The sequence below is a fragment of the Anopheles merus genome, chromosome 3L (assembly GCF_017562075.2).
Source record: "Anopheles merus strain MAF chromosome 3L, AmerM5.1, whole genome shotgun sequence".
NCBI lineage: Eukaryota > Metazoa > Arthropoda > Insecta > Diptera > Culicidae > Anopheles > Anopheles merus.
In genome coordinates, this window is record NC_054085.1 from 26,787,949 (window position 1) to 26,929,167 (window position 141,219).

Genomic DNA, 141,219 nt, shown 5'->3' on the forward strand with positions numbered 1-141,219 from the left:
AAGCAGCTCAACAACAACAACAAAAAACACCCCAGTAAAGCTGCGAATCGTATTACCCAATTAAGTGATCAGTGGATTTCCGCGGCATTACCTTACGGCCATTAAAGTCGACTAAATTATTCATTGGCCTCGAGCGCGTATTTTGTCTCTTTGTCGGTTTGCCATTCTACACGCGGGTGTGTGAATTCAAGCGAGGTAAATAATGCACACGGCGGGGCTACGTTTGTATGTAATTCGTTTTTTGCAAAAGTTGTAATTTAAAAAAAAAAAACACATGGGAATTCACACTCTCCTCCCATTCCAGTTCGTACTCGCTGGTTGCATGTGCTTTGATGGGATGTCAAGCGACCATTAAGAATTAAAGCGAATGTGCAAAGCATATTATCGTCCGCAGGCCCAATCGACCTTAGCCGAGGTTGCGAGACTGTTTGCCTTTAAACTATTTACGAGGCACTTTTAAGCGCGTTGTTTTATTGATGGGAAATCAATCAATTTATCGCGCGTTTGCAGCTGGCTTACGGGCGATAAAAAAGGATGTTACAAAACGGAGCCGTATGCTTTGTCAGCGCGGAACGATGTCTGTACTTTATTCCTCGTAAGATATCATTTATTTATGCAGCCATTCGATTGATTGAATAGTTTAGCCAGGTTCGTCGAAAAACGGATCCTTTTATTATTGTGTCAACTGTTGTTAATATGACATGTATAGCTGAGCTGAAACATATAGGTCATTATAATTTGCTATCCTTTATAACGAAATGTTAACCCTTGCGATGTGGCCTATGCTGGCCTGAGCTATGCAAAGGGATGGTATAATTATACGAGGATCTTCACCATCTAATCATCTCCGGGTGCTTATTTATTAATCTCAGCCACGTCTCCAGATGGAGCATGACCTAAATACATTTCCTTTGACGTGTCCTCATTCACAGTACGCTATCGACATATGTAATTGTACTTAAACTAGAGCTCACCATGGTAGAAGTAATCAACATATGCACTCCGAACACACAACCAAAAAAGAAACCAAAGTCTTTTGAATCATAATTACAGGTTCAACCTCAACTTCCGTTGGTTCTAGGACATTGTGAGCTAAACTCTCTGTGGGAACCTATTATTCATAGGAATTTGAAAGGTACACAGAATCGTATACCACATCACTAAGAGATCGTAAGGATGACTCATGGGAGATCGTTGAGCCTGATGGATTTTTCAATCATCATTTCAATATTTTGTAGGATTTTTTCCAAAAAACATCCATTAGACTCTCAAATTTCGACAAATTTCAGACAAATTTCGCATGCTGTAGCAGCAATTTGCTAAGTTATACCATTTAAATGTCACTTTGTATGTTGATTATTGTATCGCAAGAAGGTTGAGGCTAGGATATTGGTATGTCCCACCATTGGAAATCTATTTCCTGAGGGTTTTGTTGGGTAATTCATTATGCTGTCTAGAATTTTTTTTTTTTTTTGGTAATGTATTTTAAGGGTAATGTACTCACTTAAACAACACTCTACAATAAAAAAATCCATAAATGTACTTACTTACTTTACTAATTGGTACACATTAAGATATGAATGTAAGGGATTAATTACGTTCGTGCTAATTTTCAAACTCTCTTCTGAATACTAATTTCGCCTTTTTTGCATTTAGTCCTCCTTCTGTTCCCATTCCCATCGACAATCAATTCCATCCAATCAGCTAATACGGCAAACATCACCAATAAATACCACGGGACCATAAATGCACACAGTTTTCCCATTGCGTCAGCAGCGAGAATCGAAATCGGATATCGAATGGAATGAAAAAAAAACACATCGGCAGACCTCCAGCCAATTTTTCCCCAGCACTCGGAAGACCCCTAGTAACCAAAGCGATGAATCCCTCCAAAATGGGTTTGTCATCGCAAGCGCATAAATATCGATACAGTCATATACGGTGATGGCAGATATCTTTATACTCCCCCAATCTGCCTAAATGAAAACCGTGTGGAAACCGGTTTGACGCACTTCGGAAACTCGTTTACGCCTTACTGCACTCTTCTTGTGTGCGTTGCTATTTTGTAGTTCAATTTTAGTACCTCCGTTTTTTTTTACTGTTCCAAATGCCTTTGCACAGGCATTCCGTCGCTCGATGGGCGAACTAGAAGAGCGGCACCTCCACCAAAGCGATGCAATTTTCCGCGCCAATATTATCATGAAATTTTACTGGCTTTGATTTGGAAGTATAAACTTCAACGTTTACACAGTATTTTCCGTTCTCGTGCCTTCGTTCACCTAAACCATCACCACCACTTGGTGGGCAAACAGTTCAACTGCCACGTGCGCATGCTGGATGTGTATTTGAATTTTAAAACCGCTGAAACTCAACAGACGCAATTTCGGCAATGCAAATGCGTTGATACCACTCTGATGGTGGCAGCAATCGATGGATGGGTAATGGGCAGGGAATTGGATTGTGATATTAGCACACAGCACAAAAAGTACCTCCTGCACACCGAGCACAGAGGAACAGCACAAAGTATACTTTTAGCAACTTCATTTACGCGCTCGTTGCGTGCAATAAAAGTCAATAACTTTACGATTACTACTACGCGAGCATCGCCGAAAGTCACTGTTAATAAATATTTATGACAAAAGGTGCGGTGCGTCAGCTTTTTCCTTCACGAACTGGCGGACGGAAGTGACATGATGAAACGGGGACACAGAATGATGATGGAAGAAGGTCGCGCACACATGACAGGTCACCGAATAAATGTGGCCACTGTGTGGCGTGTGTGATCGTGGTTGAGCCGAATGCTTTCAGAGGAAATTATTTGCATGCTGCATAAAAAGTCGAAGAGAAGAAAAGCCTTACTCTGGGCCTCATATGTGCTTATTGCAGGGGTTGGCAATTTAGAGATATTGATAGATTGAAGTAATATTTTTACATTTTCAAACAAAAGTCGAATACATCGCAAAAAATATCGTTAACATCGCAAAAAAGTTCAATTACACGTTCATACAATTGTTATTTGAAGGAATACTAGGTAATCCTTTTTTGTAACAATTATTCCTATGAAAATAGTCCAATTGCATCGATCTCTAAATGATAGCAGTTATAGTAGGGTATGTTGTTAAAGGAGTTCTGCTATCTGGGGACAATCGATACTTCGGACAACAACATCAGCAGCGTAATCTGGAGACGCATTGTGCAGGAGAATCGTGCATAGTACGGGCTTTACCGACTGCTGAGATCCAGAAGACCTCAAAATCGCACGAAATGTGAGATATATCGCTCATTGATTCGCCCAGTGATCCTCTATGGACATGAGTTATGGACCATTCGAGCGGAGGATGCAATCGCTCTGGGCGTGTTTGAGCGACGCATCCTCCGGAGCATGTGTTAGCGGTGTATTCGAGCATGAAGCGTGGAGGAAAAGGATGAACCACGCGCTTGCCAAGCTGCACGGTGAGCCGAGCGACAGCGATTCCCATTTCCAAGATATGGGAAGACTTGAGACATTGCTACTCTTTGATTTAAAGCCTTTTTAGTTATTAGTTTATTAGTTCCTTATCTTATTACTAGTAATAAGCTACCCTTCGTTGAACTTGACCGATACGCCAATCAGGCATGCTATATTTCTTTCTTACTAATAACGCTTGAATTAGCATGCCATGCTAGATTAAAGCTTGAACTATTTTCTCAGATTGTTCCTTTTTTTGATAAAAAATACAATTAATTTTCTCCTAAAACTCCTAGTCTGAAAAACAAATACATTTTAACTTAACTAGACAAAAAATAAATGAATAATAACGATTAAAAACCAGGTCAGGTAGAAATTTTTGAAACAAGAACACTTTGCCACATGCGGCTGGACACAGTTGAAAAACAATAAGACAAAACAAGACATAAAGGACAATCGAAAAATTTGTTACACAATGAAAGCAAACCAAAAACGAGGTGACCTAGACAGTCCATTAAATGCTATCGATGTGTATAAAGAAGACGTCGTAGATGTAAAATTTTGACTGCAACATGCAACCGCAGAAGAGGATCGGCGACCGTGAAGTGGTTACAGGACCTGTTTACATTACGATTCCAACAATCCGCAACGAATGATCCGTTCCAAAATAAGGTTGCCACTCCCTGACTGTCAGTAGGGCACGAAGAAACCCCATCATCATGGAAACAAAAAAGCTAAACCCAAACTGCAGCCACCGTTTTGATTTGAATGAGGTGATTTTCCTGCAATCCCAATTTCCTATTTTTCCATTCATACCGACACCAAAAAAAAACGATATAAGGCACCAGTGAAAATTGAAGACAGAACAGAAAAAAGAAGAATTAACATAAAACAAACCCGAACCGGAAAATGAGATACGCGGGGCATTTTTCTTTTTTGTTGTTTATTTTCTCTCTCTCTCTCTCTTCTACATCCGTTTTGTTTTGCGGAAAATCTCACCGAAAAAAAACACACACACAAACGATTTGCACGAGGTGAGAGGTGTTTTAAATTCATGAGATTTACAGTAAATATTTAAAATGAAAAACAACGGGGCAAAAAAACACACACACTCACACATATTTGCCCGGGATACGGTTCACTTCCCGCTTTTTTTTTTTTGTTGCGCTGTTCCAATGCCGCTTTTTGCACTTTGATTTTGAGGCACCACGAGGTCCTAAACCGATTTGCGATGCTTGAAAACTGGGGAAGCCTCTGTTGCGGCCTCGTTGTTGCGCTTTCATCGCTGCCTGTATTTGGCCCAATTTTGTTTGCATTTTTTCTGTTTTTTTTTTTGCAGTGGTTGTTTTGGCTCATAGCTTACGGATTTATATTCAGATTTGCTACACTACCCCGTTGGCTCTATTTTTGGTTATCGAATTTTGGGCCAAATCCCGTGCTCTGCTCCCTTACCTCTCTCCGCACATCTCAACGCACTGTGACGCGCTTTACTAAAATAGCAAAATGGAAATCAGATTAATTTTGCTGGCCAGTTTGAATGAATATTGAGTTGTTCCGCATACGTTCTGCAACCGAACACCGGAACGGGGGAAGGGACCTCACAACGCAACAGGCTCGCTACAGTGTGCGTGCGCTACACTGGCACATAAGGAGATTAGATTTCACATTTCTAGCTGTCTCTTTCACTGGCTGGCGGTGCATAACACTCCAGCGACACACCGAACGGGTGGAATATGAATATTGATGAAAGCATTTAGTTGAAGGGTACTTTCAATAATTGCCAACAATTTAACTGGCAGTATTGGAGGGAAGGACGGGATGGCAACGCGGAATGGTTTTCCGAAAGGGATTAACCCTTTTTTTGTTTTGGCTACCGATTGGCATGGTCATTCATCTTTTGTTTTCTTTCTTTGTTTGCGTTTGAGTCAACAATTTTATTTTAGAGTTAGATTTAATGTTCTTATAGTTTTGGGTATGATTTTTTGAATGTCTCGAAAGTAAGTTATTTTAAATAACATTATTCAGCGAATTATATGAATTTATTCTCAGCTTCTCAGCACTTTATTCTCAGCTTATTATTATCTATCACTGATCTACGTTTTAGTCTCATTTCCTACCTTTTAATATATTCCTTTTACTCTCGTTCACTCTTTGCCATGTTTATGAATCATGTTTGCATTTAATGTTTGGATTGCACCCATGGTCATTTTCATTTTTATTATCTTCTATCTTCTATTGGGCGTAACGTCCTACGCGGACTAGCCGGGCTATACAGGCTTTCGAGACTTAATTCCTTACCGCTGGGAACCGACCAATAGATCGTAGGGAACATAACATTTCGATTTCCAATAGATCGATACAGAGTGTTCCAAGTCACTTTCGTGATGTGCACATCATTGTTCACCATCTCCAAGATGTTTTTCAACAGCTGTTACATGTTGTAAGTGCATCACAATACAGGATTTTCCTAGTCAATTTTCAATGTCAACAAAAATTTCATTACTTGCGAGATGTTTTTCTAGAGATGTCAAATTATAAACATTTCTCAGTTCTTTCACATGATTTTCAACACATCAAAACCTGAACTGAATTTGAGAGTTCTTTGTGATGTGTTGAAAATCATGTGGAAGAATTGTAATATTATTGTGATGTAAATATAACGCGTGACAGCTGTAGAAAAACATATAAAAACCGATGAATATGCACATTGGAGATTGGCTTGGAAAATCCTGTAATCTTTCAATTCTTTCACACGATTTTCAACACGTCTCAAACTGAATTGAGTTTGGCAGTTCTTTGTGGTGCGTTGAAAATCATGAATTTCAGGGGCTGAAATTTTATTATGATACAAATTCAGCATTTGACAGCTGTTGAAAAACATCTTACAGGTAGTGAATAATGATGTGCACATTGGAAAGTGAATTGGAAAACTCTGTAAATTTATGTATCATTAAAGCATACCTTTAGGCGCTTGTTGTTCCAGATTTAATTGTTTGCTGTTATCTGCGTAGGCTGGTTTGCTGGTCGATTGTACTTTACTCCATCGGTACATCATCTTCTATTTACATTCATAATAATTATATAAGCAACCAAATTTTCATTGTTTTGTAATGTAGTGTATTTTTGTGATGGAAGAAATGAAATACTTTTATTCCCGCTGCTACTTCTATTACTTTCCTACTTCATATACTATTTAATTCATGTGTGAAGCACTGTTTTGTGTTTTCTTTTGCTATACACGTCGCTTTTTTTTGTCCAACAATTAATCCATCAGTCCACCTTTATTAGCAGTTTCAAATCAAATATATACACCCACCCATACACATTCAATATCCCATTCACGAGCCACTCGTGGACATAGAAAGAATGCGGGCGCAGGCAAAACAAATTCCACCACTAATTAGCGATATGCAATGCTCAGTTTTTGGTGGCTCTTTTTTTTTTGTTGTTGCTGACGAACCATTTCACAGCGCACCAAATATTTGTCCACGTCCATTAATTGCGAACGAAGCTGCCCATTTCGCTGGGATCATTTTAATTGATTAGATGAGCATCACAGCACACACACACACACACACACACACACACACACACACTCATCCATACACTCATACACAAACAAGGAATGCGCGATCGTTGATGCTCCCGGTGGTGCAAAAATCCCTTTCCACTCACCATCAATCAAAGCGGATACGGTTGGCAGGTGCTAGCGGGAAACTCGCACAATACGGTTTCCCATCCGCTCCTCCATCAGCAACAACTGCGATGCGCACTAACGGGAGATGTGCAGGTCAATAATACAGGGATGTGTGCCCGGGCCCCGGCACTGTCTAAAAACACTGGTCCAAAACGGAAGGTTTTTGTTTCCCTCCAACCAACACGAGTTCGAATATGAAATGGCAGCAAATGTTTTCTTAATTTCACGCATGCGGTACGTGCTCGAGGGGGTGCCGTTCATCAAACGCGCCATTGTTTCTAGGCGACGTGCCGGCACAAACGTGTTGGTGTGCTGTGGTGCACACTGGAGCTGGGTAGGGCCGGACCGATTTTTGCGAACTCATCAGGGATGATCGGTGGAAAATAAATCGACTGATATTATGCGCAGTTCCCTGCTGCCACCCGAAATAAGTGTACACATACTTATGAGTGGGGAGGGAGGACAACTCTGATTCACCCTTCCACTCCACCACTTTGGGGACTTTATAAATCCTTTCAATCAGCGCCAGGAGCCGGTTCAGCCAGAGAGTTGCTAAAAATCATGAGCTCTGTGCCACGGCACTGTGATTGAAATGGGCAAGCAAATCCATTCTCTCTCCCTCTGTCGCTTTTGGGGAACCACGGAAAATGGATCCGCTTTTCCAACCGGACGTCTGTTGCTAAGGGAACGGGTTGCTGCTACCCTTTCCCTGCTCCCATCGGCTTGAGCCACCACACACACACACGCCGTACAAAACCGTGGAGCAGGTGTTTCCGGTGATGACGATATGTTTTCCGGCCCTGTCCTCCCGCCGAAAGCTGTACCCCACACGTACACACGTGTGTGTGTGCACGGCGTGTGTGATAATAATTGGCCTTTAATTGATTTGATTTGCGCTGATGTTTGAACAATTGTGCAAATGAAAATTTCATTCCCGTGCTGCTGCTGCTACTGACGCCCCCGGACGCGCTTCCGTAACGTCGGAACGGTTGTAGCGTACCGCCGGCCCGGATACCGGATACGGACGCACCGACGGTTGCATACACGTGTCCTTTGGCACCGCCGGTGTACACATGTGCTTCGTTTGTTTTTTTTTTCGTCTTCAATTCGATGCGAACATTTGTGGCAGGATGGTTTCCTGAATCCGATTGTGTCGAACCGATTGAACCTCATTGTGTCCCAGACAGCAGCAGCAGCAGCATTTTGCCGCGAGGCAACAGCAGCAGTGGCACCTGGCGGCCCTCTCTCTCTCTATCTCTCTTTGGGTCTCCTGTCGGAAGTTGACAGGAACAACGAATTTATGTGTGTTTTTCAGTCCACACGGCACAGGAGGAGAGGAGCGTTGAAAATACGTGTTAATAAAAAAGACCCGTCGGTTCTGGCCGGATGTAGCCGGAGTAAGTGGGCTGAGATGGACTGCTGGATTTGGTGGAGTGGAGATTCGCTTTAAACCCCGATCGACTGATAGGTATTTCTGGGCTTAAGGAGTTTCCTGTTTAATGTGAATCTGTGAATAGGTTTATTAAAGCTTTAGGCAAACTCGAGTGTAATTGAGGTGTATTTTTAAGAAAGCTTCAATGACCATAAGCCTTAATTAAGGCCTTAATTAGCGTAATTAACACACTTTAATTAATTAATTAACAGAGTTATGGTTTAAGCAGCAGAGATGTTTCTGGACATATTGGCCATGAATGGTTTGTGTGAATAAGATAATTCTACGTTCGACAGTAGTGCAAATACACTGAGTCATTCTGACCTAATGCAGATAGTTAAATGCTCTTATCTATCCTTTTAATACTATTCTTGGCATAAAAGTGTTCAGTGCCGCGGTCTGAGGATATGGACGAGTAGTAATTATTCTCTCTCAGTCGTTTTTTTAAATGTTTTTGGAAAAATCCTCGCTCCGTTTTTAGGTAGCAATCATTGGACTGAATAGTTGCAAATTTGTGACATAATGAGTGCTCTTTACGCTAGAACAGGGGTATCCAAACTTTTCACTTCGCGGGCCGAATTGCTTCACGAATATCGTTATTTAATGCCATTTTGAAGTAACCTTTAGCTAATACACGATCGTTTAAAACTCCTTTTAATGAATAAATACTCACTGAATGTATCAAAATTGTACAGATTTCAATTATTCAAGCTCTTTTTGAAACTTAAACAGTAAACATTGAAATTTTGATATAAAAATTCAAATAAATTAACTTAATGCTATAGTCTTTACAAATTCATCGCGATAAATCCGCATTATAAATCCTCTTGGACCGCATGTGGCTCGCGGGGCCGTATTTTGGAGAACCCTGCGCTAGAACATACAATGTAGTTTTTGAAAAGAAATTTTCACAATTACCAACAAATCCGATTGTTGCAGTATTTTGATCGTTTCTTCGATTGGGCTTTGTCCAATAAACTATTGGAGTAATATTTAAGACGAAATGTTACAATATCCCTTACCCTACGTCAGTAGGCAAAGTATGCGGCCAAAGGAGTATTCTTTTAAAAATGCTAAAAACTTCACATTTATTGTTAATTCTATGAAACGTATTTAAGGAAAAAAGGCACCATCTAGGTACTCTTAAGCCACCAAGAAACTTTCACAAAGCTCATTTTCTCAAGCACTCATGAGTACTTTTGCGAAAACTATATTGTCAATGTTTGTAGAATCGGCACAAAATCAATTTGAGAAACATTTGAGAATCCTTAAGAAAATTCTATCTCAAATATGAGCAATAGTGTTATTCACTTAACTATTTGGTGCTAAGACAAGGCTGATCTTAATCTAATATGGCCTTCATATCCAAGTTCATGGACGACATAGACCATTAGATTATCCCTAGATAGCACAACAAATAGAGATGAATATCCATTGGCAGCGTTAGCATTTTTCTAGAAAATGGTGCGGCTAATTGCAGGAATGGTGTCGTAACAGGCAACTATAGAACGACTCATCGAGAAATTCTGCTCTCCAAAATTTTCATATCTTTAGGGCATTTGCTCATCTCATACACAACAACCGCGTCCAAATGGTTTTGGTGCAATAAAGCACCGCTTTTTGTGTGTGAAATGTATACGAGAACACATATTTACCCAAATCCGCAACTATCTGCAACCATACGATGCGGTTTCAGTATCTTTACTGTATCGATATCCATACCTCTTCTCACCACTGTTAAGAACCCTCCGGCACTTACGCCAATCAATCAAAGGATATAGAAGCGATTGTGTTTCTGTTTGTTGTTTGGTGGCTTAAACGATTGTCCTCGTTTGGCGTGGCCTGGGACTATCCCACCCATTACCATACCCACTAACTCTAACCTGCACTGTAACCGTTTGCAATAAACGAACATGGTCGCCACATTGTTTGACCAGACTCGGTGTGCGTTATTCGATCACGCGTTCCGGTGGTTTGTGTTTATTTATTTGTTACCTCCAGGTCCTCACACACACACACACCCGCCGTTGTGGTGCCACACATTCAAAACAGTTTCACCCCACACACCTCAGAATGAGGGGGGGGGGGGGCGCAGTGGGTATGTATCGGATTGGTTGAAACATAATTCATCTAAATTGCGTCCGAAGCCGAAATATTTCCGCCGGAATGTGTTCACATGTGTTTTTGCGCGCGACCAAGAGCGCGAACGAAAATGGACCCCGGTTCGACCAGCCGGTTTGGCGACCACACTCCTCTACCCCCGATACACACACGCGCGCAGACCCCTTTGATTGGTCAATTTCCGGAACCGTCTACCTCGCTGCTGTCAGCGTAATGCTTCCTGCAAAATTATCGCAAACAAAATCGGATTAAGGATCGCATTGCCTTGCCCCGGGCTTGCGCTTATTTTTTCAAGTGCGCGCTTTTTTCGAACGCAAACACAATACGCAAACCCCGTATCAGCTGAAGCAGAACGTTAGAGACAGATAGAAATATTTAAAAAAAAAACAAGTCCAATAAACTACGAAGAGGAGTATGGAAAATAAAAAAAAGAATGAAACATTTCGCACATTCACGGACACGAAAGGAAATAGCAAATAATAATAATACTAATAATGCCACCGTTTTTGCTGACCAAACAGACTTTTCCAGCAAAATGGCTTCCGGCATTTATTTTGCGCCCCCTGCCGATGGGATTGGCCTGGGAAACGGGTTTAGGGGTCAGCGAGCTCAGCTTCACCAACAACAACAGCAAAAAAGCACAATAAATGCCGGACACTATTTGGCACAAATTCATAAATCTTGCTTCTGGATGCGGTACGCCACTTCGCCCGAGCACACCGCTTCAGGTTGACAGATATGATAGAAATAAATTTCGATTATTTTAGAGACTGTGTGCTGTGTAGCACAGCTGCCCTGCTCCTGGGTCACACGCAAATAGAAAACGATTTTGTATAACTATATCCTTCCTCCCCCCTCATCATGTTCTGGCCTCTCTGTTGACCGAGACCGAGGCGGTTGGTCAGGAATGTTAAGTTAAAGGTAGCATGAAAAGGGTTAAACGGGCGTCTAAAAGGCGAAGCCCCATTTTGGGTCCTGCCAAAATGGGTCCTTTTAGTCATCTTCGGGCTGTCCTTCCCCGGAAGGCTCATCAGGAAGACGTTTCGGTGGGGGAGGGTTGTTTGTGATAACAAGTCCGAGAAATGTGGTGCGATTTATGGGCTTTGGAATGTCTAATAATTCACGCGATGCGGCCAACGACACCATTGGATGGTCTGCTTGCCCTCCCGCTTCCATTAGCTCCCCATTCTGCTTGAGCGCTTGGCAAGCAAATTTATGATTTTCATTTCAACCGCATCATGGAACTGGTATGAACGAAATGCTGTCCCTTGTCCACTGCCAAGTGTCACAGACATAGGTGTGTGTTTTTTTTCCTAAAAAGACGAAAGAAAGTCCTCTCTTCGAACCTACCTACTGTTAGCAGCTCATCTCATATGTTCACATACTTCCTTCAAACAAATGGGGGGAAAACTGTACCGAATCTTTCCGTTTTCTACCTTTACTGAAACATCTGGAATTGATACGTAATAGTTTTCTTTCCGTAAAACCTGTCATCCCGTGCCAATCGGAACGAAGGAGGATTTCAATCGGTGGAATATTAATACGGACTTTCCTCCCGTAAGGTGGATTTGCAGCGAGACTGGAAAACGTTGTCCCCCGTTAAACTCGAAGCAAATTGCAAAATGAACCAATAAAAACACGAAAGAAAGAATAAAAGAAAAAAATTGAAAAGATAAATCAATGACCCCACAAGGAGACAATCGACCACGTGTGTGTGTAAGCCTTTTGAGGGTAAATTGATGAGTAACATTTGTACAATAATCGGCCTCTGGCGTCTGGCGGTGACAAGTCTTCCCTGTCAATAAGTAGGCGAAAGCAAGTTACGAAAACGGAGGCTTTTGGAGAGAGAAAAAAAAAAGTTTTTTGCTTCCGGTCCCTGTAGTTTCCGGCATGTTGTCAGGTCCATCTGTTCCATTTCCCCTAGCGTTAGGCAAAATGTTTTCAATAGAGTTCGATAGTACATTATTACCTTTCATACCTATGGACGCTTATTCGGGAATGGTTTTGAACTTTTTAGCTCTGAGTATAATCATCATATTGCTTCTCCGGGCTTTGTTCTGGTGACTTGATTTCAGCCGCCAACTTTCAACTCGTTGGATTAATAACTTAAGATAAAAAATCTAGTTGGAATCGTAAAACCACCCAATCTTGGAAAGGGAAAAGATCGTCCACAGTTCTATTTACTTCATTTTTCCTTTGCTCTGTTCTTACTTACTGTTCTTACTTTCTCTGATTACTTTCTGGAATGTTTTCTCAATATTTCTAGCTATTAGTCTTTTACTACTTAATATCTTCTTCTTCTTCTTCTTCTTCTTTTTGGCTCAACAACCGTTGTCAGTCCTGCGTATGGCGGCACGGTCTAGTTGGGGCTTGAACCCATGACGGGCATGTTGTTAAGTCGTACGAGTTGACGACTGTACCATGAAACCGGCTTACTACTTAATATATCATAATTTATTGTGGTTGTTTAACAAAAAAATTGATAAATAATTGCTTACTTAGCATAACATTTCTATATAGCCAACATATCATTTCCGCCTGCTTATTTGGCATGGTTCTGTTTTCAAAATTTGTTAGTTCATGTTTCAATTCAGTACAAATTGATACAAGACTGGTATCTTGGCCAGGATACAGGGCTACGCAAATAAATTTGAAAGGCCTGTTAACCCAATTAAAATGAAATACTTATGACGACTTCCTAAAAGAGACCTAAAATCAAAACCTTACTCATACTGGTCCTGATATCAATACGCTACATATTCTGGTTCAAGAACCCTACTGGTTCAAGGACCTAATGCCGGTCCAAGATCTGATACTGAAGCTATTCCGGTCCTAGAACCAATACTGATCCCATACCGGTTCAAGAATCAATACTGGTCATACCGTTCCAAGAACTGATTATAAACCAACATCAAGAATTCATTCCGGTCTTGGAACCGAACATGTACCCATACTGATCCTGGCACTGATCATGAACCCATATCGGTCTTGGAACCACTCATGAATCCATACCAGTCCTGGAACTGAAAGTAAACCCATAAAGGACATGGCACTGATACTATACCCATACCGGTTCTGGATCCGACCATGAAGCCATTCTGATCCAGAAATAGCTCCCAAATACCAGAAATAGCAGAGTCGAAATAGTGTAGGAATTAGTGTAGGAAATAGTGTAGGAAATTTAGTACAATTTGTATAGTGGTAAACGCATGACCCAAATACCTCGTAAACAGATTGTACTACTACATAAAATGTATTAACACTGGTAGAGTATGGTTTCTTTACATGTTTTCGTTGCTTCTCGTACACAAGAAGGATACATTCGGGGTGATTATTAACTAAGTCAGCAACGGTTTCAAGATTTCGAATCATTTATCAAGTGTATGACAGCGGATAGTAATAAGTAGCGCTAGAGTGGCGTAGAAGGTCGACGCAATCGGTGAAACCACCATTCTTAAACTCCAATAATATACCTATGTCAAAGTGTCACATTTTTAATATACAGTTGACTTATATCTTCTATCTTTCATCGCCTTAATATGCGCTTAGTGCATGTTCAAAAGCCTTTAAAAAAAGTCCCTGACGACCGGAATGGGCACAGCCATCATTCCTTTTTAAGAGCCATCCAGTCACAGTGTGGTCACGACGCAATAAGTGACAAAACACACGATCGCTCCAAACAGAATGATTTTTCCATCCCCTTCCCCAGTTTCAATCGTTCCTTGAGTTTATTTTTCGACACACTTCCCACTCCCGTATGGTACAGGCGTCCAGGGAAAGCGGCCCGGCTAGTGGGAAAGCATAAAACTCGATGATTATTTTTTACAATTTGGACCACTCTTTATGTTGGTTTAATTGAAAATTTTACGACACTGACTGCTGTTAATTAACAGACACACACACACACACACTACGGGCGTCTTGGTGTGCGCAATTATTAGATGGTCAAGCTCGTTTCCTTCGTAATAGTACTATCGCTTGTTTTTTTCTTTTCCTTTCCCCCACGAACCATGAAATAATCCATCCAGCACAGCAACGGTTCCATGTCACACTTCCGCACACGATCCAGCGACCGACAGAGAGACCGCACGTGATTGGGAGCCATCGGTGCGGGGGGGGGGGCAGTCCCTATGCGTGTGCTGATACTTTCGGTAAATATATTTTTTTATCTTTTCTCCGTCCCCAAAAAGCTTGCCTAACTTCCTTACGAAAGCAGCCCCTGCGTACGTTTTGGACGATGGGAAAATAAATCATCACGTCCATCAGAACGGCACGTTTTCGTTCGCAGTCCGCTGTCCGTGCTCCCAAAAGGGGATATGGGAGTGGGTGGGATTTAATTTTGCTCCACTAATTGATTGACGGATCGAACTCGGGGAGCGGGTAAAAACACTGGACAGATCATTAACGCTGGTGCTTCACTACCATCATCTACCACAGTCTATGGCGGGGTGGCTGAGCTGTGTGCTACCGAAAGGCAAGATTGATCCGTCATCCTCGAACGGATCGAAATGGATGCTGTTGAAGTCTTGCTGTGGGTGGGTGTTTGTGCGTCCAAGCGGTATAAACGTGCGCTGGGGGTATGGGTTTTACAAATAGACCAATTAATCTCCAATATGTAGAAGGTTCCCTCCCCACTAGCGGGGACGGTAGACACTGGATGGCGGTGTGAAATGATTGGAGTTTTATTCGACACTCTATCGTGCCAAAGCTTAGCCTCATATACACGTCAGAGAAAACGGATCTCATCGCAACCTTATAATGGAGCCGGATTTGTGTCAGCTTTCTGGGCGATATCTTTTCCCACGAAATCGCAAATAGGCGCTAGATCAGATTTTGCAACACAACGATAGAGCAACAAACAGCCCGATTTAATGCTACCGAGTGGGATTATGGAGGAAATATTATCCTTTGCACTGCTTCATTAGACGCTAATCTGTAACAAAGTTGATTTTAGGTATTAAAGACTGTTAATATTCGGTTGAAGGTGATTCCTTGACTCAAATGATTTTTAGTTTAGTACGATTAGTATTCAAACACGGCACTATAAACCCACCACTTGTACACTAAGCAGAACTGTCAAAGTTGTACTCAAAATGACAGTTAAAAACAAAGAATGTTGTTTGCATCTTTTTCCATCAGAATCTCCATGCTTTTTATTGCTCAACGTCTGTTCAGCACTAAAACACCGATAAAACCGAGTGCACCCTACTACTTTCCGAACAGTTCACACTTGAACGGTTTCGATTTTTACTACCTTTCACCAGCAACAATGTTTTGCACAGTCACACAATGCTTTACAATGGTCTCAACCTCGCAAAGCGCCCCCGCATCCACTTTTTCCTAAGTGCACTGGGTAGATGGAGCAAAAGGGCACAGTTTATATTGACCGTAAAGAAAACCCGCGCCCAGACCACACAACACCACCACCACCAAGACAATCAGTTACGATACACACGCGACACACTTGAGCTTTCTCGGTGCATAAAATTGCACCCCCACCAGTACGGGCTGCTACGAATCGTATGTGGTCGTAAAACCACGATACAAGCGCACTGGGGCAGGGAGGCTTCGTTCCCGGAGACTCCCAACAAGTCCGCTGTGTTTGCAGATCAATATTTGAATTCTTTCTGCAATTTTTACTCCTCCCTCCGCTGGGTGTAGGTACAGTGGCGACAGCAAACGCTGTTTGTTTACTGCATCTCTTTGCGTTCGCTCTAATCGTTTGATGCATGGAAGGGAAGATGAAAACACGAACGCGATTTGCAATAAAATACGACAATTTATTGCCTTTCAAGTGCAGGAACGCGACCAGCCCTGAAGGCCCTGGGGGGATCGGGATCTGCTGGATCCTTGTAAAATGCATACTTTTTCCCATTCAAACCCCCGCCTGGTTAACCGGTTGGAGGGAAGCGCATCGAGTATGTGTGCTATATAGAAGGTATTTCCGTTCCGTATCCGACGGTGGTGAAGTGTGTCCTCGTTTCTCGGCGGTGGCAGTAAAACCGGGACACATCAAACGAATGCTGCTGCACTTGGTAGTCGAGATTCAATGCAAACTTTCCATCTTCAATTGCAACCCCAAGGCGAACCGTTGCAATCGTTACCTTTAGCAACGGGACGTATTGTTTTGAAAAGTATATTTTCATAAAAAACCACTAGTTTTCCCAAGCACAAGCTTATCTTTATTTGTGTACATCTTGAAAATGTGTCCTTTCTGTTCTTTCTGAATAACAAAAAAAGTGTCTATGTATAGTTGCAAAATGGCAAACATTTTTCATCAGAGGAGAATTAAACGGAAGCTTTCTATTTATTGATAAGAACTTCTTGTTCTAGCCACTGTTCTAGGAATGGTCGGCGGAACTGAACTTAACTAGAATTGCTACTAAAGTTTCAAAGAAAACAACCCCCACCCTCTACCTATCTGCCTACCGCTGACAGCGAACAGAAAACAAACAGTGGATATGAAACCTGGTGGGAGCTCTTGCACTGGAACTGAGGGAAAGAGTCGCGCCTTGCCTACATCTTCGACAGGTAGTGCTTTGTAGAATCTATTTCTTAGTTTTGTTATTCAACGTCTGCCCTGCCGGCATTTCCACTCGTAGCTGGATCTTGTTTGTGTTGCACACTGGGTATTACTACCTTCCTACTAAAGACTACTTGTTGAGGCAAAAAAGAATCCCACTTTTAACTGTTTACCATCTCGAGCAGTAGCTTGCCGTCACCCCGTGCATAGGTTCGATCGGATACGGAAACTTATCCTCTGCCAACAGAGGTTGGCCAACAGAGAGAAACACACACAAAAAAAAACCCCGGAAAACAAATTGCAAAAGGCAGTAGATTGCAAATTGCAACTCGCAACTCACCCGCTCGGCTTAATGGATCTTGGGGAGAGTGGAGCGAAAAAAAACACGGACCTCCCACCTAGGAACTCTGATGCAGGTCAAGCAGGGCAGAGGATGCATTTTACATAATGCTTAACGAGCACAAACAAGAGTTCCCAGTTTTGGGGGCGAACAGTGGAATCCATTCACCATTTCGATCTGTGTTGAGATAGCGGAAACGGTGACGCCTAAAGTGAGTTTGTTGAAATAGGTTGAACTAAGCCAATTTTACGAACAAAAAACCCTTGGACCTTCGCGAAAAAAGTGGTCCTATGTTCTACGGGTAGTAATAGCCCACAGGCCCACACGGATTGAGTCCATACTCGAAATAAATGTTTATTCTTGCAATCACAGATAATTGCCATCGCCTGGTGCGCACATGACGCATGGTGATGGTGCCTTGCTGCCATCTCGTTAGACCCCCCGCTAGGCGTACAACTATTGGCTCTGCGGGCCATGTCCTACGGCTGTCCTATCACCATCTACACCAGCAACCTTCAACGCCATCAAACAAGTGTAGTAACTTTCAATTTGCAACTTTACTTCTGCACTGGAGGCGAGCCAAACGGGAACCCGGGGCCGATTCTTGGCAAGTGGCGTAGAAAAACAATCCCCAAACCTCAGCTCCGATGCGTTGGCTGATTGTGTCCATTCCGTTGTTTCCCTTTTTGCTTCGTTCCAGGCGAACGTGGAGGAAGCGTTACCACTTTAAGCAGCTGGCATGACTTGTTTTCTGTAAACTTTTGCCAATGCTTTAACACGGAAATGTTGCTTTAATTTCAAGAGAAAATGAGAAACCTCACCCATTCATTGCGAGCAGGTTAGTAACAATGGCTCCTCCAATGGGCATACTACTGGGCGCAGTGTAACAGAACTGGCGCACGTAATGCTTCAGCCATTACCCATCCAATCACTTCACGCTGTGGCTGCACCTCAACGCTTTCCCGCAGCGCGGAACGGAAGCGGAAATTGAACACAAATGGAAGCAGGAAACAGAGACCGGGAAGCGTTGAAAGCTCAACTCGAAACGATTCGTAGGGTGGCATGCATCCTATCCCGCACGGAACCGGATTTCGGGTTCCGGAGGCAAGGTAAATGGCTCCCGATTCGGAAGTCCCGGCTGACCGGTTCCTAGCTGGCGCACGGGAGGCGGTTTGCTAGCCAGCGATAAACATCTTCATGTGCCTCTGGGCAGGGTTAGGCATTGGGTAGTCTTTTTTGCTATTTAGTTTGCTTTGTTACAGTGCAGAGATAGATGCCTTTTATAACGCTTTTGTGTTTTATATGTACTGAAGAAATCTTGTAGTGTTTTGTTTTCTTCATAATAATTAAAGAAAATACAGAATACTAGTTGTGTACGAAGCGCAAATAGCCACAGCGAGGCCTTTCCTATTTGCAGATAGTGCTCTGACCTCGTCCAATGAGTCAATGTTTACAATTTTCCACCAAATCTGACCATTTGAGCAAAAAAAGCTCAATGTTTGTCGTTGTCTCTGATCTAGCGAATCAAAGGTACTAGTATTATTCTTCCATTACAAGATTGACATCTTTTTAGGTAGGAATCTTCTGCAAACATCTTCCTAAAAAGATGTTATTTATGGCAATCCTCCAAACCCACCGAGGTTATCAAAATCGCCAGTGTAGTCCGTCCTGTGTGGGCTGGTCTTACAGGGTTTTCCAGGGGTTCTCATAGTTGTGGGACACTTCCTTTGCTCTTTCTTATGCGAAATGAATTTCATATGATGGAAATTGGACTCTACGGCACCTTTTTTGGATAGCTCTTATTGGAAATTCCTATTGGAATTGTCCAACAAGGGTGTTATAGAGTCCAATTCCCATTACATTAAGTTCATTTCACGTAAGAAGCAGTCAATAAAGTGTCCCACAGCTATGAGAACTCCTGGAAAACCCTGCATGGTACAGTCGTCAACTCGTACGACATAACAACATGCCCTTTATGGGTTCAAGTCCCGAATATATCGAGCCCCCATAAGTAGGAGTGACTATCCTGCTATGGTAACAATAAGTTACTGAAAGCCAAGCTCACTTCACCAGTTGGTACAGGCAGGCCTTGACCGACAGCGGTTGTTGTGCCAAAGAAGAAGAAGAAGATGAAGTCCATCCTGTGTAGTTTTACAAATTTACATTTGAGAGCTAGGAGTCCAATGTTACTTAGCAACTCGTACAAAGTCCTTACCAACCATAACTCCCTACAAGCTAATCCCCATAGAAATCGCCATTCATCATGGCTACCGAAATCAGAGCTAAAAACCCACCTGAAGCATATTCAATCACCTTGTAATTACTAAAAAAAACAAGGTCACTAGAATGAAGCACTTCGTCATATGCTCATTCTGTTGAATATCAGGGGTGTTTTTAAAAAGATATTATTTCCTGAATTATGTGTCATTTGTGTTTACTTCCTGTCCTATCCTTGTTCACATCACTATATTTTCGTACACGCTTGTCGTAGTATTTCATGACTATTTTAATGAAATAATATCATATTAGTAAACTAGTATAGGTTAAAGTATATCCTATTGTGTACAGTAATTAGTTCTGAAACTATGCACAAACATGTATGAAATTCAATGTGCTGCAAATCCTAAATAGAGCTAGATAGATACCCGAGCTCTGGACTTTTACATCGCTTGAATGTATGTAACAGACTGACCGGTGAACAAGCCAACCCACCATCCATGACCGTGTCGTAAACTTTTGTGCCTAGCCCCCCAAACAGGAAGACCCACCTAGATGCATGCACACCGTGCAGCTGCTGGTGCACCACCTGCATAAATTGCACCAAGGTTCCAATCTCGTGCACCGATCCCGAGGCGGGTCAAATGCGCCCAGTTACGCAGAATTTGTTAGCGTCGGCATAAACCGCCCATCGATTGCTTACCACCTACCTGCCTGGGTGGACCACCACTAGTACAAAGGTCGGAAAGCAGCGCAAGATGACCGCCGATGACCGGAAACGCCAGAAAAGCTGGCAAACACCCGCGCCCCTGCAGTGCATCAGGTTGTAGCAAATGAAATCTTTCGCTCGGCAAGCGATGTTGGAAGAAACGTAAATAGGACGCTTTATTACTGTCCCCTCTTTCTCTCCCGCTGATATCCCCTACCTTGTACGTATGCCATAAATAGCTCCAGCGAGCAATTTATATTTTTTCGATAATTTCTCGATTGCAGAATCGTGCTCGTACACATATTTGTGCCGCTCGTTGCACGTTCCGGGCCGAATAGATAGTTCAACTCCAGGACCATCTTCCTAGGGCCGGCACGGTCAGATGAGTCAGATGCGGCGGTGTACAATAAAGGCATTACTTCGCCCGTGACTTGGCACCGGAGTGCAATCACAACCGTCGGCAGCTTGTTTGCTGCCCCGCTTCTTCTTTCCCAATAGTCCCCACCGTTTACCCGTCCGTCCGGGTGCAGCGGAGTAAGTCCCGACGTAAACAACTTACCCGCAGATCATGCTTGGGATTGGATTTATGAAACTAAAAAGCTGGATTTGCTTTCGTCCCTTCCTGCTTCTCTGCTACCTCTTGCAACCTTCGGTTCTATTCCAGAGACATCCTGCAACCGTACAAAGCGGAAAACTTTCAGCACCAACGACCCTGACCGGGATGGGAAAAGACAATATAAAATCATCGCCATCGTCGTTGTCCACTATTCCGTAATGCTCTCCGCTCGTCTTCTGCTGGCTGCACACTGTGCTTGCCCCCGCGCGGTAAGTAATGGTTCTTCGTAAATCAGGTTTGTCAGTAATTGTGCAATAATGAAAGCAGAGAGGGAAGTGCTTTTTATTTCACTGTTCAATATTCGTGTCCACACACTCGAGGAAACAAAAAAATCGTGAACGAGGAAAACGTGCACAAGTGCAGACACAAAGCGTCGAAGCATAGTACATAGCGGAACAAGATTCGAACTGTCGGGTATAAACTAAGGATAAGCAAAGATAAATAGCAGTGTTTTAATTCGATTACTGAACAGCGTCAAACTTTGCTTTCGCGGCTGGAGTGGCGGGAAATTACACTTTAATGCAATTATTTTTCTAGTTGTAAAGTATCGCCTTAATTGCGTTCCCCTAAATTGCACACATAATTTATACCCAACTCTAATGGGTCCACTCTTTCTTTCACTCTGCAATCTGACAGCTGCTCGAATAGTGGCCACTAACAATGTAACACAATAGTGTACGGTGCGTGTAATGTAAACATAATGTGCTGTTATAATTGCCATCACCATTATCAATTGCTGCTCTACGCCCTTCCTTCCCACCAAAACCTGCCGCCATTGTTAGCAAATGGTCGCAACGGCGTTTGCACCGTTTTCTAGTGCGGATCGATTACAACTGCTCGATAACAAGCTCAAAAGGCTTTACGCTTCTGCCAGCGATATAGATAGTGAAGTGCGATTTGACATCATTATACTATTTAGCCACCCCTCCCCCCCCCCCCCCCCACGCACAATCAGCTCGATTTATCGCAGCTCGCTCTCCACATCAACCACACAAAATGCATTCCAGCTGCATGCATAACAATCGATGACAAACGGGATACACACAATAGAATAGAAACGTTGGCTCTAAATATCATCACCGGCACGGAATTTCTCCTCCAATGCACAGCTAACCTTCCTCCCGGTGAAGCTAGCTTATGAGTAGATTTATAAATTAATTACTCTAATTTGTGTTTATGAATTAATGTGGCCACAGACTTGTGTGGTGCTGGTTTTTGGGAGCGTACGTGGGGGTTAGAATTAGCTTGTTGCTGTTTTAATCATTGTGTGCAGGTGAGGATTGAAATACAATTGAGAAAATAATACAATTCTAATTTGATGTAATGGTTTTGAAAGTTTTGAGCTGCAAAATACTGTTTTAAATTGATGGACATTGCGGAAATAGCGACATCTTTTGGCAAATTTTATGTCAAAGTTGCAAAGTCTATGAAAGGAAAAAAAATGCAAAAATTGAGTTAAAAACAATATCTCTAAAACCAAGAGTCAACGTGTAACAGAGAATAAATATAGCACTATTTTTTAGTGCGCCCTTGGCGCCAGCCTAACCTTTTTTTTGCTTTTTTTTGTCTTTTTTTAATTATTTTGGCGACGATGGGCAGAGTGCCAGTTTCTAACAATAAGGCTTATTAGTAACATAGAAACTGTTGTAAAATGATTGTTCCATGTTCGGATCATCATCGACAACATCGGCAAGACGACAGCGAAGGTATGTGAGGCGTATACTCGACTCAAACGCTAAGTAGTCTACCAAGTAACTGCTTGCCGTAGGCATAGCTCGTGTTAGGGCCCAACTGAGGCGGACAGTGTATTAGTTGATGGCGACAATCTAGAGGTTTTAGAAAACTTCTGTGTCAATACTTCGGACAACAACATCAGCAGCGATATCCGGAGACGCATTGTGCAGGAGAACCGTGCATACGATGGGTGTCACCCTCTGCCGAGATCCAAAAGATTTCGTAATCACATGAAATGTGAGATATACCGCTCATTGATTCACCAGGTATTTAAGCGACTGTGAGCATTATCCAGACCATCTTTTGCGGTGTATTCGAGCATGGAGCGTGGAGGAGAAGGACGAACCACGAGTTTGTCGAGCTGTGAGGTGAACTGAACATACTGACAGTGGTATAGGCTGGCCGGATACGACGCATGCCCCCTCCAAGAAGGTGTTTGACAATGCCCCCCTAGTACGGCATAAGGCGCAGAGGAGCAGAGTGAGCTCGATAGCTGGAACAGGTCTTGGAACTTGTCGGAGATCGGGTCCCTACATGGATGGAAGGCTGCAACCATCCGATCATCAACGATGTGCTCTATTGTGAGCAGGCCAACAAGAGAAAAGGAGAGAGAAAGAGAGATAGAGAGATAGAGAATTAAGAAAGGCACTAGAACATCCAAATATGTTAAGCAGCTACTTGATAATATAGTTTTTCCCACGATTTGTTGGTTAGTTACTGTAGTTCTTTGGTCTTGTCTAACGATTTATTCGTCGTGTCCCACAGATTGTTGATTCGTTTCCATCATTTATTGGTATCGTTCGATTGGACATCCAAACCAATCAACTGAAAGATTCTGGGAAACACTTAAAAAATCCTGGGGGAAACACTCCAATAAAATATGGAATACAACCAAAAATTTGCTAGAAACAACCAAAAATCTTGAAACCCCAAGTAAGGAAATAACTTTGATAAAGGTGTAATTACAAACAAGCTTTGGACATGAACCTGGTATAAACTTCTTCAAGCAAACTGCTGGGGAACATCCTTTCAATGAGCAACCTAGCTTTGTAGAACTCTCAGCAGCACTAAACAGTCAACTTCAAAACTGTTTTGTCAGCTGTTTGACATTTCCCCATAGTCATAAACGAAAAACACGTGTACCACATCCCAGTTGTGCAAGCGTATGAATATCATCAAACAGCATCCGCTACCTTGTTTTGACAATTAGCAGCAAAATATGACATTCAAATCAAAACAGGAGCAAAATAATTAATACCGCAACCCCGACCGTTCCCTTCGCTCCATCCAGAAAGACAAACGTCGTGCTGCATTCCCCTAGGGGGGGGGGGGAGTTGCGAAGGCCGGATGTGTTTATGAGTATGATGCAAAATTACGCAAATGCTTTAAATTAAGTCAATGCAACCGAAACTAATGCAATGCAATTGGCAGCGCACAAATTACCATTCGCTTACGGTCGGCTGTAATTAATGCTAGCACCGCATCCGTTGCACCAGCATCCAACGGGGTGCGGTGCAATCAAACAGATTCACACATCCTGGCAATAGTGGCGACCCGGGAATGGTGCTACAATTTGGCTTAGCTAAGGCCCTATCGTCTCTCCCACACGCAGGCTCGTATCGCGTTAATGATGTCCACCCATCACACATTCTGCTGTCTGCCGGTTTTGGCTGCGCATTAACTATTTGCCTTGCATCGTGTTTTTGATTCACCAACTGCTGTGTGCTTAACTGCCCCTTTGCCCCGAACGATTCACCAACAAGCGGTGGCGTGAATCGAGCGCGTTTCGCAAAATATTTCACAAAATGCACCTTTGTCGAGGCCACGCAGCAAACGAAATTATTTTGCGCTAAATAATTACCATACATTCCACTGCCCATCCGAACGACTGCAATCGAAACGACAGTGCAGAAGACAGGCGCAGGCTGGGCGGTGGATGCGTATGCATCTATTAACTGGTGAAACATATTTCGCGAGCACACGCAACAAATGATATGGGACCACGGCCACCAGCGGTTGCACGCGAGGTTTTTGACTTTGAGTCGATAACATCAAAGCGTTTTGTCGTAATGTTGCTGCTCTGCCACTGGTTGTCTGTTACGGAGTGAGTGTGCATTCATGTGTACGCACACACCAGAGAAAAAACAGGGCAGGATAAAAGGCACATTTTTCAGGGCTGCATTTGATGGAATGCGCATGCTGCAGTGGAATGCGTGTCCGTGCAGCATTCAATGATTACTGCACTTTTGGCTAGGAAAGCTTTACACCCACCTGACTGCTGAGCTTATTATCAGATGGTTCAACTCGTAATGTTTTGATCACTACAATATGTTTCAATGAAGCTTCCACTGACAGAGGTTCAATTTGTTTCTTCAAAATGGATGACACATTTGTGTGTAATGTCTATCATTTTCACCATCAATACAAACTATAGGGCCAAGCTCAGTCTGAATAGGATGGAGGAGTGAATGGAATAAAATCGAGTGAGCTTTTTATAGAATTAAATTTTTGAAAAAAGCTTTGGTACTAGGATATATCTAGCTTTGGTGCACAGAGCTATCAGACGGCCACAATCAGAATTAGATTAGATCAATTCATGCGTTATATACATAAACTTACTTACATTTATGGAGATTGCATTCTCCGCGTGCTTTCCGTATTCGATGGGTACATGGCAGGACCCTCTGGAGGGTTTTGAGGCAGTTTTGTTTAGCCGTAGGGTTGGATATATGATGGCACATGCTACCACCATACGGTTGAATAGCCCTCCCTAGCCTGTATTATCCCTCAGAGCCCCTTCGGATCTTAATCCATTCTGTAAGTAATAAGTAAAGAGATTGTACAACAATATTGTACACAGGACATCCAGCGAATTAGGCAGTTGTATAAAGGTGGATACAATAATCCAGTAACGTTCGTATAGCGAACCACATATGAACTTTGTTATCAAGAAGAGTCACAGTGTGATTATAACCGAACATAAGATCTGGACGGAAAGGACGGTCTCGCGGCACAGTTGGCAACTCGTACGACTTAAGGACAAGCCCGTCATGGGTTCAAGCCTAGAATAGACCGTCCTCCCGGACACTTGTCTTATCTGACTGCGCGGTTCTGAATAAGTCTCAAAAGCATGTATATAAGTCTCAGCATTTCCGCGTGGGAAGTTGCACCAAGTAAAAGAAGAAGACCTCTCGATGGTCTATAAAGAAGACTGTGGTTGATACCTGGCAGCGCATATTTTGCTGCACGGTTTCAAAGGATAAGACATTCAAAAATGAAAAGGCTTTAACTGTGTCGCAAAGACCGTTTAGACCATGAAAGACTCCAGTAACTGCTGTATACAAAAAAGAGTTTCATTAGTTTTTAATTGACTGAAATCGGCAATAAAGCCTCTTCATGATACTGAATCTATATTTCGCTAATAAGATTAATCTATGTAAGAATCAGGATTGTTTACTCGCCAATGTTTCTAACAAGAACAGATGAAAACTTCTCTCTTTTGAAATACTCTCGCAAAACTATAACGAACTCTTTCCCCACTGCATCTCACGCTATCCTTCCCACTGCTCTGTGTGTACTGTGCCGCTAGCACAAATCGTTAAGCAACCACGTGTACACCACTTGTTGCGCTCAATTCAATCGCAACGTGATAGTACGTAATCGTTCCCCCGGACCGTTTTATCGATGCACTTCCCCAGTACCGAAGCTTGCGGAATCTTTTTTTTCCTCCCGCATCTGGTGTGCTCCATCCCAATTAGCAAACATCCATCAACCGGAAAGGCAACTAATTTATGCCAGCTGCCTCGCACCTTATGGATTGGAGTGGACTTTGCAAAATGGTCAAACACGGTATCACGGAGGGGAAAGTACTGGTCAGCTACAGCCCCCGGGATGCCGATAGCAATTGCAGCTCAGCTTTACCTCACTCAGCTCACCGATGTGCATTGTGGCGTTTGTGAATCTCGATTACGTATGTGTGTCGGCTTGGGCTAGAAGTGATGCCTCGGTACACTTTCTCTCATCCTTTCGACCCAATACCAAGGACCATCAGGAAACGACGGGAGGCACCTTCAAGTCTAATAGTGATGTAAAGCTGCACTCCCCAGCTCCCTCGCAGGGAGCGTTACGAAAGGAATACAATCCAATTTTCTGTTTGGCAAAACTTTCCCAAAGTCCTAATAGAAGCGATAGTGGCGATAGCCACGAATGTAGGACGGTGAGAGTTTAACGGATGACCACGTTTTAGAAGTTTCCGTATGGATTTTCCCACAGCCGGCCCCTGTTTCACTACCGGTGGCTTCGAGCTTTCCTCCTAATGGAAGGATCCTGTTGAGCGCTCAAACTGAAAGCAAGCTAAAGGGTACGGGGGAGGTTATTAATACGCTCTCCATATTGTAAAACCACTTGACGAAAGTTACATCCCAGCAGGGCGAAGGTGGTCCCAGCCAGCAAGCTCTGTGGACTAGTGTAAATCGATCACAAAGATGCCACTTCCGGCACATTGCACCTATCCAGAGGGAGAAGAGGGAGTTTAGAAAACGAAGGCTTTTGTGGAATAGTTTTAGTCAATTAACTTCTCTGTGTGTGTGTGGGTGATATGCTGTCATCTAAGCTTTAAGAGCGAAAGCTCCCGCTAGTGGTTGTGTATATGGATCGAAAATAATTTAAAAAAAATCTCACATACTGTGCATGACATTTTCACCGGCAAACCTCTGGTGTCTCTGGATGACAACTAATCCAATAAACCCGAATATCGCCATAGTAATGGAGTAGTTTTTTCCTACTACCCTGTAGCAGACATGCATGGATTACTTCGACATGCACAGGAACTCTTCAATTTCTGGAAGGTTTCGATAATTTCTCAACTTTTTTTTGCTCATGAAACTTTCCCATGGAATATGCTAAGCAATTTTGGAGCTTCAGCTTTTGCCTGAAAACCTGACAACATGCCGAACACATGTAACGATCCCAGGATACTCCGGAGGGGTGGTTGAGGTGTTTGCTAAAATTAATACTGAACTTAAACTAAACCACATATCCTTTAAGCTTTTTTCTCCCTGGCATCACTTTCCCGCTCTTTGAAGATGACTCATTCTTTCTAGGACGTTCCTAATTATATTTAAAGTCATCACACACGTTCACATTAGTGATGGGAAAAATGACGTTTTCGTCGGAATCGATTCCAGCTAGCTCCGATTCCAGTCATTTTATGGAATCCGGAATCAGCCCCGGAATCAGAATCGGTTTCGGAATCGGGTCCGGATTTGAAATTGGCTTCGAAATCAAAGTCTGTTTCGGCATCTCCACAAGAATAGCAATTTGGGACTATTACTACATATAGATAACCACAAAGTATCCAAATTTACTTGTAAACAATCCATTCTCATGGAGATTCCCGGCTTGATTTCGCTTCTGAAACTTCTTATTTCTGATTCTGGTTCTTGAGAACTGATTCTTATTTCGGAGCAAATTCCATTTCTGGAGTTAAATCCGATTCCGTTTCTGGAGCAAATTGCGATTCCTAGGTCGATTCCGATACCGGAGCCGATTGGCTTTCCGGAGACAATTTCGATTCCAGCTTCAAAATTGACTCCGGAATTGGCTCTGGAATAGGAATTGGCTTTGGAGTTAATTCCAAACACGGAATCAAAAAGCTCCCACCACTAGTTCGCATACCCCAACATAGCCTTACAGTTTTCCTAAACTTCCTGATATCGAGACTCGAGAAGTGTTTTGCTATCTAATACAGAAAAAAAACATCTAACTTCCTGAGAGCATTGAAAACCGATGAAAAATGTACGTATTAAGCAAAATACACCGGTGGCATCCAACCTTTTTATGAGCGAAGACAACAATATCCAACACTGACGACGATGACGGCGATGATGATGATGGTGGTGGTGATACTGTAAAACAAAAGTTTTTAGAGCACCCAAGTCGATAAACACCGACACCAGCGCTCCATCCGGAGCTGCCTGTCTGCCCTTACCGATAAGTTGTCCCCACAAGCCCACTGTCTTCTGGAGGTTCACCCCCAGAACATCAGCTTGAAAGCTTTACCACCGTCAGTGTTCAATGTACACACCCCAAGCTCTGTTGCATATAAAGCTGACTTACCGGGTATCACTTTACGGCTTCGATACATGTATTGCTATACCATCGTATCGTTACAACATCGAGCGCTCTTCCCACCCCCATTACCGGGTAAGCGCTCCGGCTGGCCAGGGGGCTGCATTAGAGTACGGGATTAAAAGTTTTACGCATAAGCTCGGCGCCGGATCGGAGCGCCCAAAAACGTGTATGAGTGTTTGGGAAATTGCTGCCCTCCTTGGGGCAGACTGTCGGTGTTGGAATTGAAGCAATGTATGGAAAATCATGCACAAGTTCATTAACATCATTTAAAAAAAAAGCTAGACTACATAACTTGATGGGATGTGAGTACAGAAGCATCCGTTCTACATATGTGAAGAAATCTAATTCGGACGTGGATTATCGTAGCATCGTGGATGATGTAAATTGTTTTCTGATTGTTCGTTTCGGATTAGGCATCATGGTTAAGCTGAAACGATACAGATTAAGGCACTATTTGGTAAAGTTTTGTACCTAATTATTGTCGACGCATCTATACGAATTAGGTTCTATTGGACGAACCGCCCGCCTGTGAAAATCAATCATTTTGACCTATTAGCCTGTCCAATCGTGAGTTGTTTAGGTTGTACTTGTTGTATGTTTCTCCCCCGTATGCACCACGCATCCACGTTGGTTTGTAAATAAAGCGAATAATTATTTGCACATCACCTCTTGAACACCCACTTTACGCCGGAACACGGAAGCTTACTTTCCATTAATGCTAATTAGATTTACATCCGGCTCGCTCATCATTATCAAATGGATCAATCAGCATTGTAGCGGCGCTGGTGGAAGCTTACTGATTGACTGGAATTAGGTTGCCACACTGAATTAGGAATAATCGAAGGATTTAGAAGGCCGAATCCACTCAATCTGCTCATGTTTGCTTCCTGTTTATTTATTATTTTATGCGGCCAATCAAATTTCACTTGCTAAGCTGTTATTATATCCTGGATGTGTTCTAAATTATGTGTGCATTACATCTGCGGATAAACAAGAAATGGGATCGGAAAGTTATTCCAGTCAGTACTTTTGGTACATGAGCCTGAATCCTTGCTTTGAATTCGAAGTTTCTATATTATCTGTAAAACATGTTCATCGAGAACATGGTATGTTTATGTTCACTCCTTCCTTCTCCTTAGATCCAGAATTATCTCATAGCTACATGTTGTGGGCAGCCGTGCCAACCCTCTTAGACTAGTGCCGTGGCAGTTGACCCATGTCCACACGACCAATCCCATAGATTTTTGCTCGGAAAGTTAGAAGGCTGTATTATAGGCCATGATTACATGAAGCTTTTCGAAACACATTGCAAGAAAAGGACAGCAATATAATGATGAGTTATAATACGCCATCTATTGAGCAAACCAGTGAAGCTATGGAGCTTTCATTTTTTTTCTATGGAAATTTGATTTTTCAGTCGTTTAAGCTTACCCAAGCGCCACAGATTAAGCTTAAACGACTGGAAAATTGAATATCCATAGGAAAAAAATGAAAGCTTCACAGCTTCATTGGTTTGATCAATAGATGGCGTATTACAACTCATCATTATATTGCTATCCTTTTCTTGCAATGTGTTTCGACAAGTTTCATCTTATAATGACCTATATAGCCTTCTAACTTTCTGAGCAAAAATCTATATGAATGGTCGTGTGGTCAGATACGTGGGTATCAACACCAACAATCATTACTCAAATCTCACTTGCTTCAGTACTGGTGGTTTCCGTTGGAGTTTAGTATTTAAACAATCGTATCGCCGTTCTAGTTCTAGCGATGCATAACTTCAATGCGAAACCATACAACAGTACAGAGGAAATGAGAAAGCTCTCCTCCAAGCGAGGAAGCTCCACAGGTTGGGTATCCCACAAACAGATAGCGCCATCAGCTTTTTTGCTATTTTTAGAATGCATCAGTCGTTCACCGTTTTTTAAACGAAGTCTTTCTATATTCCATTTAGGTAGAGAGCTTGAACCGTTTAGAACCCGTTTAGTGGTCGTTTAGTGGATTTTTGGCACTTGGGTAACCCGCATTCTTGGCATCAAGTGTGAAACCCTGTGTAAAGAACGCTTGAAAATAGCTTTTTAATTTTAAAACCGCTCATTTAAGTTCGTTCAAATTTTGTCCCCTGGGTATGTGTTTTGAAATTGTTTCGTTAAAAAAATGCTCTTCGTTCATCAGCCGCTTCGTCAACTCGACCTGTCAAACGGAAACGTCATCCTCTCGCGTTGTGTTTCACTCGCCGTCCGGTTGTGGCAAAACTATTCGTCAGCTATTTTCCAGCAAAAAACGCATCAATTCCAACCGCAAACATGGTGCATTACGTGAAAATGGAGGACGGCAAGGTGATGCCGATCCAGGAAATGCTGAAAAGCATCGAACGGTAGGTGCTGGGCGAAAACACTCCGCGAACCCTAACCTTGCACTGTGCCCAAGTTGTTTACGTTGCTTTACCCTTTCTACCCCCCCCCCCCTCTCCCGTGCTCCATTGTAGATACAACCCGGAACATCTGAAAGTGATCGAAGCGTACGTCGAGGAGCAGGCCCGGGAAAACCAGTACGATCTGGAGGCCAACCTCGCCTGCCTGAAGCTGTACCAGTTCAATCCGCACCTGCTCAACCTGGACATTACGTACATCATCCTGCTGAAGGCGCTTACCAACTTCCCGCACACCGACTTCGTGCTGTGCAAGTGTTTGCTGCTGCCCGCCCAGATGAACGACGAAACGGTGAAGGAAATCATCTACCTGGCGGACATACTGGAAAAGTGTGACTTTTCGCTGTTCTGGTCGCGGCTCGCCAAGCACCCGGAGAACTATCAGAAGATCAGCGGCTTCCACGATTCGATCCGCAAGTTCGTGTGTCACGTCGTCGGCATCACGTTCCAGACGATCGAGCGCGGCTACCTGATGCAGCTGCTCGGCAACGTGGAGGAGAAGGTGCTGCTGTCCTGGCTGAAGCGGTACGGCTGGAAGGAGGAGGGCGGACTGGTCACGATCGCCACCCAGGAGGACAACATCAAGACGAAGCACATTACCGAGAAGATCGAGTTCGACAATCTGGCACCGCTGATGGCCAACTGCCTGTAAGCGTTGGTGGGAAGATGGGCGAAAGTGTAAGCCAGCTCTCGGGTGAATGAGAAATAAATTACAAACACGGTGGTACCACACTTCTACACGTACAACTGGTGAAGCTCTTCCTTGCCCAGCATTTTGAAAGCAAACCATTCCATTGGTGGATAGTGTTCGTTTATTTAATCCTACTTCAACTAAACAGCTTAAATGCTAAATAAAAGCGCGATTGTTGCCCCCTTCCCTCCACTACTCAATCTCGATTACCGCTCCCACCTTCGTGAACGCTTCCTTTAGCTTTTCCGCCTCCTCCTTCGGTATGTCCTCCTTCACGACGGTCGGCGCACTCTCGACGAACTTCTTCGCCTGCACCAGATTCATGCCCTCGAGCAGGTTCTTCACCTCCTTGATCAGGGCCACCTTCTGCTTCTCGTCGAACTTGACCAGCTTCACCTTGAACGTCGTCTTCACCACCTTCGGGGCGGCTTCCTCCTCGTCGGCCGCTGCCGCCGCCCCCGGTGCCGGGCCGCCCGCGAACGCACCGAACCCGGCCGGCATCATGGCGGTGTCGGGCAGGTTCAGCTTGCGCTTCAGCAGCGCACTCAGCTCAGACACCTCCAGCAGGTTCAGCGTGGCGATGCTGTCGACGATGGCCGCGAGCTTCGGATCGGCCGGCTTGTCCGTTCCCTCCGGCACCGGTATCGTGAGCTTTGCCGATGATCCTCCGGCCGACGCAGCCGCGGCTTCCGCCTGCCGCACGACTCCGGTCGTGATGGGGCGCGCAAACGGACCGACGCGGGCTAGCTGGCACACCGTCCTTAGGGCAATCATTTTGGCGTTCGGTTGTGGCGGGATTGTGAAATCTGCGAGACGGGAAATAACAAAACCTTGCTTGCCCAATTTTTCTCACCACACAGCATGCGGCAACACGGCTGGATCGTGTGTTGTGACAGCTGTGACGTAACAGCGGTACAGTGCTGCCAGTGCGATTTTACCGAAGGATTGTTCCGCCACCGGTTCGGGGCGATTCGACCGCATTTAATTTATTTTGAATAGAATCAATGGAATTAACTATTTTCAGGACGTATAAAATTTTTAAAAGATGAAAAAAATATTTTTCTATTGAAATAATGAATTTACACGATAAAAACATTTTGCAAACACATTTTCGTTATGCGGCCGCTGTCAAACGAACAAAATGCAACCGTTTCGAACCGGTTGAAATTCAAAGCAAACTGCAACTGTCAAACAGCGCAACGGATTTCCACAGCGCGTTTGTTGTTTGCTGCACCATCCCAACAGCGAAGGGATCGCAATTTTTAGCTTGTTTCAGTGTAAATATTACGAATTAAACTATTTCGCGGCACAGCAGCGGCTGTAAACAGTGAACAGACAAAGCATTCCTGTGTGAAAGTGTTCAAATTAATATCGTAAAACAAGCTTCGGTTGGGGGTTTCCCAGGCTTCCTTGCTTTGATGACGCTCGCCCAACTTGGCGTCTGTTGATATCGTTGTTGATGGTACCAGCCCAGCCCTGCAAAGGAACCGCAACAGCACAGCATGAGCTCGAAAGGGAAGCGATCCTCTGTGAGTGTGAAAATCGGTGAAATCAAAAGGGGAAATAATAAACATAAAATTTGTGTGTTGCAGATCCTGAAGAAACAGCACACCGTGCCCGATTCCGTGGGGCGTAATGATCCGAAAGCTTCGTCATCCGCCACCGGATTCAAAAGCCTTAGAAAAATAGAATTTAACCGTAAAAAATCAGTCAAGTAAGCAGTCGAAAAGCAGTGTAATCGAATAATTGTGGTGGCCTAATTTACTTTTTTTTTTTTTCAAGGGAATTTATTGTCGGTGAAGATGTGGATACCATCTGGGGCAATTCGTACGAGGTGTCCACCGATGGCACACCTTCCGGTGGGCTCGAGGACGCTACACTAGGTAACAACAGTACCTGCCGCGACGAGCAGAACAAGGAAAACCGTTCCACAAATCAGCTCCCCTCGGTGGACGACTCGTTGCGGGGCGGTACGATCAACGCCACCAACACGAGCTGGGACCTGTCGATCACGCTGGCCGATGACGAGCGGCGAAAGCTGCGCAGCGACACGTCGGCCGTATTTTCCCAAAGCCTCAACACCACGGAGCGGCTGCTGGTGGAACCGTTCCCTGCGCCCCAGCAGCAGCCACCCGCCACCAGCAAGGTTAAGCTAAAGCTGAACGGTCTGTCGGTCGATGAGGGTGAGGTGCAGGCGATGGACATTAGCCCGATCAAGCCGGGCGTGAACCCGTCGCCCACCAAATCCCCCCGCAAGATGATCTACACCTTCCCGAAGCAGGCCATGTTTGTGGAAATTAACGACGTGCCACCGGGTGGAGCGAAACGGACCACCGTTCAGCCGGATGAGCAGAAAACACCGATCCAACCAGCCTGGCGCACGGGCGGATCATCATTTGGCAAGGGGGCGGACCAAACGACACTGCGCGGTACCTCGTCGCACAGCGCGTCCGAAACGTGGAACTCCCATCCGCACGCCCTGTACCAGGGGCTGCTGGGGCAAACGCGCGCGAGCGGTGAGCTGCTGGCGAACGTTAGCTCCGACGTGGACACGACGATTGCGCTCACGAACGCCATGACGCAGGTGCTGCAGTCCTGCTCGAACGAATCGATCCAGAAAGCCACCAACATGGAGCTGGACGAGTCGACCACGACGCTGCCCTCGAACGCGCTCGCCCGTGCCCGGCCTTCGTTTTTGCCCTCCCACCAACGACCGGCGGAGGAGGAAGACGAGTCACCGGAAGCAGCAGTACGAACGCCACCGAACGGAAGACAGGACGGGGTGTGGGAGGAGACCAAATCGGCCGACCTCTCTTCGCCGGTGGAAGGTCACGCGCAGCGGGCGAGCTTGTCGCTGGAAAATATTTCCATCCTAGCCGAACCAAAGCAACCGGAGGAGAAGCAGCAGGATCGATTAACGCAGCAACCGGATGTGGACAAATCTTCTTCTACGGGGGAAGCAAACGGTAACGGGTTAATGATCGATTTTGGACTCTCCTCGTTAAGTCTGAAGCTGGGGCCAAGCTCGCCCGAGATGCCGGTAGTTACCAAGCCACGGATTCTACGCCCCACGCTACCCGCCAGCTTGCTGGAAAGCGCCACCAAGCAGAGCGAGCCTGCCCAATCGGATGCTGCCGATGGGTACGATCGCAGTCGCTCGATAAAGCACACGCCCAGGATGATGTTGAGCCGCCAGAAAACGGTGGTCGATGAGGAAGAAGAAAGTGCTGCGATTGGCATAAAATCACTTGTATCTATGGATATCTCAGCCGCCAGCGGGCATGCCAGCAAATCTTCTTTTGCATCGACCCTCTCCCGACGGACCGTTGGTATGGAGGAGTCACCGAAGCAAGACTATCGGGCAACCGTTTTCCACTCAAACGATATTGTTATTGATCGGGTGGAGGAGGTGAAAGCAGTCGGCCGAGCAACGATCGTGTGCGATGAGAAGATGGAGCTAACTGGAAGCACACACACCCACGCCGGTCGGCCCACACTCTACGACCCGCAACCGATAGTGGAAGAAACGGCACCACCAAAGCACCCGTCGACGGTTGAGCGAATGAAACGGGGCACTGTCCACAGAGCGGTTGTGATCGATGAGTCCGACTGCTCGCCCCACTCGCCCCAGACAGCGCTGGCAAACTATCGGCGCACCGTTTACCCGCTGGACGGCATGAAGGAGGAGGAGGACGACACCGCGATTGTACCTGGGTCGAGCAGCAAGCTTACCCGCAAAACGATCACGTCCAACGACGACATGGTGCTCGATGTGTGTGCCACACCGAACGGGAGGACGGGCGCAGACGCGTCCATTTCGTGCATCGTCTACGGGCGCAACGTGGACGAGCTGTCGATACAGGCGATCAACAGGAGCAACGCGGTCGGCATGCAGTTTGCACGCTCCACAACCTTCCAGCCGCAGATGTGCGAAGAATCGTCTTCGGTGCAGATTGTGCGCGATCGGCCAACGCTTGTGCAGGTGGAAAATATGGCCCTCGAAGATGGTGGTGCGTGGGCCTCGCGGCAACAACGATTGACGACGCACGTGCTGCACGCGATGGAAGAGGATGATTCAGCTGATGCGATTCGGGAGAAGGAAAGCGAACGTGTGCCGCCCACGAAGGCGCGGAAGAGCAACTTTAATGCGGAAGGAATGGAGCTTACTTTTGTGGAGGAAACGAACGAAAACGCACACCAGGAGGAGAAGGTGGAAGATCGATTTACAACACATCACGGCGTGGAGGAGGCGGTAGTAATGGATGAAAGTGTCGGGGAAGAGAACGTGCAACCTTACGAACGTTATCCTCAGCCCCACGGTGAAGAAAGAAAGGCAGAGACTGTTCGACAGCAGTCACGAATTCCACGACTGACCACACACGCCCGGGAGGATATGGAGGGCATAATGCAGCGCACAGAGGAACCGGTGCGAGTGAAACCGAGACACTCTACCTACGAGCGCGAAGATATGGACGTTACAAAGCTCGATTGCGATGCCACCAACCAGGATCGTGAGACGATCGTGCAAGGCTTGCAAGTGGAAGCGGATAAAGAGTCCGTCTCAGCAACGGCATTGAAGCTCCTGCCAAAAACACGACTCTCCATCTACGAGCAGGAAGATATGAACGCTACCAACATTTGCGAAGATGACCCACCCGTTGAATCTTCTCACACCGTGCCGCAGAGCATCATGGTGTCGTCCCTCGAGCCAACCGCTCCAATCGATACCGACGGCAACAGTTTTCGGATGGATCTAACCGACCCGGAAAGCCACATTGAACCGAAATTGCTGGATAAATTGCGACTAAGCACCCACCAGAAGGAACCGATGGATGTGACGCACGTGGCGGCATGCCAATCAAATTCGGACAGCGAGCAGCAGCAGCAGCACCAGCACCAGCATGATGTTACTAACTACAACACGTTTCTGGAGCGCTACGAAATGTCGCACGACACCGGGCACGGTAGTTCGGTCGTGCCACAGCGCACCGAACACTTCCCGGAGAGTCAGTTCAATTGTACCCGGCTGTCGAAAGCGCACGAGCAGCAGGAAGAGGTGCAGCCGATGCGTTCGAGAGCGTCCAGCTACCACGCGGAAGCAATGGATGAAACACACATTGGTGGGCAGGAGAAAATGCTAATGTCACCCGTTGCCGAAGTTAAACCGAACGACGCTCCTCGGCAATCGACGTACCACGCCGAAGCAATGGACAGTACACAGTTGGCGCAAAGGGCTGGCGGTAAATCGTCATTTGGCTTGCGCAGGTCCGATCTGCAAAGTATCGCGAGACAGAGTGCAGCAGCAGCGATCGATATGGAAGGCATTTCCGTACTGGACAGTGACGAAACCGATCCGAGACTGTCGTGTGAACCTTCCGCCCGTGGTACAATCTTCTTCAGCGCACCAGCGGTGATGGAGGATGACCGGAAGAGTGCGAAGCACCAAATGCCAACGCCGCTGGAAGAGCAACCGAAAGGGCGTACGAACAACAACCGTCTGTCGATTTATGATGCTGCAGCGATGGTAGAGGAAACGGTACCGATTAACCATTTAAGAATACGGCAGGCGCAGAAACCGTCGCTGGATGGACAGGAACGCGGTGGAATGCAGCGTAAAAGCAACGACTGTATGGATGAAACGATCGTACCGGAAAACATTCGCGTGGAACGTAATGTAAGGTACACGCGGCAGTCGTTTGCCCGGCTGGGCGGCAGCATTGAAGCGTCCTCGCCGTACCTGTGTCCAGCGCAACCAATTCCGACGAGCGAGCTGTACCGTCCGTCCTCACACGCACCGGCGGAGGAAACGATGGAACTAACGGCCGCGGTGGTGTCGAGATCCAACAACCTTGTAGGGGACGGTAAGCGCAATCGACAGACGATCCATCAAGCTGCCAGCATGGATTTGACGCTGGTCGGCAGGGAGACTCCACCCCCTATGACCAGACCAGTAGCTGCCACCGATCGGCGAACGATTTACCATGCCGGAGCAATGGAAGAAACTCCACCGCACGGAAAAGCAGAAATAGTTTCACAAACAGTTGCAACAGCAACACCGAAAGTGGAAACAGTCCCCGCGGAGGAACAAAAACAACGTCGAAAACCTCGCCAAACCATTCTAATTCCTCAGGATATGGACGTGGAGGATGAGGAGGACAACAAGGAAGTGGAGAAAGAGATTCAACTGAAGGAGGAGCAACAACCCTCCTTCGCCCTCTCGATGCTTCCCCGCGAAACGACCGAAGACTATGTGCCACGGTCTGCCTCCCTGCTGCCGAGACGGGCCTTCGTTCAGCCGCCATTCGTCGACGACTGTCCGGAGTTTGTGAAACCGAACGCCCCAGAACAGACGGACCTGTACCACCACAAACACCTGTCGCACGTGATGCCAAGAAAAACGGACATTGCGAGCGCACACGAGCTGAGCGACATCTCCATGTCCACCTCGACGATGCGACCGGAGCTGCCGTCCATTGGCAACATAACGGCCATGATGAGTATGCGCGAAATTACCGAACCCTTGCCGCCGGCATCCTTCCAAGAGCACAGCAACTCGGTGTCCGTTATCTGTCGTGCGGAAAGTCAGCAGGCGCCGGTCGTGGCCAGCGAACAGGAGGACGATGAACCTGTAGGCTTACAGACGCTCGCCTTTGTACCGACGCGACCGAACGGCGCGAGTGACGATGAGTTTTACGATGCCGAGGATGTGCCGGTGGAGGACCAACCGGTGGATCCACTTTCGCTGACCCGGTCCACACGCCACCTGACGATGAAGTTTGTCGATGTGGATCAGCTGGAGCAAACGAATGCATACGACGCCGGCGGGAAGGTGTCGATGTCTGTGCCCTCGATCACTAGCAGCAAGCGGCTACACTCGCAGGTGCTCTGTTCGCCGATCGTTGAGCGGCGGCCGTCGCCTGTTGAAGACGATTGCGATCCACTGCAGATGACGCACGTGCGGCAAACGCTGACCACCGCCGCTAGCAATCAAACGCCGAACGGACCGATCAAGAAACGGGCCCGCACGTCCTGCACTGTTGCCAGCCAAATGCTCACAGAGAAAGAGGAGGCAGCAGCACCGGAACCGGAAACGTCGGAAATCGAGCAAGTGTACGTGAAGGAGGAGCGACAGTCGGTAGCAATCGATAACTGCGCCGCTCGCGCCTCCCAGACGCTAATACACGATCCGTCCGTGTTCGTGCTGGAGGAGGAAAACTTGCTGGACGACGAATCGGACATTGCGTGTGCTTCGATGGCGGAAGAAACGCAACCGGAACCGGAAGCTTCTTCTTCCGCACCACCAACGTCCGTGTCATCGTGCCCGCGGTTGAGCAGGATCGCGGAACTGTCGTATTACAAGGATTTTGCGAACTTAACGCTCGAAAATCTGGACTCTTGGGAGGGCGGCACCGATACGCCAACACCGCCGAACGGGGAGCAGCAGCAGCAACAGGAGGAACAGCACGAGAACGATCTCGTTGCGGAATGTATTTCCGTTAGTGATGAAGATTCGCTCATCGTAACACCGCCGAAGGTGCCGCTTGCGGCCAGAAAAGCGCAAACGGGGATGCTGCTCGAGCATATGCTGCTACCGAATGGAGCGGGTCCGGAGGGCGAACTGCTCGAATCGACGATCGCGAGCGAGATCATGTACCAGATACGGCAGCAGCGGCCGATCGTGGAGCATCCGTGCTGCGGCATGCCGACGGAATGCATCTGCCCGTTGCGGCGAGAGCTGAAGCGGCGCCAGGAAGCGTCCGATTTGGTGTGGAACCGGTGGTGCACGCAGCTGGCGGCGATCAGAAAACGTGCTGCGGTGAGTGCTGGTTCGCCGGTGGCTGAAGATGAGGAGCGGCCGAAATCGTTTGCGGAGCAAATCGAGGAGCTTAACTGGCAGCTGCAGCGTGGCCAGTTCGACGAGCGGTTTCTGTTCGTGAAGGGAGGTGATGAGCTGTGCGAGGATGATGTGTCGAGGAGGAGGAGCCGGACCGCCATCCCTAGCGGTCACTACCCGGAGACGCCAAGCATTGCGTTGTTGGCGGACAATTTAAGAAGGTGCGAGAGAGCGGAATGGATTTTGGAAGGATTTTTGTAATAATTTGTCTTTTTTTCGTAAATTTTCTTCCAGCTTCCTTGCCGAACAGTTGTACACAGTGGACGATGGGCCACCGACCGGTGCTTCCTTGCCGGCCGTACCCCGGATCACGCAGCTGATCGCAAACAAACTAGCCACCGACTGCGACACCCGCTGGACGCTGGACTGTTCGGAGGAGGATGCCGGCGTGCTGCAGTTCCGACACCGGACCCTGCGCAGCTTCGTCCTGTGCGTTCAGCTGCAGCCACCGCGCGGTAAAGCCGCTGCTGCCACCCTCCAAACTGCGGGCATTCAGGAGAACTGGCGCCTCGAGCGGATACAGGTGCGCGAATGTCAGCAGGAGTACGTCCACTCGCCGAAGCTGCTGCTGGCGCACATCGAGTTTATGCGGCTGGTCGAAGAGACGACCGAGCAGACGCTTCGCTCCACCTACCGGACGGTGGGCGATCTGATGGGTCTGTGGCACCGGTTTAACGAGCAGCTGGAGCGTGTCTTCGAGGTCGTTAACCGGCTGCTGACAATCATGCGCAACAACGATGCGGTGCTGCACTACGATGCGTAAGTGTTGCCATTCCATTTTTCTTTTGCTTTTGTTAATCCAATCCATTCAATTGTTCATATTTGTTTCTACACTTCTCTTCACAGACAAATGGAGCGGTTCTGTCTGAAGAAGTGCTTCCATCGCACCGGGGACGACGGTCTAATCGAAGCGAACGTGCTGCTGGTGCACTTCAACTGGATTGGATGCATCGGTGCGCCGAGCGTTAGCTTCCGCTGGCCGATGGCCGACCTGCCGCACAAACTGTTGCCCGCTGGTCACGCCCAGCCGCAGCACGGCGCGGCCTCCTCATCCACCTCGTCCGGCTGGAACCTCCCGAAAGGTGTGTTCGTCGGGACGGATCACAAGGCGGGCCTAATGTTTCTCGAGTGTTTGCTGTGGAACGTAACGAAGCAGTACGAATCATAGCAGTAGCGCAATGACGATGGTGTAGTCCCTCTTTTTGTTTAAACGTCGGAAGGATCGTCGTAGATAAAATCTTGTATCGGACTGCAATTTAGAGCGTAGAGCAAAGAGATAGTGTAGTGTTTCGGTTTAAAGCGTTTTGGACGTATAATTTTAAAACTAAATTATCCACTATTAAGCTACAGTGTGGGCGGTCGCGTACGTGTTGTTTTCGGCCATATTTTAGGGTACACCAGAATTGTCTTCTCTTGTTGGAGTGTTTGAGAGAAGTTGTCAAATACAATGTTATAACAGTGTTCGAGTGAAAGCATGTTGTTTTTTTTGTTTAGTGTAAAATGAGGAGAAATGCGTTAGATCGCGGCTTCAATCTCCACCAAAACTTAATGAATGAAGTTGATGGATATTATTTAAAATTTGCATAGTTATTTACGGTAATATCACATCAAAAACGATTAGAAAACGAGATTCATCAAATTGTTACTGAGGTGTGGGATAGCGAATCTTGATGCCTTGTGATTGGAATCTCGGCATCATCTACCCCATATACAAGACGGGAGACAAGGTTGGACTGCAACAACTACAGGGGTATTACGGTGTTGAATGCCGCCTACAACATATTCTCCCTGATCCTTCAGAATCGACTTGGAACATCAACCACTGAACAGATCTTCACCATGCGGGAGATCTTGGAGAAGATGGCAGAATCTTCTATAAGTCAACTCAGATCCTGGCATACGCTGAAGCCAGAAGCCTACCAAGGTATCGAGCAGGCGGCAGAGGACCTTGGATTGCAGATAAACGAGGTCAAACTGATGGTGGCAACATCAGCGGCCCTATCAACAACAAATCCAAATTTACGTTGGCGTGACGCACTTTTGAAGTCGTCTCAGAATTCACCTATCTCGGGTCAAAGGTCAGCAATGACAGCAGCACGGTAGCATAGAACCTGTCGCGACGGACGAAGCTGGGACTATAGAGCACCTATATAGTACCGGTACTGCGATACGCCTCTGAGACATGGACACTGTCTAAATCTGACGAAATCCTCTTAGCCGCGTTCGAGAGGAAGATGCTCAGAAGGATACTTGGCCCCATATGTGTGGAAGGACAATGGAGGAGCCGCTACCTCACTGTCGTGCAGCGTATCAAGCTCGCTAGGCTCCGGTGGGCTAGCCATGTTGTACCCTTGGTGTTGGTGTTGGCCATGTTGTGTTTCTTGGTGCCTGGTCCTCTTAAGTACTGGAATTAGCCCCTTCATGATGTATTCTAATCCTGGTTTTTGTCCTGTAACTTCCTGTTCCTGTCCTGTAACCCCTAACCCATTTTGTTCTCACGCGTTGATCTTAAAGTTGAACCTCAGTATGACCACTGCGCTATCAGAAATAAAAATAAAAAGATAAAACTGATAAAACTCTCATTACAACGATGTAAATGTGGTGTAAATTTTGAATTTCCAACAACAATAACCAAACAATGATAAGCACAGCTCCCAACGGCTGCAAACGTCACGCGCTTCGGCTTCTGTTTTGACGTCTCATCGTGGTACGGATTTTGACGTTTGTGACGAACGCACACACAACACAAGAAGAGAAAGCAAGTGGTAGGAAACAATCGAGAGCGAACGAAGGTTTTTAAAGACAGAAAAGCAATAGACATTTTGTAACGTGAATAAAACTCCGTGCAAACAACACCGAGCAGACCGACACCTTTTGCTTGTACCCCCTCTGGTGAGGTGCCTGGCTAGCTGGTTCTGGTTCTCGCTTGCCCAACAGTGAGACGACAGCACGGTCTGTTTACTCATTTTTCCTTTGTGATACTCCACTCTCGATCGATCGAAGTCGCGCGACGAGAATGCAGAATGTCCTGAATTCCGTCAAGGGCACGGCGCTCGGTGTGGCCGAATATTTAACGCCCGTCCTGAAGGTATTGTTTGAGACACGCGTCCATGTGGTTGGTTTCTAATTCTCTTTGTTCTTTCCCTCAACGTCTCCAACACAACACAGGAGTCAAAGTTTCGCGAGACGGGTGTGCTTACGCCGGAAGAGTTCATTGCCGCCGGGGACCATCTGACCCACCACTGTCCGACCTGGTCCTGGGCGGTGGGCGATGAGAGCAAAATCAAGCCTTATCTGCCGAAGGGTAATTATTTCCTCGTTGCTGGATTGTTTTGGTGCCTTCTATTTACGTTCTATCTTTCGTGGGTTAAACATTATCTCACAGATAAACAGTTTCTGATTACGCGCAACGTACCGTGCCGACGGCGCTGCAAACAGATCGAGTTCGTCGGGGAGGAAAATCTGGTAGAGGAGAACGATCCGGACGGTGGGTGGGTGGAGACGCACCACTACAATCCGGACGAGGCGGGCAGCTCCGGGCTGGAGGATAAGGTGTGCGAGATGAAGCTGGACAGCTCGCGGATCGAGGACGAACCGGCGGCCGATATGGACGATCCGCGCAATCTGGATGATGGAGATGGTGATGGAGGGCAGGATGATGATGAGGACGGTGCGGCGATCGATATGGATGAGTTCGAGGAGAGCGGTTTGCTGGAAATGGTCGATCCGGTAGGAATTTGCGGGAAGGGATGTTTCAGTTGTTTTCTTACCAAACATGTTTGTATGTAACCTTTTCTATTTCTTGCAGTCAAATGCACTACTTCCAGCACCGAACGAGAAGCCGAAACCGACGGTCGCTGTGTCCGAGACGGAGGGAGACTCGGTCGTACGCACCCGTACCTACGATCTGCACATCACCTACGACAAATACTACCAAACGCCCCGGCTCTGGGTGATCGGGTACGATGAAAACCGCAAGCTGCTAAGCGTGGAGCAGATGTACGATGACGTCAGCCAGGATCATGCGAAGAAAACGGTCACCATGGAAACGCATCCGCATCTGCCCGGACCCAACATGGCGTCGGTGCATCCGTGCAAGTGAGTGTACATTTCCTTTTAGTGTGTCTATATACTCATTGGTTTTAACATTTGATGATACCTCTCCTCCTTTTTTGATAGACACGCGGACATTATGAAGAAAATCATTCAAACGGTGGAGGAAGGGGGTGGCGAACTGGGCGTGCACATGTATCTCATCATCTTTCTGAAGTTCGTCCAAACCGTCATACCGACGATCGAGTACGATTTTACGCAAAACTTTAACATTACCAACCACAAATAAGGCGGGATGTGGAATGTGGTGCTATCGAGCCAGAATCCCCAGACCCCGTGGAGCAGCAGCAAGCAGACACAAAGCTTAGCCTACGATTAGTGGTCGCTTAAAAGCATAAAAAAAAAACAAATCATATTGCTCTGTGCGTGATGGTGTTAATCGGCTCTCGGAGGGCTTTGCGGAAGGCATCGTGTACCTTTTGTGTTTAAATTTCCCTGTTTTTTGTTGTCCTTGTTTTTCCGTTCGTCCATTTGCGTCATGTTTAAATTTTTCAGCTGTCCGTGTGTTAAGTTGTGGCGTATTGTACTTTGTGTTGTTGAGTCCCCCAAATGAAACACCCAAATGATATTTAAATACTCCACAATTGCACGATCCAGCGCGCCTGGTGTTGTGTGGAGCTTTCAGAGTAAAGACTAAGATGGTTTAACATGATGCAGGCGTGATATATATATATATATATAAATGTGTATAGAGGGGGAGCAGCTTAACGGGAGGCTCTGGACGTTGTTTGAAGTGATTGAGAAAGTAGTTTTTAAAATTTAAAGTATCTTGTAGATCGTCTTGCAAAGGTTGGGTTACGCTCGAATTATTAAGTGCCTTGTTCTGCATCCTTTCCATGTTGCTTTCGCGTTTAACATTGAACACAATAAGTGATCTTACTATCTTTATGTGGAACTTCTCGTGACTCTTAAGTTTACCAACCTCAGTGTCAGAGTGTAGACATCGCTTAAAGGCGGATATCTTCCGTTTTCAAAAACAATCACATAAAAAGCATCGATGTGTTGTGCTGAGCGGAGCAACTGCGGGATGCCTTTATTTGTAGGAATTTCTGGAAATTTCTATATTCTGAAGAAGTTTTAAGATTTTAGAGCACTATCTGAGGTACTGAAAGCGTGTCTACCTGTCTGACACCATTCTTCGAAGCAGTAGTAGAGGCAGTGCATTCACCTTAGGAATGGCTTGGCACGATCGTTACTTCATACTACCACATCTCTGCAACGAGAGCTGAAGATCTGCAACTGATCCGAAGCATTGTAGGTACTCCTTGTTCCATGAACTTCCGAAATCCCGAAGACTTGCAAGAAGATACTCAATGTAGGATACATCTACATCTTCCGAGTGATCCTTAGAACACCGATACGTCTCACGGGACGATCTCCCGTTTGCCAAGCTGCTTGAGTGGATCGCAGAGACTGACTTATATCTTCGGGCGGATTTCATATCTTCTTTACACGCGTTTCGCGAGTTTTACAGCTTGCTGGTAGCCTCCAAATGCTTCATTACTAGAGCTGAATTCCTAAAACAGCTCCTCTCGCGGGAACTACACTGATCACTCAGTGCATGCCTGGGAGCACAGCAGCCGCGTGAAAGATCACGCCGAAAGCGAAGCATGCGACGACCGGCCGCGAGGTGATGATGCTTCAAAGTGTTGCTGGGCCCGTCGGTCGCCACCGCTCATACTCGGCACCCGTGGGACGGTTGTGTGTTGTGGCGTACATATCGAGAGAACTGCTGCCTGGCTCGAGAGTCCGAGAATATTAGGTCTCGCTGAGGCACCTCGCTGAGCTGTGGACGGCGGGAGCGACACAAGAGAAGAGCAGATGTTGGTAGTTGGCTTCCCGCGCGCGGCTTCGACACACGACGGGCGCGAGAAATTTATTCGTACATCCGAGCAACGACGGAGCATATGGGGTGTGATGCCGGTGAGGTGCAAAAAAAAACGGGAACAGGCCGGAGCACTATAGAGAGACAGCCAGAGAGAAGAGAGTCGGAGCGAGAGGAGGCTGCCACTGCTGCTGTGGCCCGCACACACTCTTGAAAAGGATCGCAGAGGAAGAGGGCCAAAACACTCAACGCGAACAGAAACGAAAACAAACAGAGAAGCAGCAGCAGCAGCAGCAGCAGCGGCAGGCAGCAAAACACGACAACAACAAAGCGTGCAGCTGGAGAAAATAGAGAAAAAGATTGCACGGCGAGAAGGAGCATATCTCCGTGCCATGAAGAAAGAGTGTTTCTAAGATGTAATCAAATATTGACGTCGGCATTGTGGTACAATTCAACATAACCACAACATTCCATGTACGCCATTTGTCATTTCGCTTGGGCTTGTTGTCAACGCACACGCACACACACACACACTCACAGGCATAGAAACAACCCCATTTTTTCCCCATTTTACCGTTCAGTTTTTGACAGTCAGCCGATAGAGGTGCGTTGTGCAGCCACTGCCGTGTACCCGTGGACAGTTTTCCCCACTTTTCCCACCAGTTCCCCGGGCTGGCTTGTGCGACGTGGAAAGGCATCGAAGAGTTTCTTTCCCTGTGCTTGCGGAACAACGAGAGCTCATCTCGCTGCCGCAATCTATAGAGCAAATAAAATACACGCGAGCAGAAGAGCGCAAGTGAGAGCGGAAGGCATCGGCGCGGTGAGAAGGCGTGAGTTTTTTGTTTTTTTGGTGGGCAACGGGTTGAAAAGGTAGAGAGAAAAAACAAGAGGGAAGACGAGAAAGGTTCTTTTTTATCTGGCTGCCTGGCCAGTGCGCGAGCATTGTTCGCCTGCGTGGAGCGAGCGAGCGCGCGTACCTGCGTGTATTGGTGTGCACACGGGGCGAGCTGTCACACGCACACTCACACACACACACGTTCTAACGCGCGTTGTGAGGGCCCGAAGGGAGATTCGCTCGAACCGTCGAGAGCGTGAGCGAGCGTCGCCATATTGTTCGTGAGCGTAGTGCGAGTAGGTCGATTTTTCCGTAGAGCTACCTGCGGACGGGCGCGCGCGTTACCGTGTAAGTGTGTAAGAGGGCCACTGTAGAGCGGGCTACTGGCGGCCGTCGTTCTCCGGGTGTCGTTCCGGATTGCATTTCAGCGCGCGGGGCTCTGGCCGGGTAGAGTGCTCTTTCTCGGGTGTCTCTGGGAGCAGAGCAGAGAAGAGCAGAAAGAGAGCGGGGAAAAGCCCGTGCGGTCTGCAGAGAACGCGGCCGCTGCTTGTGGTGTGGGTTTATCTTTGCCGTGGCATTTTTTGTTCTTTCTTTCTTTCCCTCGATCCCGTTACGCGAGAAAGAGCGAGAGCGAGATACAGGGAGAGGGAGTGAGAACGCAAGAAGAAATTCTGTGTGTGTGTGTGTGTGTCAGTGCGTACGCGCGCGTTCTAACAGAGCAAACGAGGAGGGAGCGTTTTTGTTCTCCAACTCTACTCTGTATATCATTTTTTAATATTTTCGGCTTGTGTCACTGTATAGAGAGCAAAAAGCAGAAAAGAAGAAAAAAAATGGTAACGGAAAGTCTTCCCTCCGTCACCCCGCCCCATACAGCAACGCAGGGCTGAAGGGTGAAAGAAAGGAGGACAACGACTCCCCCCTGCCGCCCCACATCTCCCACCCTTAAGAGGGTAGTGAACGCGCACTACGTAGCGTGTGGAGTGCAAGACGTGTGTGCCGTGGCCCGGGGTACGGGTACGAGAGAGCGCGCGCGCGCGCGCGCGTGTACGTGTCCGTGCGGTGGTGGTGTGCGTGCCCGCACACTCCGCTGGGCGTGTGTGTTTGCGGGAGTTTTTCCTCTGCCTACGCGATCGAAATGGGCCCGGGGGTGTTTGGAAAATAGAATGCGCGTGTGTGTGAGTAATATAATACTAATACGTGTGTAATTTCATGTTTCTTTCTTTAGCACAGGCGGATGGTGTGAATGGAAATTGAATTGAGTTGAGTGGCTGTTCTGTTGCTGCTGTGAAAACCAGCCGATTTTGAAGTGGAAAACTTACCTACTGGTCTAGTCACACACACACCCCCCTTATTGCTAGGTGGAGAGTGGAGCAAGTGTGGTGCAAGTGTGTGTGCGTGTGTGTAGTGGAAAGAAAAACGCGTTATTTTCGGTTCCGCGAGGAGAAGAATACTCGCCGTCGCAGCTAAAAATCGTGAGTGAGTGAGAGCGGGCAGTGTGAATTGTGAGCAATAGCAATAACAAAAAGTGCAATTAAAGAAGAAGAAGCAGAGAAAAGGAAAAACAAAATCACAGTGTGCGGAAATTTTGTTTGAGATTGCTCCCCCGGTGGCGTGAGAGATAGTTGTGTCGCTCTGCGTGTGTGTGTGTGTGTGTGTGTGTGTGTGTGTGTAGTAGTAGTGTGTGCTGAGAGGAAGGCATTTGATTAGAGAAGCGAAGCAAAAAGTCAACAACACAAACGGGAGCCTGAATGACGATGTCGCTCCCGATTAACTCGCTGTACAGCCTGACCTGGGGCGACTACGGCACCTCGCTGGTGTCCGCGGTCCAGCTGCTCCGGTGCCATGGCGACCTGGTGGACGTCACACTGGCCGCCGGTGGCCGGAGCTTCCCCGCGCACAAGATCGTCCTGTGTGCCGCCAGCCCGTTCCTGCTCGATCTGCTGAAGGTAAGGGAAGGCTGGTGGAGTGGTGATTGCGTTGCATTGCTTCCTTTTCTTTACGTTCTTTCCCTCCCCCCTCCCCCCACACGCTAGTTCACTTTGTCGTCATTTCGCCGTGTGTATGTGCGCGGGCGCATTGCGCTGCTGCTGGTGGTGTGTGTGTGTCCGTGTTGAATGGGCAAAGAGGGTGAAGTGAAGGGACTGAAAGTCTCTTGAGTTAAATATAGAGCGACACGGTACTACAGTCTATGTGTGTATGTGTGTGTGTATGTAAAAAGAGAAAAAATATCTCTTTCAATAATGTTTTTTTTCGTTTTTTTTCCATCCTATGTGTGTGTGTTTGTGTGCTTATCACTTCATAACAGAGAATAATCGTCCGCAGGGTTGGTTGGGAGAACGCAAGAGCAAAAAGATTATAGGGGCGTGCTTGTGTGCGTGAGTGTGTGTGGCTCATTTTCGCCCACCATCTTACTCTCCGTAGTGAGCAGCACGTGAGCGTGCGCTCGCTCCGAGTGAGCAGCGAGAGATGAGATGATTGGATTTCGTCTTTCGGAGATTCGCTTTTTAAACGTGTATTTTCCACAACATTTCTTTAAATTTTCATTCAACAAAAAACAATTTGTAATATTTCAAGAATTTAATACAAAACAAAACATTTTCAAGGGTAAAAAAAGTCCCAAAACGAGAAGTGTCGTATGAGACTCCCTCTTCTCAAGTGAGATGAAAAACGGTAGTCTCTCTCCTAACGTGGCTCTGCTGTGTGCCCTGCGTGTGTGCGTTAGAGAAAAGGAAGCCGAACGGCGAAAAAGAGACTGCCGCGATAGAGAGCGCACTGTCAGAGCCGTGTGCGGGAGAGAGAGAGAGAAAGAAAAAGGAGAGGCAAGGAGAGCGCAGGAGAGAACGAGAGCGCGATGCTTTGCCTTTCACATCGGTGTGAACAAACGTCAGAGCACACAGCACTCTTCTGTCGCTTTGCTAGTCTCCCAAACAAGACCGAACCGGCACGGCTGGCAGTGTTGCCAGACTGTGGGATGATGTCGTTTGTGGAATATTTGTTAAAAAAAAGTAAATAATATTTATTGCACACGACGTCACTTTATTGTTTATTGCCGCTTTATTAAATGTCTCTGCCGTTTGCAATTGCAACAGAAGCCAGGGCCATATTACAAGTTCAAATAGCGAATTAGCATTAAAAACCAGTAGTAAATGATTTTGCTCATTAAAATTCCTTTCCCAGGGTGACGTTTGAATGCTAATGTGTATGGGCGCTTGTGTAAGTGTGTGTGGTGCTATTTTTAATACACACCACCCGTTTTCATTCCTCCTCGTTAAAAAAGAGACTTTGGAGTTGGCTTTCTCTTTGCCGTTATTTCAAAGTGTGTGCGTGTGTGCAAATGCTTGTTGAGCCAAATTCCGACCTATGGGGGTTAGATTTTGCATTCTCTGTTTTCATTCCCCCCCCCCCCCCAACTCTGGGGGTGTTTTGACGTGTGCAGAAAAGCAAAACAGAGAAATGTGCAAATTGCACTTCTCTCCCTCTCGCTGTCTCTCTGTTTACAGCTCCTCGTGCACATGCACTCTTGAGAAGAGGAAGAAGAAGAAGAAAAATGTAGACCATACAAACACGCACGCACACGAGACGATAATCCAAGCAGTGGTAGGTTGATGAGAAGGGTGCAAAGTATGGAATGAGAAAGAAGCGCGCATGAATCCTCTCATCAAGAGGGGTTTGTGTGCGTGTGTGTGTGTGTGTGTGCGTGCGCGAGTATCCTCTTTCCACCAGGGGGGTCGGGAGAAGCTCTCGGAGACACAGAAAACGAATTCCCTTTTTTCGCACCCACAACCCTCATGATCTCGCTCAATAAATGATGAGTTTGCCTGGCGTGTTGTGTGTTTGCGTAGCACAACGTGAGTGCGTAGAGAAGAAGGAACATTTGTCTCTGGGTACACACATTGGCACAAAGCGCAACCTGTGTGTGCCTGTGAGAATGGAGATCGAGCTGTAGGTGCGTCGCTCTGTTTTGATTTTTTCCCCCTCTGACGGATTCGCATTCGCCAAAAAACATTCATAAACAAACGCGCGCCTTAGTAGTTTATTGGAAGAGAGGAGTGATGAGGAGAAGAGGCTTTTCTGGCTGGGTGGGTTAGTGATGGGAATTTTCGGGTGGTTTTGCGTTTCACACCGTTTCCTGGAAGTGATTTAAATGTCCGTTTTTTTCAAACCTGACACACTCACTTCCTCCCCAAAGTGGTGGCATTCTTCCCGGAAAGCGTTTTAAGCAGTTGTGCATCATACATGAGCACACAATAGAGCTGCTGTTGGTAGCAATGTCAGCGTCACGTACTCTATTGTGATAATCAGAGGTGATACTCAAACCTATTGGTGTGATCAATGCATGCTTCGTGACATGTTTGCGACCATCGCTGGGTCAGTCACTATGTCATGACTTTTTTTTTACTTTTATCAGTTCTGCAAAAAGTCACTGACAAAGTCATGACAAATTCCGGCTGAAACAAAATAATGTCAGCATCACGAGCTCTACTGTGATGATCAGAGGTGGGACTCAAACAGTTGGTGCGACCATCACATGCTTGGTGACATTTTGTGCAACCAACTCTAGGTCAGTAACTTGGTCGCGACATTTTCTGATGGTGATAATCACAAAATTCTTTGAATATACTTGGTGAGTGACCAAGAATTGGGTGCTAAACAAAATGTCATCAAGCATATGATTGATCCTCCAACTGTTTGAGCCTCACCTCTGATCATCTCAGTTGTGTACGTGAGCTGATTTGAGCTTCGGTTCAGTCATGAGTGTTGGTGACTGAAACAGTGGCATTTGCCAGCACTGTTCACAACGAGAAAAAGTCATGATTATGCTTGTGACGGCGTTATGCTTAGCTTGTGAGTCAGAATAGTGAATATCTCGTGATGCTCATGACATTTTGCAGCACTGGTTATGTGTCTTCTACGGTAGAAAATTATAATTTTTTAAAATAAAATACTTTCATACCACTTTAAAATTAAATTGAGTGTTTGATGTATTTTTTCATTGATTAAAATGAATGTTTTTTTGAAAATCATTGTTCCAGAGCTGCTGTTAAATGCTATCCGTCTCAACAATATGTGTCCCTATTTGTTCAATAAACAATGTTTTCCCTCTCCAATGTTTCATTTGTCCCACTTTCCTGCCGAGAGGGGCTGACGCGCCTTTATTATCTATCAGTCATAAAAGATACATAATTTACCAACGAAAGGCGCGCACCACACGGACCAGGAACTCCGTTGTTGTTGCCCGTTGGCATGACATTCCTCTTCCAACTCCATCTCCCTCCACTTCGGGCGGGCGTGATAAAGCAATCGACGAAGGAAAGGACGACATGCGAAACCACCCTCTACATACACACATACACGCCGAACACAAAGGCCACAGGCGAAAGGGCGGGCGTGTCGGTGGCGCAATTCCATTTGATTCTGCGCAATGGGTGGGTGTTTGCGCAAAAAGAAAAAGAAACGGAGAATTGGAAATGTCCGCACATCAAAGCGCATTTTTGTGTCCAATCTATGAAGCATAAGAAAAGCATAAAAAATAATGATAAATTTTGCGTTCGAAATCGAATAAAAGCATAAAAAAAACTGATTATAGATGCCAAAAGGGGTTGGGAGGTGGTGTGTAGCAATGGAACGGAGGAATGGTTTGTGTTGTCACACTCAAACACACACACACTTACACACAGTGCGAATCGATAAAACAATTTCTCGTAAAAAAGTATGTTAGAAATCCTTTCCCCCTCTCTCTCTCTCTTTCTCTCTCTTTTTGGTTCCACTTTCTCATTTCGTTTGTTTGTCGTCTCCCTTTTTCTCCGTCGATTTATCCCATTCTCTGCCTTTGCTCACCGACCCAAACGCTCTTCCCTCTCCTCTAACACTTTCCATCCTCTCGCTCGCTCTCTGTCTCTCTCTCCATTGCTGTGGGTGGGTAGGTGGAGGTTGGGTGATTGTTTGCGCCTCACTGTCTCGAGCATATTGTACGTGTGGCGGGAAATCAACCCTCATCAACTTCTCTTTAGAGCTGAGTGAGATATTCCACCACCAACAACACCTCTGCTCCCGTCGCCACCATCAAGTCCCATGAGCGTGTGTGGGTTGAAAGTGATCTTCTCTCCACGAGCGCAATCTCTTAAATAGAAGAAAAAAGCGCGGCCCCACGTTTCCCTCACGCGCAATGTTTCGGAATTCTCTGTTTTGATGCTGCTGCCCTGACTCACTGACTCACGCGACTTCTCTCCCTCTCTCTCTCTCTCTGCTTCTTCCACATCAACAGAACACACCGTGCAAGCATCCCGTCGTAATGTTGGCCGGCGTCAACGCGAACGATCTGGAGGCGCTGCTGGAGTTCGTGTACCGGGGCGAGGTCAGTGTGGACCATTCGCAGCTGCCGTCGCTGCTGCAGGCCGCCCACTGTCTCAACATCCAGGGCCTGGCGCCCCAGACGGTGTCGCACAAGGACGACAACACGACGTACACCACGTCGATCCAGCTGCACCCGACGCTCGTGCCCCAGAACCACGTCAAGGCGGTGATCGACGTGGGCAACAATGTTTGCGTGAGTAAACGGTCACTTCCAACCACGGGGAAGAATCACGGATCATCTCGTCTCGCGGCGGCGAATGATGCACCCTAAAAAGCATAACATTAACGTTCCGAAACTCACTTTGCCCTTTGTAGACGACGGAAGAACTGATCACGACACTCGGACCCACCCAAACCGTGCAGGCGCAGGTAATCGAAACCATCACACCGGACCAGATGTCGGACGAGGTGACGAAGGACGTGATTAGCCAGTTTCTGCCGACCCGCAAGCGCAAGCAGCGCACCAAGAAAACGGCCAACCAGGGACAGGCGGGCGCTGCGGCGAACAGTGCCGGCGGCACCCAGGCAGCCAAGGTAATGAAAACGACCGACGAAGACGGCACCACGATTCAGGTGATTGTGAACAACCCGGACGAAGCGACCCCGGCCACCCCGAAGGACATCAAGAAGGAAACGAACGCGGACGGCACACCGGTAGACACGAAGGAAGGCATCATCAGTAAGTGGTGGTGGTTGGCTGTGTGGACGAGCGTTGTTTGTTACATTTACGCTGGATGTGTGACGTTTTTTCGTTTTTTGCCTTTTAGAAATCAAGAGCAAATCGCAATCGGAACAACCGGCAACCTGCCCGATCTGTCAGGCCGTAATTAGACAGTCGCGAAACCTGCGTCGGCATCTGGAGCTGAGACATTTCAAGAAACCGGGCGTAAAGAAGGAGCGCGTACGGAAGAGCAAGAAAGGTACACGAGTGTGGGCTATCTGAAGTTTTGAACACTTGGAGAGTTGAAACAAGGAGCTTTACATACTTTAAATTCAATTCACGAATGACTAATAGGCATCAATGACTCTTTATGAGGCAATGTTGCAGTGCCATTTGAGTAGTATTAAGAAAAGTAAATGCTAAAAGCATCGTAGGCCTTATAATTGAACATTCAAAGCTCACATATTTTCACTTTTTTTTTTATTGGAATATGACAAGAACAAACAAAGAGCAATCCTTAACTAATTGTGCTTTCTAATCTCAATTCAATTTCACGATCCAATTGGAATCTTACCTGGTTTTCCAAAGCGCTTACGAATGTAAACATTGTTTTTCACCTTGATGTGCGAGATGGTACAGGGATTTCCAAGCTACTTACGAATGTGCACATCATTATTCACATCCTCCAAGATGTTTTTCAACAGCTGCAAAATAGTGTATTTCCATCATAATGAAATTTCTGTTCTTACACATGATTTTTCACATATCGCACATCACAAAGAACTGTCAAACTAAATCCAGCTTGACCGTAGAAATAATTGATGCGCAATCTTAGATTGCAACGGCTAGATTTGATATATTTATCTATTAAAAAATCTATCTCTCGGACATATAATTTTGAAAATTTATGCGCAATCTGAAAATCCATCGAAATGACGTTTATAGGACAGGGTTTTAACCCGGTGAAAAAGCGATGAAAATAGAGTGTTAAAGTGTTGAAAATCATGCTGAAGAAATTAAAAATCATAATGATGGAAATGAAATATCAGGTTGATGAGAATTAACTTACAACTGACTTGCACATGCTGAATTACAATGTTTACATTAGAAAGTGACTAGGAAAAAGCTGTAAGATGCGCCTCATTTTTATTTAAAAAAAACACCAAATTTTGGTCGATGTTTCAACAGCGGGACTAGGGAGATGTTGATATTTTTGTTCTTATCAGATTTTTCTTGTGTATTTTATAACAATTAAAACACTCCTTTTTCGATGTGTGTCATCCATAGGACAAGCTGCAAACGCAAACCAGGCAAACGGAGGCAACGGCACAAACCCAGGCAACGGTACGGTAGTCGCGGGCGATCAGGTCGGACAGCAAGCGCAACAGGTCGTACAGCAGCAGGCCCAACAGCAGCAGGTACAGCAGCAGGGCCAGCAGCAGACAACGATCGACTCGACCGGCACGATATCCGTCACCGTTTCCCAGGCCCAGGCACAGCAGATCGAACAGGCAGCCGCCAACGGACAGCAGCACGTGGTCACGCAGCACGAAAACGCGGACGGCACCACCTCGCTCTCGATCGCACAGGTACAAACGCTCGATGGCCACCAGCTCGCAATTGGAAATCTCAATCAGGTATGCTCCTTAATAACTAATCCTTAATAACTCAACCAGAGTGAGGGAATGTGATCTTAATTTCATTCGCTTTTTCTCGCCCTGTAGGCCACACTGATCCGAACCGGCGAACCGATCGAAACGGGCATCATTGCAACGCACGAGCCGACGCTACGTCCCCACACGGAGCTGTTCCGCGTCGGCAACACCGTCTACACGATAGAGGAACGTCGGACGGACACCACCAATCGCCTGACTTAGAACGATGCGGACGTCGACAACGGGGAGGGCGACGTTTATGAGATAGTGGAGGGTGTCGATTACGATTGCATCATCGACAGCGGTGTCGACGTCGAAATAGAGGAGGAAACGGGCGAGATGGTGGAACAACAACAACAACAGCAGCATCAGCAGCAGCAACAACAACAACAACAACACGGTTCCAACAACGGCGTTGTTGGACCGATCGTGTTGCACGAGGATGATGTTGGTGGCGATGGCGGTGTTGGTGGTGGTGGTGGTGGTTGTGGTGTTGGTAGTGGTGGTGTTGTAAACCACGTGGAAGAGGTCGAGGAGGATGATGATGTGCGGGAGATAGTGATGGACGCGGGTTCGGTCGTGGCCGTCCGGCAAGCCGATGAGATGATGGTAGGCGCAGGGGACGTCAGTGGCGACACGACGGACGGTGTGATCATCGACGCGACGACGGACGATGAGGAGGAGCTGCTACTGCACCATCATCATCATCACCATAGCCACCATCATCATCAGCAGGTGTTGCAGCATGCACTAGAGGTGGATGAAGACGATCATCATCATCATCATCAGCAGCAGCAGCATGTGGTGAACCAACAGCAACAGCACGACGATCATCATCATCATCATCATCACGTGCATCATGTGGTGGAGGAGGAGGACGATGTGGAGGAGCTCACCGGGGTGGTGGAGGAGCTGGAGGAGGAGGAAATTGTACAGCAGTTCGATGGGTCAACGGTGGTGACCGTTACGACGGCACGGGGTTCGCGAAGTGCGCACCATCACGGCGGTGGTGGTGGCATTAGCTTCGTGACGACCGAGCTGCCCCTGTCGTCGTCGTCCGGTCGTCGGCGGATCGTTCGCCGCACGCTCGGCAACGTGCTGGAGGACGATGTAGTGATTGGCGACGCCGGCGACGGCAGCACGATCGTGGAGGTGTCGGCTGGAGCTAGCACCAGCAAGCAAAGGCACGACGGTGGTGCAGCTAGTACTGCGGAAAGTAGTACGGGCGGTGGCACAGGTACCGCTGGTGAGGATGGTAGTGCGGGAGCAGTAGAAGGAGAAGCGATCGAAGGTGCTGTTGGCGGTGGTGGTGGTGGTGGCGGCGGTGGTGGAGATCATGCCGGTTTGCCATCGTCCTACAAGCATTTCTTTATCCTCTAAAGGAGAGCACACGACAAGCACGCAATGTCGATGCTGGTGTGTTGATGGTTGGATGAGCAACGAGGGGTAGAGATTGGTAGAGATAGAAAGTGTGTTGGCAATGTTTGTATAGATTTTAATTAACTCCTCTCCGTTGTTTCGTTTCACGTCGCCCTTTTAAACGACCCGTTTATTTTTACCTGTATCTTGTTAGAATTTTGCTAGGCAATAGGTTTTACTTGTGCTGGGAAGAAGGTACCTCAAAACAACTCACTCACCCTTTTAGGGAGGGAAAAAGAGAGAGGAGGTATATATGTTTATTTTTTTACATCGATTATTTCATTCTTAATTGAAGCGTTAGGTTTAAAGCACGCGCTGCTGATGCGCCGCGTGTTAGATTGTCGTCATACGCGCGCGCACTGAACAGTGCAACAACCCCGTGCCGTGTCACAATCTGCCGAGATCGAGGAGCACAACCGTTTCAAGTTAATGGTAGTACGGATGAGAAATTCGAATTTCTAGCCACTGTTGTGTGTGCAGGGCGAAAAGTAACAACACTTCGTCATAAGTAAGAGGAAAAGCAAACATGTTACATGTGTTGTTGGCGCGCGATCACTTCATAATTTACCCTTTCGTCGGGTTTCGCGGTACATTTTAGTCACACTTTTCCCCCTTTTTTGTTTTGAGGCGAATAATTTGCCCTTACAAACAAACAAACAGCAGCAACCAACCAATATTGTACATATATAGAGAAGAAGTTGTATGCCACATCGACATATAAAAGGCAGAAGAAAAAGCAACATATTAACCCCCGATTTTTATGATGGTGTATAGAAAGTAACAATCAGCAATGCTATATATTTCAATGTGTAAATCGGCAATGCTGTACTGAGAGTATAAAGGGCACCGTTTGGAGTTGGTGTAAATGAGTTTTAGTAGCGCAAAACCAAGCGCGCTAACCTCCTCCCAGACCCTTAGACAAACCGGGCGCATATGGGCGCTGCGACGGCATTTTTTTGGAGATTAGAATCAAAAGCGAAGAGAAGAGGTAGAGAGTAAAGAGAAAATGCGGGGAAATGCGGGTGGCATAAGGGTAGTTGAAATGTTGTATGGTTTCAGTTTTCCAATTCAAGGAATTATCATTTTAATTTAATTTTTTGCTTAACTGTTTAGCTCAAAGTCAGTTCCGCATTAAATTAAAGGGCAAATTAAAGATAAGGAAAAACCAGTTTTGTCTACTCTAAATCATAGTCTTTCTGCATACGATTTTGATAATGAGATAGAAAGCGAAAGAGACGTAGAAAGATAAAAACAAACTTTTGCAATTCGTTATTCGATATTCTCGATGTCAGAAATGGTGTCCAACGATGACTCTTTTAATGTAGCAAAATATCATACCAACGATCTTGCTCTCTACCATTATGGAAGAGGGATCGTTATTACGTGCAACAAAAGTAATATGGGGAAAATCAAGCCAATCCAATGTTAGTAAAATAAATTCGACTTATTGTGCATGAGTTCGTGATTTCGTACCCGTACTACACCACCACAAACACTTTTATAAAAAAGGAACAATTTAAAAGTCATTCGAACACAGTACGATCATGCCGAACACGATCGGCGGGTAATGTGTAGGATCCGTTGTACCTTTTACAGGGTTTTCCGACATTCAATTTAGAATGTCAATAACATTTTTCATTGCTTGCTAGATGCTTTTCAACAGCTGTCAAATGTTGTATTTTCATCACAATAATTTAGTGGGATTCTTCTAAGTAACTTTCGAATGTGCACATAATTATTCACCGCCTTCAAGATGTTTTCTAAATGGATGTCAAATGGTGTATGTGTATCATAATAAAAATTCAGTTCTTACACATGATTTTCAACACTTCACAAATATCTGTCAAATTCAATGCAGTTTGAGACGTGTTAAACATTATGTGGACGAACTGAAACATTATTGTGATGCAATTATAACACTTGACAGCTGTTGAAAAACATCTTGAAGGCGGTGAATAATGATGTCCACATAGAAACCCTTTATCAATTCTTCCATATGATGTTCAACACGTCTCAAACTGGATTGAGTTTGACAGTTCTTTGTGAAGTGTTGAAAATCATGTGTATGAAATGAAACTTTATTATGATGCAAATACAATGTATGACAGCTGTTGAAAATCATCGTACAGGTGGTGCACATTCGAATCTGACTTGGAATCTGACCCTGTACTTTGCATCGTTCAACAGTGTGTGTAGTAGTGTTTTGCAGGGTAAATTTGTGTAGCAAGCCCTTGACAGTACGTGTCAACGTACTGTGTTTGAACGTACATAACGTGTTTGAGTTCGCTTTAAGTGCATTTTCTCCTCCTTACTCTTTAGCTGGACACGTTTGTTCCATCTCTTCTCTTGCTCTATTTTTTTCAATCGATCGATTTCAACGACCTAAAACGAATAGCCCTCGGCCATACATCTGCATCTGTTTTTGTTTTATTTCTTAAAAAAAGGTAGCTTAACGTGTTTCCCGTGTTTTTAACAAAAAATAATCTATTCTGCAATAAAATCGAGCTGTTGTTATTTCCGGCACGATATACACACACATTAATGGTGTGCCGTTATTTAAGTAATCGTATCCCCGCATTTCATGCCCTTTTTGCTCTTGTGTGTACAGATTGGTCACCGCGGAATAGTTGAATGTATGTTTGAAAAAAAAAGAAGGTTAAAAACGATAGCAAAAATGCTTTTTTTTTTTAACGTGTTCGGTTTTTGTTTGTTTTGGTGCCGAAGAATGTTCATACATCGAGACACAACATAATTAGAGAAAAATTGCACATATTACATATGACGATGCTAAGAAAGTGTGGAAGAGACATAGGGTCGTGTATTGTGTTTGCTAGGAAATACAAGTAAACTTGGAACTGAACGAGCAAACTGTAAAAAAATGCGGCTGCGAAACAGATGATTTAATTTATTATTTCACCATCGTTTAGGGTTTTGCGTGTTACATCAGGTAGTGAAGCCTCTTGTGCAAAAAGGCACTACAACCGCAAGTAGGGAGAGAGAGAGAGAGAGAGGAAAGGGAAAGAATAGATGATTTGGAAACAAGGCAAAGCAAAGAACGGTAATAAAAAATCTTTAAAAGTGAATTAGTGTCTCTTAAAGAACGCAGCTCTATACATATAATTAAACTACTATTATGCGTAGAACAAAAAAGCTGGAAAAAAAACTTGAAACAGAATCAAGTTGGTACTCTAAATTAACGAAGACAAAGCAAAAAGGGTGTAACGCGTAAGAAACAGAGAAAAAAAAACACCCACACACACACAACACGGAAGGGCCAGAGCCAGAGCAGAATTAAACGAATAGTAGCTATTATATATCTATGTTTGGTGTCATTTTATCGCGTTTATACAACAAAGCCCATTGTAATAGTAATAATGAACCCCCCACCCCCTCCCCCTCATCCATCCTTCCCTCTCCCCCAACCCGTTCACTCTCTCACCAACAACCAAACTACATTCACGCAACAAGCAAAGGAATGTTGTGAACCATCTTCATTATTATTATTATGATACACTTAACGTAAAAAAACGTGAAGAAAAATTATGAAACATGTGAGTGAAACGTGAGTGTGTGTTTTGTCCAAAATTTTACAATTAGACGAAAAAAAAAGAAGCTAACCAAAATAAGAACGAATACGAAGCAGAAGCAGCAGCAGCAGCAGCAGCAGAGTACAACTTTAGCGAATAATGAGCTGAGCATCCAGGGGTAATAAAGCATGGCCAATAAAATAAGAATGAAAAATTAAAGGTACGAGATAGCTCTCCCCTTATGCCCCCTCCTCCCACTCCCACCAAGACTCCCCCACACTGAGCGGTGGAAATGAATTGCGACAAGTTTTAGTGGTTAGTAACGGTGAATGTGCAATGGTGAAGCAAATGGTAAATGACACTAAATTGTTGGTATTTTTTTGGATCCACTAACCTCTCAAGAGCAAAGCAAAATGATGTAACATGTTCCATCGATTTTACAGTGAAACAAAAAAAAAACAAACAAACACTCATCTCTATTTCCTCTCAGCGCCAAAAGAAAGCGATACAATATAAGTTAAACACAGAACAGAAATAGAACCTCTCTAAAGAACAAAACAAAAATGGTCGCACACAATAGTGAACAAAGAAAAGAATATAAATAAACGTGTAAAGAAACACTTACTTCGTGTAACAGACACACAAGCTTTTAATCATGATAAAGCTGTATAAAGCAACAAACTCGTAAATGTAAACGTTTTCTTTCATAACTCATCGAGGCACTTAACGTTTTAAAAAGGAAGAGCAAATGAAGCAAAACAAAAGTATCAAACATAAGGTTGAGGGCGAAGCAGGGGACCGTGTTTTGGACAAATCATGTACACACAGCACAACTTCATTGTTCCACATAACCACATAATGAAGAGAGGGGGGTTGCCATTTTGGATGGATACGCCGCTGTAAAATACAAAACCCTAGCAACAAAGCACACAAGAATATAAATATGAACAAACAGAGAGAGAGAGAGAGAGAGAAAACAAAAACCATTGATAAAGCTTATTCCACTTATTCGATTTCAAAAAAATAGAAGAAAAAGAACGAAAACAATTGTTTCCTTTTTAGATTAACAAAACAAAAAACAAGAACAAGAAACTAATCACCAAACTCTATTATTGATTGTGTAAAGAATTGTGGGGCGAAGCGAACGATTCCTAGTGAAAATTTCAACCAAAAGTTTAAATATAAAATAATAAAAAATCGGGTAAATAATGCAAAAGAATGATAAACAAAACGGGGTAGATAAATTTCACATGATGCGCGCACTCCTTTCTGAATATAAACACGACACGAAAGGGGGAGGAAAATATGTGAACAAAAAATGGAAAATCTTACTGCAATCCATAACACATTTACTACAAATTAAATTAAAAAAAAACAAAGAAAACACTACAGAATTATATCTAATAATGATTGAAATTAAAGAATCCTAAATTATGAAACAAAATCTTAAGTAAGCTAAATTGAAACAGAGAACAAATGGTGACGAGAAGTGTCGAAAAGAGAAGAGAGGAGAAGAGAGAGAAGACAAAGCACAGACAGAACAACAGCAAAACAAACACCGCGAAACGCGAGAACTGAATTGCTCAGCGTTGAGTGTGGTTTGTGTGTGTGTCATGTGTGTGTGGTTGGCGCAAACAACGAGCATGGTAAACCATTATAGATGTGTGTGTAAATAAAGAGAATAATGATGAATAAAAACAAACAAACTATGTGCAGAATGTGTAATTTTGAAGTACAGTTACAGTTAATTTTGAAGTAAAGGATTCAATTCAGGATAGATTTTTTTGACCAGTTCTAGCATGCTTGATACTCTGAGCTTAATCACTTACTACTGAAATTATCAGTATCTTCTCATTACTACTTCGTTCTTCTAGCAACAATTGGCGATCTGATCTATCCTTGCATTAACATGCCTTCATTGAGCAAACGCAACTACAAGAACTTTCGTTTGGATGCTTTCGATGCCCATAATCTTTTTAGCATGATAACAGGTATAAGGAATAGCAACGCGTGTTTTCCTTAACTATTAGTTAATACCCCTAGACCTCCTAGAGGTCCTAGAGGTTGATTAATCCTGCGAAGAAACCATTTTAACGTACTTGTTTGGTCTCCCTGTCTATTCTTTTAGATAACTAGCATTTAGATATGGCAAGATATCTATGATATGATATGAAGAACCTCACTGGAGGATATTATGAAGATCATGGAAAATGTGATAACATATCATATCATAGATATCTTGCCATTTCAGTTTGGTCCAGAGTTAGCAGACACTCCAGAATACGTAAATACCTCGAAGGCACCCGGAAGATATACAGGCCTATTATATTGCGTTCGGCATTCGAGAAGATTCACTCGCACGTTCATTATGTTCATTTTGGTATCGTTTTGCAATCGACGTCTCTCTTCGAGTAACCCGTCAGCAAGTTCGAGTCGATGAAGTGAAAATCGGTACCGTATTGCTCGAACAGGAAGGTGCATTCGAGAGATTTTCTGCCGACAGCTCAAGCTGTCGGGAACGCGCAAATTTAACCACACAAATAATTTAAGCCACTGTGTACGTGTGTAATTAAGTTTAACACAAGTTTATCAACAATTTCATCACTGATATTTACCCCATTTCCATCAAAATTATGGAAAAAAAATATTTTAAAGACGTGCTGAATCCGTTTGTTTACACTCACTCCGACCGACGGTTGCTTCGACCAACTGTCAAACGCACAGATGCTAGAACAAAAATGTCGACGAAACCTTCATCGACTCGAATGGTGAAAACGATACCAATTTTTCTCCCGTTCGACTCGAGTGCTCCCGACGGAATCGACAGTCATTCGAGTAAAATAATAGGCCTGATAGTCCTTCAAAAGTTTCTCAAAACTTCAGCATGTGATATTTGTAAACTACTATGTTTGTACCAAGTGATCTTCTATCCAACGTAATCGACCCTAAAAAATTACACTTGATTTACAAAGCATGATCTTTATAATATTCTCCAGTAAGGTTCTTCATATTTCGTTCAATGCTTTCAACAGGCAAGCTAAATTCTTTGCCAAATCCTGTTTCCCAAGTATCAATGTCTAGTCAAAGATCTGATCTCTTGAAGAGACTGATCGTTAGAGAATCGCTAGAAATCATATCAATCTATTGGTCCTATACACGGCTCAGCATATCCAGACACCTAAGAACAACACTTTATGCTTCGCTCAGTCCCTATTATCTGTTGAAGATCACTCTGATTGTGAAGAAAGGTTAAAGGTGTGAATCATGATGACGTAAAATGATTGTAAATTAAACTTGCTTATTGTTTCGGATATCTTGGAGCAAGCAATTGGACTAACCATCCAGCAAGGAAATAGTTTTAAACAAAACATTTATATTTCCTATCCCGTTCATCGAATACCTCCTCTTCGTACTCTCTACCCAGTACTGCGCGGTGGCAGTCGAGTTATGCTACTACTGTTGCTGTTACACTTAAATTCCCTACCAATATGTATCTGTGTACGTGATGTGCGTGTGTGTGTGTTTTAAGAACCGTTCCTAGCTCTCTCACTCTCTCACCTGCATAACCACAAGTGTATAACGAACCGACCGACGGGATAATACGTTCCTTTGACTAGTGTTTTACAAACACGTTGTACTTCTGTTGCTATCCCTTTCTTCCCTTTCTATCCTTCTTTCGCTCTCTCCTTCTATGTACATATAGTGTTTTAAAATCTGTTTTCTCACAACAAATGCCGTTGTCCCTGTTTTGCCTCCTTTTCTCCTCTCCACATTATAGACACCAAATGCTCCACTTCCATTTTTGTGGAGGATCTTGTCTCTTGTTTCACAAACACCCCTCCTGGTTTCTTCCGCGTTAGTCTTATCTTATAGTATGTACAGGGATCGTTTGTGCTGTATATATATATAGGCGAATCTCATCGCACCCTCCAAAATCACTGCAAGGAAGCAAACCGAGGAGCGCGAAAAGTACCGACGGGGTGCGGGGTTTTGGAATGCGAACACAGTACAGAGCAGAGCTTTAGTTTAGCTTTAAGCACTCGCTGAAGAATTTACCAAGCGTATGGTAAAGATGGGGCCGCACACCGGCCAGACTGTGATCCTCGTCCGGGTAGCTCTGCAGACATTATAGGGTGAGAAAGCTGGGTGAGTGTGGCTGGGCTTACAGGCAGAAGAAAATCGAATCAACTACTTACCACCTGCTTGAACATGATGTCGTGCGTTTCGAGCGCCCGGGCCAGCTGCATCGCCTGCTGGTAGTGGACGTTGTCATCGTACGTACCGTGCACCAGCAGGTACGTCCGATTGCGGAACCGCTCGTGCAGTGCCGTCAGTCGCGACGTTTCATACCCGGCCCGGTTGTCGGTGAGCGTCGGCAGGCCCATGTACCGTTCGGTGTAGATCGAATCGTAAAACAGCCAATCCGTTACCGGTGCCACCGACACGGCACACTGGAAGACGTGCTGCGTATCCTGCGCTAGTGCCATGGCCGATGCGTAACCACCGTAACTCCAGCCCCAGATAGCGATACGCTGCGGGTCGACAAACGGCAGCTGTTCGGCTAGCTTGCGAGCGCCGGTAATCTGATCCTGTACCTCGACCGTACCGAGCTTACGGTAGATCTGGTACATGAGCCGATCGCCGCGCAGTCCACTGCCGCGGCCATCAATCTTCGCGTACACCACGGACCGGTTCGAGGCGAGATGGGTGCCCCAACCGATCGACCAGGTGCCGACGACGTTGGCCGAGTTGGGCCCACCGTACACGTCCACCAGCATCGGATGCTTGACCGCACTGCTGGAGGTGTTGGTGCCGGGTGGGATGAGCAGCATCGCCTTCGCGGTAAACCCATTGCCAAGATCCAGCTCGTGTATCTCGACCCGTGGGATCGCTTTGCCCTTGAGCGCACGCTCCAGATGATCGTTCGATTCCCAGATCTTCATCAGCTTCAGCTGCACAACTGCAAATGGGGAAATGGGATGTTCGTTAACATTGTCTCATGTCTCAATTTGCGAAGCCAAACGCCCTCCCTTACCCTTCTCAGCAACGCTCCACCGATACACGTGCGTCCAGGGAATGTTAGGGCCGCGTGCCTCCAGCACCAAGTAGTTACCACCGTTCGGGCTCATCTGCGCATTGAAGAAGCTCTGCTTTGCACTCACCTCTGTGTCGCACGTCAAGCACTGGCCGGCGGGAGCATTCGGTCGGCCCTCGATCGCGTACACATGCAGCACGTGCGATTCGTTGGCCGTGTTGGCCGTGTAAAAGATCAGATTGCTCTCCGCATCCCAGCGTAGAATCTCCTGCACTACAAACGTACCGCTAGTCACCGGGACGGCCGATCGTTCCGTCGTGGAGATCATCGTCACGTGCTTAAATCCACCGGCAGTACCCTGGGCCTGGGAGGAGATCACTAGGAACTGTGTTCCATCCCCATTAAACACCGGCGCACTAAACAGATCCAACCAACCGGACTCTTCCTTAATCTCGTGCACCGTCATACACTGGCCAGACTCGGGCAGGCATGACTTGATAATGGCATGGTTCTGCACACGATTCATCCAGATCGTTACGAGCCGTTCCTTGGTCCAGCCAACGCTCGTAATGATGTGATCGCGCTGCTGATTCACCAGCTCAACCGGTGGCTCAATCTCCGCCAACTTCCGCCCGGTCAGATCGTACTGGAACAGATGCACCTCCGGGTTCTTGGTGCCCACCTTCGGGTAGTGCAGCGTAAGCTCGCGTGGATACTGATAGTCCGGGTTGCCCGGTGGCCCATAGATTGGGATCTTCATCAGTGGCGTTTCCGTGTCGTTGAAGCGTATGAACGCGATGCGCTTGCCGTCCGGCGAGAACCAGGTGGCAATGTTGGTGGAGAACACTTCCTCCTCGTACACCCAGTCCGGGATGCCGTTGTACACGCTCGGGCTGCCATCGGTGGTGATCTGGATCTCGACCGAGGTCGGCGTTTCGCGGTAGTAGAGGTTGTTCTGGTACACGAACACGAACGAGTGGCCGACGGGGCTCCATTCAACGAGATTGAGGGCACGCTAGATCCAATGTAGAAAGATATTAGGTAAAACGAGAGTTTTTTTTACTCTGGACAACTCATCCAACATACCCTCTGTCCACCGACATTAATCGGAATGACCTGCTTCGTCGCCATATCCACAATATCGTAGATCGCCAGGTAGCTGTGCCGGAAGATCTTGCTGTAGCCGCGCGCTACCAGCAGATACTTGCCGTCGGGCGACAGGTCAAACTTGAAACCCTGCAGCTGCTCTTCGTTCGCCACTCCGAGCAGTGTTTTTGTGTCGTTGTCCTCCGGATCGTACACCATCACCGTGCCGAAGTCGTCGCGGAATATGATTTTCCCATTCGCGGTCCAGGTGCCGGTAAAGCCGCTCGCTGACAGTCGGCCCTGCAGGAAGTCATCCAGCGTGATCGGTTCACCTTCACGTACGATGGGGGCCGTCTCGGGACCGCTTTCCTCCTCATTGCTAGCGGTGAGGATGACCACGAGTGCGACGGCAACGATGGTAAGGATGACGGCCAACGTACCGAGGAGAAGATATCGGCGAAGGTTCCGCTTGCCAGAGCCAACGAGTTCCTGTGAAGGGGTGAAAAGACGATGATGCATTAGTGCAATTGTGTTTCTTGAGGAAGTAAGGTCCTACAGTCTTGTGTAGGAGATCAGTGTATGTGTAGGAGATCTGTGTATGATCGAGTCTACCATATTACACAACTTATATCAACACAACTGGAAAGGAAAATGTGAAGACTGTTTGGATAACAAAATACGGAGACAACGACTGTATCAGATCAATGTCACAACATTGCAAGATACGATATTCCACTATGTGTCCGGTTTACCCAAATCCTTCACTAAACGTGTAGCGCCAGCAAAGAAGAGCCTTAGCTAGGTACAGTAACCCAATTACTTAAAACCCTAAAGGCGAACTGCACGATGACGATTGAAGGATTAAGGAACGGGTAAACAAGACTGTCCACTGCTTCACTAATTCCATGTCAGTCACATTTTAAACTGTTTTTCTAAGACTTCTTTCAGCTATTCTTTGGCCTGTTTTGTATTGGCCAATGTTTTCTTACGTTGTATGGATATGTGTTGCAGTTTCAAACACCTGCATTGAAATTTAGTTTAATACAAATGTGTATTGTGGCAAAAGTGGTAGTTGCCTAGGACTAGGTTTTAAACAAAACATGCCTCGACTGGCAGTAACATCTTCAAAAAAGCCCTTCAATATTTTTTTAAAATATATATATTTTTATAGAGACTTTCAGCACATTGCTTCTCAAAGGTTCTTCAATGATGGATGTACATCAGGTTTCATTTAGGTCTAGTAATAGCCAAATAATAAATCACAATCAGTCGTACCAGTGAACTCGTTCGTTCAAGTGTTCACCGGTGCGGCCAGATTATACAGAACATTTCAATATTATCGATATTACAAAGTCACAGTCTCGTGTTTGCATGAAGAATACAACGTCCAAACATCCAGAGAGACCTTTTAAGGATTAAGGGTCCAAAGTAAATATACTATTGAGGTGAAACAAGATGGATGCAGTTTCCTTACTCAAAATCTCGTTTGGCCATACCATATTGGCGATAGCTGGTGCTGAAGATTATGATGAGCTATTTATTGCAATTGTATCATCAATTCAGATGTTTTAAGCTACGAATGTCATAAATAACACACGAATCTTTCCTCTCAAAGGTGTTCAAGAAGCTTTTGGCACAAAGATACACTAGGCATCTGTAAGTGGGCTAGTGTAAATTGCTCAAATTCTCAAAGAAAAAAGAATCAAAAATGTTAAAATTTCAGGCCTTAGTATCTCCTCCAAAAGATGGAAATAAAGATACTCCATTGATGTGAGAACCTAGATTATGCAGCGGACTCTTAATTACTTAACTGTTTACTCAATCGTTTTTAGAACATGAAACAAATTGAAATAGTCTCAAGGATCATATTAATAAGGTATTTATGGATAATTAATTTGGCTCTGTGTAAGATTTAATCTTCTTATCTAATCCAATAGCTCTGTTCCTATAGTATGGTCCCCACTTACTACTATGGTCCTATTGGATTAACACACTACTGCTTCTGCAAACTATTTCCAGAGCGTTTATCTTTCACATGTTGCATAGTTTGAAGCGTTGAACACAGTTCATCAATTCCAATATATTTAGGCAACAATCCGTTTTAATCAGCGCTTCCATCTGTTGTTTCAATCTTTAATTACAACACCACCAAACCACATAATGAATCTCATGATGAATCGCCGAAAATTACACATCCATCATAATCTTTGTCACACCTTTGAATTGGCTCTTTGGACAGCTTTCGTCACGTCCTTTGTCGGGCAACAATCCGGCCCGGTTATTAAACGACACCAAACACGAGCGCTTCTTTTTCATGCCTTTCCTTATCTGGTACGATAAAGAAGGAGGTGTTTGTTGAAACAATGTTATCGCAAATAGCGCAAACACCAATTAAGAAAAAGGGAAACCCCCAGCGCCCAATCGGGTATGATGATCTTTGGAAGAGGCACCTGATTAGGCATAGCTCCCATAGCTAATTGGAGATGATCGTGGATGGTCATGGACATCCCGTCTGCAGGTTCCCTGTTGCTACCACATTATTCCAAGGTAGTTCCTCCGGTAGGAAGGCCCTAACGGACATTGCAGAGGTTTTCTTTCCATTGCCCTTAACGCAACGAACACGGGCGACGTAAGCCTGCGTCGTGCAAACACACACACAACCGGTCACAAAAAAACCTGTCCACGAACACCGTTTCATAACCGTTCGAACTTCCGAACCCTGCACGGTCGGTGTGGCCGCTGTGCGTCTCGGGGAAAGGGAAAGTGAATCCAATCCGGAAAGTGTACTGTGCACGGAAGGCTAACGCCGCGTGTTGTCCGCCAGTGCATTGCGACCCAAATTTGTTGCGTCGCGGGGGTTTAGATCGCTTCAATTAGTACGCCAGGCACATCGAGCCCCATGGCCCCATTTCGTTTCGCGCTGGAGTAGTGCATGGTACCCTGGCACGTAATAGCCTTGGCTGTACACTCCACAAATATATGCATTACCATCTGGAAAGAAAACCCGAAAAAGCAAAATATTTGTTCATGAAACGCAGTGGCGAAAAGATCGTTGACCACCAGCCAGACCGAGTGGCGATGGCCAATGGGGATTGAAGTATGGGATGAAGTGGTGGTGGTGGTGGTGGTGGTGTATTACGATCAACGCACACGGCGGCTCTGATGCCGTGCAAGGAAATTCCGAACCTGAACGCCGATGGTAGGCGAGCATGCCAGCCCGCGCGCTGAAGACTTTACGGATTGATCGCGTATTTACAATTTCGCTCACTACGCAACACGCGACCATTTGGAGGTTTTGTGTATGTGTGTGTTTAAATAAAGAGACAGAGCGGGACGGAAAGATAGGGAGCTGTTTGTTCTATTATGCAATTGCAAAAAAAAAAGTTATGACGCAAGGCGGCGAAAAGGTGTCCAAGAAGCGATCAACAACCGCGCGATCGTGCATGTCGAAAAGCGGATTCGGGCTTTTATGCGACTCTGATTTGCAGTGGAACGAAATTGATTGATTTACTACCTTACATGGGTTACTTTTATCCTCTTATAAGACGCTTATGAGACTCTTTGATGTTTTTTTTGTATATGAAAATCAATAGTAAACAATTACCTGATCCGAATGTCCGATCTCGATGCTGTTGCCAGTGGATGCTGCCATTTTGAAGGGCTCTCCTTCGTCTCGTTCTCACACCCAAGTCACACTGTTAGTGTCCACGTTCTTTAGTATACAGCTCACAACGAAACTACTCTAACGAGGTACGGGGACATTAAGCTTATAAAATCTCACTTCGACCACACGTCGGCTGTCTTGCAGCGACTAAACTACAAATCCATGCTCGTGTAAGACCCGATAGAACTCCAAAAAAGACTCGCTCTACCAGAGAAGCTTTTACTTGTCACGATACTGTTGTTCTTGCCACGCACGATACGCAGAGCTCCGTTTGCAAGTGTTACCACCCATCTGAACAAACACTTCACCCGGCCGAAAGTGTTCCACCCAGAGAAAAGGTAACACTCCACCACTTTGGAAGATGATATAATCGAATGGAAGTACATTTCACATTTTTTCGAACCGAAATACTTTAAAGTAAGTCTTCCGCCGGACAAATAAACGATCGAGAAAATAACTTTTATTTCTGTCGATTCAGCTAGCAGACTATTTTTTTTTTCCATTGCGTTGGAAGAAATTTGGAGCGTCTTGCGTGCGAGTCGCAGTGTGTGGGGTTTTTTTTATCGTGCGGATGTAGTTCCAACGAATGTGTACACGAGGTTCAATTAAACCAGCATGTTTTACCTGCCCGCAAACACGCTTGATAACAGTTTACAGAGATGTGGTGGAGATGGTAGAGGCAGCCAGTATCTCGTATCTCGCTAATTGCTGAACAAAGGCGGTCATGCCGTGGCTAGCCGTTCAATAACGTCGAATTATAAGGGTGTGTTCGATTTTGTGGGTAACCGGGCGGTTAAATGCACAAGGAGAGCATATGCTTTATGCTGGGTATAATTGAGGACGGAATTTAAGAGCTTATCGGAAAGAGTATTTGCTGGGAAACGGGACAACTTTTAGGATTTTGTGAGCAATTTTCGAAAATAATAAACCGTTGCTTCTTTGGCATAGAAAAAACATCTTCAAGGCTCTTTAGGAAAGTAGTTGGTTTAAGGAGCTTCATTTACACACACTTCTACAGATTTGAAATGTAATATTTCCAGCATGCACAGTCCAGAACCTGTCAATATTCTATAAGAGACTACGGATCATATGGAATAAGATAAGAAAACCGTAGTACACAATTATAATCTAATTAATGAATCTAATTCAAATATATCAATATATTATTCAAGGTTTATACATTAGGACAATTTACCCGCTTTGATAGAGTCACGAATCTTCAGAGATTCGTCAATTCTGGAGTCCAACAAACCGTGATAAACAAAAATTATTACAGCTATATTAAAAATTGTCAAAAGTGTAATATAGCTTTAAAGACAAATTGCTTTCCAAAGATCTAGGAACAGATGAGGTAGACTCTGCGTCTGCATCATATTCTGCCTCTTTGGACCGCGTGATCATATCCATCTTATGTAAGCTAATCAAGCTTAAATTGCTGCATTACCGAAGTTTTAGCTACGAATGAAGTAATTAAGGATTTGAATTTCACAAGACTACTCTTGAGATTCCAGAACTACTCACTCTGTTCAGATCTCAGAGAGAACTTCAGAGAGATCCTTCAAAGAGTCAAAATAAATATAGGATTTGCGAACCGAACACAGCCCGTATTTGGGTTATGAAATGCGGAAGCAGAGGTACACTAGATAGCGTAGACACATCCTTCGTAAGTAGTAAGATGTATGGCTAAAAGTATCCCTAATAATAGGTCTAGTTTGATTACAAATCTCTCTAACCTTGGTACCGTTTCAGCTCTCGATCTATGGTGAATAATGAGAGCTAAGAAGCTCTTATATTCTTATAAATCTGATGATATCAGCATTAATACTTAAGAATGTTAAGTAATATTTAGTACAAAAAAAGAACTTTGGATTATCTAAGATTAAACTATTTGCATACCATAGCTCACAACTATGTCCATTATCGTATGGTTCTTAAAGCTTATTTTCACGCTTTATATCTCGATTGTTTAAAGAAGACATTCCTCAACATCACCCTTTTCACAACAAAGGAGCAAAAATGTTTAGAGGTTCAAAGTTCAAATCTATTAAAATAAACCAAAATAAAACGTATTCATCGATAACCCCACAAATAAAAGCATCAATCTTTGATCAATGTTTCAATCTATAAGCCCCAAAAGAGTTCTTAAAATAGCCCAAATTGGTGGCTTACGGAATTGATTTCCTGGTCGTGTGGTTCGCCTAATCAAAACCAATCTAAACGATCAATTTAATGTTTTTCCCTTTCCGTCAAAGATCTCCACTTTCCGACAGCCATCCGTTGCACGGCTTGTGACCGTTGTGACTGGATCGAACATCCCGGAACTCCCATGCGGTTGGGTGATCAAATCGTTTTCCCGTCTTCCTTCCTGTGTGTCCGGTGTGCTGTGTCGGGTCCGGTGTGTACTTAAATTACCGCTTAAAACCATCACCGGTTGACAGTGGCTGACGGACAGGCTGTCGAGCTTGAAAAGTGTCGAGCGGTTCCGGTGTGAACGTGCCACAACGAAAACAATCACGAGAGCTGCGAATTAGCAACCCATTCTTCACGCTTGCGCTGCTGCAGCAAAGGTTGTTGCAGCACAATGCTGGCTAAACGGGTGGTTTAATGTTCATCCTTTTGGCGAACATTACACCTACACCTTGCATGCAGGCAACACTGTAAACGAACCATTTATTTGAATGATAGGATGCGCTTTGTCGCATCATCTTGTTACACATCGTTATTACGTCCCGGTTGGGTGGGCAGAAAAAAATTGTGCCGTAAATCGTCTGCCTATATATGCATCACACATGCCACATTCAAAATTCATGGTCCACACACACACACACCCGTTGTCGTTAGATTGCCCAGGGAAAAGAAATCTACAATCTTGCCAGCGCAGCGAGATCTCGCACCCCGTCCAATGATTCGTAACGATTCGCTCTAATTAAGGTTCATCTAAAACTTATCCAATTTGATTGACCGATTTGTCACCCTCCGGGGAGAGCCGAGGCCGATGATGTGTCCCGCGTCATGGGCCAGCTACCAGCGAAAAGGTTCGCTTCGGTCATCCGCTTCCCGGAACGGTTGGTGAGTGAGTGTGTTCGTACGAGCAGAGCTGGTCATGCGGAGATATTTTCTATAGGCATTTTCTTCTGCCCATCCCAATGGGCCTGTGGACTTTCACTAATCCATCATCTTGCTGTACGAGTGTACGTGTGTGTGTGCGTTCTCAGTTCGATTAACATTAATTAACCCATCGTACACTGTGCGGCAGTGGATTGCTCCACTTAAAGTCTCACCAGAACTCGGCCCGTTCTTTAAAGACTACTCCAAATCCCGATGGGAAGCGAAGCGTAGCGTAGTCTCGGCACTCAAGCTATGCCATTACAACAGCGTCGGTGTGTCTCGGCGGATAGGTTACACGCGGCGGAAACAATCTGGTCGTTCATCTAAGCAGAGTAAGTGGCATCTCTTGCTTGTAAGTACACACCGAGTTCCGCTTACACTCGCCGCTCGCTCAACCCAATGCCCCAAACCGGCCACCAACCGGGGCAGTGGAGCACATGGGAGCACACTTCACACGAAGCAGAATTGCACCGTCAGGATGCACTCGGGGATGCACGTTTGCATTTTTCATGAAGCCATCTTGGCTCGCAGGAACTACTCCTAGGCGCTCGGGATGACATCCTGAAGGATCTCACGTATACGTTCCCACAGTGCACTGCCGTGTGTGTGCCGTCTTGACCTGAAGGCATTACTGTCTCCCCTGTGCCCTCCAAGATCCTGTGTCGTTAAACTGCCACTTATCACACGCTGGTGGAGGTGGTGGTGGTGGTGGTGTTGTCATCGTCATCGTCGGCGGTGCCTTCGCTGACAATGTTTGCTGGCTGTGCTCGGTGTGGCGTGCATTTGGATGCACATCCAAAGGTTTATACATTATTTATATAGTGTGGCGCTTTACACACCTCCTCCTTTGGCCGGGGGCGGGATGAAAGGATTAAACAATGTTTACCATCGATAAAAACGTACCCGGCCATCATGGGGACAGTGAACGAGCGCGGGAGAGCCACATTTCAATCTTCGCTCTGGGAGTTGTTAAATTAAAACACCACCAGCTCAGTCAAGCGTTACTGGGGCCGTTTGAACCGTTTTTTGGGAGAAGATGAATGGCGTTTCAGAAAACGTTTCATCTTAGAGCTTCTCCTCGACCGGGGGAGGCGGTTCGCTTGTGGTGAAAGAATGTTTTAAATTGATTTTGGGAGCCTTTTGTTCGAATTTTATTGAAGCAACTGTTCCAGAATTCATCTCGCATGTCCCACCCAAAAGCACGAAACCTTACAATGGTTTGAGCTGCAGCTTTGCAAAGAAAAGGCCGCATTCTCAATGGCTTCGGTTGGATGAATTTTGCACTGGCAATTGGCACTACTTGTTGTCATCTTCTTTGTTGTAAGTCGGGGGAGAAAAAGTAACCCACTGCGGTGGGTTTACAATTAATCAATTTTTGCTGCCTCGAAAAGCTTGTTCAGCACGTGTTTGGAATAGAAATCTTGATTACAAATCACATCAAATTGATTGTCGGCGTAATGGCGGGCCATACAAAGCGCAACGAATGTAAATTATCGCCCTCATTTCAAGGGGCGAATTGTAATGGTACACTACACAAGAAACTCAACGCAGGGCACCTAATAACAAGAAGAAGATGGTTTTAAATGCAATACTCTAACCGTGCCGTACCGTAGATAGTATGACGTATGCTGAATAATATTACGCTACGGGAGATTGGGGCACTATGCCCGTGCTAGACAAATAATTGTTTTTGATGTAGTATAAAGAGTACGATATGAAGGTAATGATGATAAGATTAAATTATTGTGGGTTTACATTTGATTGAACCTTACAGGGTTTCCCAAGATTTATTGGATGGTTCCCGCATTGTGTGTGTGTGCACGATTTATTAATCGTACCCCATAGATTTTTTTGTTGATTCCCACGGTTTTTTTTGGTATTGTCCCATTGGACATCAATACAATTGAACAAAAAAAAATCTAGAAAACGTAAAAGAAATAATGGGAATACAGCAAAAATATATGTGGAAAGCAACCAAACAACTTTCGAGAAAAAAAAAACAAAAAATCTTGGAAACCCCCTTTATAGGTTATTAGTTATTATGGTCATTTCAGTATAGAATAAAAACTTTATTTGATCGATTAGATGAATCTCTATGCAAATTTTCAAACAATATTTTAGCGTAATTGCCCTATTAATAATGAAAATATGAAAAAAATCCATAATTAAATCGCTAGCATGATTTATATTGCTGAACTCCTTTTGCCATTTCACATTTCATTTCACAATGTTAGAGGTCCAAAATAGATATCAGGATTCCTCATGCTGAATGCATTTTTTTATGAAATAAAATATGTTTCCTTTGTTTGTTCTGTGTCATGTGTCAAAGTACAGCGAGTAATTGCTATAATACATCTATAACCTAATTTAATTATTATTGATTCCGAATTCAAACATGAAAAAATGACTAAAACTAGCTCCGATCAAAAAACCTTAGAACAAAGGGCCCATCAAACCCCACCTGCCCCTATTCCTTACCAATATAGAAAGATATAGGCTTTCACCCTTTTTCTTCACAGCAATCGTACGATTGAACTATTTCTCATCTTGGAATAGGCAATAGGACTTCGTCGCGTAGGCTTCGATCATCACAGTGTCACCGCCATCGTTGCACCATCTCGAAGACTCGAATGTCTCGCACACGCTCACAAAGAACTGCTAATGTTCGTGCGCGAGAGTAACTAGATCTATCACTTAACGCTGACCCCCGCCGGTATCCGTGGGTCAACTTGCAAACCAGCAAACTGGCAATCAACTGTAAGGGCACCGTGATGACCGTACAGTACTGATTGACACTAGCGTGTACTGGTTGGCAAGATTCCACGAACCCGGACCGGACAATGATAAGCAACCGAAAAGGGGAAGAACTCGATCTAACAGCACTCTGTGATCGTGTAAAGATAATAATGATGATGATGGTGTCGAGCTTTAGGTGAAGTGTTGCAGTATTGTTCGCAATGCTTCGTCACAGCGACAGGCTCAAAACATTTCACATGGATGAGAATCTTGGTGTCGTACTGGGTGGGAAATACACCGCTTATCTCTCTCTCTCTCTGTCTGTCTCCCAGTTGGATTGTTGGTGGAGCTTTTTAGACCTACAGACCTACTGCAGGGACTGGAAAACCTTGGTATTTGAAATAAGCATGCAAAAAAAAAACAAACATACACACCTACTTCATTAAGTCAGGAATGGAGCTCAGAGCTCTTCGAAGGCGTTCCATTGGAGGAGCGCTGCCTCGCGTGGGGCTATACAAACGCGCAGCCTCCAAAAGCGAACGTTTGCCTTCATCGAACAAACAGCAGCAACAAAAAACACGACATTAATCAAGTTCCGAAACCGGTTTTGGAGATTCAATCGGTAAAATTAACATCACGATTCTTCTGTGAGCGAAGCATCTCAGGACGGAGTTACCTGTCCGAGAAGCAGTTCTTTGAGGCTCTGTTTTTCGCTAATGCTTCTTCCACTTCCAGTACCTTCGCACACGTAGATGTGACGTAAATTGATTCCGAGATAGAAACAGCATTACGAAATGGCAACTTTGAGTGTAGTTGTTGCGGGTCTTGGTGTTGGATCGTGTAATGTCACGGCGTTCAACAAGTCCCACACACTTCAGTAAATCATATCTCCCCTTTTCAATGTCTATCGGTTGACAGTTACTAAGAGTATCGGGATGGCATTAACACTGGATGGCATTATCTGCGATTTGCTCCCAGATTAAGTGCCGACAGGTGACAGTAAAAGTGGTGTTTTATGACACCGCGTGATGTACACTAATAACCCTGACGCGTTATCAGCAATTCATCGGAATTCTTTCCGTGTAATTGCCCCTGATATTGGCGAACAAGTAGAGTGTGTCGACTAAAGTAGGCACAATATAATTAATATAAAAAAAAAACACACACACCCATCGCGGGAGATTACATTGTTGGTGAAATAAATTAAAATAATATAATAAATTAAAAGTGTAAAAAAGATTTACTGAGCGTAGAAACCGCTCAGGGATGGGTGTGTTGTGTGTGTTGTGTGTGCAGTAGCAGGCGTAAATCAAAATACGCCAACCCATATTCCTGCCACGTGCTGGTGAGGGTGGTGGTCGTGTGCGTTGTTCTTGGCGCAAAGCCACGCAGGAGAACGACGCGGGTTTGTAATAAAATAACTCACACACACACACACACACAACAATTACTCAACACAAAACAAACCAAAAAAAAAAGATGATGCATTACCGCTTGCATACCGGGCTAGGTTAGCCCAAACAGGAAGAGCGTGAAACGATGATCATGATATGGCCGCGTTTGCCGTGTGCATCCACCGTACACTAACACAACGTAGCGGTTATTTAATTTGCCTTCGTTTTTTGTTGTTTGGTTTGTTAGTTTGCATGGTAGTCGCTCTTTGCTTGGGCTCTTGCACACAAAAGGTGCACACTGGAGCCAAAGGTCCGGAGTGGCCATTTAACGCCACGATGTAAGTGTAGGGGAGCGGCCTCTGTGTGGCCGATTTGTTTGGAGAAAGCTTGTAAACATCAAGTTCAAACGCAAGTTTTGCACAAATTAAGCAACTCTTCGGATCGCAACATTGACGGGATGTGCTAGAATAATGCAGTTAATTGGTGTCGATAGCAAAAAGAGCAACAGTTGCTTGCTCCAAAAGAAGCAGTTGTTATCTCCGGCAATTACAGAAATTCATAGAATTAAACAAACCACGGATATGCCTTAGATTTCGTGGCGTCTGTTATTATTTCTAATTATTCAACACTCGGGACCACTATTTACTCATATCCACGCTAGCTGATCTCAAATGTGATCTGCAATACACACAAACACACGTCCAATACAGTACACGTAAGCCCATAATGGTATAGATTTGTTCACCATGCATCACACGCTTTCGACACTGTCACACGGTTGATGACGCTTTTCTACTGGTCACACGGAGCCGCGATCCATTAATCGCGGCAACCGACTGCAATGATCGTGCTGTGCTGATCGCATAAATTTACTACACACGAAAGGCGAAAGAACGGTGTATACACAGGCGGCGCATTAATGCTTGCGTCTGTCACCAAACCCTTGCACAGCTTGGCACCGAAAAAAATAAAACAAAATCCAAAGACCTCCCCAACAGAAGGGAGAGGAATGTTATGTTTGGAGCTGTGTTCCGCCGTTCTTGCCTTTACACTTTCGCCTTTTTTGGCGCTCTTACGCACACACACGCATAGTACGCACCTTCACGCAACACTTAAAAAAACCGAGACCCGAGACCCGGTGGACACTGTGGACACACGCCAAAAGTGGACGCGCGTCTGCGTCTGCTCACTAAACCACGGACTCGACCGTACGCAACGAACGTTACGCGAAAATTGAAACCGTTTCGTTCGAGCTGCCCGCCACCAGCGTGCAGTCGGGTGCGATCGCGTTGCGCTCTGCACCAACCGAACTCACCGAGAGACCACCAGCGGGCGAGAAAACAGCTCAACCACACACGATGGAGGGGTTGGGTTTTAGTTGCTCGTTGTGGCTCTCTCGGCGAAACTGCTCGAATTGAGCATCGAGTTGGTTTCAGTCCACCAAAAACAGTATTGGTGGATGCTGCTGTAGCTTTATGCCATGATGAGATGATTTTCTAAAATCAAAAACTCATTATGGTGATATTTTTCCAGCCAATATGCTCAATGTTGGTTTTTTGTATTGTCGAGTGGTTGGGAAAATTTCAGCGTAACTCACTTTCTCCCCGCTGCTCCGGTTGCGTACCAATGGGGCATTTGATTTGCTTCCTATCATATCGGTCGAACCCATTAGCCTTTGCATAATGATAAAATTGCGGCAAATAAGGGTTTACTTTCGCCACTACAAAAAAAAAGCATTTATAATGAACTGGTTTCGTTTTTCCAGTTTCGATTTAAAGGTTCAATTTGAAGATGAGGCGGTTTGTTTTCGTATTTACAACACTTCTTGCCTTCTTGCATTTGGCCTCGTTACTTCCTTTCGCTTCTGTTGCTGCAACAAAACCAAACATTTCCCACAAGATTTTGTGTAATGCAACTATTTACCACGACCATTCGGTGTCACATTGTTATACATATCTTTAGATCAACATGTCACGTTACTACATCATTTAAATTGTGTAACATAATTTGGAAGCTTACGTTTGTGGTATAGCTTGAGTAATAAGTACTCGTCAGCTTAAACTTATATTATATTTAAAATATAGCCCCCCCCACCCTTTTAGTTCATTTAAATTTATAAACAACTATTTCAACTGCTCTTATAAACGTATTTCAACAGTTCAATAATTCAATAAACACAAAAATTGCAATTATTTTGCATCAAGATTCTAACTCGAATCGAACGCATGACATCTGTTGTGACATTTCAAACTCTTGACATGATTCTAATTAACCGTCGACTTCTCAGTGCTTTCAAACGCATATAGTTTCATACACTGATAGTAAAGTTTGACTGTGAAAAAAAAACCATATTATGTACAATAGATTGTTTATGATGAGCATAAGCAATTTCAATTCAATTTAGTATTGGATCTTATTCGGAACAATTGAGATTTGTTACTGTTTATTTATTTTTAACTATTATTTTTCTTTCAAAATGAGTTGCTTACTCAATATTAATTTCTGCAAGAACAAGAATAAGCTTAATAAGAACAAGGATAAGAATAATGCTTGCAGAACCATACAACATACGGAAATGTGATGAATTTAAAACAAGTTCTTTTTTTCTTATTTCTTTCAACAACAATTTGCCCAGTTTGACCCACCTATACAGCCTACAGTGAACGCGTTGTATTTGAAACTGCTCGAAAACTGCTTTTAAGCGAGAAACATACACCCCTTCGCGAGAAACGCTCTCTTTGCAGAGCATCCTGCTCTTGTTGCTCCCCTAGCAACGGGGAGCAAACACCAGCCGGCGTTTGGCCACGCTCTCTCCCGAAGCATTGCTGGATGCTTCTTGGCTGACTAACACTGTAAACAACAACCGACGACTTGTTGCCGTTTGCCGCCCGAGCGAAGTTATCGCTTGAAGCCAAGGAGCAGGAAATACAACACGCTCGTAACCGACACGACGGTGCGTTGATAGAAAGTAGCCGAACAAAGTGGATAAACATTGTGATTTCGGTGTCGGCTTTCATCCCTCTCTCTCACTTACTCAGTCTCCCCTGTGCTCCCCTCAAACACGCGCATTACCTTTCACTTTCCTCCCCCTCGTCAAGGTTAAGTCACTGGCAGGGCCGTCCCCGACCCCGAGATCTCTTAGCGGTCGTGGGGCCTTCCGAACCGTAACCGTTGCATCTGACTGCAGTCACAGCATGTGTTGTTTCTCTTCCTGGTCTTGCTGCTACTTTGCTGCCGCGAACGCAATTAAACCTATTATTCCCGTGACTCTTTTCCCCCCAACAGCTTCGGAGGCTCTTTCATGTTGCATGCGCCTGCTGCCACAAACAGATGCATATATGCTGCTGCTGGTACTGATATGCTGGATAAATGACAGCCATCTCAGCACAAATCGGCCCACATGATGCGCGGCAATGGCGTGTGTGTGTGTGTGTGATTCTCCGCCTGCCTAATCAGGATGAAGCCAATTGAGCCGCAAACGAACGATTAAAACCGTTTTCTGAGACAGCGAGCTGTCGTTAATTGTCCGATACACTGAACACTGCCAAGCCAGCGAGATGTGCCAGTGCGAGATTCGAACAGCAGATAGCAGCATCGTAGAAGATGACGGTGGATGCGTTAATGGATGGTAAATGTCTCACGCCGTCCAGCCGGGTCAACGATTGTTCTTCTGGGCCAGCAAACAACGATGTTCCGCTGCTCGCGAACGATGACGGGAGCATATCAGAGTCAGAACAAGCGATCCCCTTTATAAGCAGCACAGGGGCCAAGCAGAACAATCAATCTTCCTACATGCCTGTTGTTGTACATGAGCGGAGGGCGCGAACAAAGAGCGGAAAGAAACAAGTGCAGTAGAAACAACTTGTTCACCAGCTCAAAGCTCGACCCACATTTGCTATGCTATCAGCTGGTGGTTGTTCTTTCGCTTGTAAGGGGACGGCTCTGTCTGTTAACAATGCAAGGTTAGGTTCGCTTTTGCATAGATACCACTCTTTGCGTAGCAAGATACGGTGTGGGAAGTGTGAGGAACAAGTGCAAAAAAAAAAAAAAACGTATACCTACCCAACCACATAATGGGTGTGAAAAGTTGGGCTAAAGCGAGGGCACGATAATTGCAAACAGTGCCCACTGCTGTTGGCTCAAACAGAACTGCATGCGAAATTGGAGTGCATTTTGATGTACTACCATCGGTTGAGGTTGTATGATTGCACACCGTAGCTTACCGTTGCGTGTGTAAATTAGCTGTATATTATCAATGGTATTAGTTGTGGCGAAAGAAAAAAGGACCATCGACATAACACGAAGGGGACTGTTTCAAGCAAAGCTACTCCTGCACGTGTGGGTTTATTGACATTCGATGGAAAGTGGACGGTGGATATCCAAAACTCGAGTGGGTGAAAGGTTGTCGTGAAGAATTCTCGAAGCACAAGAAAAGTAAATGAAAGACATAGCGAAAATAGAGACATTTCTTTGAGGGTTCAGCTGTTGACAGTCTGAGGATAGGTTCTAGAATCTCTAGAATAGGTGCGCCGCGACTCAATGTCTATAGCACACGTAAGATGCATAAGGATCTGTTTTGCTTGCATAATTGTATCCTCCATTTTCAATGTTTGAATAATGACCTTCATAGTATATATTATTTATAGGCGGAAAAGAGCATGTAGATCAACATCATAACACAAATTAAATGAAAACCCACACATCTAGAGCCTAGAAGAGTGCGGTATATTGTAGCAAGATTTAAAAGTCAATAAGACTCACGGGACAAAAGAGTGTGACCGATAACATATTAAAATAAAATAACTAACTTTATTTAGAATCATGAATTTGGGTTCTCAGCAGTAGAATACACATAAAAGAGACTAACCTTTTACTATGATTTTTTTTTTAATAAATATTCAAAAAATAAGAATTATGCTACGAAGACCACCCATTAGTCTTGTTTGATTGTCTCCCATTTAAATCGGTACTAAAGATCTGAGCCATCTGTATTGGGACCAAAAGAGACTCCATCAGGATTGACTTAAATCCAATTCTTGTGATATTCTGATGCTATAAACATCTATCATCAAAGATTTAGTAGAAGGTATATAACTCTGGATGGAGTCACACAGAATTTCAGGCACCTTGATCAAATTTAGTTTTGAAAATAGGGATTCAACTCACCTCAGGAGATCAGGAGATCAGAACGGTTAAAACCGCTTAATTATAGGATTTTTTGTTTATACCACGTAAGGCACTAAGTAAATGATCTTAACTGAAACTACTAATATCCAAAGTTTGAGAACAGAAGATGCTATTTTTTGAATATTTTAAAAATAGTCAGAGATGACTCCTACCATCTAAATGTTGTACTTCACTATTATATAGCGTTTTATATAGCGTCTAAAAGATTTTTGATTATGTCATTCTTCTGGCACAGGATCCATCTGTACAAAAAAATGAAGAAGTTTGCACTCGAGATGTAGAAAAAAAGATCTGCAATAATTTTTCCCAGACGACTAGGCAGTAAACGCAGTAAAGGGAATTATGATCTTGATGACTTTAAGCTACAAACCTATTCTCGAGTAACTTAAGATCGCACATTGGTTTGCATGCCTTGACAAATCAAGTCGTTAAGCTTCAATTCACCACCGGATCATCGCACAGGTAGATCTCCGTCACACGATCTGTCAACGCTCAACCCATGATCCCAGTTTACCTTACATGCGCAGTTGTCACTTACCTGGTACATATCAATTTTCATCTTTCCTTCAACACCACCGCGACCACCATCCATGTCCACAATAACACCACGTGCTGACCGCAACCACCGGCGACTACCGGTGGCTGGTACTGCCTCCGGATCCCCGTCACTGTCACCGGGATCACCCGGCTCGGAATCACTGCTGCCACCGTCTCCGAAATCGTTCTGTGCCAGCGGTTGATAAATGGGCTTGCGAGTCCGAGCGATGTTCATAGCTACGTGCTTCCGGTCGATGGGAGAGTTGAACGGGAAAAGTCTCAAGCAAACCTGGATGGCACGTTACACCCTTTGGGGGAAGTAGAGATAAACAACAACAGGATTATTAGTAATTTTAGCTTAAAATTATGCTACACTAAAGCTGCTTTATCTATTTATCGAATTTTATCTATTTAGAACAGCACTGTAATCTTTAAGATAACGCAGACTCAACACGAAATGATGCCTAAATTAACCTGTTTTACGTTCTGTTTTGTTTTGCAATTTGGTCAGTTGCCCTCATTCCAGCCATTCCAGACACTATCCATCTGCCCGAAAATTGACTTTTAATAATTCCAAGGGCAACGGGTCAAATGTCAGCGCGCCTGTCTCCTGTTTTCGCACGGTCTTCCCCGGTGCTTAGCCGCGGTTTGTGTTAATAATGTTTGTGACTTATCGCACAATCCACCGCCACGATCTAGGGCACCGGCTCTCCAGAAAGGTGCAAATTATACCCTCCCCTCAATTATCAACACGTTTCAATCAATCACTGCAAACAAACCAACCAAAAACAAAAAAAAAAAAACCTTAAACCCCGGAACGTAATGCGAGGCACAGAACTTCAACACCAACTTCACTTCCAACGTGACCGAAAATCCCCGGCGCCAATGGTGAACCGTGTACCGTAGGGCATGGTTTAAACAGAGTGTGCAACCGTGTTATCATTCTTTGCTCCCACCAGTGGCAGGGTAGGGAGGTAGTGGGCATGGAGATCTAATGTTTGTTACATAAAACTCAACAACACCGTTTACCTTTTGGGGTGGCAGGGTGCACCATTATGTCTCACATTTCTATTCGTCGCAATATGAGAGAACGCGTTCGGTGCGGAATAAAAGTAACATGAACAGAGACAGAGAGAGGAGAAGGAGGAAGGAACATTGGTGGAGAAGGGGAAATGAAACTAGTTAAAGATCGAGTGCAGTTTGGGGTCATAATACACCGCGAAGGGAGAAAAATGCATAAAAATTAGGTAGACGAAGAAGTTGTGATGGTTTTTTTGTGTGTGTGGTTTAAGGGAAATGTTTGTGTTAGTGAGCTATTTATAACATCTATAACGTTTATAACGTCTACTGAACAACACGCCCGTCATGAGTTCAAGCCCCGAATGGACCGTGGCCCCATACGTAGGACTGACGAGCCTGCTATATAGGTAAATCAATAAGTAACTTCGACAGTGTAAAGATTTAGAGTCCTTTCTGGGGTTGAGGGGTTTGATCTTTTCAGGTGTCAGTATATTAAATTACATCAGGGTTTCATAGCGCAAAATTGCTACAATAAAGAACATTAATTTGCAAGAAAAAATCAAATTCATTGCAAATCATCCAATGTATTGAGAATAACGTTTCACTCCGATTCCGACTCCAGAGAAACGGAATCACCCGCTCCGTCTAGAACCGTCCAGCATCGTTCAGAATCGTTCTGATACTTACAGAATCGTTCAGAATCCTAGAAATAGTTCAAATTTCAAACATTCCTACAATACCGATAGTTTCAATGATTTCGCCGTCGGAAACTTCCAACGATTCCGATGACTTTGATCGATTCTGAACGATTCCGGACGATTCTCATCAGTTTCAATTGCACCTACCTTCGGAAGGTGACTCTAAAAGTGATCGCAATTGTTCGGAAAACATGCTAGCTAGCTTTTGCCTATTCCACTCATGTCTAGTTCAGAAGCAGTATGTTCTTTCGCATACTTTTTTATCTTAGTTGGGTGTTACATGAGTGAAAGATCCTTGTAAAATCGCCTTTTTTAATTGTTTCGAATCCAAAAGCATCAAAATATTTAAACTAGCGTTCCGATTATGTTGTGCACTATTGAGGTACGAACGGTATAAACCCACCACCGTGTTTGTTTGCCAAAGTTATATTGTTTACATTTGAAACAAACAAATACTATAATATAATAGTATGTTTGGCATTTAATTACATACCATACATAATTTTCTTCTTCAAGGTGTTCGTCCCGAAAGGACAACTTTACTTTTTGACTATACCCATAATCATTCAAGCAATTTCGTTAGATTTACACTGAACTTTTTGTACGACCTAATAAATTCCACCTAGCCACGATCGCGGTTCTGAGGCACTACTACAAGTGAAAGGCACACTGAGGCGTGCTAACAAACACTCGTCACCGATCAGTCCCCCAAAGGCGGAACCCATGCGACGACGTAATGTCGTGGGGTCGTCCGTCTTCTGGAGCAGTTCCAGCTGAGTAAACAAATGAAGCGGGGAATTTTCTGTGCGATATCGATACACACGGTACACGATAAGATACACGATAGTGTCCACGTTTTTCTAAAAGCTTCGACTGAAATGGAGAGCATTTTAATTAGCTTTAGTGGGAACTTTCTTCCGATTGCAACGTGTCTGTCAGCGAGAGCGTGTAACAGAAATGATGCAAAAAATGATTTAAAAATCATTTCGTCGTTTCCTCGCAGCATCCACACGCGCAGGTTTACTTCAAAAAGCTCATATTTCCCATGATGGTCTGTGTAAAATCTTGCCGAATCATCTCTCCATCCCCGGTCGCGGCGATGACCGCTGTCCTTCACAGCTTCCACAATCCCCCTTCCCCTTTTTTTACTCTTTTTCTCTCTCCTCCACCAACGGGTGTTGCAATAAACAAACAAAACAACGGCACAGCTGTGTAGCACAGCGGCTCCACACGGCTGACGCACACCGCGATCGTCAACGCCGCCGCGAAACACAACATCGCGATCGCAGCTCTGTGGAGCGAGATGAAGATGCTCTCAATCTTGACCTCAAAATCTTCGCCTCGTCGCGCGCTGTTTGCTTGGGGCGGGGGAAGGGTAGGAAAGATCGCGCGCCTCTTGTTCTTTTTCTTCACTAACACGTGCACTAAAACCTGCCGACGGCGGTCGATTGTGTGTGTGACGGTGTTTGTGTGAACACTCTGTTTTTACTTAAGACGTCGCGCCTACTAAGACGCAACTTTTGCAATCCACTGTGTGCAGCCTCTCACCGTTTTTATCAACTCGTCATTTGCATTATGCACGGTAACTTTTTGCTGGACTTTTGTTTCCCACACAGACACACACACACAAACAGTTGAAAAAAGGGACTTTTCTTTGCACGAACAATATTCTTCACGTAACCTTTCTTTCACATTCACAGCTGGACGGCGTGTTTCAAGAGGTTTCACAAGCTGCAAACGCGCAAACATACACAAACATCTCACACAGCACAGACATCCACACTTTCTACTGCGGGAAGGAACAGGAAACGCTCAAAATTCGGGGTCACAACGAGATCGAAAGTCTTGTGGCGCGGGCGCGCGAACGTTCCCCCCCGTGGTTCGCTTTTGTCTTGCCGCGGCGCGACTGCCGCGTGTTCGCGAAACTCGCCGCGAACCGGAGAGGAATGAAAAACCGCGCGCGTTACTGTTTGTACAGCGTTCGAGTACTGCCATGCTGTGCACGAACCGATGGGTGACGCGTGAATGAAAGGGCATTAAAGCAGGAAAGTGCGAACGGATGCCAGAGCGCGCGGGAAAGAGATAGAAAGGGCGAGAGAGAAACGGCACAGTGAGCGAGAGCCATAAAGGGAGAGGGATTGAAAAGTGTCTATAAGGGAGAAGGGAAAAATATTCAATTGATTGTGATGGAACATGTGTGTGTGTGGGTATGTGTTTTGTACATATTGTAACGAAATTATTTTTTGTTAATTAATTCAAAATAAAAAAAAAAACCTCAATGTGCGATCCTGCCAGGAGTCGAACCTGGAATCTTCTGATCCGTAGTCAGACGCGTTATCCATTGCGCCACAGGACCTGTTGCGAAGAGAGACGCTTATTGACAAACCGGCACCTCTCACGCTTACACATTAAGTTCAGATGGCAATGAATTTAATAATCTTAGTATAATTCTTTACGATAAATGTCCTTTTAAGCTTAATATTTTTTTCTACTAGCAATTCAAACCCCTTTTCCCGTTCGGTAAAAATCCTCTAAAAACAATAGCAAGAAGCGAAACACAAAAAAAAACCCTAAATCGAATGCATCCTTGAACGCATTTCGGGTAGTGATTGCTATGTTGTTCTTCCTACAATGGCGATAATTTATGCTCTGCCACCCTTCCGGCAAACATGCATATTCATCCGGGCGGCATCAGCAGGTTAAAGGGGGCAGAGTGATCCTGAAGTGACCTGAATCGCGTCGACGCTGATGATGAATGAACGGCCTTGTTGTTAAGGGGTAGCTGATTTGTGAACGGTCCACCACCAACAACATCCCGTCATCCAACCGGACCCAGTGTCCTGGGTAAGTGTTGTGTTTTTTTGTTCGTTGTTCCATCTATTCTTCTATCCACATAAAAGAGAAAGGGGTGAGGAGAGTTTTATGATTTTTTAAAACCGTGTTTTTTCTTTTCTTTCTCAGAGACAAGCGTAACCGTGGGTAGCAGAGGCGTTGATGTCCTTTTACGATAGAAATAATAGATATAGTTTATTGCCAAACGAAGAAACCTAGGCTTCTGCCTCGTTTTTTTACGCTTTGTTCTTCTCTTCGCTCTCTCTCCCTGTGTCTTTCTTTTAACGAAAATAAAATTGCGTCTATTATGCTTAAATACAACTCCCTTCCAACCAAGCGGTGGTGGTGTGCTGTTCATCCAACATATTATTGCTCCTCATTCCGCTGCCCAGCAATATAAATAAATATACGTTTACATTATACATTATATACCCCAATAAATGGTCAACAATTTGGAATAATAGTCGAAATAGAATTGTGTAGACGTTTGAATAAAAATGGAATAATTGCTGCAATGCAAAGAGTATGATTAAATAGCGTCGGTGCAAAAGATGCGCTTTCAAGCGGTCCATGCAATGAATAACAGAGAATTTCCTTCCCACCGTTCTCGCATGGGAATTGAACTGGACCAGTTCCCTCGAGCAGTCAGCAGCAAGCGAGCTGCTCAAACAGCAATCTCGCCGGGTAGCACAAACGATCCCTGCCCCGTTATTGCGCGCGCTACACTACTTCAGCTTCCACAGTGGATCGAGATCTTTAAACGGATCGTTGTTGGCTTCCTCCTTGACGGTGCTGCTTGCCACCTGGGCCGACTTCATTTGGTACGACGTCAGTATGCCACCTGTCGCAGTGGAAATGGAGTAGATGAAACACGTTAACAATTGAAAAAACAGAAACAATCGCTCAAAGCTGCACGGCGCTTACGTTTGTTCAGTATGCCATGCCCGTTATTAAGCACGATCTGATAGGACAGCTGTATCAAGTTCGGATCGCGCAGTGCACCCTTCCGCTGGCAGCAGATCCGGTACCAAATGTCGATTACATCTGCAAAACAAAAATTGCCGACAGGAAAAGTGTGTTAATATATCATGAAATTGTGCCTCTCTAGGTTTTGTTTTCACATACTTATCAGCAGCGGTTTCCTGGTTTGGGTCGCCAGTATGGTGACGATCGCCACCGTCACCAGGCTCGACCGATCGGTCCCGTTCAGGCAGTTCAGCACGAGCGGACGCAGCTGCGGTGGTAGCTTCTGCTCTTGGTTGTACTGGCGGTACGAGTCGATCAGGTTCTGCGCCACGCCCAGTATCTGTTCGGGCGAGTTTTTCGGCCACAGCTTCGGCTGCAACAGTGCCACGGTCAGGGAGTAGTCCGAGCCGAGCATGCTGATGCGCAGCGTACGCTCGGTGCAGTGCGTTAGGTCGAACTGCTTCATCAGCGTTACCGATACGTCACCGTAGCTAAGCTCTTTGCCGACTTCCGTGGGCCAGAAGGGATCCAGCAGCTTTAGAGAAGGTGGAGGAAAGGACGGAGAGAGCGTTTTATAGTTGCTTAATTTTGTGCTAAAATGCACCAAAAGCACACAGCTTACCTCGTTGGCGGTATGCAGACAGACGATCACGTTCGACTTCTGGGACCAGATCATGTTCCAAAAATCGTTCACCGTGTTCGGTAGCGGCGCTTGGGCGAGAATGAAGTGAGGGCAGCCAAACCCAAGGTCCTGTATGGGAAGAGGGAGAACAAATTTATGGTAATAGTAACACTACAAAATAAGCTCCGCTTTTCTTCAAACAATAATTAACTCTGTTTGCGTTGTGGGATGAGCTGTATGGTGGAAAATGAAGCTAGCCAGGTATAATAAAGGGCAAAAGTGGCGAGGCCGGGGGGGGGGGGGACTTAAACTTACCAATTTTGAATCCTTTTGAAACTTTTAGTTATTTTTTTTTGGTTTTGGTTAAAAAAGGTGAAAAGTTTGAAAAAAAGAACGGAAGGAAAATTAAACACAAAGTCCAAGGAATCGATTTTTGGTTGTTGTTTCAAATCAAGACTTCTTTCCACTTCCATTGCTATCAAGTAGAATTTTCATGATCACCGTTGCCACATAAGCTTTTCCTTGTTTTTTTTGCGATCTTCAAACGAAACAAACGAACTCACCTTTACGTAAACCGCGTTGATATAGTTGTCCGTATCGGTGGACAGCTGTACGCGGGCGTGATCGTACGGGACGCAGTCGATCGAGCGATTCTTTTCCGGAAACAGGCGGGCCACGCTCACCTGTCGCTTTGCCTCTTCCTTTACCTACGGCATGGGAAAATGAGCCATTATCCGGGTCTTTTGCACTCAATATTTATTACTTTGAGTAGTGGTGGGAACTCAGAATCAGAACTACCCCATTCCGATTTTGTATTCAGAATCAATTCCGGAGCCAATTCCGATCCTGGAATCGATTCTGATATTCTGATTCTGAGATTCTCATCGATATTCTTATGGAGATGTTGAAAACGACTCCGATTTCAAAGCCGATTCTGATTTCCGAGCCAATTCAGAATCTGGAGCCGATTTCGATTCCGGAACCGATTCCAACTCCGGAACCGATTCTGATTCCGAAGCCGATTTCTGAGTCAATTCCGGAGAAAACTGATCCCGGACCTACTATCCGGAATCGATTCCAGAAAACTTTGGAGCTAGTTGGAATCGATTCCGACGAAAATTTCATTTTTCCTATCACTACTTCTGAAACTCCAAACTAGTGATGAGCTCTCTGGAGCGCTCCCACGACTTCGATCCGACTCGGGCTGTTGTTAGTCTGATTCTAACTCCGGTAAAATTGAAACCAATTGTTCTGCCCGGGGTCTGGAGTCGTCCGGATTCGTCCGGAGTCGTGCAGAGTCGTTTGGAGTCGGAAACGTCCGGAGTCGGACGGATTCGAGCGGAGTCGGAGTCATTTGGAGTCGTGCAGGGTCGATTGGAGTCGACCAGAATCGGAGTCCGGTACAATGTGCTTGTGATCAGACATTTCATTTGATTGTGTTTTTTGACTCCAGATGACTCCGGATGACTCAGAACGATTCCGAGAGACTCCTGACGACTTTAGATGACTTGGGACGTCTTTGGATGACTCCGGACTGCTCTGGACCTTTTCTGATGACTCAGGGCGACTCTGCTGAGCGGACCTACTTTCCGAAGTCGGTTCCGCAAATATCGGAGTCGAATCGGAGTCGACTCCGAATTTTTGCCAACTTTATCCATCACTAGACCCCAAACTCACCAGCAAATCCTGCAGCTCTTTCCACTTGCTATCCAGCGGGGTCGTGCCGTTCAGCGTTTTCACGCCGCTCGTTTCGACAAACTTCTCCAACCGCTCCACCTCCTTGTGGAACCACTTGAGAGTCGCCCCGTCCTCGAACGGGTCCGGTTTGGTGGGGCGTAGAAACACATTGTCCGCTGGGTTGGCGGCGGCACCGGACACCGTAGCGGTCGCACCACACACCGAGGCACTTTCCCAGTCGAAGCTGGAGCTCAGATCGGAGCAGAGCGATAGATTGTCCAGGCTTGGTTTGCGCTCCCCAATCACCGACGAGCTCGCAGCGGGCACAGCGGTCGGAACGGTTTGAGTCGGGTCTGGGACGACCGCCTTTTCCACAACCGGTTTCTCCACAGCCGCAGCTTTCGTTGGGGTAAGAATAACGCTGGCCGCTGCTTCACTTCCATCGACTGCGGCGCTACTCACGATGGAACTGGCCGTGGGTTGTGGCTGCAAAATTGGTGCCGCAATCGGTGGGACTAGCGCGGGCGAAAAATCAATCCCCGACAGGAGGTCAATATTTTTCGACTGCGTCGTTTGCGGCGACACGACCGACTGCTGCTGGGTGGTGGAGGAGGATGATGATGATGCGGTGGTCGTTGTCGTGTTTTGCGATCCCGTACTGTCCACGTACGAGTTGGTGTGATGCGAATAGTGCGCCACATTGGCCGTGGGGTCGTTCGGTGCGCTGTGCGCCGCTGGCGGGAGTGGGCTCTGCTGCACAACGGCGGTCGGATCGGGTTGCGATGCTAAATACTGGTTCGATTGTACGGTGGAGTAGGAGGAGGTTTGGTGATAGTAGCCGGCGGAGGTTGCTGCACCGCTGGTTGTGTTGTAGTAGGATGAATTTGCATTCGCGGGCTGTCCTTGTGGGTACGCGGAGGGCGCTGGTGTGCCGCCAGTCGAAAGCTGATACGGCTGGGAGGCGGATGAGTCGACCGATGCTGGTGCCGCTGTTTGGCCGGATGCGGAGTACGTGGCGGCCATGGTGCTGCTGCCAAGCTGCGGATTGGACACGTACTGGTTCGCGTACGAGCCGGCCGTTGCGTTGTTCGAATCGTACTGGAAGCCGCTGGTGTAGTCGTACGCACCGGTTTGCGGATTGTACGAATATCCCGGATGCGACCCGTACGAGGCAGTCTGTTCCGTCTGATAAGGCGCTTGTTGGTAGTACGGGGTGGTGGTGGAGCCGGCGCCGTACGGTTGCTGCGGTGCGGGCTGCTGATACGGCGGCTGTTGGGGCACTGTTTGTCCGTAGTTTCCGTAGGCGGCAGGATCTTGAGACGAAGACACGGACGTCATTGATTCGTTCGAAGATGTCGGGTACGGTGCGGGGTAGGCGTTGGGTTGTGATACAGTTGGATATTGCTGTTGTTGCTGTTGCTGTTGTTGGTTAACGCCAACCGAGCTCTGATAAGCCGCTACCTGTGAATAGCCCTGATTGGAGCTCGTGCCGGCGGTTTGATTCGCGTAACTTCCATCCGCCGTCGGTTGTTGGAGATTCATGGCAGAAAACTGTTGATTCAGCTGGCCCCAGGAGGCTTGCTGTTGGGTCACGTCGGACGAAGCAGATGATGCCGACGGAGCTGGGGAGGGCTGTTGCGCCGGTGGGGGCATTTGCTGTTGCCCGTACTGGCCGTAGTCGTATCCGGTTGTGTTCGATGACTGAGGCATCTGGGCCTGATTGTTGTAGTAATAGTTCGTGGAGGTTTGATTTTGGTACACAGGATTCACGTATCCCGTGGCAACGGTGGAGCCAGTGGCAGATGGCTGTGGCTGAGTTTGGTGCTGGGTAGAGTACTGACTGTAATCATACCCTGTACCTCCGACGGACATGTTGGAATTACCTCCATATTGCATTTGCTGTTGTTGCTGTTGCTGTTGTTGTTGTTGCTGTTGTTGCTGGTGATACTGCTGATGATAATTGGTGTACGAATCTTGATAGTATCCTCCCGTACCGCCTCCCGCCATCCCTACCACCGGCGCGTTACTTTCCGAACCAACCGGAGCAGGTCGCACGGACGGTAAATGGGTCGCCGTGTTCTTATCCACACCTGCCGCTTTTATAGACCCCAAGCTGATGGTGCCCGCCTTCAGATAGTCCTTCAGCTTTGGACCTCCGCTTCCACCACCGCTTCCAGTGCTCGAAATGCCCCCAGCACCACCACCGATCGTTCCCACCGCTCCACTACTATCGATCGACGACCGTTTCAGCACATTGCTCGACTTTAGCTTCTGGTTGCGCTCCTCCTCCTGCACGTCGCAGGCCGCCTTCACCCGCGAGTACAGCTTCTGCACGTTGCTCTGCAGCTTGCGGTAAAACTCCAGCCCCTTGGCGCTCTTCGACAGCAAATCCTCGTACACGTCGAACGAGGCGGACAGCGAGGAGAAGAACTGATCGCGCTTCGTTTTCACATCGGACAGGCTCTTCAGTGCCGGCGCACACTTGGCGTACACCTCGGTCAGCGCTTTCAGTATGTTTCCCTGCGCCTTCATGTTCTGCTCCAGAAAACCGACCAGCTGATCGTGCTTCCCGAGCTCCTTCCGGAACAGCTCGTCCATCTTCTGCTTCTGCTCCGACCCACCGCCCTCGAGGGCGATCAGCTGCGACGTGATGTCGTCGTCGGTGATGTTTTGCCGCAGCTCCTGGTACAGCTTGACGCGCTGCACCTTCATTTCCTTCACCTTCTGCACGATCGTGTTCAGCTCCTGGAAGACCGCCTCGTCGAACTGCTCGGTGCAGACCGGGATCTGCGCCTTAATGTCCGGCAGCGGCTGCGAAAGTATCTTCAGATTGTGCACGTGCAGTCCCATCGCCTTCCGCAGCGTGTCGTTGCTTTCGCCCGCCTTGTTGTGCGCCTCCTGGTACTTGGCCAGCTCGCGCCCAAGCTCGACCATGTGGGCGCCACCGTTCGAGCGCTGCCCGATCTTGGCCTGATACTGCTCCTCGCGGATTTCATCCTGCCGGAGCAGATTCTTGATCTCCTTCAGCGTTAGCTCCACGTCCGAGCAGGTATCGGCCAGCGTCGACATCGACTGCACCAGATCGCTGATGGCGTTCGGTTTCGCCTGCAGCTCCGCGCAACGATCCACCAGCCCCTGGGGCAGTCGCTTGTCGTCCGCCGTCCGGGGCGCCTCAATCGCGTCCAAGTTCAGCGAATCGATGAACGTTTGCAGCTCCACCTCCTTATCGTCCAGCTTGGTGCCGATCGTGCGCAGCAGCGTAGCCTTCTCCTCGCTGTACATCGAGCTGCTTTCGTGCGCCTTCATCGGCACCAGCCGATGGAAGATGTCCTCGCCCATCGCTTCCGGGTCGGTCACGTTGAACGCGATCCCGTTCACCAGATTCGCGCCCTGCACCGCCGTGATCGCGCTCAGATCCGGCACCTCCTCGTGGTAGATGAACTCGTTCTCGTTTTTCGCCGCCTTTCGCTTCGCCTCCACCACGTCCATCGTGAACTGCAGCGCGTCGTTCACCTGCTCAATGTTCGCCAGCCCCTTCGACTCTTTGCGCGCCTCCTCCAGCTTGTCGAACGACGCCTGGTACAGCGCGACCCGCTCGCCCATCTTCTGCTGCTCCTCCGACTGCTGCCCCTGGTACAGCAGCAGTATGCAGGACAGGTAGGAGATTTTAAAGCGCACGTAGCGCCGCCACTCCTTGAACTGCTTGCTGCCGACAATGTCCTGCACCCGCCCATCGTCCCCGCTCTGCGTGAGCAGCGCCGCCAGCGCCGAATTGTAGTAGCTCACGATCTGTGCCGTCACCTTCGCGATGATGCCCGACTTCCGGTTGTCGCACAGGCTCTTCTCCATGATGCACTCCTGGGCCTGGGCCAGGCAGAGCGCCTGCATGAAGATGAGCAGCTCGGTCGACAGGTCGCCCTGCAGCAGCAGCGCGTAGTTGTCCTTCACGTACCCGTACGCCCAGGCCGCACACTGGAAGTGGGTGCACGCCTTCTTCATGCTTTCCGGATCGGCCCGGCCCTCGGCCGCCCCGAGCTGCGTGTGCAGCGCGGCAAAGTTATGCAGCACGGCCGCCATCTCGTACTTGAGGTTCCATTTCGTGAGCGTCGCGCCAGAGTACAGGTCCTTCCAGTGGAAGGTGAGCAGCTGCTGGCCCTCACTCACCGCTCCGAGCAGAAACCGGTTCTGGATCGAGTGGAGCTGGCAGTAGTAGCGGCGGACGGTGGCCGTCCCGTCGACGTCGCGCGTCGGCCGCACGGCATTACCCCGGAGCTGCTCGAGCTGATAGCATTCCTTGCTGTACGAGGCCGGATCTTCCTGGTAGTACTCCGCAATGTACTGTTGGGGACGGAAGATAAAGAAAGAGCGAGGTCATTGCAGCAAATGCTAATTTAATTTACGACAAGCCGAGCTCTGTGACGTCCTCCATAGAAAACGATGATTCATTTGCAACCCCCCATCGCCTCCTGCACACCTCCCCTACCTGCTTGAGGGAGGAAAAGTTGGTCTGCTCCGGGCTGGTTTTCAGCTCGAAGCTAACCATCGGCATCCGCGGCACGGCCTCCATTGGTGGGGCGGACTGGTGTGGACACTCGGGAGACCCTCAATCCGGACTCGCTATCACGGTGAATTTACGAAAACCCCGAACGTTTGCACAAACACACTACCCAGCGATATTCACACACTCTCTCTTCTTTCTTCTCCAAAGAACGAAATCGGTTTGTTGTTTTTTTTTCTTTCCCTGACAAAACAACAGCCGATCAGGCACGGTGTGACGTCCGCGGTCAAACGCAACGATGCGGGAATGGTGTTGATTTTTAGAAAAACACACGAAAAAAGCCAGTTTAAGTAATCAATAACTAAAATAAATTATTTTCATAATATTAAGATGAATTTGGAAGCAAAAAACTTTGCTTTTTACGATAAATAATCAAAACAATAAAAATTTGCCTGTGTACGCGTTTACGACACCTCGGGTTGAATACTTCTCTTACCCGTCTGCCTGCGCTCGGCCTTTTTGCTCGCTCGCGCCTGTCAAACAAACCCATCATCATCATCATTTTCGCGTACGACACGGAAGGGAACGAAAATATAATTGTTCACCTAGCTGAACCCTTCCGAAAAAAATAAAACTGCACCTTGCTGCAGTGTTAAAGGTGAAAAGAGTGTTTGGTGATCATCTTCCGCCAGATCAAAGTAGCCGACACAATCGAAATCGAAACGACCGCCCTGCCAACAAGAACAGGAACATCAGTGAGCAATTGCGTGCAAAAGTGTGTTCCTGCTGTGTGCGTGCGTGTGCGTTCGTGAAAAGCAGTGAAAAAAGAGAAAAGCCCCCCTGCGAGAGTGTTTCGCGGTTCGGGAGTGAAGAAGGTGGAAGCGTAATTGCGCTTTTGGGGGAAAAAGATGGTCCCGCCAGCATCGTCCAGTGTGTGTTGCCGCCCTGCTACTACCACCACCCCCGCTGGTCGCCACTGTGGGGCAGATGTGCAGTGAAGAAAGGTGAAGAAAGGAAACGGTGCCCTTTTTGGTTTGCTGCAGTAGCAGCAGCAGCAGCAGAAGGGTAAGGGCCGAGAAGACGTGCGTGCGAAGGAAGCGAAGAGTGTGTGTGTGGGAGAAGAAGCAAAAGAATCCGAACGGCGATATCCACACACACACACACACATACACATCCGTGTTGTGCGTGTGTTTTTTCGCGTAAAATAAAAGGTGTAGCCAAAGCGCCGGGAAAGGGTTTACGGGCGGTCCCCCGAGATAGAGTGAGTGCACGCTTGTGTGTGTGTGTGTGTGCGCGCGTGACAGAAAGAAAGAGAGGGCTGCCCGCTTCCGCTCGCCACCGTGGTGTGAATAAAAGTTACAAAGGTAAGAGTGGGTGGGTGTTTTTTTTCTCTTGTAAAGCTAGTGGGGTGGAGGGTGGGATGCCAAACGGGGCTACAATTGTGCAACCAGCGGCTTAAATTCGTGCAAAAATTATCCCTTCCCCCGGCGCACCAGGTCAAGGATCGTGCCATACTGTGTGTGTGTGTGTGTATGTGTGCGTGGAAAATTGGGTGTGCACATGGGATCAGCAGAACGTTTGAGAGCGAGGTTGTGCGGAGAAGCGGCTCTAAATTAAATTAAATTGAATAATTCTGTGACCTAGCTGGACCTAGGATTCGAGGGAGGGGTCGCATGGGGTACGATGAAAACGGGTTGAAATGTTATCCATCATCCCCCCCCCCCCACCCCTTTTCGTTGGCTGGGAGAAACAATCAATACCATCATCGCGCACCGGCTTCTGCGATTTGCTGTTTTCCACGCGTAGCAGATGGTGTGCTGCTGCTGCTGCTCTAGAATCCTTGCAAATTGCATCTGCGCTAATGTACAGTGCGGTACACAGCATCGTCTACAGCATGAAATTGGAGGATTGTGAAGGATTTGATGAGATACAATGATTGTACAATATTGTGTAAAGACTTGTATACTACTTCTTTTTGGCTCAACAACCGTTGACGGTCAAGGCCTGCCTGTACTACTTGTGGGGTTGGCTTTCAATGACTTTTAGATCCCCCCCCCCTACTATCCTACTATAGTCAGTCCCACGTATGGCGGCATTGTCTATTTGGGGCTTGAATCCATGACGGGCATGTCGTTAAGTCGTACGAGTGGACGACTGTACCATGAGACCGGCTAAAAACTTATATACTACTTATAAAACTTTTTAAAAATTCCGCCAAGACAAACTTGGAATTGGTAAACATTATTGGACGTTTTTTTAAACTGTAACGCAATTTATAACGCCAAATCTTAGTGTTCCAATGTATTAATTTTAAAAGCTAAAACAAACCCAAATATATTCTTACAAACAAATTCAATTCGTTCGATGGCGCATTATTTGTGTCACACACTGTACTGTACCTTGGTTGCGCGCAAGCGGGGGCTTACACCCGCCACAACACTGCAGCCAGCCAGTGGGAGCACCGTTATCGCCACACCGGGTCAGAGTCCGGCTGCATCGCATCGTCAGCACGGCCAAAAACCAGCCGGGAAACAAATCTCGGGAACTCGTTTTTAGAACCGCGGCTGCTGCTGCCACGTTCTTTGCCTGTTGGCGTTTCGGCGCACCAGCACGAATTAACCTGTTTGGAAAGGAACGTTAGAAAATACTACCGCTACCCCGGCCCGCACGGGATCGAACGGCACGGAGGACAGGTTCTTACAGTTTTTAGTTGCGCTTCGTCATTCGCGGACGGAAGAATTTTCAGTTCACAATAACGAGGCGATTTTGGTTTTTCCTCTCTGATGGTCCAAGTAACCTTTGTGCAATTAATGGCAACGGGCCTTAGTCCCAAAAAGAAAAAGGTTGCAGTCATTCCGTACCAAGTGATTGCATCTCGGTCAAATTCATTCTAAACATACCGTCTCTTCTTCTTTTTCTTCTTCTTTGCAGATAGATACCGTGTGGGGTTGGGCCTCTGCCCCGCTGCGCCTTGCGGGTAACAGAATGGGTGACGTGCTCATATCGGACCGGCCACCGTCACCGGCGAGGTTAGTAGTAGTAGATGCCTTTGCCATGCCGGCGAGGCCTTGTCCAACCCCAAAACCTGTCTAATGGTCTATTTTCCTCTCTCTCTCCTTCCAGCAGACTATCGCACACATCGGAGAAGCATCCCCGGGTGACGCTGCAGGAGCTGAACGTGCTGCGCCGCCACCGGGAGCTGTGCGATGTCGTGATCAACGTGAAGGGGCGCAAAATCTTCGCCCACCGCGTGATCCTGTCCGCCTGCAGCCCGTACTTCCGGGCGATGTTTACGGGTGAGCTGGAGGAGTCGCGCCAGACCGAGGTGACGATCTGCGACATCGACGAGAACGCGATGGAGCTGCTGATCGACTTCTGCTACACCTCGCACATCGTGGTGGAGGAGTCGAACGTGCAGCCGCTGCTGCCGGCCGCCTGCCTGCTGCAGCTGGCGGAAATACAGGACATCTGCTGCGAGTTTCTGAAGCGCCAGCTCGACCCGGAGAACTGTCTCGGCATACGGGCGTTCGCCGATACGCACTCCTGCCGGGAGCTGCTCCGGATCGCGGACAAGTTCACGCAGCACAACTTCCAGGAGGTGATGGAGAGCGAGGAGTTCCTGCTACTGCCGGTCGGCCAGCTGGTGGACATCATCTGCAGCGACGAGCTGAACGTGCGATCGGAGGAGCAGGTGTTTAATGCGGTAATGGCCTGGTTGAAGTACAACGTGGCCGACCGGCGCCAGCACCTGGCGCAGGTCCTGCAGCACGTCCGGATGCCGCTGCTCAGCCCCAAGTTTCTGGTCGGCACGGTCGGGTCGGATCTGCTGGTGCGGTCGGACGAAGCGTGCCGCGATCTGGTGGACGAGGCGAAGAACTATCTGCTGCTGCCGCAGGAGCGCCCGCTCATGCAGGGGCCGCGCACCCGGCCACGGAAGCCGACGCGCCGCGGCGAGGTGCTGTTCGCGGTCGGTGGCTGGTGCTCGGGCGACGCGATCGCGTCCGTGGAGCGGTTCGATCCGGAAACGGCCGACTGGAAGATGGTGGCGCCGATGAGCAAGCGGCGCTGCGGCGTCGGGGTCGCCGTGCTGAATGATCTGCTGTACGCGGTCGGGGGCCACGATGGGCAGAGCTACCTGAACAGCATCGAGCGGTACGATCCGCAAACGAACCAGTGGTCCTGCGATGTCGCCCCGACGACGAGCTGCCGCACCAGCGTGGGGGTGGCGGTGCTGGACGGCTTCCTGTACGCGGTCGGCGGCCAGGACGGGGTGCAGTGCCTGAACCACGTCGAGCGGTACGACCCGAAGGAGAACAAATGGTCCAAGGTGGCGCCGATGACGACGCGCCGGCTCGGGGTGGCGGTGGCCGTGCTCGGCGGCTACCTGTACGCGATCGGCGGTTCCGATGGGCAGTGCCCGCTCAACACGGTCGAGCGGTACGATCCGCGGCAGAACAAATGGTGCGCCGTCAGCCCGATGTCGACGCGAAGGAAACATCTCGGCTGCGCGGTGTTCAACAACTTCATCTACGCCGTCGGCGGGCGGGACGACTGTATGGAGCTGTCGTCGGCGGAGCGGTACAACCCGCACACCAACTCGTGGAGCCCGATCGTCGCGATGACGTCCAGGCGCAGTGGGGTAAGTGTGGATTGCGAACAATTTTTTTTCTAGTTGAATATTGGCGCACGGCAATTGTTTAAAACCAAAATGTGCTTTTGCCCCAAACACAGGTTGGACTAGCGGTGGTGAACGGTCAGCTGTACGCCGTCGGCGGCTTTGACGGTACCGCCTACCTGAAGACGATCGAGGTGTACGATCCGGAAACGAACCAGTGGCGCCTGTGCGGCTGCATGAACTATCGCCGGCTCGGTGGCGGTGTCGGTGTGATGCGCGCACCCCAAACCGAGAACTACATGTGGTAAATAGTCGCTTTTGCCTCTATCTCTGTCTCCCTCTCTCCCTCTCTCTCTCTCTCTCTCTCTCTCTCTCTCTCTCTCTCTCTCTCTCTCTCGCTGTCTCCGTCTGTCTGTCTGCCTGCCTGCCCTCTAACCCCAAGCAGTCGTGCTCTGGATTATTTCTCTCTATCTCCCGTGTTTTCCTTTGCCCTGACCTCATCCGTAATCTGTGTGCAATTCCGCAAACGACCATGCAATGATGGAACCTTCTATTTCCTATCCGTCCGTGGGGGGGGGGAGTGCGATTTGTTTGTGATAGGAAGAAAATGGTTGTTAAATGAGAGGATGGGGGGAAAACTAGTGTAGGCTAGTACATCGAAGTGTACGTCTGGAAGATTAGCATTAAAAGCGTTTAACGTTACTGGGAAAGGAGCCTCTAAAGAGACGCCACACGCTATTCATGAGTCAGCCTTTTCTTTCTTTTTTATGCTTTTTTTTAAACAAGCAAAATTCTTTTTCACTTCAGTACGCTCTTCAGTAAGATTCATAAAGAAGCCTCATTGTTTCGCTTGTACGCTTTTCTTTTCTTAGTTTTGTCTTCGTCGTTCTATAATTAGCAGCGTGTGTGTGCAAAGTGTCATTTAAAAATCATCGCCAAACCGCCTCCCATCACACCGTTCACGCGACTTTCTCATCATTCTCTCCGCTCTCCCCCATCTTTCGCCCGACTTCATCCTTCATCACGCTTCTCACACGTTCCATCCCATCCACCACACACAGAGCTTCACCCATCGCCGCGGCCAGGTCACCACCGCTTACGGGCGCGCGCTTGGCCTCGTGGTGGTTTGTTGGTTTTTGTTTTGCTCATATATTTTTGTTTTAACAATCATACAACCTCTTTCTTTACTTACCTTTACTTTTAGGATTCGCAAAGATTCCGTTGTTTAACATTCACACAAAACACATGCGGCCAGCTTCTGCGCTGCTACGCCGTCGGGCGGCGCGAGGCAGGAGCGCACGGTGCGGCAGTTCGGCGATGTGCCGTGGAACAGAAGTGGTCCGTACAAATGAGTAAACTGTGTGTGTGTGTTTGTGTGTGTTTGTGGAAAAAAGCGGACACGCGTATTATAAGTTTATGCTGTGTTTTTAGTAAGTAAAGGAAGACGTGTGAGCAGAGAGGAGCAAAAACAAAAACAAAAAGGAGACAACAACAAGGCAGGCAAAAGTTAGACGGTTTAAATAAAAAAAAAAGATTAAATTAAAAGGAAGTTGTCGCTCCTCCACACTACACTGCCAGTCGGTGCGTAGGGGAAATTTAATTGCAGGCAAAATATTGGAGGAAGTAAGGGGCAAGTTTAGACTAAATCCATACCACATAAATACACTAGATAGAAGGAAAGCCTGATTAAGTTTTGGAAGTCAGGCAGAGTTCAAGTCCATCCGATTTTGATTTCGGTTCAAAGCGCGACTCACACTACTCACACACACACGTTAACCGCGATTAATTTCATACAAGCAAACAATCTAAGTTATTAGGGGAGATCATTTATCGATAGTTTCAAATAGAGAGAACAAGAGAGAAAGAGGGAAAGAGCTAGCAGTTTATTTGTTTGCTTCCGTTTTCGGAAGTGTTTACATGCGTGAGGCGAGAGAAGAAGAGACAGTTACAAGCAACAACAACAACAACAACTATAACAGAAAAAATGCGATTATTTAAGTGGTATTTGCAAAATTGTTGTCTAACAACGTTCAATATTTTTGATATGATCTATTTTTTGCTTTCTTTTTTGTACTATTTGTGTACACACTGCAAGAAAAAAGTGTTATTTTTTTAAATATCAATTGGCACTTGACTCTTCGCAGTGCTTATGTGTTTTGTACATTTACTCTTTTTTGCAAGCTTTTTTGTCGTTGTATCCTTTTATTTTTCTCCATTTTTGATGCAATTTTTTTAGCCACAATCATGTGCTTTTGCCTTTGCTTTGCTGATATTTTTATATTGTTCTTTTTATTCTTAAAAAAAAGGCCATCTCTAGCTGACTTCACTATTGTCCGATCTAATCAAATACCATACATTTAGCATGTAGTAGGCACGATTACAAACTTCCACTTTGTACATATAGAACCACCCCTCCCCCTCTAAAACGTTGCATATAGATCTCAATCTTCACGATGAAAGGAATTGTCACAACTAGACAAAACAAAACAGGGCAAAAACGAAGGCCAAGGCATGATAAAAAGATAAAGGACGTCCGCAGGCGTTTAGGGTTAAAACAGTGATTTCATGTGCACCGCTCTCACACACACACCTAACATAAAAAAAAATATCACCGCATGTGCTTAATGTGTTGTTACTTCAGTTTTGTTTGTGCTCTGCTTCTCGTTCTCGTTTCTTCTGTGCGATGTATTGTTTGGCTTGCTAAAATGCTCATTCTAAGCCCGAAAATGGGCACAGCAACGGTGCGTGGTTATAGTTTGTTAGTTTTACATTCAATTTCCTCTCCACATGATGGTGGACTAATGAAAAAAAAAAAACAAGCAGAACAACAAATACTAAACTCAATCAAACGTGTCGTGTGTAACGGAGAAGAAACACAAAGCCCTAATTTCATGTTGGGAGAGAAAGATTAAAAAAAAAAATAGGAGAGGAAAAACGTTTCCAAACGTGTCCGCGTATGGCGTAGTAGAAAGTATTAGGAATTATTATAAAACACAAGTAATGCTCCGTTTCTGTTTCTGCTTAAACAGTCCACTCGGCGTTCGGAATAGATTATTTGCAACGGTTTCTAACCACTTCTTTAACCGAATGGGTGAACAATGTTAAAGGGAATTCTCGGAAGAAAATATGTCGAACTAATTAGTGGAAAAATAGTCTTAGGAAAATAGTGGGTAAGTTAAAAGAGGCAGAGAAGAGCGAGAGCGAGAGATCATCGAATCTGCTGTCCCACGGGGAATCAAACGAATAAGAGAACGTTGGCGGCAGAGAGCCGGCACTGTACGATAATGCTTCCACGGCTCCAGTCCAGTCCAGTCTCCCCGCTCCCGCGGCGAAGAAGATCAGTGTGGTATAAGAATTAGTTGCTAAGCATACGCACCGATAAGATATGTTTGGTGGGCGATGAAATTCTCAGAATTGCGGACATCGGCAATAAGCCAGCCGCGTGTACTCTTTTCCCTTTCCCACACTGTTACAAAATTGATGCCAACACCGGCGTATACTTGATAGACGCTTTTTTTTTTGTGTACAATCGATGGTGTCAGTATGGTGAAGAAGGGCATTGTCGATTGTGTAAGTAGATTAAACTCATAATTCGTGATGGTGACAACTGCTTCTAACAACTCTCGTGGCTTAAAATTGTGTATAAAAGCAAACATTTCCTCGGCAGACAAAAAAAAAACACCCTTTCACTCACTGCTTTTCTTTAACCGAAACATGTGAACGGTTTTCGTGTTTAGTATTTAAGAAAATCGCCTTTCTCGCTCATTCTCTCTCGCTTCTTTTCGCTGGCTCTTTCTCATCATGTAGTGATTTAGTTTTCTTGCTAATTTATTAGACTCGGAGGGACGACACGCGCGGGAAAAGGAAGAGATTTAATTGTTAAACGGTAAATGAAGCTGTACGAATGTGATTTTGCGAAGGTCGGTGAACAAAAACTATTAAAGTATATGAAGAAAACTATGTATAACAAACATGCGTACGCAATCAATGTTAGCGACAACTCTTATCTGATCACATCTAATCAGTGCAATCGAACATGATGACAAATTGTGTAAGTAAAGGCTTGTTTGCGTACAGAGGCAAAGGGGGAGATTACAAGCGTGTAACGTATTTTTTTAGTCTGTTTACAGGGAACACCGGGCACCGAAGGAATCTGAAGAACATGTTTAAATAACCCCGTTCCATGAAGCGGATCGATGCCGTCGTAGATTACCTTTATCATGAAATTTGGCGGATTAGCGCCTACACCCCACCACATAGTAGCCGCGTGGCCTGAAAATAATAGTAGTAGCCTCGTATCATTTTATTCCCTTCGTTAGTTATCTTTTACGCACGATAAGTTAACTTTATGGTCAAACCGGTACCAATTTCGTTTGAAAATGGTTGATCTCGCGGAATGGGAAGCATCTTTTCATTATGTAGTTTGCGTTGCGCCACCACGGTGAACGGTGGGTTTTCGGTGTCGGTGCCTGGTTCGGTCTAGAAGGGGATATACAATGTCGCGTGTGCCAGTCAGTAGCTCCTATTCCCGTCCAAGATCGGGACTGGCCGATGCTGTGGTTGACGACGTACGGCCGGAATCGCTCGCAAGCTTAGGTTCGCTGGCCCCGTCTCTCAGCCAATACGCGCTGGGAAATAGTGCTGGAGCCGTCGGTGCAGTGGCCGGTGGAGAATCATCGATGGCACGCGGCGCTGTCGATGGGCTCACGGCAACCCCGGTCGGTCAGCTGGGCGTGACGGCTTTTACGGAGGGCATTTACACGGAAGGAGGCCACATTAACCCGGCATTCGGCGAGGCTATGACGAACAGTGCTGGCCAGATGATGACGGAGCTGGTCGGGGAGGAAACGATGGACAAGATGGAAAGGATGGAGCAGAAAATGGCACGCGCCGTGGATAAGGTTACCGATGTGGAGGTTTCGGCCGCCGAGATGGCGATGGTGGCCGGTGTGATGGACTATCTGCCCGAGGGCGAGGAAGAACCCGCGGTCCCCGAGGACGTACCGGATGCTGGGGAGACGCCGGACCTGTTTACCACGCCGCTGGAGGAGCCGGTAGAGGCGGACGTGGCCGTGCCGGACATGCAGGAGCTGAACGTGGGAGAGCTGGGACGGATGGGCGGACCGACGGATGAATACATTCCACAGATGGAGGTAAGTCGTCCTTGTGGCAGTGGCGGATTAACACGAGGGGAGGCCCTAAGCGGTCATACGGATATAGGCTTTGCTGAAGAGTCGAGTGAGAAGTTGTGAGAAGAGGAAGTCTAAACCAGAGAAAGTTTGAGGAAGCAAATTTACTTGTGAGCGGGGGGCCCCTTCGAGACGTCGGGGCCCCACGCGGCCGCTTAGTTTGCGTACTGCTTAATCCGCCCCTACCTGGTGGGACGTCATAAAGTGCCAGACGTGTGGACCAAACTAACTATCTGGATGATATCTTATCGGTATAGTCACAGTACGTTATCTTTCGGGTTCAGGTCGTGATATGACGACATATTACTTAACGGTCGTAAGAGACGAAGTCCTTTTGAAACGTGAGTCGCGTAAACAGTGATAAGCGAGACTGATGTTGATTTGCTAGCCAGGGACCATTGACCTGTGTCTAGTCGCACTAAGAGAAGTCATTTCGAACCTTCATGATATGATCGGAACTTTAAAACTGATAATGTGATTGGTCAATGTACCGATTCAGAGAGTATTAACAGAGCTATAGATAGAATTGTTTTACGACCACCAGTAGACACCAGTTAACCTGACCGAGTTATAGCGCAACGCAAATCAATATGCTGTGAGTTCATGAACACGTAATCTCATTCCAAAATGTGTTAGTTTGGCTGTAGAACTGATCTTTAGTCCATACCGGTTTTTGAACAATTCCTGATACTAGTTCTAGCACTGGGGTTAGTACCCGAATCTATACTGCTGTCCGAATTGATGCTAACACCATAAAGGTTCTGAAAGCGAACTAGACCCTATACCGGTCTTGGTACTGATCCCGAATCCATAGCGGTCTTACAATTTATTCCGAATCCTGAAAGGTTTAGCAATTGATTTACAAATAACTATTCAGATTCTGCGACGAAGTCTGAACTTAACCCGATCGTAACCCTTTCACCCGTAACAGTTCCTAGCCAGTTCTGGCATTGGTCTCGTAATCTCGTAGAATCAGAAAGGGTTCTTAACATGATTGACATATCATGTCTAATGTATTTAATCAATACATAACCTCTTCTGCTCCAGGAACTAGACCGGAACCCATAACGAACCTTAAATTTATCTCTTGGATCTTGATCTTGGGATCTTGGATCTTGATCAGATCTTGGGACTAATGATGAAACCCACTAGGTTCTGGGACTGATTCCGAACCCAAACTAACTCGGCAATCGTTTCAGTACGCTTACTGGAACTGATTTTAATCCTAGTCTATTCAGAGAAATGCTTTACTCATCCCTGTCCTTAAACTGATCCATATCTCATGCTGAACAAGAACCTTTATTGGCTAATCCCGAACCCGAATTCTGGAAATGATTTCGAATCAAACACCTGCACTGGAAATTTCCTCGGACCCAACGCGTAACGGTTGAGTTCGGTTCCGAACCCAAACTCATGCCGCTACTGGATCGGATTTCGACTTCATGTTATTCAAACAACTGATTCTTGTACCATCACGGTCCAGTGATTGATTCTGAACCTTCATCAGCCCAATAACCATTCCAAGGAATAGCGATAGAAAAAAAAGAGACAAAAATAGTCGATGGCAGGCATGTTGTATGGCTCATCCGGGGAGAACAAAATTCACGGCGAATTCAGCGTTGAATTTTGCTGAATGTTATTATTTCCCAAGCCTCTGACGTATGGCGAACGTCACCACAAAACGAGGAGGAGGAAGCAGTGTTTGTTGTTGCTACTACCCCTGCATCAAAATACCACAGCCGTGGGGATTTCTCTCTTTTTATTACTGCCCCTACGCCCCATGCATGCCGGCATCGTTCGCATTGTGTATGAGTGATGTCATTCGCGGCAAAACGTTCCCCCGAAATCTCCCTCGAGCGTTGTTTCGATAGGGGCTGGCTTCCGTTTGGTGTATTGGTGTGTTTGTGCGTTGCTTTGGTCGCGCTTCTTTTGCGACGAAAGAGACCCCTTCTATTTTCTTGCTCGTATTGGTTGCACCGTAGCTGCCAAAACAACAACAGTCCCAGCAGAGATGACCGCATGCGGGTCGCAAGGGTTATTTAGAATCGATTCCAACGTTAGCCGGTGCGGTTGCGGTACGGTCAGTGTGCGTTAGATACGTAAAAACACACATTGGGGGGATAAGTGTTTGCCCGAGATCGAGAATGAGTTTCAGCTGTCCACTGTGCGAGGTTGTCTTGGAGACGCGGGCCGACCTTGACGAGCACGTGAAGGAGGAGCACACGACGTACTACTACGACACGTATCTGCTCGTGCCGATGGTGCTGAATGACATCGCCACGGTTGGAACGACCACGACCGTTCTCACCAGTCCACCGACCGTTACGGTACGGTTGCCTACCTGCCCCGATCCATACTGACCCTTTCATCCCTTCTTGTGTGGCTAGTTTGGTTCCAGTTTGACGTGTTGCTTTGCTTACTCTTTGTAGGACGCTGGTGATGCCGATCCAGATGGTTGTTGTTGCTGCTGCTGCGGCGAGGACGGTGGCGATGATCTGTGCGGCTTTGGCGATCTGTGCGACTGCGGCTGCGGCACCTGCTGTGGTTGCGGCGGACTGCTGGGCTGCGGTGACTGTGGGGACTGTTTCGGCTGTGGCGATTGTATCGGGTGCGCCGACTGTGGCGACTGCTGCTCGTTCGACTGCTCCATAATGTGAGCCTAAGGCCTGGTTACTACTCGAAGGAGAGAGAGAGAGAATGGAGCGAAACTAGTGCAATCGTTACACCCGTCCGTTTCTAACTCATAGCTCTGTATGTGTGTAAGAGAGAGTTAGTCTGTATGTGTGTGTGTGTGTGAGAGAGAGAGAGGTAGATGGAACGATGCGTGTGTGGTGCTAAGGCCTACTGCGTGTTCTATTGCTGCTAAAGTGTAAAAGTGCAGCAAAATAGAATGTCCAGTGTCATACTACCCACGTGAGAATAAGAGGCGAAAGAACTCCGCAGGAGCCAAAGCCTCTCTAAACAATACTAACAACAACAACTACCAACGTGAGCAGATTAGCCTAGCGGGGGCTATTTTAGTGTATCATATTGAGCTGAACTTAGGATAACAAATTATCGAGTTTTCCATTTCTCACCGAGCATATGAGATAGGGACTCGAGCGTGTGTATTGATCCTCTGCTCAGGTGTGAGGAGAGTTTCGCCTCTTAACTGTAATCCACGTGTGCCACAAAATATCTCCTCTAGCTAGGGTTTCCCTCTTTCTTAATATAGGCTAAAGGGATGGTAGAGCGTTGTTTTGTTTTATTATGTGTACAATTTAACGTTAGAATAGAGAGTTTAATACCAATTGCTAGCCAAGCTGAGCCTTCCTACCCGTTTGTGTTCAGCATTTTTCGTGAGCTTATATGATAAATGATAAACGAACTTATGTACGAGCGTGTGTGCTACTCGCACAAAAGTAGAAATAAGATAAATTTTACATTTTGTAGCAACTGTTTTTACTTTTCACTCAAAGGGAATCATCACGGGGAGTGGTTCCGGAGCTAAGCTGATGACACTGAAAGTGCAATATTTCATTACTCATTGTATGTTTATGGCCGTACGCTCGTATTGCCGTATAAGCATTATCGTTTATCAGTTGATTACTTTATCGGATTGCTAACCGGAAGCGTTTGGTAGACGTTGTGTGTGATTGTGTCCCATCCCCCCTAAGAAGCCGTTTTAGCGCCTCTAGAACTTGAATAACACGTTTTCGGCATTTGGAGAACAGATAGTGCATTACAGACGACGATGGTAAAACTTAAACACTCTCGTACAGTTATCTTAACGTCTGCCAAATGTGCAGATAACTTCATGGTGAATGGGGTTCGTTTGCCAACTTCCGACACTAACCGTCATAGGTGTTGCCTGATAAGCAACGTATAAGCTTGCGTCAACCATCTTGAAGTACTATAATTGGACAGTAACGTTAGGATAATAACATAAATGGAGGTTGTTTGTATACGATTAGTCTAACATTTTTAAAACATACCAGCTCGATGACCAGAGTGGAGCATAACTTAATGGAAATTGGAAGCAAACGTGTTGAAGAAGAGCGCTTAAGAAGGACCTGGATCGGTTAGCGCTACTCTTTTGGAGTTTACGCCAATCGCTGATTTTTTGGGACATTTTTTGCGAAAATCAAATACGATTTTTACGATAATTTTTAAGTGTAAATACATGTATTTATATAATAACTGTCCATTTGACCACCACATCAAAAACATTTTTTTTTGTAGAACGAATCAAACTTTGTTTCTTTTTTCATTTTGCTTGATAATTGTTGTAATGATACAAATATTTTTTCAAAAAAATTACAAATATTTAAAAACGATCCTTTAGAAACGTTAAGACGTTAAATTAGGCCATCGGGGTATGATTTTTAATTACACTCAATTATTCTCCAACCAACCATATTTTAAGCCCTCGAAAAAGTCCGTTGAAAATATGTTTAAAAGAAACATCGCCCTTTGTGCGTTTTCGTTAGCTCCCTCTATGAGTGAGCGTAAGTACTACCGCTGTCAGTTCTCAACTAACACACACTCACACGCATCCAACGGCAATGCCTACTGGCAGGCGCACACTGCACGGTACGCGTACTGTCAGCAGCCTCCGACACAGATTGTCTACCTTCAGGCGCAGCACACCGCACAGTCGATACGATGTTAACATATTTTTAAGCCAAGTTTTGTATTGCAAGTCCTTTGCCGCGCCGAAAAGAAAAGGGAACCGCATACACAATCTACACGATCGATCCACAGGAATTTGAGACTGAGAAGGAAGGAAAGCAGTCTGTTAATCTGGCGGCAGGTCCCATCATCCCATAGCATCCCATCACCCCGCGCTAATCGCCATGCAAATCGCATACGACGAAAGACGTCCCCCGCTGCGACCGAACGAGCGTATGGTGCTGTTTTAGGCCGGACCTAAAACCAGTAGCACACGAGAGAGAAAAAAAAAACGAGTGTTTCGGTTACTGTGTGGAGCCCTTGTGCGTCCGTGTGTGTGTGTGTGTGAGCAGGATGGAACCGGACCGTGGTGTGGCGGTGCTGAGCTTCAAGTGTCCGCTCTGTGATATGCCGATCGAGTCGCAGGAGAAGCTGAAGCAACACATCAAGGTCACGCACAGCCATTACTACTACGATACGTATCTGTTTCCGCCCGAGATGCTGTTCCCGGGCGCGTCGTCCAGCGCGTCGGCCAACGTGGAGGGTGTAATCAGCAACGAACCGGTAAGGGAGGAGCGCTTACTAGCGGCTTACTGCATCAGCTGGGAGGTTGGGCTGTGTCTCTATGTTTAAATCTCGCCTTCCATTTTTAGCTCTCCACGCAGGAAGTGACAATCGAACAGGCGGAAGAGGAATGCTGCACCTGCTGCGGGTACGAGGAGACGGGCCAGGGCGGCGACTGCGGGTTTTGTGACTGCGAGGACGATGCACAGGGCGAATGTGACGACTGTCTGGTGATGTGAATGCTGGCCGGGGGTTTGTTGCCGCTTCCGCTTCCGTTTCAATTTCCAGCGCCGGGAGAATGGTGCCCTGTTAGTTGGTTGGTTGGTTGGTAGGGACATACCACCATACCAGCAAGTATTAAATCAATACAAACTGTTGCACACCTTTCCCGCCGGCGCTGCGTTGCCATTTCGCCAAGGACGCTCAACCATTCGCCCGAAAGTGCCTAACAACTCCAATCTGTCCGGTTTGATTTAATTTTTAATATTCCAAAAAACATACAACCTCCCCCAGGAGAGGCACCAGGAAAATTGGCGCTACCAAACCAGCATTGCGGGGATAGGAGACGGCTTCCCAAAAGCTTATCAGCTGCACCCAAAACATACTTGCCAAAAACATAATTGCCACCGTAAGCCGAGCGCGGCCAAACGAAAACAGCATGTAATGCTTCCTTCTCTTCCAAATGATGGTGAACACTTTATGGAATTAGAAACAAAAGAAACCTCCCCAAGACTGTAAGACGTCCGGTACTACATGCAGCTTCCTTCCGCTTGGAAGAAGACGCAAAAAAAAAAGAAATGAAAAGAACCCCAAAACGAACCACCGATTAAGTGTTAAGAAGGAGGCTTTTGAGCGAGAACACGAGCTTTCTAGTTTTCATTACTCTCTTCAAAAAAAAAAAAAAAAAAAACAAAGAAGACCCTTCCAAACCAAACAGAGGCGATGGGGAAAAGTTTGCACAAAAGGGTCACACATAGCGCAGCTTTAAAGTAAGATTTCATTTACCAAAACGGTCCCCATTTTAAAAGCATATTGCTCTGTCGAACTAGTACTTAAATGGGATGTTGAATGTTAGGATGTGTTGTAGTTGTGTGGTAGTATTTTTCCGTGTGGTAGGAAGCACGCGTCAGAGTCACACTCTTTTACTCTTGTGGTAGCTTGGAGGAGTCAAGGAGTAGGCCAAATTCAATGTATTTTGTGTATGCGTGTTGCGTGCTTCTACGTTTGTTAGTAGATAGCATGGCAAGCATGGCAATACTTAGACTGTAGTGCACGATACACGATACACCATAAACACAGACACACACACGTACTCATAACATGATATTCTAGATCATGATCAATGCAGCCTAATTAGAGCAGATCGCTGAAGCAATGAAGAAGCAGCTGTGCGAGTAGTTTTTAAGCGCCGACACTAGACACGGGTTTGGTCTAGCAACAGAAACTGAGTAACAGTATTGCGTTAACATGAAAGCGGAAGATGATGATGATGATGTTTTGGGCTAGCTTAGGATCTATCTATCTAACTTATTTACCGGTAGAGCCAAAGCAATGAGGCTGTAGAAAGAGGGGGGAAACCAAATGCGTAGAGTACAAGACTGTAGCATGCAAACGACTGTAGTGCAAGGATGGCACCAAGTGCTGATGACAAACAAAACCACCTCCCTTCTTCCCATCCCTTTTAAACCCAAAATGGAATTGCAACTGCCAGTGCAGGCCGTTCGTGTTGGTAGAGAAGGTTCCCTTCTGGGTCACTTCCTTTTGATGTTGTGTAGTATACTGTTAAGAAGTCCCAACCTCGTCGATATCATCTGTAGTCGTTATGGTGTTGAAAATTTGACATTAATTTTGTGCAAGATTTTATAGCGAACGCGTTATTCGAACTTGTTTATTGTATCTACAAAGACTATATACTTTCCTGAAAAAAAGGAACCGATTAGCGTTGTGGAACTAACTTTTATAGCTTTATCTCTTAGGAAGAAAAATAGATTGAATTTTATACCTTGTTTTCATGCTCTCTTTTCTTTTACGGACTGTTTGTGTGCGATATTTAAAGGAAAGGCTAGATTCGATGTAACTACCTGTTTTGTACCTTAACATAGGTGCACAAGAGGTGCATATAGCACTCAACCCAACTCACACGAGCGTTGCGATGAATACTCTATTTCCCCCACAATTCAAGGCACCTTTAGAATTTATTAGCAAGAGAGGAAGAGAGAGAGAGAGAGAGAGAGAGAGAGAGAGAGAGAGAAAAAAGAATGTGGAAAATGTAATACTGATAAACAAGCAATTGGAGTGCCCATCTGGAATGGTGCACGGAAATAGGAATGAATAAAGAAATATATTAGTAGTTTACAATTTTCTAGCTGTTTTTTTTGTAACCATACCCAGTTTTTATTTGAGATTCATTAAAAAGCTACTATTTGTAATGAACATTGCATACCTTTAGGCGACTACGTGTAATTTGGGCGAATCGATGGTACAGTCGTCATCTTGAGCGGCTTAATAACATGCCCGTCGTTGTTTAGTGCCTAAAATGGAATGTCCCTCCCCCCCCCCCCCCCTCGTAGCAAGGATCCGACTGCACGGTACTGAATAAAATACTCGAAAGCCTGTTTCTGCCGGCATAACTGCGTAGGACGTTTACGCCAAACAGAAGTCTAATTTTAGACTTAAATCAGCGTAACACTAAAGAGAATCTTTCCATCACTATTAACAGATGGAACCTTATTTATTTACTGTATGGTACTGTATGTTTCAAGTTAAACCATATTACCAGTTGGAATGTTTTACATTGGCCTAAGGCAGGTTGCCTAGTGGATAAGGGAGTTAAAAATTAATTTTCTTCCATGTTTATTCCATTGTATTTTGGAAAAGAAATGAGTGCTGTTGCACCTTACCACAGATTGTTTCAGATTTTATATTGTCCCAACTTTAACATTAACATTCCAGAGATCCAGGATGGGTGTATTTTCGCCACATTTTCCGCGCAAGCGTATTTTTTCAGTTGGCTTAAGTCTTGCATAAGCCCCTAAATGTATGTAATGCGATGTTTCGTAATGAACACTACGGAGCAGAGACCTCTATTGTCAAGGATTGGCTGACTGTCTGACGGATGGACGGTAACGTTGTACAAATAAAAAAAGGCAAGCCTGAGCCAGCTTTTTATAAGAAAAGCTATGCTTTGCCCTAAAACTTTTTTTCTGACACTTTTTATCGATAGTTGCGCCAAGCTTAGGATCTATAAACGATTCTGGCTCACGTTTTATTTGATTAAGAACTGATATATTTTCAAGCTTTAGCAGTCTCAGTCCTATAATGTCTACAAAACGCCTTAAAATGAAATGCTTTTACGGCAGTTGAATGAAAATGCCTTACATACTCAGGTTACAAAAAATACGTTCTGTGTATTGCATACTTCTAGGCGCTACCTTATTCCAACCGAACTGCTTGAAATTATGGTGGATCATTGTATCACTTCGTTTTTCATTCACAAAATTACTTGCACTAGAATGAGAAAACTCTGCCCTGCCTATTTCGAAAGAATAAGATCGTCAAGCGTGAACGATTTAGAGCGATTTTGTTTGCCAATGCATCCATATCATTTGCTACACATGAGACAGGATGCGATGGAAATCAAGATGAAAAAAACATAGGGAAAATTACTCATCTCTTATCATCCAGTAAGCGCTCCAGAATTAATAAAACAAGAAGAAGAAGAAAAAACAACCCTGCATCTCAATATGGCACACGCTTCGCACAGATCACACCGAAAAAAGGGGGAACAAGTTTCGTAGTTTCCGTACGATATTTTACCCGTCAGCCGAACTGTTCCCTAGCCGAGGCGAGGGATTTGTGTGCTCCCAGTGTGCGATTTCATCGGTCATTTATTTATCCCTCCCGTACGTACCGTGCCCGTGGACATGTGCAACAAGGGACTGAAAGTTTCCTCCCTTCCCCATCGCACCCCCCTTCTCTGCTAGCGAAGCTATCGAACTGGATGGCATTTCCGGTTGTTTGACTTCCACCACGATCGGGGACTAATGGTTGGGTAAAAAGTGTGAAAGTTTGAATTGCTCCTGTTGGTCCCCGTTGTGATATGGGGGCTATCTATGTGTGTGTGTGTGTGTGTGGTTGGGTACCATGTACGTACATGCTGTGGTCAGCACTGCTGTAATATTCATACTTTTCTCTTCCACATGAACGATTCGAAGTGATGGGCAAAGTTTTCCGGGCGTCCCTAACGTCCGGGCGAACACTTGAACGGTTTGGTCCAGTTTTTTTTGGTTTTGTTTGTTTGCCCTCCCCTTCACGCAACGGGTCACTTTTGCTTTCACTTGGACAAAATGAAACAAACAAAAAATGTAACCTTTGCAGACAAATTCTTCCAAACAAAGAAGCAGCAAGTACTAAAAGTACCATAAAATGCCAAATGTCAACCAATATTCCGTCGGCAGCGTCCACTGATATTTATGTTTGTTGAAGGAGTTTTTGCTTTGATTGTTTTTTTTTTGTTGCTCTTCTGATTGCACACCACATTTGCCTACTGACCACTGGAGCAACAAATCGGAATGCTGAAGAAAAGCCAAACGGCACAAAACCTCAAAACAAAACCATCCCGAAACAAAGAAACCTTTCCTATTGCCCGCCCCGTGGCCTGTTTGCTGCCGCAACGTTGCACGCATAAAATGTGGCTTGTGTCAAATAAATCTCGTTCGAACGAAGACCCCCTCCCACTCCCCTCACTCAGAAAACACAAAACTTTTGTGCAAAGTTCTCGGCGCAATTCCATAAGATGGACAGTTGTTACGCATTATCGTTTCGAAAGTACGCAAAGAAACTGTCTTTCTTACCGCGTGTGGTAAGGTTTCGTGTGCGGCAAGAATGTAATAAAATCCGAAAACTTTCCGATCACGATAATGTTGGACGTTTTGTGATGCTTATGGAAAAGAATGCAATTGGTCGATGGATATAAAAAAAAAAATACAAAGATTTTTTTTCTCTGGTACTTATTGCTTGCATGATAAAATACAGATAAAGACAAGCCTTCAGCAATATTTCTTACAATGGTGGGGAAAAAATGTGGAACTGTAATTGTGGAATGTTTATTTCCTTGGAACTGAAACCAAAGGAAAAAAAAGCTCCTATCATCTTACGTGGTTGTGTCGTTAACGGAGCGCCTGAAAGTATGCTATGCTCTATTTAAATGCTGTTTAAGACATGCGGTCGTAATTTGGCAACAATTTCGTCCTGTTAATTCTGCTGACAATTAGCTCGCCTACTTCGGTAACTAGATACTAAAAGACAATTCTGGATAGAAATCTACATTGCATACATTTAGGCGAAATTATCAACAACACTTACAAAAGGGTATTTTGACTGAAATAATATGATTTTTTGAGTATGTGTGGTCTTTTTGTTGAACTTAAAGTAGAAACTGGCGAGTAAGTTCTTACAGGGATGCACAGTCCAATAAACAATTGTATAAACGCTTAAAACAATGCCTGATTTGAAAAACATAATTGTCCACCACTTGTAAACCACTTCAACCCGCATTTTGTACGCTGTCCCCATGATTTAAATAATTGTCAACTTCGATTGGAAAAATATCATTTTTTTGCTTAAAATCATGCATTATTTGAAGCTTGTGGACAATTGTTCATTGAACTGTAAAACCACGTAAAAAAGATACCAAAAACTCCTGGTAGAAAACAACGCCTAATAGTATGCAAAAAGCGCCAAATGGTATACAATCTGCATGCTTTTGCCTCCTTATGACAGAAAGCGCTATTGCTAAGAAGCAAAATCTTCTGCACCACTTTGGACAAACATGCAGATTAATAGCTCATCCAAATATCAAACAAAACAGTCACACTGCAGAGCTAATTATTTTCGTGCCTTTCAGGGGGAAAAGGCATGGTACCAAATCAAAACCCGACCAAAGCAAAATGAGCAACAACAAGAAGAAAAAGCTAACCCCAAAAGTTTTCTCTGCTTTTTTTGCAGCTCCGTTTTTTCACAAAACTTTCCATTCGCCGCCACTATAAAATCTGAAGAAGCTTTGCCCAAGAACAGAGACGTTGGCAGAAATGGCAAAAGTCAGCCCTGAAATGCGGCAAATGGTCTGGCCGGTTCGTACGACGGACCCGCCACCCAGGCATCCGGACAAACCGAGCATGAATCGTTGCTTTATTGCCGCCATTTAAATGCAAATTTTGTAATTTACAACTTTCATCCGTTCCGTGCTAGTGCGCGTCGTCGATGCTTGCTGACGCTAGCGAAAATGATGGCGGCCCTTCCCCCCCCCCCCCCCACGTAGCGCTTAAGCGCTTCGGGTTGTGTTGCCGGATTGTTTGCATCCTCTGCTTTTCTCGCACTCTTTGCACGATTGTCGTCTTGTGTGAGCTTTCTTAGCCTTTGCTGGTGTTTGCCCGTGCTTGCTTGCGATCAGCGATGCTCTTTCCGTTCCGAGCGATGCGATGCCACTGTGCTGTAGTTTTGCTGCACTATCCACAATTGCAGTGGCAGCAAATTAAGCAGCTCGAAGGAAATGCCCCGACTCCGGGGAGCAGATAATCGTAAAAATCCAAACTGCTTGCAGATCCTTGGAGCCTCTGGTTTCGGTGGTTTACGATCTCGACTCTGGAGGTTTCGTTCACTTTTGTTTCCTGCAGAACGAAGAACGTGGTCCGGCGTGGTTTGCGCTTTTGCTCACTCTCTTATGGTTTATGGGTGCAACATTTTCTGAACTCCTTGTGGAATTTTTCGACAACAAACGATCCTTTCCGGACGTTTGCTTTTATTTGTGTGTTTTTTTTGGGTGTTCTCTCTCTCTCTCTCTCTCTCTCTTTGGTTGATTTCGGCACGAAGGTGAGGCATTTTACGCCATTTATTCGTTTGCCAAAGGGAAAATTACCAATTAGTGTCGTCCCGGTTTGGGAACCTTCCCTGGAACTGGGACCAAGATGCAGTCAATGAATAAATTAAAACGACTTAATTTGTGGCAGCTTGATACATGCACACTCTCATATACAAACATACACACACATCTACAAATAAAAACAAGCTAGAGGAAATGTTTGTGAAAAATGGTTTCCTTTTCGTAATTGCCAGCCGGCCTTCGCACAGATGCAGCATTTTGCCTTGAAGAAAAAGGCGATTGGAGAAACCCGACAATCAGTGCTGCAAAATGTCACTATCAATGTCATAAAAAAATCTGACTGAAACAAAATCCATATCAGCGTCACGTACTCAATTGTGACAATCAGAGGTGATACTCAGAACGATTGGTGTGACCAATACATGCTCATGACATGTTTGCGACCATCGCTTGGTTAGTCACTATATCACGACTTTTTTTTGCTGTGATCAATTTTGCAAAATGTCACTGACATAGTCATGAAAAATTCTGGCTGAAACAAAATCATCTCAGCGTCACGAGCTCTACTGCGAAGATCAGAGGCGAGCCTCAAACAGTTGGTGCGACCATCGCATGCTTGGTGACATTGTGTGCAACCAACTCGTGTTCAATCACTTGGTCGCGACATTTTCAGTCGGTGATCATCGCGATGGTCACGGGAGATATGCGGTGCGTGCGAGTGGTTCCAAAAAACAAAACTGAGCATGTTTTCTCGCTCTGTTTGACCCAAAAGACCATCAAAGCAGATAGAGGGAGAAAGCATGCTCATTTTGTTGCTACAGCCTACGCGCCAAGTATATTCCAAGAATGTCGCGATTATCGCCGACAACAATGTCCTGACCAAGTGAGTGATCAAAAGTTGGGTGCTAAACTAAATGTCACCAGGCATGTGATTGATTCTCCAACTGTTTGAGTATAGTCACTGATCATCTCAGTTGTGTACGTGATCTGATTTGAGTTTCGTTTCAGTCATGAGTGTTGATGACTGAAACAGTGGCATTTGACAGCACTGTTCACAACCAGAAAAAAATCACTCATAAAAAAGTGAGTTTATTGAGTGAATCACTCATTATAAAGTGAGTTTATAGAGTGAATCACTCATAAAAAAGTGAGTTTGTTGAGTGAATCACTCATAAAAAAGTGAGTTTATTGAGTAAATCACTCATAAAAAAGTGAGTTTATAGAGTGAATCACTCATAAAAAAGTGAGTTTATAGAGTGAAACACTCATAAAAAAGTGAGTTTGTTGAGTGAATCACTCATAAAAAAGTGACAAAAGTTGGGTGCTAAACTAAATGTCACCAGGCATGTGATTGATTCTCCAACTGTTTGAGTATAGTCACTGATCATCTCAGTTGTGTACGTGATCTGATTTGAGTTTCGTTTCAGTCATGAGTGTTGATGACTGAAACAGTGGCATTTGACAGCACTGTTCACAACCAGAAAAAAATCACTCATAAAAAAGTGAGTTTGTTTAGTGAATCACTCATAAAAAAGTAAGTTTATAGAGTGAATCACTCATAAAAAAGTGAGTTTATAGAGTGAATCACTCATAAAAAAGTGAGTTTGTTGAGTGAATCACTCATAAAAAAGTGAGTTTGTTGAGTGAATCACTCATAAACAAGTGAGTTTGTTGAGTGAATCACTCATAAAAAGTGAGTTTATAGAGTGAATCACTCATAAAAAAGTGAGTTTATAGAGTGAATCACTCATAAAAAAGTGAGTTTGTTGAGTGAATCACTCATAAACAAGTGAGTTTGTTGAGTGAATCACTCATAAAAAAGTGAGTTTATAGAGTGAATCACTCATAAAAAAGTGAGTTTATAGAGTGAATCACTCATAAAAAAGTGAGTTTGTTGAGTGAATCACTCATAAAAAAGTGAGTTTATAGAGTGAATCACTCATAAACAAGTGAGTTTGTTGAGTGAACCACTCATAAAAAAGTGAGTTTGTTTAGTGAATCACGCATAAAAAAGTAAGTTTATAGAGTGAATCACTCATAAAAAGTAAGTTTATTGAGTGAATCACTCATAAAAAAGTGAGTTTATTGAGTGAATCACTCATAAAAAAGTGAGTTTATTGAGTGAATCACTCATAAAAAAGTGAGTTTATAGAGTGAATCACTCATAAAAAAGTGAGTTTGTTGAGTGAGTGAAAAATGTGATTGATTCTCCAACTGTTTGAGTATAGTCACTGATCATCTCAGTTGTGTACGTGATCTGATTTGAGTTTCGTTTCAGTCATGAGTGTTGATGACTGAAACAGTGGCATTTGACAGCACTGTTCACAACCAGAAAAAATCATGATAATGTTTGCGCCGGCATTAAGCTAAGTTTGTCAGTCAGAGTATCGCGTTGGACTCAAGAATTCACATGTCGTGTTCAGCATGTCATGGCGCACTTTTATTGACTATCAGCAATGAGCATCAAGCTACCACGGATATGTTCATTGTTTTCGTTGGTGAAAATCTCGTGATACTCATGACATTTTGCAGCACTGCCGACAATTTCACAAATTGAAAAAGTTAGTTTGTTGATTGAATGGCGCATATAAAAGGGAGTTTGTTGTAAAAAAGTGATTGATTCACTCATAAAAAAGTGAGTTTGTTCAGTGAATCACTCATAAAAAAGTGAGTTTATTGAGTGAATCACTCCTAAAAAAGTGAGTTTGTTGAGTGAATCACTCATAGAAAAGTGAGTATATTGAGTGAATCATTCATAAAAAGTGAGTTTGTTGAGTGAATCACTCATAAAAAAGTGAGTTTATAGAGTGAATCACTCATAAAAAAGTGAGTTTATTGAGTGAATCACTCATAAAAAAGTGAGTTTATAGAGTGAATCACTCATAAAAAAGTGAGTTTATAGAGTGAATCACTCATAAAAAAGTGAATTTGTTGAGTGAATCACTCATAAAATATGAGTTTTTTGAGTGAATCACTCATAAAAAAGTGAGTTTATAGAGTGAATCACTCATAATAAAGTGAGTTTGTTGAGTGAATCACTCATAAAAAAGTGAGTTTGTTGAGTGAATCACTCATAAAAAAGTGAGTTTGTTGAGTGAATCACTCATAAAAAAGTGAGTTTATTGAGTAAATCATTCATAAAAAAGTGAGTTTATAGAGTGAATCACTCATAAAAAAGTGAGTTTATAGAGTGAATCACTCATAAAAAAGTGAGTTTGTTGAGTGAATCACTTATAAAAAAGTGAGTTTGTTGAGTGAATCACTCATAAAAAAGTGAGTTTATAGAGTGAATCACTCATAAAAAAGTGAGTTTATTGAGTGAATCACTCATAAAAAAGTGAGTTTATTGAGTGTATCACTCATAAAAAAGTGAGTTTATTGAGTGAATCACTCATAAAAAAGTGAGTTTATAGAGTGAATCACTCATAAAAAAGTGAGTTTGTTGAGTGAATCACTCATAAAAAGTGAGTTTGTTGAGTGAATCACTCATAAAAAAGTGAGTTTATAGAGTGAATCACTCATAAAAAAGTGAGTTTATAGAGTGAAACACTCATAAAAAAGTGAGTTTGTTGAGTGAATCACTCATAAAAAAGTGACAAAAGTTGGGTGCTAAACTAAATGTCACCAGGCATGTGATTGATTCTCCAACTGTTTGAGTATAGTCACTGATCATCTCAGTTGTGTACGTGATCTGATTTGAGTTTCGTTTCAGTCATGAGTGTTGATGACTGAAACAGTGGCATTTGACAGCACTGTTCACAACCAGAAAAAAATCATGATAATGCTTGCGCCGGCATTAAGCTAAGTTTGTCAGTCAGAGTATCGCGTTGGACTCAAGAATTCACATGTCGTGTTCAGCATGTCATGGCGCACTTTTATTGACTATCAGCAATGAGCATCAAGCTACCACGGATATGTTCATTGTTTTCGTTGGTGAAAATCTCGTGATACTCATGACATTTTGCAGCACTGCCGACAATTTCACAAATTGAAAAAGTTAGTTTGTTGATTGAATGGCGCATATAAAAGGGAGTTTGTTGTAAAAAAGTGATTGATTCACTCATAAAAAAGTGAGTTTGTTCAGTGAATCACTCATAAAAAAGTGAGTTTATTGAGTGAATCACTCCTAAAAAAGTGAGTTTGTTGAGTGAATCACTCATAGAAAAGTGAGTATATTGAGTGAATCATTCATAAAAAGTGAGTTTGTTGAGTGAATCACTCATAAAAAAGTGAGTTTATAGAGTGAATCACTCATAAAAAAGTGAGTTTGTTGAGTGAATCACTCATAAAAAAGTGAGTTTGTTGAGTGAATCACTCATAAAAAAGTGAGTTTATAGAGTGAATCACTCATGAAAAGTGAGTTTGTTTTTATAATAAAGTGAGTTTGTTGAGTGAATCACTCATAAAAAAGTGAGTTTATTGAGTGAATCACTCATAAAAAAGTAAGTTTGTTGAGTGAATCACTCATAAAAAAGTGAGTTTGTTGAGTGAATCACTCATAAAAAAGTGAGTTTATAGAGTGAATCACTCATGAAAAGTGAGTTTGTTGAGTGAATCACTCATAAAAAAGTGAGTTTGTTGAGTGAATCACTCATAAAAAAGTGAGTTTATTGAGTGAATCACTCATAAAAAAGTGAGTTTATTGAGTGAATCGCTCATAAAAAAGTGAGTTTGTTGAGTCACTCATGAAAAAGTGAGTTTGTTGAGTGAATCACTCATAAAAAAGTGAGTTTGTTGAGTGAATCACTCATAATAAAGTGAGTTTGTTGAGTGAATCACTCATAAAAAAGTGAGTTTGTTGAGTGAATCACTCATAAAAAAGTGAGTTTATAGAGTGAATCACTCATGAAAAGTGAGTTTGTTGAGTGAATCACTCATAAAAAGTGAGTTTATAGAGTGAATCACTCATAAAAAAGTGAGTTTATTGAGTGAATCACTCATAAAAAAGTGAGTTTGTTGAGTGAATCACTCATAAAAAGTGAGTTTATTGAGTGAATCACTCATAAAAAAGTGAGTTTATTGAGTGAATCACTCATAAAAAAGTGAGTTTGTTGAGTGAATCACTCATAAAAAAGTGAGTTTATTGAGTGAATTACTCATAAAAAAGTGAGTTTGTTGAGTGAATCATTCATAAAAAAGTGAGTTTGTTGAGTGAATCACTCATAAAAAAGTGAGTTTGTTGAGTGAATCACTCATAAAAAAGTGAGTTTGTTGAGTGAATCATTCATAAAAAAGTGAGTTTGTTGAGTGAATCAATCATAAAAAAGTGAGTTTGTTGAGTGAATCACTCATAAAAAAGTGAGTTTGTTGAGTGAATCACTCATAAAAAAGTGAGTTTATGGAGTGAATCACTCATAAAAAAGCGAGTTTATTGAGTGAATTACTCATAAAAAAGTGAGTTTGTTGAGTGAATCATTCATAAAAAAGTGAGTTTGTTGAGTGAATTACTCATAAAAAAGTGAGTTTGTTGAGTGAATCACTCATAAAAAAGTGAGTTTGTTGAGTGAATCATTCATAAAAAAGTGAGTTTGTTGAGTGAATCACTCATAAAAAAGTGAGTTTATGGAGTGAATCACTCATAAAAAAGCGAGTTTATTGAGTGAATCACTCATAAAAAAGTGAGTTTGTTGAGTGAATCACTCATAAAAAAGTGAGTTTATAGAGTGAATCACTCATAAAAAAGTGAGTTTGTTTAAAAAAAGTTAGTGAATCACTCATGAAAAAGTGAGTTTGTTGAGTGAATGGTGCATTAAAAAGTGAGTTTGTTGAGAGAATGGCGCATAAAAAAGTGAGTTACATAGCTGGATATATGTAAAATGTTATTAGTTTTTAATGTTACTTGATGATCATTTTTTGTTATTAGTTAGTTCTTAACCAAGGACGCTGAACTTAAAATCTGGAATGCCGAAGTGTTGATTTAATACATGTTCCATTAAGCATTTGTTTCGTTAAATAAAGAAAATATTCAATGAAGATTCGCATACTTTTAGGCGTTGCTCATGTTAAACCACCATATCAAAATATGCATACACATTATAGTACTCCATACTCAACGCTAAGTCAGCTCTTCAAACGCTAATGTAGAAGCTCTTTGTGTTTGAAAATAAAAAGTCTAAAGTTTCGTCCTACAACTGATATGCTTCTTACCGGAAGACTGCATAAGACGTTTATTTAAAATACATCCTCCACATTCGAGCATGACAACATCTTGCCATCGCTTAAATATGGCATTCCTCCTATCACTTCATGCACTCTTCCTTACGTCCTTTTTTGCTAAATTTTTAATCAAACCTCCATTTCCGTCGCTCATTTTTGTCTGAAGCAACTTGTTGTTTGACGCCAAGCTACGCAAAACAACATATCCCGAGAGAGCTAATCAGCGGTATCTTGTCGCGCAACCATCAAAAGAAGATTTTCATCCATGAATGCACTGGGATGTGAAAATGGTTACAGTTGTCCGTTTGTTCTCTTCCTTGTTTTGTAATTAGCATAGGGGATAGGTTCCCTTTCAGCGCAACGAGTAGCGGAAGAAATGTCAGTTCAATGGTAGCGAATCAAGATCTGGCATCGAGCTCAGCTCATGTTCATTTTCCAGCCAGTGCACCGTTTGATTAGAGTTGGTGGTTTCGTTTTTATTTGCTGTAGGAGTGCTGGAATTGTTTGGTAAAAAATAGGGCGTATTGGAAATTGTTGGTAGAAATGTTGAGTTTGGGTTGATTAAAATGTGTTGTGCCTAAAAGATCGCTCCTGTTTCGCTGTCGTTAAGAAATAATTTTATTCTTGTTGACTATCGTTGCAACGTATGAAAGAGTGCAATTGAATAAAAATTAGAAAAATTCTCCAATTTTTTTATAATGTTTCCATACATAGTCATAGTCATACATAGATATATAATGTTTGATACAATAGTCTAATTTTATTAAACCTGTTTATTTTAACAAATTATTTATTTTAATAGATTAACAAACAAATATTTAAGTACCTTTGCTTCCTTTGCTACTAAGATTGCATAATTTTAGGCGCAGGAATTACTCTAAGTAATTCGGTTATGCAAATCGAATTCACCGTTAAGATATTTTAAAATGAATTGTTAGTTTTAATTAAAAGTGTTATTATTTAAATGTATGACGTTTTATAAACCATATTATTTTTAGCATCAGAAAACTCTTCTACAACCTATTTAAAATCTAAAAAAACAGAGCTCATGGATATTAGTTTTTATTTTTCATTCAACTTCTTCGAATGAAGTTGCTTATTTCGTCATCTTGCAAGCCATACCATACTCTCTTCTTCAGTAAATCCTACAGAGATCTCATTCCTAAGTGGCTACAGTTAGTAAAGTTCGCATAGACGGAAATGTAGTAAACGATCATGTCTTGCGGTTTATTAAAAGCGGCGTATGGGCAACGCTTCCGTTCTTACTTTACAATCGCTCATATTTCTGATATTGGAAGCCAATTGTATCCCATGATCATTATAGATGCATGTTGCATATCGTCTGCAATGGATATCCTGGACGATATCTGTTACACTCGTTAGTGAAGTTGATGAAGTTTTCAAGGCTCGTTTCAAAGCTAGTTGCAAACTAAAATCCCTCGAGATAGATGACATACCAGAGAGCTGGAAGAGTTTCCAGTAGGTGCACAGGCTTCTTTTCTGAGCGGTGGTGTATAGTTTCGTTTGTGCCTTCGCTGGTACTGTACTTAATACATGGAAAGGAAAAAAAAAACAGAAAAACTGCATCAATAGCAACACATAGAGAATTTTTATCCGAGCATTGAAAAGGAATAATGTGACGTTATGTTGAACTGCTTTGCTACCTTTTGAAATTGCGCCTTTCGTTATGCAATTTGCTGTTACATACGATACTAATAAATGTCTATATTCTGATTTTTAAGCTAGTAACATTTGAAAAGGCTCATTTCAAATACTGAACTAAAAGCATGGTTGCTTGAAATACGTCATTTGGTACACATTTCCCATACTTTCAGAGCCATTCTTCAGACACAAATTCTCTTGTGGCGTAATCTGATTAAGACGCTAATCCAAACCTACCCACAATACAGACAGTTGCGGTAATCGATCAATTACTATCCTAACCACTCATATGAAACTCTAATGCAAGCCAGCATCCCACAATCACCGCATTAACCGAGCTAATAAATAGAAATATGCACGAAATGTATACAGAAAGAGAAAATTGATGAAAAAATAACCCAGTCAATTCCATTTGAGTGTGGCTAGGGATTTTTTTTTCTTACTGGAACCAATTTCGGTGTCATCGGGCCAGTCTGGTTGACTCTCGGTTGACCAAACACCAATTCATACAATCAATCTTACTCAATGCGGTTGCACATTCCCCTTTTGCCTTCCCGGCCCATCCCATTCGTTGCATTTTGGTTCGAGTTTCGAGTAAGTGAAAGTTTTTCGCACCCGCAAAAAGTTACTCCATTACTCCATTACCAGCTCCGGGGTTGAAGTTGACACCGCACGAAACGGCAAACAAGCAGCAGCAGCAGCAGCAGCTCGATTGATTGGTGCTTTTCGATCAGAAAACTAACACGCTTCGGCAAAAGTGTGCCATGTTGGTGGGGTAAATTAAGCAGCTAAATGTGCTCCATGTTTAGCCGTCAGGGAACGGGCTCTTCGATGTGCCGAGATGCGAGCTAGGAGGAGCTTTGTAGATAATTTCGTGGCATGGCTTATTGCAGGGTGCACACAACGAGAGAGAGAGAGAGAAAGAGAGAGAGTGCTTGATGAATTAAAGTTTTCGTTTTCGACGCGGCACCACCGGCTGTGGAGAATGGAGTGGAGATGATGGAGACGCCCGGTCATTCAGTGTTTTGGGCTAGCAATGGGAATGGTCGGTAAAAGGAACGCGGCACGAGGGGCGCGAAACAAAGTTATACCGTATCATCACGTCGAAATGATTGATGAAAGGTGGTGACTGTGTGTGTGTGTGTGTGTGTCTGTTTAGGAGGTGTGCCATGCGGTGTTGAGATTATGGTTTTCCCCGCCTTCGCCTCGCTCAGACAGTTTCCTTTACCTCGAGGTGGTGGCGTGCGTGTGCCCGAGCGAAAATCACATTTTGCAATCAAACTTTTAACTTTACGGTGACAGTCGAACGAGGCGTGAGCGAAACCTAAAATCAATGATGTTTGTTTAATGGCTGATCGTGTCGCTTCGGTTTTTACGGGTTTAAAGTTACGACAGGTGATGGAAAACATAAACAAAAACAAAAAAAAGGAAGCAAATTGGCTTTTCCATTTCCTGTGAAAGGGAAGTTTGATGAAGATTGAAAAGTTTATTTCAAAAACAGGAGGGAGGGAGCGTGGTGTTTGCGTTTCATAACGCATTAAACACTCCGCCGCGTTCGGTTTGGTTCGATAATTTTAGCTAAATATCGATTTTTAAACAATGGTTTATATTTTATATTTTTGGACAGTATATGATAAAGTGGTTTAACAATATTTTAAAATAGTTCTTCTGCAAAGTCTGTAATATACTTCAACATACTAGACAAATAAATTTATAAGATATTTTAATAGGTACAAATAATGCATGCTTGTAATATTTCTTATGTGAAAATTACATAAATTAAAAGTTAATTCAATCCTAATATGAAGAAACTGAAGCAAAATTGTGCGTGCTAAAAAATGACAAGAAGTAAAATTATTACACCAAAAAAGAAGCAAACAGAAAAACTATCGAGCTTTTTCAAAATTCTAGTAAAAAATAGTTAAAGCTGTTAATACGATGTTAAGGAGAATTGATAGATATTTTTAATTTGATGATATTTTGATAGAAATATTTTAAACTACAAGTATAACTTCAAAGAATACATAAAACATTCATGAAAATAAGGAAAAACAGGAAAAATGTTTAGTAATAAAACAAAAAAATTGTTGTATGCCAGAAGTATAAAAATATATAATCAAAATAAACATGAAATTTGCTGATTTTTGATTATAAACTTGATGCATATTAATCTAGACATGTTTATACATATTTCCTATAATTTGCAACTAAAACATACCCACCTGACAACGAAAAACCATTACTGCAATCGTCCATAAAGTATTGCAAAGAAATGTTTCAACGACCACCACCAGCAGCACCACCAATTTTGCTGCGAGATGCTGTTTCTGCCGACGGTTGTTTAAATTTCCCATCACCTGTGGTGCACAATAGCTACTAAACCTTTCCTTTCGCCGAACCGTACCGCCCAGCCAGGGAACCGGCTGGAACGTTTTGGAGCTTCCAGTGAAATGTAATTTCGGTACCATTTCAAGCGAATGATGCGATAACGTATTCCTATATGACGTGTACACGCGATGCTCTCTCGCAAGTGATCCGAGAGCAGTGCTGCAAGTAATCGGTTTAAGGGATTCACTTTTATTGCAATTGGGTGATGGTGTGATTTTTTGTTTGCGCTAGTTGCCGCTTCTGCTATATTTGTGTTGGTTCTACGAATTAGGGTACAGAGAAATGGGTAAGTTTTCGCTTGAAGTGCATTTGCTCGATGAAATGGCAAATGATTGGATGGATTTTGAATTCCAGGAATCAGCCGTAGGAGCCAACAAGTTGGTTGGATTGTGGTGCTGGTTGAAGTAGTGTTATTTCTTCTTTTTTTTAATTATTTTGTTGTGCAAAAGAGAGCAAGAATTGTTGATTAATATTTGCAAGTATGAAATAACTTTAGATGTATTATTTTCTAATGTAAATGCATAAAAAACTCTTTTTAAAGCCTAAATGTATGCAAACTAGGAATTTAAAAGTAAAGAAAAAGTTTACTTAGTAAAACTAAACTTGATTTAAATGAAAATGTTTTAATAAATTATGTAACAGTAAATGTGCTCGTTTATAACAGCCTTGGAGCACAATAGCTCATCATATTATTATTATGCATCGAATAAGCTCTTGCTAAGCGCCCAAATGTATGCAATGTGTTGTTTTTTCAACAGCTTAGTGAAAATGAGTAAATTAATTCAGAATTGAATTGCTTTAGTAAATTAACTAAGCTAGATACTAATAAAAAGTAAAAATGCGTTCATTTTTTTAAGTGCTTTGGAAGATCATTTGCACATGTTCTATCTGTAGAAAATGCTCTGTGTCACAACCAGCATCCTGTTTAACGACAATGCAAAACATTCCCAATAAATCTGACACGCTTCAGTGACCTTTTTCATTGTGTTTGGGCACACATCTGGCCAAGATTTAAATATAGGTTTATGGGATAGGTACCAAAACAACCCCCCTCCAGCCCTTCAAATTTACACCTCAAAAAGAGAATGATGGGGAGGATGGGAAGGAGAAATTATTTTAATTGAACGTTCCAGATTTCATGCAAAGCCAGACCGTGGGTAAGATATATGCATGCATGCACACGTGCACACACACACAAATACATCTATTCATATTCTACGCATTTCCGGGCCGATGAGCTGAAAACGTCCAATAAAGCCCATCTCAATTAACCTTAGAAAATTGCCATCCATCTACCCTTCCTTCGTATGAGCTGCCCCTTCTGTGCAGATAAATTGTTGCGGTTGTCGAGCATTACCCCCATTGCACAAAGGACAAAGGATGATGCAAATGGACGGGGTTTTGGGTATTTTTCGGTGGTTCAATTTTAATTAACAAAAGGCGTCTCACCTCACACTCACCTTGATACAGCAACAGACACACACACAGGTGTGCAGGTGTGAAAAGAAGCCAACCCGATCATCCCGTAGAAGCGGAGGATTGCCAGAACATGCCAATCAATTTCAGGGCAGCCGAGCTCGGTTAGGTGGAGAAATGTTGGGCGTTTTGCAAAATTTATCCAAACACGCCGGAAAAAGGTACAAAAGGCACCTGTGCGAGACGACGGTGGATTTGCGGAAAACTTAAACCAACGGTTCGACAAGAATCCATTTTTCTTTGTCATCGGGGCTCGGGTCGTTCCATCAGGCTCTGATGTCCGGCATAACACGACCGCAAAGGATAATATTTTTCATGTGCACACACACACACACAGTGATACACAGTTGCAACACTTCCATCGAACCGTTCGATTTCATTGGACCGAACCCACCCAAAAAGGGGATACTCTGTCTCGGATGCTTCCCCGAAAAATATTAACAGAAACGTGTCAAACGGGTCACGGGACGGGGCCGGAACAGCACACGGTTTTGACGAAGCGTCACGTCAGCATCATGGAGCAGTGAGCTAGAGAGAGGGAAGGACCGGTTTTCCCGGCAGGTTTGAAATGCAGGGTGTAAATTCATTTTACCTCCCCTGTTCCTCTTGTTCGGCTGCTCCCAATGCTCCTGGGCTTGAAGAGGAAACAAGGAAATGAGTTATTGGATGGTGAATTTTCCTGACGGCCTGGGTACAGGAAGGTCAAGCACCTGTTTGCATCCGTGCAAAGGGAGGGTGGAATTCGTATCCTGGTACGGAATAGTACGCTATTGAAGGGTGGTGAGGGAACAGGTGGGAGAAAAGGAAATATTTTGCCAATTTTTCTCACCCGTTTTGTGCCGAAGGCGGTTGACTTGGAAACGTTTTGCAGCGAACATGCGAGCAGTGGTTGTCAACTCTGATTTTATGTCAAAAGGGATTTTATACTCACTACCGTTGGAGAACTATTGGCTTTTCTTTTTTCTTTTCAATATTATTCTTTCTGTTCTTTCTTCTTCTTCTTCTTCTTTTTATTCCTCTTCTTCTTCTTCTTCTTCTTCTTCTTCTTCTTCTTCTTCTTCTTCTTCTTCTTCTTCTTCTTCTTCTTATTCTTCTTCTTCTTCTTCTTCTTCTTCTTCTTCTTCTTCTTCTTCTTCTTCTTACTTTTCTTCTTCTTCTGGTGTTATTTTATATTTCTTCTTTCTTTTTCTGTTTTACATTTCTTTTTTTTCTTTTTTACATTTCTTCTAAATCATTTTCTTCCATGTTATTCTAATTCTTTTCAGCTTCTTCGTTTTATTTTGTTTCTTATTTTTTTTTTCGTTTTATACTTTGTTTTTCTATTTTTAGCTATAATCCACATGCTCATGTTGGTTCTTATGCAGGCTTGCAATACCTAGTTATACGATCATACGGGTTTGAGCCTCGTCAGACCTTAACAGAAACTGTCGCATTTACCATAAGACCATTTTTAATCTTTTTTGAACATGTTTAAGTTGTTGTTTATAAAATACGACCTTTATTAAATAAATTACAATAATTGCTACAAAAACTATCCTAAAAACTACAGTCAGAACGATGGTTTATGATTCGATAGGTGTCTGACAGTAGGTGAAGTTCAATTAGTGTGTTCAGATTGTAGTCACAATATTGCTTTAGAAGGGACAACTTTTAAGACAATTTTAATATTTTACATAAATAACGATTGTACTTTAGCAAGCAATATATTTTATCATACTTACATATTGCATAGCTTTAGGCGCTTAGCAAAAAAACCTTCAAAATGAAATTTTTAATTTTGCACAATATTTACTGGTTGAGATCCCCTGCCATGGTATGCTCTGTGTGAAGAAATACAGCATACCACCGTTTGACTCCAACCGAACAAAACCCCAACAGCAGCACAACGTTGCATAAAAAAGGGGTAATAAAATGAATGCACGTGTATGTGTGGCTCTCAGTATCGGTTCGATCCGTACCTGCTGATGCTGGACCCATTCTCATCCTTGCCGGTGTCAACGGGTTGCAATGGGTTCGGTTGCGTAGGAAACAACCCCCCGGCCATGTACCACGCAACGACGGGCGCGCTTTTATTGATGGAAAACTTGTGCAACCTCTTTCCCCTTTTCCAGCAGGCATCGCCTGCTTGACCAATGTCCCGTAACCCCAGCCAACGGGCGGATGTGTGCTGTACAACACGATTGTATGCATATGCGAAGCGTGTCCAGCGTCCACAGTGTGGTTGTGTGTGGTTGTTCCGAAATAAACTAAAAAAAAAAAAAAACACACACACGCGCGTAAAAAAACGGATGCGCTCCGGCGCCCGGTCGAATGATAGATACGGAATTTATTCATAGTGTTTTCTATATTTCATGGATGAAATATATGCGCATATAAATTGTTGATAAGCGGCGGTGGCAGCGGGGTTATAAATTCGTGCACCGGCACCAGCCGAGGCGAGCACGGCCTCGCCAATGCTCGATCGGGTGTGAGTTATATTCACATTTGGTTGCCGTTTTTTTGGTTATTGTTTAACATGTTTTTTTTTCTCTCCCCGCCGGACGCTTTGTTTTCAGCTCGGTTTAGTTGAAGGATTTTCCACATGTATGTGAAACAGGCGTGGGTGGAGGTAATGAAGGAGAAGATCGCTGGGACAAGATTACTTGGGTCCTGGGAGCTCAAATCGGTCCGGTTGATGGATGGAGATGGATCCCGGTTTGTTTTTCTTTCGCCCCGAAAAACGACAGCCACATTAGAAACAATAACCCAAAACGGGCTGCGCTGGCTAAGAGCCACACATATACACATATGTACCCAAACATGGGGACATGTTTGATTGCATGCGCAGATAGCGAAGCGCAATAAAAAGAAAAAAAAAGATGAGCCAACGATTGTTGCACACCGAGGCGCCACTATCATGGCGAATGCTATGGAATGGCCCCTGCGAAATGAGCCAATATTTTACGTCTAATCTTTTTTAATGTAGGCGAAATTTAATGGACCAGAAATGGGGAAAAGAATGCGGCGCGATAAGGCATGATTTAGGGGGGAATCGGGCGCTCTGTGGGCACCCAATTTTTATCACGCTTGCTTCACGGGTAGGGGACGGTGACAAAATGGAACCGACCGAATCGTTTCGTACAAAAGAATTAATCGACGCGTATGTGGCGGGAACGGACGGAGGCAGACGCGTGCGGGCGGTTAATGATGGTGCCCGGGTGCACTGGCTGAGTGGCTGTTAAACATGCTTAGAATCGATGATGAGATAATTATACACAAATTTTCTGTCATCAACAGTTTTTTTTGTTATGTTTCTCTTTCCTGCACACACTTGTTTGAAAAGAAAAAAAAATGGTATCACAAACACTAAAGCAAACGGAGCAAAGGTCTTTCTGTAACTCGGGAACCGGTTTCTGTCCCGAAATCACTGCTACCGGGTTTGTTATTAAACCGAAAACCGGTTCTTCCACTGTCGGGTGGAGATGGGTGGATAGCGGTAGCAGACAAAGTGGATCACCATGAATCTTCAATTTCGTAGATGAGTTAGAATGGTTCTCAACAATGACTTGAATTAATGATTGAGTTAAACTCTTTATTGGCGAGCGCCTAAAGGTATGCAAAGCAAGTGAAAAATTAATTCCAGGTGTATTAAAATATTTGTTCTTTTTCCTTATTGAAGCTGTTGTATACCTTCAGGCGCTTAATAGTTTAACTTCAACGCTTCATCATAAACGCCTCCGACAGGCTTTTCTGGAACAGTTTCCAATGTAAACTAACATTTGAAATGTGAGCGCTCATCTGTTTTCTTCTATTTGGCGTAGATTTAGCGCTAGTGAGCGCTAATATCAACTATTATTGTTATTATTTTATTAACAATCGATTATGCAGGTGTAGATAAATTCTTAGATCATTAAATAAAAGTTCAACAAAACCTCTTAATCATAATTTCATTTAAAAATATCGTATACCAACGTGACAATCGCTACTAAAGTTCACCACAATTAAACAGCAGCTCAAACTCATGTACACGTTTAAGCCACCCGCCACTCCCCGATAATCGATGTTTTCGTGGTCTGTTATGACGTAAACAGGTTACAATTTAAGTGAATTAAATGGATTTTGCATGTTTTAATATTGCTCTGGTTTCTTTAGAATTTCATTAGGATCTTGATTTTACAGAGTAGGGATCTTGATTTTACAAGGTGTCCCAAGGATTTTGGGTGGTTTTCTCAAAGTTTTTCGATACTTCGCTAATTTTTCTATGATTTACACGATTAATTAGGCATTTCTCGAAATGTTTGAATCACTTGTATTGATTTGTAATGGGACGATATAAAAATGGTGACAGCGATATAAAAATCCCTATGGAATAAGGTGAATAAGTTGTATGACGTACCCAAAAAATTACAGAAAATAACCAATAAATAGTGGAATGTCAGCTATTAGTGCTTTAAATGATTACCGAATTACATAACTAGATGAATAGCTGAATAATAAGTATTAAATACATTTTCAAATGAATTCAAATTCAAATGAAGTTTCGTTAAGTTTCGTTAAGTTAAGTTTCGTGTTTCGTTAATTTTATATTCTATAAATGGTGATGATTGAGAATAGTCACAGTAGCGCCATGGGTTTAACATACATTTCTAAATGTTTTACAATTTGATCACAATCAACTTCTCACTAGAACATTGATTTGAATAATAATTGTGAATAACACACAACAAAAAGCCCAACAAACGCCCTCTTTCTGTTCGAAGTGATACGCACAACAGGAACAGTCATAAAATATGCATACGCCTTATGCCGCTGAACCGCCATAGATCATTCATTGCTCTAGGAGCCGTATTAAATAATGACACCGGCTGCAACTGGCGGCACTACCGGCCACTGGACTGGACACAGTCGTAGTCATTGGTGTTTGCAGCGGGGTTTGCACATCTCAAATCACAGAACCAGTAAATGAAACGTTCTAGCAGTGGCAACCAGCACGTAAGCGTATCTAGCTTGCAGGGAAAGTATTCGCAACGCAGTGCAATGCGTACCGATTGCAATTGCTTACAAATCTCTGCATCTCCCTTTGCAACCCCGAAACGGACAAACAGTTTCCTGCCAACCCGCCGGGTCTGTGGAAATCTTTGCCTTAACGCTATGTCACAACGGTGAACAGTGCTACATGGTGCCGGTGATGTGATGTGGTATAATTTATGTAGTACATTGTGCGTACGGGAAACCCCGTGGAAACGTAGCAACCTACCCGCGTGCTGTGATGCCAGTAATTTGTTTGTTTGCTTGGCATTCGAATGCTCTCTGGTGAGGCAGCAGCAGCAGCAGCAGCAGCAACGCTGATCCGAACCCGTTCGGATACAACGATATCGGGGATGCATGACGTCGACAAGTCCCGAAATCTCTGCGCACTGGAGGTTTGATAATTGAATCCTTTCGAAAACACAACGTGTGCAAAATGGGATGTGGCATCAGCTTTCCAGTGTGGCATAAGCAGGAGCCTACAATGCCTGCCCGGCTCTATAATCCTCAAACCCAAAACGCCGACCCGTTTTGCATTAAGGACAGCCGGGTATTGATTTTTCACGGGCACGGGGCTTTACTGCTCCAATTTCCAATGCCCAAATCTTTAGGACCGACTGCCGTGGCAACGGGACCGGGGTTTTAGGGGGTCCCTTTCCCGGTCCTCATTAATTCCGATGCAAGCACGCTGATACGGAAAACTAATAATGAAGTGCGTCATTTTTCACGATCCTCACGCTTCCCAGGGAGTGTCTGGAATATCACTGCCTCACTCGCGCGGTGGGCAAAAGTTCGGGCTAGATAATGCTCCGGTGCGAGGCTCGGGTCAGGAAATTCCATGCGTGCCTTTCGGGCAGAGGGGAGCGCGAGGCGAGAGAACACTGAAGGCTATGAATATTTTAAGCCCACCCGGGGGGGGGGGGGGGGAAGCCATCCAGGATGGGGAGAAGATAAACGAGGATATTCGGTTCTCGGTTTCTAATGTGAACTTTTAATGTACGTGTATGCTAGATAAGTGCTTTGCGCGCGCGTGTGTGTGTCTGTGGATAACCGTTCTTATCCAGCTGTCTCTCCCTGGTGTATTAATACAGTCCTCCCCCCCTCAAGGGATACGACGAGCCTCCGGGTCCTTTGTTCGTTCGGAGCACACCTGCATCATCACTTGTCACCTTTTAAAGGGAGCATAGGCCGCCCTGCACAGCGGCTTCAGAGGGTGTGTGTGTGTGTCGTACATCATTTCCTGTTTTCCACTTACCGAGGGAGTGGTTGGGGGGAGGCATGAGGCGAGGGTGTTTAGTTTTTTGACATCGTTTTTTCGTCGGCCAAATCGCTTCCCTGTCCCACCGAGAGTACGTCATATGGTGCACACTAGGTCCTTGAACTTCCCCCCCCCCCCCCTAGGAGTTTTCTAACACTTCTTTGGCAGCAAACTTTTTGCTCTGGTTCCACCCAGGGCCAAACGCACCCGGGCAGGCAAACACGTACGCGATTAATTATTCACACACACCGAGCCCTGGAGCGGCTTTTTTCTGTAGTTCCGCTCCCTGCAGGAACCCACAGGAACCGTTCCCGGTCTCATCGTTTGATCGGTTGATGGTTGAAGCGGTTTGATATCTTTATCGTTCCCCCGGGGGGAGGGAACGGGGGGGGGGGGGGAGGTGGCCGAAAAGGTGAAGTCGATGTCGTTACGGGTACAACACACCAAACAAACGTGTTCCTGTGTAAACACACGCCACACAGGGTACAGGGCGGGGTGTAGAAGCAGCAAACTTACTAGCTGGAAGGGTAGTGCACGGAACGGTAATTTTCGGTGACACGTGTGTTTGTGTGTATGTGCCACCCGAGGTGTCCCGAGGTTGCCTCCGTGGGTCGATCAAACATGACTTGGCACACAGCTCTCGCCTGCAGAGGAGAAAAGAGAAAGAAAAGAAAGGTATCGCGGTAGTGCGTACAAATTGAAAAACCGGTTCTTGCGGGTGTGAGGCTCTCATACGTGTGTTCGGCGCAAAGGGAGTAAGCGAAGTATCTATTAGAGCAGTGTGTAAACATTTGCTGCTAATTGTTATACCCCTTTTTTCTCTAGGGAGGGGAGTAGGAACGGACGAGGGTGGCCTCGGGTCGGTGTGGATTTATTTGTATGCATCAGCTGAAGCGTTTATTTATAATCAGGCCGCAACACCGACTGTTTCGGCGAGTTGATGGGGTGATAGGGTGTGATCAGCTAAAAGTGTCGAGGGCAGATTGTTTGATTTCTACCAATTTTCCTCACATGAACCACTCACCATATACACCTTCTTGGTGGGTTGCGGGATGAAAATTAAGCGTTGAATATTTAATACAATGTTTATGAATGTCAATTACAGAAAATTATGTTTGTTCATAAGTTGATTTGTTCATATGTTCTCAATTTCGCGCCATGAGGTATGCAAAATGTGCTACTTTCTACGTTGGCTACCTAGGTATACATTTAGGCGCATAATACACGTTACTCAGGAAATGTATTGTGGAAACTATTAAATATGAATTTAATTATTGAATTAAGAAATTGAATGGTTGACATTGAAGACTTAATATTCAAATAGGATTTAATTTTAAAAGACGGTAATTAAAGATTACTTGGTGACCCGAAAACAAATCAGCACCTAAATGTAGTGCGCACTGAAATGTTATTGATTGCTTCGAATTTACAGTACAATTTTGCTCCGAAGGCTTTTATGTAACTTTTTAGTAAAGTGTCAATAACCATTCATAAACATTTCCCCAAAAAGAAAAAAAAGACGATAACTTAAGGGTGATTTGAATGCCGTACGTTACGCGCCTAAATGTAGGCACAACAGTTGTTTAACTGGTTGAAAGACTGTTCTTATAAAGATTGGTGTGCATTTTTGTAGCAAACTAGGTGATTTTCTCAGTGAACTAGTCAAATTTAGTAGAATTTTAATAAAGAGGCTACAGTTTGAGATGCATTACGCTTCCCAGTTACGATGAAATTCACCCACAAAGACATCGATGGTACATCAATAGAATTATTCCAGGATTTTGCTGCTCAAATTAACTCACCTTTAATCTTTCTGAATATCTGTCTTCTTCCTGTGAATTGCGTATTGCACTCAAAGTATACCATAATAACAGATTGCCTGCTGAATATGTGTTTAAGATAGACACATTGTACACTCATTGTACACTCAGACCACCGCTTGTCATAACTGACACCTTTTCTTATGACGCAGTAGCTGCTAACCCTTGTTTACTCAGCACAAATCACACTAAAAGATACGATATACAACAAATTCCAAGCAATTGCGTATTGGAAAAATGGTGTGAAAAGGGTAACGCTAAACAATATCCAATTGGAAGGGAGTTTAATGGACGTCAGGATGTGTCGTGTGTCATTACTTTTATTTACCCAGAACTGGCCGGGTGTGTCGGATTCCAATATTTTCTCACTTTTACCCTCTGCATTCCCTCAAGACCTGTTACCATCGCTATATCGCCCAGCAGTCGCCGTGAAATGTTTGATGCGTAGTTTAGTTAATTAAACATTTCCTTCCAACAGTTCAGCAGGATGTACGCACTGTTGGCTCACCTAGTTTGCTGTTCCTGATTGGGAGTTAGGAAATTTGAGCAAAGCATTCAACCAAACTAGGCACCACGATCTCAGTTTGCTCAGTCAATTGTTTGCCGCACAGTTTTCCCGCCCAATATCTAGTACTGTGGTTAGACGTTTCATTGCACGCTGCAAACTGTCGTGCAAACGGAGGAACACCGGTTGACCGGGTGGTTTGGTGATGACATTATTTCTTCGCCCTCACACTACCGTCAGCTTCCTCCAAAAGCTCCAATGTGGAGTTTGAAAACGATTCCCGCACACAACGGTGCGTACGTGCTGCGTACCGAAAAACGTGACAAACTAAGGCCTCCAACTGACCGAAACCGCTTTATCAAGTGGATTATATGCAGGCAGAATTGCTTATTTGTCCCCCCGCTGCTCTTATTCGCAGCGAGACTGAGCTTGGGGCGAGTTTTGCTGACGTTTGTGTAGCAGCGCATCGATTGCCAGCCGAGAACACGGGGAGGTTAATTTGCCCCACGAGACGTGCTTCCGGGAAATGTGCGGCTTTTGCGGTCTAACGCTTCACTAGGTCAGGCAGACATTGGTTTGGAAGGGGTGAAGAAAGAGAGAGTGAGAAGGACGTCCATTTAAGCTCGTTTAAAGGTGTAGCAAACACGATTTGATTTAGGACGTATCTTTATTTGAGCTCAGCAAATAGCAGCAAGAACGGACAGACAGGCAGTCATGAGCGAGATTTCCGTGAGCCAAAACAGCTGGCCCATCGACAGTTTGGGGAAGGCACACGGCCGGGAATTAATTAATCTTTACCGTTCCAAGAAGAAGTCAACCATTCCCATCCATTAGCCCGCCTTATCCGCGCCTTATCCGTGGTGTTTCAAACCGTAAGGTTTGGCGATTCAATTAGATGAGTTATTGAGTAAGTCTTGTAATAATTAACACACAAAAATATGCCCAATCTTTGACACATCCCATCTCTGTTCCCTAATACTCGTGATCGCACTCCACATTCGAAAGTGCATTAGCGTGGTCCAATTTTTGGGGGAAGAAAATCGCCGTTAAAACCTGAAGGCAAAGCTGAAGGGGCCCCGTAAACCATAAATCAGCCCGCGCATGATTGACGATGAATTAACAGCTTGAACTTGAGTTCACCACTTCCATTAGCTTGATTTAACGCGAAATGTCGTTCGGTCGCATTGATGCTTTCGTCAACCAGCAGCAGGCCCAGACCGCCGCACGCACAAGAGCTGTAACGAGAGGGTAACCTTGCGTGCGCTCTTACGCCTGAAGAAACGCACGTACCCGTGCGTGTGCGCGCGTAGCAAAACGCGAATTGAGCAACAACACACACATACGATAGTGGTTCATAGCGGTGGTGTATTATTGGTTGGTAATTGTTCCACTGGCTGGATTGCGTGTGCTCAGGCGGGACCAAAAATAAACTCCAAAAGAGTTTGTTACGACCGGTCACAGGGATGGTACCATACGTACAGGGCGAGGAGCGCTTAAGGTACACCCACTCAACATCGCGGGGCATCACGATGAAGACCTTCGGCATCGAATCGAACCGTGGTTGTGTCTCCCGGTTTGTCGTCCGCCGGTACCGGTTTTTTTGCTTTGCTTTGTTTTGTTTTGGGGTTGCGGTTTTGTGCTGCGCCCGAACACACCTTCGAACAGCGTCGTCGAAGGCAGCGGGGCCACAGTGTGACCGTTTTCGGACCCGGACCGGTTCTCTGCTAGAACCGGTCAGCAAAACTTAACCGCTGGGATTCATTAAGATTGTGCTCGTGATAAAGACTATTTTCAGCCCCAGCTCCCAAAAACGGTAAACTAACAGCCCCGAAGCCACGAAGGACGAAGAGAAACCCGAAGGAACTTGTTTTGTTGGCAGGGAAGATGATTATGGGAAGCGTTTATCGGGGCCGGTGCCGAGACACCCGGACCCCGGGTGCGTTGCGTGACATACGTGTGCAGTGAGTGATGAATTATGGGACAAAACATCGGCAGCAGGTAGGGATAAGACACCGACATACTGGGGTTCCGGTGATAACCATCGCTGGAGGTGTAGCTACTGGACGAAGCGAACAATTAGGTACTATTTTACAACGAATTTTTGACATAAAAAAACATTGTTTTTGATGACATTTTACCTGTGTTTTGTTGTTAAAAAACTGGTAATGCAACTGAAGACCATTCTGTTGTGTTCACGAGTGCGTCACGTGACAAGGGTTTCTGTTTATTATGGCTGTTTCTTAGTGTTTAAAAGGTATAAAATATCATCGTTTGTTTGATATTTTATCACTTAATGATGTCACTTGAACTATTTTTTTTGTAATGTGTATTCTTAATACTGAATTTACCAACAGCAATTTTGAAGAAAAGTACATAATCATACTGTCATATAATAAATTTTATAAAATAATCTCAGTTTTATGTTAAGTCCCCGACATACGCGAATAATCCGTTCCAGGGTCATTCGCGTAGGTCGGATTTTCGCGTAAGTCGAATATCATCATGAAAAGTTATTTATTATTAAATGTTATTATTGAAGAATTTAATAGCAATTATTACTTATTTCATGCATTTTGTGTAGAAAATTCTGGTTTTTTTGCGGGTTAATTAGCGATTTCAAACTTTTAGCAAAACTGCAATTTTGTATTTTGAATTTGACAATTGTTGAAAATTGTACCAACTTGACGTACGAACTGTCAAAAACTAAAAAATCTCGTAACTCGAGAAACTCGCATAGTTTGGGGAAAGACTGTAGAAACTGATGAATAATTCGATAAAACTGTGTGAACATGTAATCACCAAACACAGATTTAATGCAGCTCTTTAATCGCAACTTCATGGCCGTCTCGGTAAAGCGAAGTATCTACAAACAGCAGCCATGAGACGAAGCCCTGTTTCTGCTCGTTGAGTATTATTATGTACAAGTGTTAAAACAATATTATGTTCACAGGATTGTTTTATGATTAACATTTTTTTATGAAGTACTCTTAAGCATGTTATTTAAATTCTAACGAAGCCTTGAATTATTCAAATAAGTATCAAAATAAGTACAGTAGTTTCCTGAGCCGTGCGTTTAATGCGTTCCGAAGACATTACCGTAGGTCGAGTATCACGATTTTCGGATAAAATATTCATAATATTTTTGTATAATTGTCTTGAATTGAATTCTTTAAGCTTAAGATATTCAATTCATAATGGGACTCGTGCGGTAACTAAGCACAGCTATTTCTCATGATTTTAAAATCATTTTTCGTCTGTCAAATCGATACAATTTGCACAAGATCTAAAGGCCCATCTGCCTAAAGCATACACAATTGTTCTCATTAACCTTCGTAACGATCTCCTGTGCATATCTCGAGAACATTTAGCAGTCATACATGCTTATGGATCGAATCGTTTTTGGTGCAGACTTGCCTAGCCCTTAACAGCATTACGCATGGGAAAATGTTTCTGATGGAGATCGAACTTCATCCGACCTTGTAGCAGCTGGTGATCATTCAATGTCTCTTATACTTCTCCATGTAAATTAGCTTCAATGGGCTAATGAGAAGGTTGTACATATTTTTTCGACAAACTTGTCTGCATCACAGGCTTGTGCTACTAATCGTATTAATT

The 141,219-nt window shown here is 44.8% G+C and overlaps 10 protein-coding genes and 1 non-coding gene across 21 annotated transcripts; 7 read left to right on the forward strand and 4 right to left on the reverse strand.

Moving 5' to 3' along the window:
* Positions 1 to 31,168: 31,168 nt before the first annotated feature.
* On the forward strand, positions 31,169 to 32,138 carry LOC121599939 (eukaryotic translation initiation factor 3 subunit K). The gene is made up of 2 exons (XM_041928092.1): positions 31,169 to 31,346; positions 31,458 to 32,138. The coding sequence occupies exons 1-2, from the start codon at positions 31,276 to 31,278 to the stop codon at positions 32,050 to 32,052; spliced, it is 666 nt and encodes a 221-aa protein (XP_041784026.1). The 5' UTR covers positions 31,169 to 31,275; the 3' UTR covers positions 32,053 to 32,138.
* A 56-nt stretch (positions 32,139 to 32,194) lies between these two features.
* Positions 32,195 to 33,001, reverse strand: LOC121599940 (54S ribosomal protein L12, mitochondrial). The gene has a single exon (XM_041928093.1). The coding sequence runs from the start codon at positions 32,863 to 32,865 to the stop codon at positions 32,284 to 32,286; it is 582 nt and encodes a 193-aa protein (XP_041784027.1). The 5' UTR covers positions 32,866 to 33,001; the 3' UTR covers positions 32,195 to 32,283.
* A 296-nt stretch (positions 33,002 to 33,297) lies between these two features.
* On the forward strand, positions 33,298 to 41,240 carry LOC121599486. The gene is made up of 5 exons (XM_041927324.1): positions 33,298 to 33,620; positions 33,684 to 33,805; positions 33,874 to 40,146; positions 40,220 to 40,744; positions 40,832 to 41,240. The coding sequence occupies exons 1-5, from the start codon at positions 33,594 to 33,596 to the stop codon at positions 41,151 to 41,153; spliced, it is 7,269 nt and encodes a 2,422-aa protein (XP_041783258.1). The 5' UTR covers positions 33,298 to 33,593; the 3' UTR covers positions 41,154 to 41,240.
* A 1,460-nt stretch (positions 41,241 to 42,700) lies between these two features.
* Positions 42,701 to 44,528, forward strand: LOC121598227 (ubiquitin-like-conjugating enzyme ATG3). The gene is made up of 5 exons (XM_041924777.1): positions 42,701 to 43,073; positions 43,154 to 43,289; positions 43,371 to 43,714; positions 43,794 to 44,083; positions 44,165 to 44,528. Exons 1-5 carry the CDS (start codon positions 43,002 to 43,004, stop codon positions 44,325 to 44,327), a joined length of 1,005 nt encoding a protein of 334 aa, XP_041780711.1. The 5' UTR covers positions 42,701 to 43,001; the 3' UTR covers positions 44,328 to 44,528.
* A 2,472-nt stretch (positions 44,529 to 47,000) lies between these two features.
* LOC121598228 (transcription factor GAGA-like) lies at positions 47,001 to 62,083 on the forward strand. Its single transcript, XM_041924778.1, has 7 exons — positions 47,001 to 47,106; positions 47,984 to 48,704; positions 53,024 to 53,305; positions 53,428 to 53,791; positions 53,880 to 54,032; positions 55,061 to 55,410; positions 55,753 to 62,083. Exons 2-7 carry the CDS (start codon positions 48,507 to 48,509, stop codon positions 56,806 to 56,808), a joined length of 2,403 nt encoding a protein of 800 aa, XP_041780712.1. The 5' UTR covers positions 47,001 to 47,106; positions 47,984 to 48,506; the 3' UTR covers positions 56,809 to 62,083.
* A 1,643-nt stretch (positions 62,084 to 63,726) lies between these two features.
* Positions 63,727 to 86,855, reverse strand: LOC121599117 (prolyl endopeptidase FAP). 8 transcript variants are annotated; one of them, XM_041926649.1, is made up of 7 exons: positions 83,123 to 83,139; positions 70,100 to 70,237; positions 69,484 to 69,486; positions 66,496 to 66,984; positions 65,410 to 66,424; positions 64,571 to 65,334; positions 63,727 to 64,491 (listed from the first exon to the last, which is right to left on the reverse strand). In XM_041926649.1, exons 2-7 carry the CDS (start codon positions 70,145 to 70,147, stop codon positions 64,396 to 64,398), a joined length of 2,415 nt encoding a protein of 804 aa, XP_041782583.1. In that variant the 5' UTR covers positions 70,148 to 70,237; positions 83,123 to 83,139; the 3' UTR covers positions 63,727 to 64,395. The 8 variants fall into 8 exon arrangements, with proteins under 8 accessions (XP_041782583.1, XP_041782581.1, XP_041782580.1 ...); XM_041926647.1 differs by lacking the exon at positions 83,123 to 83,139 and adding an exon at positions 78,497 to 78,675 and having other exon boundaries at positions 70,100 to 70,232; XM_041926646.1 differs by lacking the exon at positions 83,123 to 83,139 and adding an exon at positions 78,497 to 78,675.
* Positions 86,856 to 87,122: 267 nt separating this feature from the next.
* Trnar-acg lies at positions 87,123 to 87,195 on the reverse strand. The gene has a single exon. It is a non-coding gene; the product is annotated as a tRNA-Arg (tRNA).
* A 641-nt stretch (positions 87,196 to 87,836) lies between these two features.
* On the reverse strand, positions 87,837 to 95,663 carry LOC121599125 (tyrosine-protein phosphatase non-receptor type 23). 2 transcript variants are annotated; one of them, XM_041926665.1, is made up of 8 exons: positions 95,420 to 95,663; positions 90,937 to 95,274; positions 89,823 to 89,966; positions 89,575 to 89,595; positions 89,260 to 89,388; positions 88,797 to 89,172; positions 88,596 to 88,715; positions 87,837 to 88,512 (listed from the first exon to the last, which is right to left on the reverse strand). In XM_041926665.1, the coding sequence occupies exons 1-8, from the start codon at positions 95,501 to 95,503 to the stop codon at positions 88,397 to 88,399; spliced, it is 5,328 nt and encodes a 1,775-aa protein (XP_041782599.1). In that variant the 5' UTR covers positions 95,504 to 95,663; the 3' UTR covers positions 87,837 to 88,396. The 2 variants fall into 2 exon arrangements, with proteins under 2 accessions (XP_041782599.1, XP_041782600.1); XM_041926666.1 differs by lacking the exon at positions 89,575 to 89,595.
* Positions 95,664 to 95,963: 300 nt separating this feature from the next.
* On the forward strand, positions 95,964 to 103,021 carry LOC121598697 (kelch-like protein diablo). Of its 3 annotated transcripts, none has more exons than XM_041925917.1 (5): positions 95,964 to 96,798; positions 98,366 to 98,463; positions 98,558 to 100,073; positions 100,166 to 100,353; positions 101,254 to 103,021. In XM_041925917.1, the coding sequence occupies exons 2-5, from the start codon at positions 98,420 to 98,422 to the stop codon at positions 101,276 to 101,278; spliced, it is 1,773 nt and encodes a 590-aa protein (XP_041781851.1). In that variant the 5' UTR covers positions 95,964 to 96,798; positions 98,366 to 98,419; the 3' UTR covers positions 101,279 to 103,021. The 3 variants fall into 3 exon arrangements, with proteins under 3 accessions (XP_041781851.1, XP_041781850.1, XP_041781849.1); XM_041925916.1 differs by lacking the exon at positions 95,964 to 96,798 and adding an exon at positions 98,001 to 98,277 and having other exon boundaries at positions 98,561 to 100,073; XM_041925915.1 differs by lacking the exon at positions 95,964 to 96,798 and adding an exon at positions 98,019 to 98,277.
* Positions 103,022 to 103,123: 102 nt separating this feature from the next.
* LOC121598698 lies at positions 103,124 to 108,669 on the forward strand. Its single transcript, XM_041925918.1, has 3 exons — positions 103,124 to 104,100; positions 104,169 to 105,202; positions 107,668 to 108,669. Exons 2-3 carry the CDS (start codon positions 104,546 to 104,548, stop codon positions 107,893 to 107,895), a joined length of 885 nt encoding a protein of 294 aa, XP_041781852.1. The 5' UTR covers positions 103,124 to 104,100; positions 104,169 to 104,545; the 3' UTR covers positions 107,896 to 108,669.
* An 890-nt stretch (positions 108,670 to 109,559) lies between these two features.
* LOC121600351 lies at positions 109,560 to 112,701 on the forward strand. Its single transcript, XM_041928847.1, has 2 exons — positions 109,560 to 110,452; positions 110,542 to 112,701. The coding sequence occupies exons 1-2, from the start codon at positions 110,243 to 110,245 to the stop codon at positions 110,689 to 110,691; spliced, it is 360 nt and encodes a 119-aa protein (XP_041784781.1). The 5' UTR covers positions 109,560 to 110,242; the 3' UTR covers positions 110,692 to 112,701.
* The last annotated feature ends 28,518 nt before the right edge of the window (positions 112,702 to 141,219 follow it).

What these genes read in the sequence shown, in the direction of transcription:
- LOC121599939 (XM_041928092.1), top strand. Translation starts at nt 31,276, where the DNA reads ATGGTGCATTACGTGAAAATGGAGGACGGCAAGGTGATGCCGATCCAG. An exon ending in ATGCTGAAAAGCATCGAACG is followed by an intron (nt 31,347 to 31,457) that starts GTAGGTGCTGGG and finishes GCTCCATTGTAG; the next exon opens with ATACAACCCGGAACATCTGA.
- LOC121599940 (XM_041928093.1), bottom strand. Translation starts at nt 32,865, where the DNA reads ATGATTGCCCTAAGGACGGTGTGCCAGCTAGCCCGCGTCGGTCCGTTT.
- LOC121599486 (XM_041927324.1), top strand. Translation starts at nt 33,594, where the DNA reads ATGAGCTCGAAAGGGAAGCGATCCTCT. An exon ending in CGAAAGGGAAGCGATCCTCT is followed by an intron (nt 33,621 to 33,683) that starts GTGAGTGTGAAA and finishes TGTGTGTTGCAG; the next exon opens with ATCCTGAAGAAACAGCACAC. An exon ending in AACCGTAAAAAATCAGTCAA is followed by an intron (nt 33,806 to 33,873) that starts GTAAGCAGTCGA and finishes TTTTTTTTCAAG; the next exon opens with GGAATTTATTGTCGGTGAAG.
- LOC121598227 (XM_041924777.1), top strand. Translation starts at nt 43,002, where the DNA reads ATGCAGAATGTCCTGAATTCCGTCAAGGGCACGGCGCTCGGTGTGGCC. An exon ending in ATTTAACGCCCGTCCTGAAG is followed by an intron (nt 43,074 to 43,153) that starts GTATTGTTTGAG and finishes AACACAACACAG; the next exon opens with GAGTCAAAGTTTCGCGAGAC. An exon ending in GCGTCGGTGCATCCGTGCAA is followed by an intron (nt 44,084 to 44,164) that starts GTGAGTGTACAT and finishes CTTTTTTGATAG; the next exon opens with ACACGCGGACATTATGAAGA.
- LOC121598228 (XM_041924778.1), top strand. Translation starts at nt 48,507, where the DNA reads ATGACGATGTCGCTCCCGATTAACTCGCTGTACAGCCTGACCTGGGGC. An exon ending in ACGTGGGCAACAATGTTTGC is followed by an intron (nt 53,306 to 53,427) that starts GTGAGTAAACGG and finishes TGCCCTTTGTAG; the next exon opens with ACGACGGAAGAACTGATCAC. An exon ending in CACGAAGGAAGGCATCATCA is followed by an intron (nt 53,792 to 53,879) that starts GTAAGTGGTGGT and finishes TTTGCCTTTTAG; the next exon opens with AAATCAAGAGCAAATCGCAA.
- LOC121599117 (XM_041926645.1), bottom strand. Translation starts at nt 83,356, where the DNA reads ATGAACATCGCTCGGACTCGCAAGCCCATTTATCAACCGCTGGCACAG. An exon ending in GTGGAGCGTTGCTGAGAAGG is followed by an intron (nt 65,335 to 65,409) that starts GTAAGGGAGGGC and finishes CCCCATTTGCAG; the next exon opens with TTGTGCAGCTGAAGCTGATG. An exon ending in ACATCATGTTCAAGCAGGTG is followed by an intron (nt 64,492 to 64,570) that starts GTAAGTAGTTGA and finishes TAATGTCTGCAG; the next exon opens with AGCTACCCGGACGAGGATCA.
- LOC121599125 (XM_041926665.1), bottom strand. Translation starts at nt 95,503, where the DNA reads ATGGAGGCCGTGCCGCGGATGCCGATGGTTAGCTTCGAGCTGAAAACC. An exon ending in AAGAGCTGCAGGATTTGCTG is followed by an intron (nt 89,967 to 90,936) that starts GTGAGTTTGGGG and finishes CCCATGCCGTAG; the next exon opens with GTAAAGGAAGAGGCAAAGCG. An exon ending in TCAACGCGGTTTACGTAAAG is followed by an intron (nt 89,596 to 89,822) that starts GTGAGTTCGTTT and finishes AATAACTAAAAG; the next exon opens with TTTCAAAAGGATTCAAAATT.
- LOC121598697 (XM_041925915.1), top strand. Translation starts at nt 98,218, where the DNA reads ATGGTCCAAGTAACCTTTGTGCAATTAATGGCAACGGGCCTTAGTCCC. An exon ending in TGACGTCCAGGCGCAGTGGG is followed by an intron (nt 100,074 to 100,165) that starts GTAAGTGTGGAT and finishes CCCCAAACACAG; the next exon opens with GTTGGACTAGCGGTGGTGAA. An exon ending in CAAACCGAGAACTACATGTG is followed by an intron (nt 100,354 to 101,253) that starts GTAAATAGTCGC and finishes CTTTACTTTTAG; the next exon opens with GATTCGCAAAGATTCCGTTG.
- LOC121598698 (XM_041925918.1), top strand. Translation starts at nt 104,546, where the DNA reads ATGTCGCGTGTGCCAGTCAGTAGCTCCTATTCCCGTCCAAGATCGGGA. An exon ending in AATACATTCCACAGATGGAG is followed by an intron (nt 105,203 to 107,667) that starts GTAAGTCGTCCT and finishes TACTCTTTGTAG; the next exon opens with GACGCTGGTGATGCCGATCC.
- LOC121600351 (XM_041928847.1), top strand. Translation starts at nt 110,243, where the DNA reads ATGGAACCGGACCGTGGTGTGGCGGTGCTGAGCTTCAAGTGTCCGCTC. An exon ending in GTGTAATCAGCAACGAACCG is followed by an intron (nt 110,453 to 110,541) that starts GTAAGGGAGGAG and finishes TTCCATTTTTAG; the next exon opens with CTCTCCACGCAGGAAGTGAC.